At 42.9% G+C, this 120,566-nt stretch overlaps 6 protein-coding genes and 1 long non-coding RNA gene across 16 annotated transcripts; 4 read left to right on the top strand and 3 right to left on the bottom strand.

Annotated features, from left to right (window-relative positions):
* Positions 1-24,309: 24,309 nt before the first annotated feature.
* sp7 (Sp7 transcription factor) lies at positions 24,310-27,181 on the top strand. Its single transcript, XM_086117979.1, has 2 exons — positions 24,310-24,345; positions 25,679-27,181. Exons 1-2 carry the CDS (start codon positions 24,310-24,312, stop codon positions 26,999-27,001), a joined length of 1,359 nt encoding a protein of 452 aa, XP_085974105.1. The 3' UTR covers positions 27,002-27,181.
* A 15,465-nt stretch (positions 27,182-42,646) lies between these two features.
* tarbp2 (TAR (HIV) RNA binding protein 2) lies at positions 42,647-48,251 on the top strand. The gene is made up of 7 exons (XM_086116853.1): positions 42,647-42,854; positions 43,709-44,023; positions 44,576-44,657; positions 44,740-44,857; positions 44,972-45,099; positions 46,043-46,238; positions 47,218-48,251. Exons 1-7 carry the CDS (start codon positions 42,802-42,804, stop codon positions 47,373-47,375), a joined length of 1,050 nt encoding a protein of 349 aa, XP_085972979.1. The 5' UTR covers positions 42,647-42,801; the 3' UTR covers positions 47,376-48,251.
* Positions 43,659-58,708, bottom strand: LOC147201052 (uncharacterized). 7 transcript variants are annotated; one of them, XM_086116849.1, is made up of 9 exons: positions 58,578-58,708; positions 53,690-53,888; positions 52,675-52,818; positions 52,500-52,542; positions 49,871-50,079; positions 48,644-49,284; positions 48,341-48,395; positions 45,494-45,689; positions 43,659-44,828 (listed from the first exon to the last, which is right to left on the bottom strand). In XM_086116849.1, the coding sequence occupies exons 3-7, from the start codon at positions 52,814-52,816 to the stop codon at positions 48,348-48,350; spliced, it is 1,083 nt and encodes a 360-aa protein (XP_085972975.1). In that variant the 5' UTR covers positions 52,817-52,818; positions 53,690-53,888; positions 58,578-58,708; the 3' UTR covers positions 43,659-44,828; positions 45,494-45,689; positions 48,341-48,347. The 7 variants fall into 7 exon arrangements, with proteins under 7 accessions (XP_085972975.1, XP_085972976.1, XP_085972974.1 ...); XM_086116850.1 differs by lacking the exon at positions 58,578-58,708 and having other exon boundaries at positions 48,644-48,826; positions 48,905-49,284; positions 53,690-56,744; XM_086116848.1 differs by lacking the exon at positions 58,578-58,708 and adding an exon at positions 54,339-56,621.
* sp1 (sp1 transcription factor) lies at positions 55,741-65,733 on the top strand. Of its 2 annotated transcripts, none has more exons than XM_086116842.1 (6): positions 55,741-55,831; positions 56,412-56,479; positions 58,591-59,962; positions 62,685-62,826; positions 62,968-63,158; positions 63,373-65,733. In XM_086116842.1, exons 1-6 carry the CDS (start codon positions 55,825-55,827, stop codon positions 63,666-63,668), a joined length of 2,076 nt encoding a protein of 691 aa, XP_085972968.1. In that variant the 5' UTR covers positions 55,741-55,824; the 3' UTR covers positions 63,669-65,733. The 2 variants fall into 2 exon arrangements, with proteins under 2 accessions (XP_085972968.1, XP_085972969.1); XM_086116843.1 differs by having other exon boundaries at positions 55,830-55,917.
* LOC147201050 (cell division cycle-associated protein 7-like) lies at positions 65,729-78,227 on the bottom strand. Its single transcript, XM_086116844.1, has 9 exons — positions 77,698-78,227; positions 73,770-73,889; positions 73,087-73,398; positions 72,889-72,981; positions 68,270-68,413; positions 68,058-68,198; positions 66,977-67,126; positions 66,132-66,268; positions 65,729-65,883 (listed from the first exon to the last, which is right to left on the bottom strand). The coding sequence occupies exons 1-9, from the start codon at positions 77,704-77,706 to the stop codon at positions 65,838-65,840; spliced, it is 1,152 nt and encodes a 383-aa protein (XP_085972970.1). The 5' UTR covers positions 77,707-78,227; the 3' UTR covers positions 65,729-65,837.
* A 1,168-nt stretch (positions 78,228-79,395) lies between these two features.
* Positions 79,396-109,934, bottom strand: cbfa2t2 (CBFA2/RUNX1 partner transcriptional co-repressor 2). 3 transcript variants are annotated; one of them, XM_086118398.1, is made up of 12 exons: positions 109,638-109,934; positions 105,733-105,782; positions 94,860-95,042; positions 93,936-94,177; positions 93,755-93,844; positions 88,727-88,911; positions 88,391-88,644; positions 86,292-86,377; positions 85,272-85,458; positions 82,791-82,859; positions 82,517-82,707; positions 79,396-81,359 (listed from the first exon to the last, which is right to left on the bottom strand). In XM_086118398.1, the coding sequence occupies exons 2-12, from the start codon at positions 105,779-105,781 to the stop codon at positions 81,033-81,035; spliced, it is 1,863 nt and encodes a 620-aa protein (XP_085974524.1). In that variant the 5' UTR covers position 105,782; positions 109,638-109,934; the 3' UTR covers positions 79,396-81,032. The 3 variants fall into 3 exon arrangements, with proteins under 3 accessions (XP_085974524.1, XP_085974526.1, XP_085974525.1); XM_086118400.1 differs by lacking the exon at positions 109,638-109,934 and adding an exon at positions 106,480-106,909; XM_086118399.1 differs by lacking the exon at positions 105,733-105,782.
* Positions 83,677-85,667, top strand: LOC147201049 (uncharacterized). Its single transcript, XR_015101670.1, has 3 exons — positions 83,677-83,748; positions 83,879-84,032; positions 85,239-85,667. It is a non-coding gene; the product is annotated as an uncharacterized LOC147201049 (long non-coding RNA).
* Positions 109,935-120,566: the final 10,632 nt, after the last annotated feature.

Genomic DNA, 120,566 nt, shown 5'->3' with positions numbered 1-120,566 from the left:
TTCACTGTAAGAGTGACACTGAATATTAGCACAGTTTCTTTGATTGTTTTTGGTGAGTGTTTCGACACTTAACCACTTAACCCAATATGTTATTATTTTCAAAATGAAAAAAAAAATCTCCTGGCCTTGTTATTTTTATTGTGTATCTTTTAAGAGGGGTCATATCGTGGAACATTCCTTTACAATTGTTTGTATACATATACAGTAGTTGGGTCTTGGGTGTCCACCATCTGTCATGTGTGAAATCAAACAACCAAGTAAATATTTTCATCTATTTATGAAAATATATCTCTCAGTGTGCCATTTGGCACTACCACCAATTGTTATGGAACAGTGGGGCTAATTTATATAATATTAATATAATAACCGAGAATATCCACCCGTGACATGATCAGCTACACTTGGCAAACATACAGAACCACTTTCAAGCAGTGTACGTGGGACATCTCTGCAATGACGTCAAAGTTTACCAGTAAGCAGAATTATGTGTACTTTTATATTGAGATTTGTGACGTACGCAGATTAGCATTAGTCAAAAGCATTCTCTTCTGATAAGCGGCAGGAAGGGCTGAAAATCGTCAAATTCCGGCAACTTTGAATGTGTAAATCCGGATATATTTTGTGGATTTAAGTAAGGAGCATCAGACAAAGAAGATGTGCTCACTTCTAATATAACAGGAACTATTGAAATCTTGGGATGAATATCCGCTGGTGACTGACACACACACCCAATAAATGTCAGTGCCACAAGATGATGGTAAAGCACATTTTTCAATTGGACAAGGCTATGGCTTGACTAATAAGGTCCTCCTTTTAGTTCAACACAGGACAAATATGCCACGTCATGGCGCCAAAGTGTTATTTTTATATTAGACATAGCCTTGGCCGGAGTAAAAAAAAAAAAAACAAAGCAAACAAAAAAGAAAAAAAACAAACACCAAAAAGATGAGCTTTTCAACAAATTTTCCAGTGAACGTCCCCACCACCCGAAATCAGCAAATTGGTAACCTCGTGAGTATTGTACTGTTACATCTAATGAATATCATCCCATTTTCAACAGACATTCACCATATAAGTTGCCCAGCAGGACCAAATGTACTGGCCAATGGTTTCATTGATAAAATCCAAACCCACTTGACATAAATTTAAAACTCAAGGTCAAAACGTGGCTTAACCATACATTACACGCTCACTACTCCCACTCTGTCTCTTTTAAGGCCACTATAGACTAAACTTTGACCGACTAGCGATTGCCTCCAATTACTTTGTTACAGTCGCTACGGTCAGACAGACACAAGCCAACCCCCCCCCCCCCCCCCCCAATGTCATCGACGGACCTTGCACTGTGTGTGGCATTGCTTCATAGGTGTTGTAAGGCTATTTGGTTTGTTTCTTTATCTACATCCATGAACACGGTGTCTGGCTACGACCAATCCATCCCGGGTTTCTTTCCGTCATATATAAAAACACATCCTGAAAATGTCATCCTCTCAATGCACAGTGAGAATATACACTTAATATCACACACTCACTCAAGCTGCTAGACAAAATAAAGAGAGCGAGTGAGAGTGGGAGCGAGGACACGGCTAATTTACTGCTGGAACTATAGTGCTGTTCTCTCCGAGGGTTTTGGTTTCCGCTCTTTAATAAAAAAATGCGATGGCAAATGTTTAGCTAAGCTTCGAAGCGTGTCGTTAAGACTGGGATGTAGAACGTGAGGCTCCATGAGGCTAAAACCAAATGTAACACTGAATTCACCTTTCTATACCCGAATGCGTCAAGCAAAACATTCAACCACTCAAACGGATTTTTCCTGCTCACGAATACAAGTCCATTTGTACTTCAGCATACAAGCCAATGTAGTCGGTTTTGGTGGGGTAGAAAATATGAATGACTCAACACATTGTATTTGTCTTTCTGCTGCTAAATCTCCAGCTGGTGGTTCAGTCAGTTTTATTTTATTTCAAAGGAATCTCAAACAGCTTCACAAGTCCACACTTAAGAGTTAATTAACATACACTGCATTAACTCATTTTAAATAATGCCCATTCGTGTCCAGACTGAGATGCAGCAACACTGCTAAAGTCTGGATTGAAAAGTTGATTAATTGTTAAAAATAACTTTTTTGATTCATTGAAAAAAAAAAATGCAAAGCACTGAGGCCGCAAAACGTGAACCGCAGGACAGCGAAGGACGCCCGTGCAATGCTATTGAAGCGCTTGATGAATTTTAACAGCTGCCATCTGGTTTTGGACTTTTTTTTAAGTGGCTAAGCTTACTGTATTCATGTTGTGGCATTTTTCATGCTTGTCCGCAGTAAAACCAAAGGCGGAATTCATACATTAGTCATGAATGTTTAATCCAAAACGTTTGTCTCTTCTGTAGCACAAACAGAATCAGTTGAAGCGGCCTCAGGAGGGAAGGAGAGATTTGAATACAGGGGTGTCAAAAGAATGGGGGGCGAGGGGGAAGTGGAGGAAGGAAGTGTGGGCTGGGGGTCGCAACAAGAGAAGGAAAGATTTAACTGATGTGTTGCATGGGCGCTGGAGGGATGTCACGGCCGGAGGGTGGGGGGGGGGGGGGGGAAGAAGGAACAGGAGGAGAGGGACGGAGGTGGTAGTGGGGTGCTCATTAACCAGCGCGAGATTGGAGCCTCCGTCGCTCGCTCGCGTTCAACCACACTGACGCTTTGATGAGGTCTGCATCCTCCAGCCTCAATCAGTCCCACATGAGACCCGCTGAGATGCCAGAGACTGGGGAAGGGAGACAGAGGGGGGGTAGTGGTAGGGATGGAGAGGCAGTTTGAGTGTGTATATGTGTGTGTGTGGGGGGGGGGGGGGGGTTGATGACAGGAAAAGAGTGAAGAGACAAGAAAGCTTTGAAATGGCCGGGCGGAAGTGAAGAGGGCAATGAAATATATGGAGTGGAGTGGGGAATTGTTTTCGCAGTCCAAATGTATTTTAGCAGACACATGAGTCATTGTGAGAGTGGGACTGATAAAAGTCGGGGGGGAAAAAAAAGGGCAACACACAAGAATGCTGTGACTGTGCATATATTTGCATAACTGCGGACTGGAAGCTCATTCCTCATCTCGAGTCTGTCTGCTAGCCAAGTGCAATGTTGTCAACTGTTTTCCTGCAGCATGGTGCCAGAGTGGTGAGCATGTCTGCCTCATAACCAAGAGGTTCTGTGTTTGAATCATAGGTTGGCCTCTGCTGAGGCCTTTCTGCGTGGACTTTGCAAGTTAGGTTTGTTGAAGGCTCTAAAATGTCCCAAGGCGTCAATATGAGTGTGAATGATTGATTGTATGTGCCCTGTGGTTGGCAATCAGTCCAGGGTGGACCCCGCTACTTTTGTCCAAAGTCAGCTGAGAAAGACTCCAGCACACCCACCATCTTAATGAGAAGAAGTGATGTTGAAAACGGATGGACGGACTTTTTAATTTGATATGTATACAAGTACTTGGATCTCTAGACTGTCTGCTCAGTGCCCACCCATCAAAAGTGCAATTAACCAACCAGGTAAATATTTTGTTATCCGCTTATTTCTAAAAATGCTCTTTTTAATCATGTGAAATGACTAATTTACATCATCCTGCCCCGTTGAGTTTCTCTACCCATCACTTGGCAGCTCTTCTTCTTCTTCTCCTTTCGGCTGGTCCCTTTTCAGGGGTTGCCACAGCGAGTCATTCATTTCCATCTTTCCCTGTTCTCTGCATCCTCTACTCTGACTCCAACTCCCTGCATGTCTTCCCTCACGGCATCCATGAATCTCCTCTTTGGCCTTCCTCTCTGTCTCCTACCTGGTAGCTCAATCTCTAACATTCTCCTACCAATGTATCCACTGTCCCTCCTCTGTACATGTCCAAACCATCTCAGTCTGGCTTCTCTAACTTTTTCTCCAAACCTTCCCGTCTGAGTTGTCCCTCTGATCACCTCATTTCTGATCCTGTCCATCCTTGTCCCTCCTAAGGAGAATCTCAGTTATGCCAGGAAAAGTCAACATTTTCAGGCAAAGTTAAATGCAAACACTATCATGTCAAAACCAAAACACAACCAAGCTGCACACAAAAGCGTCAGGTAGTATTAACTCCAGTTGCGCTAGCTTTAGTATTAAAGCCACACTGAAAAAAATAATTGAAGTACGGGAATGTATTTTATTTTAAGATGATTAGATTTGAATATACTGTATGTATAGGTTTTTAAAGAACATCGTTTTATTTGATTGATATTTTATTTACTTTTTTAAGGAGAAAATTTATTTGGGGGGGAGACATGTCTTCCAAAAATTTCTTCTTTATGAAGTCATTTCGTTCGAAACAAAAAAATTTTTTGCGGAAAATGTATTTTTGGAGGAAAAAAAGTTGCATTTTATCAAGGTCAACTATGCCCTATATATGGAGCCGCACAAAAATTGGCAAGAGTATTTTAGCAGCTTGGTTGATGAAGTGCTGCCTCCGAGAGAGAAAACCCCATGCTTTAAGTGTCTTCTGTTTGCACTTGCTCAACAGGTACCGACGCTCCCAGACGTCATGATAGCAGCAGCCAAACTTGTAATTGGCCATGCAGTAGAGGGCTGTGCGAGGTGAGCAGTGGCTCATCTGCATGAGAAATGAAGCAAGAGTGCTGTCATTCTTGATCCTTGTTTTTTTTTTTTTATTAAATAAAAATAAGCACATATGTGGGAAGCGTTAATGCATGTGCCCTTTAGCAATTATTGCTGTGGTTGTAGTGTGGTTGACAACTCATTATCCTAAAACCTAACCTATTACATTCTCATGTAGCAAAATCTTTGAACCAACTCTCAGTATCTTGCCGCGTAGGTATACCTAATAAAATGTCCAGTGCATGAACATTTTACAGATGAATGTAGCACCATTTAGTGGTATTCTCAGGGCAGGGGTCACAGTTGTGTTAAACCGGATCAGAACATGTTCTCAAATTGTGTCTACACCATGTCCAGCTTTTGTAGGGTCCAAGAGGACAATAGCGCATGCTTAAGAGTAAAACCAAAATAACCCCCACCCCCCCAAAAAACAACAACACAACTGTCTGATGTTATCTGTACGTTTACTCCAGCCTGAATGTAACTGAAGCCTTTTCCAGTCTCAATCCCCTTCACCACTTGGCAAATGTATAGAACTGAGGTTACTTTATTGGTTTCCCTAATTGGTGCCAGTTTCCATTTTCATTTCCAGAAACTCGCAGCGGCCCAGCGTTGGGTTTCTTTTCCGCACACATCCACACACACACGCACACAAACCAGGGGGAGGACAGATATCAGGAGCAGACACACACACACACACACACACACACACACACACACACACACACACACACACACACAAACCAGGCAAGAGGACAGATATCAGCAGCAGACACACACCCACATGACACCCACATGCGCGCGCGCACACACACACACACACACACACACCAGTGGGGATGACAGATATCAAGAGCAGACACACACCCACATGCGAGTGCACACACACGCACACACACACACACACACACACACACACACACACACACACACACACACACACCGTGCTGCATATGTAAACATATTCCCAGACTTTGTGCTTTGTTGTGTTTACGTGCCTGCGTGCACTGACTCATCAGCGATTGCGGGCTGGGGGAACACTTTTACAGTAAGTGAATCAGTGGAAAACAAGAAGAAGATCGCCATATTTCTCCAGTTGTGGAGTCAATCACACAAGGAATATACAAATCTCACCACAAAGTGAGCACAAAAGCCACCGTGACGGAGGAGCAGAAGAAAGAATCGGGGGGAGTGCGCTGTGTAAACACATGTGTAGTGGATGCGGGGAAAAGTCAACAATGCAAAGACACAGTTGGGTTTGGACATGCGAAGCTGGTAAACATGAAGGTAAAAATTGGTCAAAAGACACATGTGGAGAGAAAACACCCTTGCTGGTATAATGTCTCTCCGTAAAAAGTGGTCCAAAAATACTGTGTGGTACAATCTCAAATGTTTTAAACAATTTTAAGACTCAAAACTCTCATCAAAAACATACAGTGCTACCTCTAGTAATGGGGTCATATTGATGAAAAAAATAAGTACAGGAATATGGTTGTAATGTTTTGACATATCTTAAAGAGAGACAAAACGTTATTTCCTTTGTGTCCTTTAAAAAAAACTGTTTATTGAAAAAAACATTCACAAAAGGCAAACTTGATCATCTTCAGAAAAATGTATTTTTAAGTCATTTTCAAACACGTCTTACTATTTTAAAGATAAACATTTTTAAAGGAAGTCATGATTTTTGAAAAAGTAATTTTTCATGATGAAAAGTTGCATTTTTCAGTTATATTTGTAAAGATTTTTAAAAAATTATTATTCTTATTTGAATAAAAACAGCCACAATTCCATGTTCTGCAGTGAAAAAGGGTCATGTTTTTTGGGAGCACATAAAGATAATGACAACAAGTTGTGTGTGTTTTTTTTAAAACATATTTTTCAAGAAAAAATGTCATTGCGCAATCACATTTTTGAAACAAAAAAAAGGAAAAAAGACAAATTTTGCCCACCAAACATCATTAAAAAAGTTCTTTTCCCTCCCAAAATGTTAATTTTCATTCAATCAAGAAAGGGATTTTCAAACCAAAAAAAAACATTTTGAAGCAAATTCTTTTGTATATATATATATACTGTATATTTTTTTAATATTACAAAAATTGTTTGCAGTCCTAGTCCACTTATGGAAAGAGTCACTGTTCACATGTCACCACATTAATAAAAGGCATAAAAGAGGAATGCTGTCAGGATTCTCCCTTGTGCACGCAGAGACATATACACTGGGAGGGACCCAATCACTGTGATGCATTACCCCTCCAAACACACACGCGACCCATTATTCAGCAACTGTTCCTCACAAATGCGATAATGATAGGCTTTGGCCCTTGACAAAACAGCACCAACACACAAAGCGTGTAGCTTCTGTTTACTCTCATCCCATCCCTTATTATTATATATAGATTATAATTATACATACATTTATCATTTTTCCCCAACACTGCTGTCTGCCAAGACCAGTAAGCTTTTTGCTGTACACACTACTACATCCCAAGCACAGTCTTTTCTGGCTTTTTTTTCCTCAGTCTTGCTGCGTGTGACTGGAATTATCATCGGCTGGCTTGTTTGGACCCGGTTATTGAACGAGAGACTCAGTCATTATCACGGCACTATGGAATGGATGCGATGTCAACTTGGCATGTGAATAAGTCAGATATGTCCGGCTACCGGTACTTAAAAAAAAAAAAAAGTTATTTTTTGCCCGTTAGGTCAAAAAATATTTGTAATTTGTTGTTTTGGGGAACAAGGAGGAGGTTTGATGATAATCTGGGGCTACTTTTCTAAAACCGACGTCTTGACTTTTTGGAGGGTACAGTGAAATCTCAACAAGACTATCAGGGAATTCTGGAGTGATGTGAACAACAGAAATCTTGGTCCCAATAGTGTTCTCGGGATGCTTTGTATTCTGGAGAGAAATGATCTTACCATCATAAAAGTTGCTCTGAGACACAGATCATGGGTCTTGCAACAGGACTAGGACTCCAAAACTGACAGCTTCAAACATATGTCACTGACTACTACATTTCTGCATTTTTCTAATTATCACTGTGGTTATCATTCTTTTTCTTACAAAAAAAACTAAATTAAAAAAAAAAGAATTTGCCATTTGCACCCAAAAATGCACCCAAAAACTCACCAGTTTTTACAAAAGTGCATGTCTCGGTGGAAATGAATTTTTAGGGTTCCTAAACCCCCCCCCCCCCAAAAAAAAATTCACATGACTGCACACCATTGAAGGTGAGGAAAAATTAGCCACCAATACCAGTTTCACCAATCAACATGTAATTCGGTCAACATGTCTATCATGACAGGAATCATAAAAAAGTCTCAAGGACACTTGCCTGAAATTGATTGGGAAGTCGGCTATTATGGCTCAAAGCAGCCATTTTGCGCAAATTCCAGGGTGTGTATTTTACAAACTCCAACTTGGGAATTTGCCCAAATGAGCCCCACTTGGAAGCAGGTAGCCTCGCCAGATGGGCAATTCCATCTTTTTTGCCTTTGCCACCTAATGTGTGTGGGTGTCAAAGTTTGACGATCATTTGGAGGATTCTTTATATGAGGAAAAATGAGGGCCCAGTTTGAATTGTGATTACATTTGTCAGTTTCAAGTTATTCAATGACCATTGCGGGTTTTTCTCTCACAAACGAAAGGCTACACCAATAATTTTGTCCATGTGTGCTACTAGTGACTTTCAAATGACAGGAATTATGTCTTACATTTTGACACTGTTAATAAATGGTGATGAATTTCAAGCAGCGTGTCGGTGCACAGACGGTGCATGTGTGCGTTGAGTGCGTGTGAGTTGGCAGGCCGAAGCCCCATTGTGCAGGGAAGGCCACAGGGCCTCCTTCTCCCCCTCAGCCCCAACCCCAACCCGCCCGCCACAACAAAGGGCAATTAAACGCCGCCGCGCTGCCAGCTGAAGAGCTGACCGCCAGCCACACTTCCACAAACAGGCCCGAACCAAAGGGGAGAAGCAATAAAAGCCAACCTATCCAAAAGTAAACCCCCTCGGAGCCCTTTTCTCCCCCGCTGATTCGAACCAGAAGGTGACTGCCTGCCTTTTTAGCCGTATCGTTTACTATTGCTCTCAGGCTGCATTATTATCACATGTGCACATTTTACATGAAGAAGTTAACCCACACGGTGAGGAATTGCACACGCACGCCTATCGTGGTCGGCGGGTGTGAAAAGGCGAAGCGATCAGAAGATTTGGTGCTTGACTCAAGAGTGACAGGAGCACCATCCAGCTCCTCGGCTTCTCCACTGACTGGAAACAGACCAGATTGACCATCATGTCTGGGAATCATTCTAAACGGCTTTAAGACCATCAGCATTAATTATCTAAGTGCTTTTAAATGTACAAAGTACAGCAATATACTGAATGCAGTCTCCTTAGTGGACAGTGGGTGTTTTTGAGTCACAAGATGGACCGGCAGAGTACAACAGTATAATCCAAGTTGTGAATTTTGATAGATTGAGTACCTTGCTTTAGTGCGTCTGACATGCACTTGTGGGTTGGGGTCAATGATTAAAAAAAAAAAAAAAAAGTCTGTGATAAATATGCATCCAATGCAGGATTTGTCTTAAATTCTTTTTTTTTTTAATAGGCATACTAATAAGTCAACTATCAAATGTTATGCTTATTGTTTTGTGGAATTTTGATGATTTATTTGGTTATTTTGTATTTTGCACATTTAATTCAATGTGTGATATTTATTCATTTATTTACCGGTATATGCATTTGTTGACTTGTCATGTATTTAATTTTACGGATGAATTTAAATGTTATGTATTTAGTTTATTTTATTTATGCGATCATCACGCTCAGAAATGGAACGTCACATGTGGTCATTTGAATCCAAACTTTCTTTTGAACGTAAAGAGAAAAATCAAAACAAAACAAACACAATTAAAATCAAAAAAATAAAATGAAATGAAGTTGATTACACATGTTTGAAAAGGAGGCGGTCGAAGAAAATTGAGAAAACTTGGAAAATGTAGAAAACGTCGGAGTGTGTCATTTTTTTTAAGTGCCGTTTTAAATTTTTTGGAAAGGGTTCGTTAGGTTTGACTTCTATTAAAGTCTTTGTCATCTTTCGTGAATAAATAAATGAGAAATAATATTCATAATTAATAAGAAATAATGAATCCGAATGTTTTGGTTTCATATTGCAAACTTAACCATTTCAGGGACAGCGGTTACTATACAGGACAGTTTATCGGGTGATCAGGTTGCATGAAAGGGTTAAGCCAGCTGTCATGAATATATTGTGAAAACTATAATACCTTTACAAATACTTCTAACACGACCAATGGAAATGTTTTAATAATTTTGAAGTTGTCCTTGAGTCAGTATGTTGCATTATAATTGGATCTGCAATATTTCGTTGTATCCTTCTTTCTGCCCTGTGACCCCAGCAGAGGGCAGGAGCGAAGGGACCTAGTGCACAGACGTTGAAAGCCCTTTCGACAACAGCGCGGCGTTGACCTAAGCCCAACCCACCCTGGCCCGGCCTCAGCCCGGATTCAGCGTGGGCCGCATCGCGGTGTCTCTGGTCAGGCAGCCTGGAGCCCTTGGGCGCTGGCAAGGGGTGCGGGCGTCCGGGTGGGGCCCCCTCAAAAGCCATCTACGAGGGGCCACACCCACGCGGGGCCATTACGGTAGAGGCTGTTCTGGGTTTCACCCGAGGCCGCCCGACTTCCATTTTTAGCGCAGCACCAGAGTAGACCACATGCTGTGGCTTCGGGCTAGCAAGGGGAAGGACGCTTTCTTTCTTTATTTTCACTCAAAGCACCAAAGAGCTTTGGGGAAGATTTCGACATTTGCACTCCGGTTGACTCAGCCAACGCAGACAAATTGTTCCTATCCTACACACCACCGTTTTTAGCGTGAAAACTATTTTAAATAGGGCATTTAGCATTCATTTTTAATCGTTCATTGTCGAAACTACAGTGCGTCAAAAAAAAAAATCCCTCTCAATGAATGTATTCATTTTATTCAGTTTTATATTCACGTGGAGAAGAGCATAGACATGTTCAAATTGTGCAATAGTATCATCAGCTTTGTGCAAAACGTGCTGCAACGAGTGCAGACACCAGCGCTCACATTAGCGTCAACCGTTATAACTGCAGTATGAGCAGCACCATTTTGTCTGGCTGAAAGAGGAGGAAGAAAAGAGACCATGAGCTATTGTGAGGCCAATGCATCTGTAGAGAGCAACGGGCATTTTTGTCCAGGATAGGTGCTTGAGTTTAAAAAAAAAAAACACAATAAATACAACTTCTTGCATGACCCTCATCAATGTCAAGAGGTTCAGGGTTCAAATCTTGGTGTGGGTTTTCTCTGGGTACTCCAACTTCTGCCCACATGTCGAAAAAGGTTCAATGAAGACTAAACATTTTCCTTTTTTTGTGTGTGTGTGTGTAAATTGTATCTTCACTTGACGTCTTGCACTGACAACTGAAATAAGATTCTGCTCACCTGCATCCCTAATAGATGAGACGGGAAGTTCGGTGGGTATGTAGGAAGGGAAGTAGATAGATCTATCAATAGCTCATTAGCTGGATAGATAGACAGCTTGACAGCTGGATGGATAGATAGCACGATGGATCGATAGAGAGAAAAGTAATAAGGAGAAGACATTTTGTAATGGATGTTACTGTATTTCTTGTCTGTAAATATACAAACTGCAATGTGCATTGTAGATTCTGAACATTTGAGGCACTTAAAAAAAAAAGACGATTTAAATTATTCGAACTTCAGAGGAATGTAATAAAAATTACCGCTGGCAATATTATTTCTCATCAAAAAATAGTATGATGATATTTATTAAAACTTTTTTTTTTTACACATTATGAAATTAATAATCTACTGGGGGGCTATCACAAGAAGACATAAAATTGATGAAAATCCATTCAGATTTTTGATGGACACAATTTGAGTATTAAAAGTATTGATCTCAACAATACTGGTATCGGAGCAGCGTCCAATCAAAACATCTTTTGCACTACCATGTGCCATTGTCTTGAAATAAAGACAAGTTCTTTCAAAATGCAACTGTTTACACGAGCCGTTTTGCTTGTTTCTCACCGTTCTGAAAGAACGGCACGATTGCAAAGGATTCATTTTGGGGATCTTGTGAAGCATGCCATGTTGGGTCCTGCACAGTCTCATTTAAGGAGGCAGCATGTGGGCAGGAGCACTGGGTGGTCTGACAAAAAGAAGTCAGGCTTCCTCTTCCACACACATATGGCGAAGGCTTGGCCTTTTTTGTGTTTGTTTTGATTTTTGGGGTTTCAGGTTATAAGTAATAAAAGTCCTCCTGCTTATTTTACCTTGCTTATAAGACCATTTCTATTTCACGACTGTGCTCTTACTCCACCCGCCTTGTCTTTTTTTTCGCCCACAATCTGAGCTTCTTGAACTTGACAGCCTCTCCAATTTTTGTTCATCTTGATCCCCTTTTCTCATCTTGACCAGGAAGTGCCCACACATCAGTCCCCTCTCCTCAAAAGGAAATACAAATCAAGCACACTTCACTTGGGTTGCACCCAATCACTCAATAAAAGACGGGGACATCCGATACTCTCCGTCACCCGACTCCTGCAGACGAGGAGACTTGATGCGCTTGAAGATCCCCTCGCGCCGCCAGCTCAATATGTCTCTGATAAATAAACGACAGCTCCCCGAAGACCTCACCAAACCACACGATTGTGGGTGCAAGAAGGCATCGAGTGTGAAGCTCTGAAAGATCCTCAATGAACGCAAAAGCCGCTTGGGGGACGGGCATATTTTTTTTTGTCTTGAGAGCTGTGGACCACAGTGTTGAAATATTCGCAGCACAGCCATGAGGAGTAAAAGGAGGCAATTGATGCCATTTTTTCCCCACAACTTATAACAGACTTAATTCAAGGACTGTGACATTCTTCCATCAAAATCAAACAAATGAGAGTGTCCGTATCATCGTAACGTGCCTTTCAGACTTCCCTTTTCATTCCCACAACAGTTCAAATTTTCCATTGTATTAAATGGACGGTATGCTGTTAGAAATGACGCCCCCCACAAAAGCTTTTCAAGTAAGTTCACTGCATGTCATGCACTACGAGTGGGATGTGGGCTGTATCTAATAGTACCGGTACTTGTATACGAAAGAGTCACTGAAATAAATACAAATGAAATGTGGATGAACTGAATGGTGACAGGATCCCACAAACGCAGACACAAATACAATCTGTAACAGGAATATTGATGGAAAACGGCGATCCGACAAAGTGCAAACAGAAAATACTGGTGACAAAAAGCCAGGAAAAAAAAACATGGACAGAAAGCGCTTGCAAAAAAGGCAAGGTAAGAGCAAAACCCAAAAATACACAAACAAAGTAGCAAGAGCCCAGAAACGTGCAATCAATCCCAGCAAAAAGCTTTTTAACAAAAATACTTCGAAATCCGGAATCTAAACGGGCAAGCGCGACTATGAACATGAGCAAGCTAGGTCAACAACCCGACAGAGACTTGGCAACTTGGCAGTCCTTAAACTTGGCAAGGCTTCATGGGGAAACGCGGAACAGGTGCGCCTGCTGGAGGGAAACGCCCTTCACTCCAGTTGAAGGAATATTAGAATAAATCTTGTAGCTGTGCATTTTGCCTTTTCACATGACCAGGGTACTACATTGTTGACTCTTTTGTACTTTAAGTACAGCATGTCTTTTTTTTTAGTAAAGTTCAGTTGTATTGAACATTTTAGTACAGCACATTACATTTGCATTTGGTATGTTTAGAAACGTTTTTAGGTACAATTTTTATTTCTCTTATCAGTAGTACATTTTAATTGAATATTTTATAAGTTCCTCATAAGTTTCTGTTCAAACTACATAATGTGCAGCCGCTTACAGTTTTGGTTGATTGATTAATTTGATTGATCATTTTATTGGACGTACAGTATAAACACAACATGAGAGACATAAACAACCTGACCTTGACCTTGATGAGAGACATAAACAACAAAATCAAAGAAAAAGTATGAATACATGTCTTGGTTCAGTACAGTTTAGATGCTCAAAGGGAGTAGGAAGAAGTAGTAAAACGTATCTAGTCCTACCCCTTGTTCTCTAGAAATTTATTAGAATTACATTAAAGGTACACTCTTTTAGGAATAAAACCACTGTCTTGCTTTTAATTAACACTGTTGCCTTTTGCGTTGCTGTATTTTAATGTTGGTCATGGTGGTAATTGAGAGGGCTAAGTCTTGAGGCAGGAGGTGCCTGGTGTAACAAGTTTGAGAACCACTGATTTAACAAATAGATTTCAAATGTCTGAATGGTCTTCACATTAATTGATAGCTCACAATGAAGGATGATGTCGGAGAAAACCCGCACAAGCATGTGGAGAACACGCAAACTCCACACTGGAAGGCCAAAGTCAAGACTCATGATTCTTTCATAGTATTTCTCCTTTTGACGATGGGAGCAAGTCTTCCACAAGCGTCAGTCTTTTGACAAGTGAGAGGATAAATGTCAAGAAAAAAAAAGAAAGAAAAGTGAGGCCTTTTAACCAATTGGGCTGTTTCGGTGCATCCAGGATTCCAAAAACGGAAGTTAATTTGAGTTAAATTGGGGAGGGGGGATGTGGGGCGGTAAAGATGACTGCCGGTGGCACACGCTTCACACATGGAACAGATCACAGCGCATATAGCGCTAAGATTTACCCATATGAAATCAAGCAGCCCAAAAAAAGAAAGCCTCCCTGACTTTTGGCTAGGCTCCACCGCGGAGTAATGAGCTCCCACCCAAACCTCAGCAGCAGCTGCTGTCAGGGTCTGGGGGCACTGACTAAATATATAAGAAGCTGTTAGACAAGAGGGGAAGGTGCAGCTACCGCCACCCCCCCCCCCCCCCCCCCACCCCCACTCCCACCCACCTCCCCAACCCCTGCTGTAAAAAAAAAAAACATTTTTGTGCCTTTATTCCTGTTTGGGATAAACGGCACTGACACAAAACGAGAGGCACACAGTCAGAATTTTCCACCTTTGGACGTAGTATCAGAAGATGCTATGTAAGGATATACCATGATGCCAGGACTAGGGGGGGGGGGGGGGGGGGTTGTCTACATATTGTGGAAAATGTCCTTTTGAATTGCTTGGATAGAAATAGGTGGGTGAATGGAGTGCCCGCCCACCAATCAAATGGGAAATTAAACAACCAAGTAAATCTTTTGTTATCAGCCTAAAAATATTCTGCTCTGAATTTCGCCCGAATGTGATGTAAAATTGTGGCTAGTTTAAATAATACCTCCTGCCCTACTGAGTCCACCCCGCCCCTGCCATGACTTAGAAGCTACATTAGGCTCTGGGCGGACTACACGGAAACAATACTGTCAAAGGCAGAAGGTCAGCAGAGTTGCAGCTTGCAAAGTTCATGGTGAGACGGTTTTGGTATTTGGTGATGCCAGTTGCATGCGCCACATACACGGATTCATGTCAAATTTGGCAGCTTGCTCATGTAGTAGTGTCTCAACAAGTGAAAATGCAATGGATGTTTTTATTGTCTTCATAGTTCACAAAAGGCATGCTCGCAGTTGTCTGCGCAGTAGGATGCGGATAAGCAGGGACTAATTTACATGTGACAGAACAGCCCCATCAAAACAGGCTGATTTCTTCAGGCTCACAAAATATTGTGAAAATTGTCCAGTAAATGGTCATCCGTGTCATGTTTTGGCAAAAGCATGTCACACTCGTACCCACGCTAAAATAATTGTGGAGAAAAAATGAATAATATGACTCATTGACAGATGTATGCACATAAATCATTTTGGACCTTTGATGTTTCTTTTTAGTCTTTATTGTGTGTGGTAACACTGTTAAAAACTGCATTTTTCCATGGATAGACTTACTCTGCTCTATTTATACCAATGTACGGTAATACCAAATGAGTGAATGAAAATGCCTCGTCGTATGATGAGGTGCAATTCTATCATGACACATATTAAGACAAGGAATCATACGCGTGTCTCTCTCGCTTAACTCACAGATGAGTTATTGTCGCCCACGGGACCCCACCGCACTCATCTTCACAAGCTGCACTGACTACTCATGTAGCGGTTTTCTTGTGTGTCTGGCTTAGCGAGTGCAGCCCACCAAGTTTACTGTCGAAGGGAACAATGACTGTCATTTTGCTATTTGTGGGTCTCAAACCCACTAGAGAGACTTTTGAAAAGTGTGTGCAGGGTTACCTCTCTCATAGTCTGCAAAACATAATCAGTGTTGTTTGGCCTGTTGTTCTCTTCCAGTAATGTATTTGAATTGAATTGTGATCATAACAGCAAGTTTTGTGCCACATCATAGTTTTAGGTCTACCATTCTACGCCCCAAAAAAATTGCAATGGTCGGGGGAGGAGTAATTTTCAGAGTCCTTGTCTACCAATCCACAAATCCATCTATTCATGTTTTTTTTTTTTCTATGGAGCCTCACTAACAGCTTTTGGTCAATCATTTTTGGTCAGACAGAATGTCACGCTAAGTATTTTGAGGAAGGCAATAGCAATAAGGTAATGCAAGATGAGTTTGAAATGATATGAAAGTATTTTGGGGTAGATTTGGGGTTTATAATACTAAAATATGCAATTAGATGAAAAAAGTGTTCACGGTTCAGAAAATGGTTGATGAATGCTTGGTCCCTAGCAGCAGCTTTACTGTATACGGCAATACCCTTCTCGCCTCCAATGCAAATGGCGTGAGGTTCCACACAGGCTGAGTTAGTGCCTCAATGGGTCTGCAGTACGTGTAAACCGCTTTGATAAACTGACACGCTCATACATTATTTCTCAAGAAAACGCTTTTCATTTTATTATTATGTTATAGTTGGCTCGCACATTCATTGGGAAGATGTATGGCACCGAGCCTCTGCTGCTGCTGTAAGGTTCAGGCTTTCCATTTTTGGGTTTGTTTTCTTTTACTTAAACAAGGCTGTTACAGTTTGATTGTTTAGACAATTGCTGGGGTATAATATTTCTGCCATGTAAAAATATTACACAAGGAGAAGCCAAGTGGATGGTATAAAACACAAGTCACTCATTCATTCATCGACCAAAAGTAGCCAGAAATCCAATCCAAAATATACCTGCCCGGACACAGTCATTTAACATAGTCCAGATGAAGAGATGCAGTAGTAAAGGAGACTCTCATTGCCGCACCCTGAGCAATTGATGCCCACTGGGGGTCATTTAGGTGGCCGGAGGTCTAAGTGACACCGACGACAAGCCCAGATTACAGGCCGGGACGGTAACGTGTGTACAGGGACCAGGCTGCAGACTGGAAGAACGTGAGCGGGATTCGCTCTAGAATTTTGTAGAAGTATGTCAAGATTTTTTTTTGTTATTCGTAGTGCCCTGCCATTGACGAGTGACAAACCCTTGGTCTAGTCTAACTTCTGTAACAGAAAATGGATGCAAGTACTCCTTCAATGTTTCTGATAGTTTTATCCACGGACAGGAACACGGACATTTCGGCAACTAAGTAAGACGTGCAACGTAAATAAATGTATTTATATGTCTGCTATATGTGTCTCTTACACGGGTCCATACACTGAATTGACAAATGTAATCCTGTAATGTCATGAAATGTGGCCTGCGTGAGCGAAAACATACTCCATGCTTTTAAGTGTCTTCAAACGTGCCTGCTTTTCTTAATGTAGTCGCCGCTCGTCTGGTTGCAAACGCCTAACTCCACGCCAGGTCTTATGTTGATGAAAATCAAACTCTGCGTTTTGAAGAAAGCATAACACACATTTTACTGCAACAACCACTTAAAATGTTGAAAAAAAAACCCCAGCATGAAATGCAGAGATGGGCAATTAAGTTGGCAAAGGGGCCACATGAGAAATTGGTTGCCGAGGGCCAAGCCAACATGCTAACCTCACTTTGGAGTTTGTATTTAGAAAAAACATACTGTCTTGTTTCAATAAATTGCTATGCATGTAGATATGGTATGTTTTGTTATAAATAGGAAATACAACATTTAAACAAAATTATAAGCAGTCATTAAAATTACATCTTTACACTTAAAATTATAATATTAATGTTGTACACCAACCGCCAACTCATTGTAGCGGTTCCTAGTCAGGGCTCACAAATACGGGACAGTGGGAAGTATAATATCGTTAACAGTGATGTATTTTGAAACAGTGATAACTTATAGTGAACCTAATAGTTCACAGTATTATCAAGCTAAATCCTCTCGGCCCTCTTCCCTCCACCGTGCAGGAAATACAAATTTTGAAAATATTAGGATCACTGTTGTCATTTTTGGTCATCTGTTTCTTAGAAAAATACTTGCCTGAATCTCTTACTTGCTGATCTTGCCTATATGAATGTCCACATAGAATAAAAATACAATTTTCTGGATAAAAGTACCTCATATTTTACATTTTCATGGTCACTGTGAGGGCCGGATATGGCCCTCAGGCTGTACTTTTGCTCACTTCTGACGAGATGTCTCCTTAAAAATATGAAATGTCTGAGTTTAAAAAAAAAAAAAAAGTTACCCCGGTTCAAGGACAAAAAAGGAAAAAAGTGAATCCATAAAAAAATACCCATGTTCATGTGGACATGGCCTCACTCCAATGCCTGTCCTAAGTCTGGAGAAGTGAGACTTGATACCATTGGAAACACACAAAGGGGATTTCAGTCTACTTCTTAATGGATGTCGTCTCCCGATTTGCATTGTGCCATTCGGAAAAAGCTGCAGACACCGAAGCGTTACGTGCTTGCCGCCATGTCTGCTGACTGAATATGTTCTGTCCACTGGTTACGCTGCAGTCTATTGGCGGTCGCATTACTCTAAACCGCCATCTTTGCCCTGAAGGGGAGAAGCGGAGCACTCGGGCTGGCCAGGTGTTTTCCTTTTTCTTTCATCAAAAAGCACGTCGTCACTTCTCATGTCTGAATCCCCAAAAATGAGGCAAACGTGACTCAGTGCTGAAGCCGCAAATCGCCAGCATGGATGCAACTACAAATGGAACTCACCACTCTGTCTCACCCCACAACCCCCAGTCTGTCCGTCTATACAGCCCCCATCACATGAACGCACGCACACGCACACACACACGCGAATACACACATTTCTCTCACTCGCTCTCATTTTCCGTTGACAAGCGCTCTCAATCTTTGACCACACGGCCTGGAAAAATAGCACAAAGTCATACTGCAAGGCAAGTCTATCCCTGACCCTGATTCCCTCTCACCACATTTCCATCAAGCAGTGAAGTCAAACACATCTAATCATTTTTGATTCCACCCCCCCCCCCCCCCCGCCCCACCACCACCCTGTTGCAGTATTATGAACATTGTTAATTTTCTTAGGCCTGACAGGAGATTGGATTCACGGCAAGATATTCCATCGATCAGTCACTGCACACGTTGGTGGCACCATGACACCAAAGGATACACAGATGAGAAAGATGAGGAGAGCGGACGCAATTCACCACTCCAGAGAAGCACGTTAGAAACAAGCTTGCAATGTAAATCAATGTGCCAAACCTCTGGGGGAGCATTTCGGAGAAGGCTGCTGGATGATCTTGCTAAGGAAGTCTATATGCCCGCAGAGCTGGCGAGCAGTCCCTGGAATGTTCTCTCAAAAAGTCAAGATAATTAAAAAAAAAAAAAAAGAATAACCAACATAAAGGCTGATATATGTAGTCATTGTCAAAAAGTACATCTAAGAGTCAAATGCATGTGAAAAATCCAATTTCATATTTATGTGATTTATCTTTCATTTGTTTGCTGACTTTCTGGTGCATTGAGAATTACGAAGAACTGGTGGGAGGCTAATTTGCATTTCAGGGTGAGCAAAATGGAATACATTCTCCTCTGTACAACCTTTCACCAGTTTTGTTGAAACTAAACCGCTCAATTCGGTGGTTAGGACGTTTGTCTCGCAATTCTGAAAATCTGGGTTCAAGTCTCAAATCCAGCCCTTCTGTGTGGAGTTTGCAAGGTTCACTTTGGGTTTTCTCCAGCCTGCTTCTACATTCCAAAAACATGCATGTTGGGTTCACTGAAGACTCCAAATTGTTTTACATAAATGTAAAAGTACATTTGTCTTGACCGAGATGCAGGGGCCACTCTTCACTGGTTGCCAGTCAATCACGGCACATTAATTCATTTTCTATACCACGGAGTACCCATTCAGTTTTGCTCAGCCCAAAATGCATCTTGTTGGTCTGTCCTTACCTTGCATTTGTGGGGGTGTGGTAATGCAATAAATGCTATTAATTTTTTTGAGAGCATCATGACATGTAAATATTGCTGTTCAAATGGGAAATGTGGGCGATGTGGGGCATGTGACCAATGAAAAACTGAATTTTCATGCATCTGTGTAGGTGCAAATATAGAAGATAGAGTAGAGCGAGACTCAGCATCTTGAGTTGATCTGAATGAGCAGAGGGAACAAGTGCCATAAATACAGCCATCTTTGCAGACCCCTGTCTCCCTGTTGTTTGTTTGGTGGCCGACTCCCACCATTGCCGGCTACTGTTGAACGATGCTAATGGCTAGCCACAGAAAACAACAGTTCGAGCCATCGAGCGACATACCCTGCATCTCCCATATCACGTAACAAACGGCTTTCCAAAGGCTGCACTACCACGGCCTTATGTGGACTGCTGTGGGATGAAGCTCCTTGGTGAACTGGCCTCATGTGACAAGAGTGACTGAGAAAAAGAACAAGAGCTTTCTGGGATGCCACCGTGTAACTGGTTGCGTCCAGCATTGTTTGGGGATGGGGGTTCGGGGGAGTGTTTAATGTAAATAAAAATGTTTTAAAAAATCCATCCATCTGTCTGACCTCTTTCTTTGCAAATATCCCACACTATAACGTGGAGACTCGCGGCCATTAACAGGAAGCAGCCCTTGTATGTGCAAGTGTGTTTTTATGGCTAAATTTAGCTGTTGCTAGTTTTAATCAGGTGTGTTTTATAGTCCGGAAATCATGGTACATATTCTCAATGACTCAGTGTGTTGTTGTTTCATGGGGATGGCCTCCAACTTTAACTTGGTGATAATCCGTCATGTCAGCATTATTAGCATAGTACCTTTTAATTCTGGAGGAAATGGTAGTTGTCAATACAAAATATCATCACTGCATTTCCTCTTATGAAAAAAAAAAGCACCAAACTGAACTGCAACTTGGAACAGGCGCAGGGAAAAGCCTTTTGAAAGGCCCGTTAAGAGCTTTACGCATTTCTTTAATTACACCTCTCGCTTACCCTCGTTTTGATGGCAGCTATAAAGGCAGAGCACGCCAAAGACTCAGAGCACGGCGACTCTTGTAAAGCTAGGGCGAAGTGGTTCTTTGCCGTTTTAGCCTCACCTGCCCTGTCATTTTTTACTTGTATGTAAAAACATTAAACATTAACGGGGCGTTAAGGAGAGGGGAGAGTTTGTTTAATGGCTGCAACCTGTAGCAGGCCTCATGGCAAATGACAGAGGATGAAAATCCCTCAAGAGTGCATTGGAAGATTTGATAAGCTTTTCGAATGTATCAGATCAGCAGACCAGGGGCCACTTACTTTTTATTTTCAAATTTACTGAAAATGAGAAAATGTTTTTTAATTTCTATTAATATGATTAACTGCTTCGCATATGTTTGACCAGCACACTGAACTTGTTTTAGCATGTTTCACAAACACAAGGATAAGTCTTTCCGACCCCACTTTCTTCCATTTTTCTGTATTTGGTCCACCTTGGAAAACGTTTGGACATCCTTGGGGTAGACGGACGGATTGACAGACAGCACTTGCCTTTGTTCTTCCACTTGCAGCGCTTCTTGGAATGGGAAAATAAAAGCGACGGAGGTTAACCGGAGAGCAGACTCCCAAATTTAGCCGCTATGTTCTTGTGAGGGCCAGACTCTCCCCGACGACAAGCCCAGTTCTGACCGTGCCCTGTAATTGAGGAGAAAATAAGGACAGAAATTATATGTTTATTTTTGACAACAATTTTAATCTTCTGTGCTCGCCTTCACGAAAAAATGAGACGCCCACAAGACGGAGATGAGAATCTGTCTTTCTGACTCAAAGTGGAGAGTTTTTTTCTCTTTTTTTTTTTGTCAGTTTGCTTGACCAACGAATGAAACAAGGCAAACAAACATAGCTTCTCAGCTGGGAAAATAACAATATGCTTGTATGCATGTCCTCACTTCAAACACATTAAATGAACAACAAGAACTTTAATGGAAAATTAAAAAAAACATGCAGAATGCAGAATGTGACTTCGTTTTGAGAGCATACTTTAATGGATGGTGACGAAATATACCAAGTATGCTTTGTTCTCTTCCCAAACACATTTAAGACTGAATACCAAATGTGTCAAACTGAAGGCCGTATCTTTTTTTTTTGTTGTTGCTCAGCAAAGCAAATAAAGTCGATCCACTTCATGGTTCTTGTTAATGGATTCACTCTTTTCATTCTGGTAAAAAAAAGTAAAAAATAGCCATTTTTCTTTCACGTTTTACAGACATTTTTTTTTTCTTCACCAAATCCCTTCTTAACATTTGGTTGTCCTGAGAATATTCCTTTGATCTGAGATTTCAAATTTAATTTCTTGCTAAAAATATATAAGAATGACATGCATATAAATACAAGAACATCATGGAGTGCTACATGTTTATAATTCTCAGATAATGGCCCATTCGGGGAAATCATGACTACAATGTGGCCTGCAATGAATATGAGTTTGACACCTTATTTTGACCATCACTGAAAAAACGAAGTTATTTATTTTCAGTATCTTTTTACATGCTTTTTTTTGGTATTGTTTTTATATTTAATTGTGTACTGTCAATGTTCCATATTGTTCCAGACGGCCATGGGTTAAGTTGTAGATATCCTGTGGTAATTCTATGTATTTTACATCAAACATGACCCCTAGAAAGAAAATCACTCAGTAGCACAACCTAGAAAGAAAATAAAAAAATCAGCTGTTGACACAAAATTGGGAGGATGTGTCGAATGTAACACAATGCATGTTGAAGTTTCAAGGAGTCACACTTGACATTGAACAGGAAATAAGCCATTTGGATTTAAGCAGTCATTTTGGGCAAATCCAAGGGCTTCCAACTAAAAAAAAAAATCATCCAAATGAGCACCAATCAGAAGCAAGACCACTAGATAGATTGGTGACACTACATTACCAAGCTTTTTCAATTCCATCTTGTGTGGATGGAGTTTGACGTCCAAGTTTGATAATCTTTTCGAGCATTCGCGTGAGTGGCTGCCTTTCCAGCAGCTCCTATATTTTGTTGTTCTACTTCTTCCTTTCATAACTTTGCTGCTGTGAATCTGGAATTTCTCCATTGCGAGACTAATAAAGGTTTTCTTATCTTTTCTTATCTTATTCACCGTGAAAAAACAAGGAGTGGGCGCCCATCGACTTTCAGTCTCTTCCAGTGTTTACATTCTCAAAGGATTAGTTCAACAACATTCCTACAAAATCACAATGTCCAATTGCCGGTCACCTTTTATATGACAGGCCTGCAGGCTACTCATGTGGTCCTTGGGGGCTACCTGCTGCCCGGGGGCAACACCCATTGGTGACCCCTGCTCTAAGAGTATGCACAAAATATTTCAAGAAGTCATGCCTGATATTTAGGTTTGAAGCAGTCATTTATGCCAAAGTCCTGGGCTCGTACTACGAGACAGATAGATGAGTGTAAACACATTTTTTTGGTCTTGTTTTTTTGTATTTTCATGATTCACCATGGGGCAGGAAGACCCAGTGATCACTGTTTGATGCCTGAATGTATATTTCCTAACTGTTCTAGTTGTGAAACAAGTCCAAGCAACAACAGCCTGATAAGATGCACACAGGCTGCCTGGGGACGTGAGCAAACTATTCTTTATCAACAAAGCCAGAGAGAAATTTCCATGAGCTGCAGATTCAGCTTTACAACTGTTCATTAGTCATTTGTTCCCTTTTTTCATCAGTCACCCCCCCCCCCACACCTTATAAATGGGGTTTATGTGATGTGATCATCTCCTTCTTATTTTAACGACTTGATCTTATTTTTCCTTGCCTGTCTTTGCCGCTCAGTCGACGCTCATATCAAAGCATTGAAAATAGAGAAAACGCTTGAAACAAGAATGATAAAATCTAGAGACTCGAAGCCACAAGCTCAGGCCGTCGAGTGTTTTTGTATATGAACTATTGTCAAACACTATATAAATGTATATACACACACACACACATATAACTCTGTGTGTGTGTGTGTGTGTGCGTGTGCGTGTATGAGCCTTGGTGATCTTTCCACTCCACTATTTTTCTGCTCCCCTGCAGTGAAATGTCTCCAAACAACAGTCATTCATCTTAATGGGGAGAATTGTGCTGGATAATACAAGGTAAAGGACCCTTCCGACTATCTACTGAAATGGATGTCCACGTGGTGATTGATGAGCAGCTCATTCATGCGTCTGTGTTTGGGAAGGCGGGATTGTGCACTCGCATCCACCAATCCGCGTCCATTACCCTTCATCCCCTACCCCGAGCTCTGCCTCTTGCATGAGAGCCCCAAGCCTGTAATTAGGGGGGCCGGGCTCCCAGAGACTCAAAACACTTCCACGCGTTGCTGCCTAACTTCTTCCTAACTGTCCCGGGTCTCTGAGCTGCGCTTCTCCCGCTGCCCCACCAGCTTGCTCTAGGATTTTGTTTCTCAGGGATGGCCGCATCTATTCTGGAGGTAGGAAATCTCATTGTAAGTATGGAGCGCCTTTTTGTCCCTTTTCAATTTGATGTCAATGTTGCTGATAGTTTAAAGGAAGTGAAGTGCTTCCATGTTCCTTTTATTACTACTCTCAGCTACAGTCGAAAGCGATTTATTGTCATGGGGATTAACAGCATGATACATAAGAGAGAATTATGACTATACTTTCGAGGAGTACACAAATAGTGGGGAAAGTCTGGTTTTGCAGCAGAAAAGTAGAATCACAATATCAAACAACCCAATATTTTCGGTATGTGCAAACTGTTTTCAACATCAGGCAATGAGTTTGGGCTGAATGAGCAGTCATCTGTGGTGCCTGTATATGAATAATAAACATGACATAAATATATGCTGAAGCTGTTGCGCATGAATAAATACGATATGATCAGAAGTGAATATGAACAGCTGCAAAAATAGTCATCAGCGTTGTACATCGGGGGGAAAAAACTATACATCTATCAATAGACTGTCTATAAGAACTTGAGAATGAAATAAACACCAGCAATGTAACACTACTCATGGAGAAGTGAATGTGAACAACAGCAAGAATAGTCAACAGCGTTGTACCTAGCTAAAAACTATACATGTATCCCCAAAGTCTATTCGTTTAGATAAAATGTGCCGACTAAACAGCAGGCGTGTTAAACTTTATTCAGAGAAGTCAATATGAACAGCAACAAAAGTAGTCAGCAGTGTCGTATGTAGCAAAATAAATAAATACACGTCGTCTCTTTAAATAAGTCTATAAGAATTTGAGAGTGACATTAACAACAACAGATACTGGTGTTAATGACTTACGGAAATGTGAACGTGGACAGCAACCAGAATAGTCAGCAGCACCGTGTGTAACAAAAACTATATATATGTATCAATAAATACCTGGTCTTTATATCAGAAGTTGCGAGTGAAATTAACACCAGCCGTATTACACAATACTATATTTGGAGAGCTGAATGCATAAAGCAGCAAGACTAGTCAGCAGCATCAGCGGGCTTGTATACGGCAGGGCTGATCTTATTCCTTATTTAAATGGTTAGCTCGAATATGCTAGTAATTCAAAACCACACATTCCATTTTATTGCAAAACAAACACAAAGTTTTAAGCCAAAATTACAACAACAACAAATGAAGCAAAAAAAAAAACTAAAGGTGCAGCGTGTGACCTCCACAAGCACAAACATGTGCCGCCTGCCATAGCCTTGAGCGCTTTGCAAGCACAGGAAGAGCCAGCGGTGGCGTCAGGACATGCGTTTTCTATTAGAGTTGACAGTGACAGAAGCTGCACGAGTCAGACACACAGTCTCATGTTGTTCCTCCTCCCCAGGAAGACGCGCGCTATGGCTCCAGTCCTCTGGCTATGTTAACTGCTACCTGTAACAAGTTTGGCAGCACCAGCCCAGTGAGGGACTCTGCGACACCCGGTAAGAACGGCGGCACTACTCCACTAAAGAAGCCCTACAACATGACCTCCGACCTTCAGACGGCCAAGAACGGACGCACCGCCGACGGCAGCGGCCTGGCGGACTCCTACAGCGGCTCCTTCACCACAGCCGGAGGCGGCGGACTGCTCACCCCGACCGGAAGCCCCCCTCCTACGACAGGAGGCTACGCGACCGATTACAATCCTTTCTCACACTCGTTCCAAACGTCCGTCTCCCAGGACCCGTCCCTGTTAGTGTCCAAAACCCACACTACGGCCGACTGCCTCACCAGCGTCTACACCTCGTTGGACATGACGCACTCTTACGGCTCGTGGTACAAAGCCGGCATCCATCCTGGTATTACGGCCGCCCCGGCTAACGCCACGTCCTCTTGGTGGGACGTCCATCCCAACTCCAGCTGGCTGTCCTCGACCCAGCCTCAGTCCGACGGAGGTCTCCAGGCCTCTCTGCAGCATGTGGCGCCGCAGGCTTCCCTTAGTCCACAGCTGCCTAGTTACAGCACCGATTTTACCACCTTGAACCCGGCTCCCTACCCTTCTGTGGGACTGGGCTCATCCTCACATCTCCTCCAGCCGTCCCAGCACATGCTGCCCCAGGACATGTACAAGCCCAAGCCAGTGCAAAGTGCAGGGCTAATGGAGAGTCCGATGGGCATAAAGCCAGCGAGGGGCTCAGGGGGCTACGGCACAGGTTCGACTCCCACAAGGTCCTCGTGCGACTGCCCCAACTGCCAGGAGCTGGAGCGTCTGGGGGCCTCAGCCGCATCCCTCAGGAAGAAGCCGGTGCACAGCTGCCACATCCCCGGCTGCGGGAAGGTGTACGGCAAGGCATCCCACCTCAAGGCCCACCTGCGGTGGCACACCGGCGAGAGGCCCTTCGTGTGCAACTGGCTGTTCTGCGGCAAACGCTTCACCCGCTCAGACGAACTGGAGCGCCACGTGCGCACCCACACGCGGGAGAAGAAATTCACCTGCTTGCTGTGTAACAAGCGCTTCACACGTAGCGACCACCTCTCCAAGCACCAGAAGACTCATGCCGACTCAGCGTTGCAGGGGAAAACCGCGGGCTCCGAGGGTGACGTGGACCACCGGAGCGAGGAGACAGCCGAGATCAACGCTGGCACCGGTGAGCCAATCGTCAATGGAGATGAGAAGACAGGGGTGCCTACCGGCGTGGAGAACAGCAGTGGGCTTTTGGAGATCTGAATCCATGACTTCATCCAGCTCTTTTCTTTTCTTTTTTTTTTTACATTCCAAAGACATCAATGCAATAAATCACTGCGCACTGGCAGGCCGTGCATTTGGTACCTGGGCCTTCAGTGGGGACTCACCCAACTTAATCTGCCTCTTAACACCACCGCTATCATGTAGCAGTTATGGAACCGATCAACACTCTCAAGAAATGCAATATAACAGGTCACACTGCACCATGTACATCATTTGGAACAGTTCCGAATCAATATTTCTCTACTAATATGCCAAAAACATATAAAACACATCATCCTCACCAGAGGTGCCGATTATTACGTTATGATATAATATGTTAAGATTGTCATCGACGTGATTTCATTCTCAAGGTTTTGCTCCTACCAAACAGTCAAAGAACAGAAAAATGTTAATGCTCATCGTGGGTCAGTGTGCTGGCCTTGCGAGGATGACTTTGATATCTGAGAAAGAATACAGACTCACTGCCCTTATAGTGAGGTGAGTTACATCGGCGAGCACTACGGATTCTAAATGGCCTGTGCAGATTAGGTTGATATGGTCACACATCATCGTTGAAATCTGATTGTATTAAAAAATAAATAAATGCAAAAAAACAAAACAAAAATAATTTACCGGAACATCCATATGCTTGTACTGGAAGTACTGCAGAATATATGTTGTAAATGTAGGTCAAGGCTTCTGATAGCGTATCAGCCTTGACTGCCTAACAATCACCAATCATTTTATTTCCTGTTGTCTGGACCGTAACCAAGCATCTCCATGTAAATACAAGCAAGCCTGATGAGCAAACAGTTGGATCAACACACAGACAACCAAAAAGCACGCACACAACAGAAGAACAATGAAGGCTCGCACGTACGTCCACGTTTCTGAAGCCAGCATGATTTTTTTTCCTTTCAAATGAACGCAACCACTGGGGAAATTGAATCTGCACAGGCAGAGGGAAAAGCAGCTCTGAAGCCACAAGACGAATCGTTTCAGAGCGAGACATTTTGGTTAAGACGGACGGCGGCGGCCTTTTGACGGAGCCTTCCGCAGAGATCTGATTCGCAGCTGTACTTTGATACTTCAGTCATTGCTCTTCTTGAAACAATCAACGCGCAGCGGGACTTGACGCTCCTCGTTACCAAAACCCGTGTTGTCAGGTCAAAGGGCTTTTGTCGTGCTTCCTAGCGTGTGTAAGTTAAATTCCTATATACATGAAAAATCTAATTTATGTCTTAAATTATAAACATTGCCAGTTGTCTTGCACCTTGCGGGGAAATGTAACGCCGGTGAGGATTGCAAGATGAATTGAAGCCAGCTCAATATAAAATAAAATGCCTTAATTTAAGACTATTTATTAGCTATAACTAGGAAGTTGAAGATTTATTTAAAGATCTTGACAATGACTATTTCTATGTATGTATTCATTGTATTGTGAAGTCTTCCACACAAATGATGAACTAAGGGCTACATGCTATATATTTACAACAATATATAGATGTTTTAAGTGTCTTTATTAAATTTTCTGTTTTGAGGTTTGTTTGTTTTTTGGTTTTTTTGAAACTGTAACCTTCCTAATGAAGCCTTGTGCTTCGGTCAGAAGAAAAGTGAGCCCTGCTTGCTTTTTTTTGGGGATGTGAAATAAGAAAATATTGTATACAGTGAAGGGCATGTATGTTATACATGTAAGAGTCCTGGTGTGTGACAATTTTGGTGCTTAAAAAAAAAAAAGTAAAGATATTTGAAAACATTTTTCTTGCATCCTTACAAACGATTTTACTTCCTGTCTTGTTTCCACTTCACCTGCTTTCATTGTCCTTTGTAGAACAAAGCACACAGGTGAGATTTGAGCATCACACAATGGCCTACACTGTGGTGAACAACAATTGCACCTCTCAGAAGATTAAGAGCCGTAATTATCAGACAGTATAAAAAAAAAAAAAAAACAGAAGGTAGGGAGGATTAGGAACGAGGGCAAGTGGTTGCATTGTTCGGGTGCTCAAACAAAAGTGGCAATTACTGTAGACCAAGATGCGGGATGACAGACCTAATGTGGAAATGCGAGTGAAGCCAGGATAATGTGTTACGGTCTGTCAAATAAATAAATACATCAATAAAAATCTATCATTTGGCCCCACAAAGCTACTGTAGCTGCGCCAGTCTTAAAGTCATCACAGGTCCATTTTCCCGTTCGGATAGTAAAAAAGCTTGAGGTGGGTGGAGCCGGGCGTTTTCATAGCGATAACCCCAGGAGTGATTGAATGAGATCTGCATACCCAAAATAGTTATCTGGAATTACACTGCGTCATGGAATGCCCAATTAAGCGATGAAATACATTTAGTTAACTGACTATTTACGTGTATGCTCATGTGACACAGATTCAATATCACTGAGTTGATATTCACATAGGCTGTGATAAATAAATCATATTCAATTACATTACATACAGTTTAGTTGGCCAGGACCATTTTGAAGAAGAACCCTTATTTAATGGGCTGTGGACTATTTTTGTACCATATTTAAGGGCTATACAGTACGTAAGGTTAGAGTTTCAATTTGAGCTTTATGAAAGCGCTGTTTTGTTTTTTTAGTAGAATAGAGCGTAGTGTAGTGGTTAGCATGCCTGTCTCACATTTGAGAGGTTTTGGGTTTGAATCTGTGTTACTACGCTTACGCAAAAGTAAAGTCATAAATGGAGTAAACATTTGAATGAAAATCTTTTCCAGGCCATAAATATGAAACATTTGTTGGGAACATCCAAAACCGAAGACCCCTGTACTGACGCAGGCACTTGCAAGGCCTTCGTGGATGACCGAGGGGCTAGCACCTCCTGGTTGAAATTGTCTGGGATCTGCAAATTCAAAGGATGTTTAAAACACAAGAAGTTCTTTTCAAACAAAACAATCTTGTCGGTTAATGATTAACTATGACATGGTCCATGAGGGTAACAGAGCTCTGTCATAAACAGGCTGTTTTGAGGGCTTGGGTGTGCTTCATGTCCATAAAATTGCAACTCCATTTTGATGTGATCTATCAACGTATTTTGGTGACGCTAGCTTGCATTGAGCAGATATATCCAATCTGTGCTTTTACACTGCGCTTGCATTGCCAGATTTTACGATTCATATCTGATTATCATCCACTATTGGGTAAGACCTGGTTCCAATCTGCAAAAGTCAATACTCCGCCGCATTACATGAAAAATGCTGTTTTTAGCATTTGGCCTTCAAGTATGTTCGAAGGTACTTGCAAATGAACATATTTGCCAGTCAGAAAGGTTGATTCCATATTGGCAGCTCCACGCTTCCGTACATTTACAATCATGGAAGCAAAAATAAATAAATAAATAGAACTACTTGGAACTGTGTCATTTGAACACCGTAGTGTAAAATTAGCCTTTCCAAGCTTGGTAGTTCACAGGTAAGAGGCCAAATGGACAAAATCAATCACCTGCTGCTTTTACTAATGTATTTTTTATTCTGTTGCAATCTGAAACATTTGAATTTTCCTTTTACAGTGAACCCCCCGCCAGAAGCCACCGATTTGCCTGTTGTAACATTTACACTTAGCAGACTGTATGGTTCCAATTTGGGGCTTCTAATGAGCTGTAGTTGAGGTCAATTTATATAAAACGTCCTGGGGCCAACTCTGTCATCAGGGAGTGCCGTGTTTGTGATGGTCTGAAGTGGGTGCACGGTCGAGTCCGCAGAATAAAAAAAATAAAAGGCAGGCGGGGGGCTGGGGCGGTTGCGGATGGCTTTGGCTTGGGCGTGTCAGGCCATTGAGGTAGGGAGAGTGGGGGTTTTGACAAGATGGTCAGCGCGGCGGGTATTTTCTGACATTTTTAAAACACACACGCTTCCCCTCGACAGTGGCGGTGGTGGCGGCTTGAGCTTTATTTTAACTTGTTTTATTTAAAACGGCCAGGAAACATTAAGTGTAAACCAGAAGGAGGAAAATAATCACGCCGGGACACACAAAGGCAAAACCACAAGGTGGACAATCTTTCCACATGTTCGAGCCACAAGTGTACTTCCGCTTCATTTCATTTAAAAATAAAACAGACTTGTGAAGAAACTACCAACGCATTATGTCATGACATCCCAGAAACACCTGTTAAATGAATTCATGTTTATTTCCAAAGCACTCGTACCAGCACTGATGAGTTGAGCCTTGACATTTAAAGACCTACCTCATAACAAAATGGAGTTACCTGGGAAATGGCATGACAGGTCCAAATAATTGACTTTAAGAAGTTAATGCTGGTAATCATGAACATGTTTCTTGAATTGATGTGACTTAATTATAAACAGTGATGTTCTTGTGTTGTATGTTCTTTCGTAATTTTAGTAAATTACTTTTCTTTACTAGTTCTTCACTTTGCTTGCAAATGTCTTCAATTCTTCAGTTTTTAAAATTCTTAAAGTATTTTTCCTTTAAATGCCATATTTTTCCTGTAAATGTTTTTGAACAGAGCACATTGAGTTATCTTGTGTATGAAATGTGCTATATAAATGAATTTGCCTGGCCTTGCCCATATAACTCGGTAATTGCACAGGATAACCAGTCCAAAACACTTGAACATTTTGTAGATGCCATAACTGCTGTCAATATTTTTTTTTATGTCTGTGCTGATTCTGTTCTCATTTTTCTCCCTCACACCTGTTTTTTCTCCAGTTTTCATATTTTAATAACAAGAATAATAATAATAACTGGCTAAATACTCATGTATTTAGTAAAAATTATGAATTAAAAGTTTGGTTCAGCAACAGTAGTATTTTATTTTTCTGAAACGTCATAGCAACAAATTACAACACACTGTAAATCCATGTGGCGCAAGCTTTCATAGGTGTAATTTAAGATATTTGCATTTTTTGTTTTTAACAACTTGATGTGCTACAAAGAAAGTAAATGCATTTTTGAAATCAGAATCAAAATTATGTTCTCTGATTAAATTTTCTGTTGACCACTATAATCAGACCTTTCCTGAATTTCATCACAAGGAAAGGGACATTCTCAAACTTACTCCAATTGTCAGTATGTGTTTGCCCCGCGTTAGACTTAGAGCTAGAATGGTTATTTAAACAAACAAAAATACAATAGCATTTTAAACATCTTATATTCTTTGTTTGGATGTTCACCCAATGAAAGGGGGAGATGTCAGCTTTTCATTCTTGAACAACCAATTGACAATGAATGTCCTTTTGCTTCCTGTTATCTAGTCTGAGCTGAATAGCAGAATTGCACAATGGTGTGTGTGCTCTCATAGCCACAGGCACTGGTGCACACTCCCCACTGGCAATGTAAAGGCGGGGGTTTACAGGTTAGTATCAGGACAAAAGCACAGGTGTCTGCAGGTGTGAGCGCAACTTTTGCGGCAGAGCGCTGGAATGCCAGCATGCCCGGAGGCTTGACGGAGAGGCCCTAAGAAACAACAAGGTAAAGCTGCCCAGAAAAGGGACAAGATGAAGTGACCCCGGGCCCAAAATGCGACGGGGCTTTAAGAGGAAACCCCAAGCGATAAGAGTGGCAGAAAGGTCAAGCCATGTGATAGAGGATCCTTTGTTTGTCGTTGCCTTTTCAGGTGAAGATGTGATTGAGGTCAACAAGTGAGGAAACAAACACCTTGTCATGATCAATGTACAATGTCCTTATTGTCTCTCTTTTTGTTGTACAGTGCTGCCTTGACTTACGAGTGATCTGAATTACGAGTAGATTCAAGTCATCATTCAGATTGCTTTGACTTGTCAGCGGAAACTTGAGATGCAAGCACTGTATGGCGGAAATAAACTTAATTCCGCTCACTTCACGATGAGCCGCAGTTTGGCAAATGTGTCACTCTCAATCGAAAACAGTTGAACAAGTCAAGTTCCATTTCAACATAGGACCTCTTATTGGAAGCAGCTTTGTTCAATCTTGTATCCATTGAGCTTGTGAGTTTTTGCAGATTCTCAGCTTGAATTTATTTGAAGGGTATCAGCATAGCTTCCTGAAGCAGCTGTTTGGATGTGAACTGCCTCTCATCCTCATAGATCTTTGCTTGAGGATGTTCCGACTGTTCTGCGCATGAGTTGAAGTCAGGGGAAGGGTGGGAGCCACACCCGGAGTTTCACCCCTTTTTATGCGATAGTAACCAATGATACGGTGATATTCCCTGCAGTATGAGATTGCTCACCGATGAGTGCCGCGCAACCTTGAAAGGTCAAGATGGATGCAACAGTGTATGGTTGTTGGATGGCCACCATGTCCCAACAAGGCTGCAACGTCAGAAAGGAAGTACCATATTGGCCCGAATAGAAGACTGTGTTTTTTGCATTGAAATAAGACTGTAAAAATGGGGGCTGTCTTATATTCGGGGTCTAGACATTATACCCATTCACGATGCTATATGTCGTCAGATATCATTAAAGCGAATGCTGAACTTGACTCCCGAGGCCAAAGTAAACCCCTGTCACGAAGAATAAAAATTAACATAGTGGTAGCACGAAGAAGAAAAATAAAAAATAGTGGTAAGAAAGAAAAGAGAAGAAAATAATAGAAGAGATAACAGAAAATGGAGAAACGTAGCGACAATCTGGAGAAAAGTAGGTCGAAGATCGGCAGCTGAGGAGAAGTTATGATGTAATTTACATTTCAAAAACCAGAAGCCATTCATTTACGAATGTGATTGCACATTAGTTTACATATTTAAATGTTCAGATATTAAGATTTGAATGAGGCAAAATAACATGCTTTTTCTCTCAAATATATTATTATCATTTGTTTCAGATGTACTGTAATTATTGTCTGTATAAAAATTAATTTGGTGTTCAATAGGTCTTTTTTCAAACTTGAGTCTTGAAAAAGAGGGGGCCGTCTTATATTCGGGCCAGTACGGTAGTGGAGCTATGTTTTGAGCGGTCCCTGAAGGTGTGAACATAACCTCTGAAAAGTATGTGTATGAGTTTCTGACTGACTACTTTCTTCAAAAGTACAAAATTCCGAACAGAACTTTGCGAAACAAAGACAACTTTATGTATGACAATGAACCAGCTGCATAAAAATCTGCGTCACGAGCTGCTATGGGCATCAGAAAAGAGGAACTTATGTGTGGCCCAAATCTTCCTCTGACGATCCATCCTTTTGAGAACCTTTGAAGCATCCTTACGCAAAAGGTCAGTGAGGGTAGGAGGCAGTAGCAAAAGTTCGATGAGGTTGGCAGGCAGTTGACGTCTGCAAACACACGCCGCCTCATGTTTGTGTGCATGTGCCACATGATGCTTTGTGCGTGTCACTCTCCCTTTAGAAGTCACCTTTGTCTTTGTAACTTGAACGACTACATGGAAAATTCGGATTTGACAAAAATTCCAAAATTGGGCAACTTGTCCTGCAGTTCTGAACGTACACTGCAACCTTTGCGCTTGTGGGACCATGTGTGATCACATGCGAGGACTGGATTCGAGACCAGTGGTGGAACAAAATTTTTATGTATGTGGTGTTCTGTGTTGAGATTATCGCAGCAGCCCACACGCAGTACAAACAAAACTGTTAAATACCTTATTTTCTCCTCTTTACGTGTGGGGTCTGTTACAGATAAAAAACTGTTTTTTGATTTGAAAAATCACCAGGCCTTACTCTGTGATTCCCATTCGACTCCTTGTGAGTCAGTATTCCATTCCAAGGTCAGAAAATGGCAACACAAAAAAAAAAAATCTGCCTTACTTGAATCATAAAGATTTTTATATCTGCTTATAAATGATTATACTGTACTTCATGTTTAATGTGGGTGCGCAGCATCAATCATTAAAGTGCTGCCCATATTTTCATCACTAATCATGCACATGTAATCGTTCTTTTTTTTTTAACACGAAAGCCGCCTTTAAAGTTTAAAATGGAGCGACTCCCTCGCTGCCCAATGCACCAAACGCGACACTAAACGAGGCCATTTTGTTTATAAGAGGCTGTGGGAGACTCTGCACCCCTTTAAAAGATAATGTGCTCCCCATTTAATGGCCTCCGGATGACAAATTACTTCCAGGGAGTAAAAATGAAGTGAAGGAAATTGCAACATGTGACACGACATGAGACATATATCCATGTTGAACAGCCATAATTTAATTACAGGCAGCAGAAGCATTTCTGCCAATGAGGCATGATCCAGCCATGAGTATTTCCTTTCGGCTTACCATCTAATAATACAAATGTGATGACAAATATTCATTTCGAATTCTATTTTATGACCTATAATTGGAACTATGGGCTCCATTTTGACAATAACAGGATTTCGTGTGAATCACAGGATTTTAATGAAACCATTCATCTGTGATCCGAAACGCTTTATCCTCACGAGAGTCACGGGTGTGCTTTAGCCTATCCCAGCTGTTTTCAGGCAGTCGGCAGGGTTACCCTGAATTTTTTTTTTCAGTATGGTATTATAATGTCAGATCCTGCAGATTCGATATACAGTAATCCCTCGTTTATCGCGGTTAATGGGGACCAAAACCACCCATGATAAACAAAAATCCGCGAAGTAGCGACCAATTAACATATACAGGTAAAAAATAAAAACACTTTTTTTTTAAGTCCGCAAACGGTCTGCGAGAAGCTGCTAAACAACATCGAGTCACATAGAGCAACATATACAGTACTGTACATGAATTTGTTTGAGAATGAATATGTTTGAAAAAATCCGCGATGCGCTGAAACCGCGATAAACGAACCGCGAAATAGCGAGGGATCACTGTATGTACAAACACTGCTTTTACATTAAACAGTACACATTGTAAAAAGATCAGTGATCCAATTCCTGGCTCCTGAGTCGCGCCAAATGGGATGGTGTACAACTGTATTGAAGCATCACCCTGTGAGGCTCTACCATATAGAAGTGTGTATGTGACTCAGTAACTATAACCGCGATAGACTTCCTGAAATGGCTTGCATTAGTTAATCATTTCTTTATCTTCATTCATAATGCTTATTCGCTTTTGAGACTCACCCCACCTCTCTTCCCTTCCTTTAAGGCACCCTCATGCTTGGAAAAACACTTAGGAAGTTTTTTGAGCTGTTCTGACTTAATATCCTTACAGCACAGCTTTAAAATGTTCTTTCCTTCGAAAAAGAAAAAAAAACAAACTTCTACTATCTTGACTGGATTCTGAGTGACGCGCAGCCTGAAACGGCTCTTGTTTTCTTTCTTACGCTCAAGCCACAAAATACTTCCGTGGAACATTTCAAGAGAAGGAGGAGGAGGCGCTGATGGCTGAAGAAACAAAGTTTTAAAAAAAGGGAACGAAACTTGTGACACATACTGAATAAAACAGTTGTTTAAATTGCAGGTTCTTGTGTGTTAAAATAATTCCACCAAGACAAACCACTTCAAAACTTGGCATCATTATTATGAATTACTTTTACAATTGAATGTGGGGGGGGGGGTGAGGGGGGGGGGGGACAAGGTAGAGGGAAATAAGAACAGTTTGAATTAGCATTCAGTGTCAGCAAAAAAAAAAAAAAAAAAAAAAAAAAAATCAGCTTTCATCTGGAAAGCTAGGACAGCTAAACTTGATTGGGGGTTCATCAGAGGCACTTTGCTGAGTCCCATTTAGCATGTGTTTGAATGTGAATGGTTAATTCTTAACACAGCCATATCATAGGAGGGTATGCGCACTTGTGCAATCACATTACCGCGATATAAATCGTTTCTTTTCCCATTTCGAAAAGATTTCTTTTTTATTTCCAAATTGAGTTGTACAGAGGGTGGAACGTGGACCAGTGGTTAGCACGTCCGCCTCACAGTGCAGAGGTGCAAGGTCCGATTCCGGCTCCGGCCTTCCTGTGTGGAGTTTGCACGTTCTCCCTGTGCCTGCGTGAGTTTTCTCCAGGTACTCCAGTTTCCTCCCACAGTCCCAAAATATGCATGGTAGGTGAATGGAACACTCTAAAATGTCCCTAGGTGTGATTGTGAGCACGGATGGTTGTTCCTCGATAGGTGCCTTGTGATTGGCTGGCAACCACTTCAAGGTGTACCCAGCCGAAGACAGCTGGGATGGGATCCAGCATGCCCGCGACCCTCGTGTGGATGAGCAGATTAGAAAACGGATGGATGGATGAAGTTGTACAGATAAGTGGTCACATAGATGAAGAAATGTATTGTATTTGTCTTGGTCTCAGTTTACATATCACAAAAGCCTGACATTTGAACTGGGACGCATAGACTTTTTAAATCCACCGTATGTGCATAATCTCTTTTTCCTTAAATATTCTCAAGTTTTTTTCCTACTTGCCACAGAGACTGCAGATGTAAATCCGCTACAAAAGATATCATCTGGCACAGAGCATCTGGATTATTGGGCTCAATGTTTTCTATACATGGTCCCTGACAAATAAACAAATAAACCAACTCAAAAAAAGACAACAGAATGGTGGTTTGGAGCAATTAGAAGGAGAGGGAAAAAAAAGCGACAGTGAGAGACTCATATTCTGGAACGGGAGCAGCGCGGTTGGAAGCGGGAGCGGGGACTCTGGCTTGGCAGGGTTTTGGTGGAGAGGAGTGTGGTGGTTCTGAAGTCCTCCAGCGCGAGGAGGCGCCAGCGTGTCCGGTGGGGGCCCGGACCATGAGCAGCCTCAACCCCCCTGAGCCACGGCCGCAACCGCCCCCCAGTCATCCCTCTTCCACCACCACCACCAGGCCCTGCCACTAGCCCCTCCAATCCCCGAAGCCACTGGAAGCCTGCGCTTTACTATGTTTATTTAATATTTGCAAGAAATTGAAATATCTCACACACACACGCAATTACATGCCACTCACCAGCACATAGACACACACACACACAGACACATATAGCTGCCCGGCATATATAAATAAATAAGGTTGGGTAATAATGTTCTCTTGATCTGTGGCCAAGAATAGAATTGGAGAAAATCATTTTCAAATGGAAGAGGGAGGAGTGACATGTCTGACACTGCATGTTGCCTCTGCAAGCGCTACGTCTCGGTCTACAGAATATTCTCTGGCACGCAACCTGCTGAAACAGAGGTTTTCCGGCTCCCCCCTCCCGTTAGCTATTCTTTATAAATGACACAAGTGTTGAATCGGGAACCCATTTGAGACCTGTATTCCATCTTCAATGGTACACTGAACCAGAACAGAGTGCTGTTGAGAATACCAACAATCTGCAATTAATTGCCGGTCTTCCGAAAAGGATTTGTAATTGCTTGTAGATGCCACAAGGCGGCGACAAAGGAATACTTTGGACTAAAGGCTCTTTGACGCTGCACTTTAAACAGTGCAGCACGGCATCAATACCAATCACTGTGAACGTGCTGTCATCGCACAAGGGGGTAATGTGCCGAGGAGGCTGGCAATGCTGCAAACCGAAAAAGTGTTCCATTCTGCCATGACACTGCAGCAAAAATCACGGCCCATTCAACAGTAGAGATGGTGACGGAGTATTTTCAGAGTAAAAATCGAGTTTGATACCGGTTATTTGAGGCGTGAAGTAGAAAATAGTTTTATTACAATTATCCATCCATCCATCCATTTTCCGATCCCCTTTATCCTCACAAGGGTTGCGGGGGGTGCTGGAGCCTATCCCAGCTGTCTTTGGTCAGTAGGCGGGGGACAGCCTGAACCGGTTGCCAGCCAATCGCAGGGCACACACAGACGAGCAACCATTCATGCTCACACTCACACCTAGGGACAATCTAGAGTGTTCAATCAGATTGCCAAGCATGTTTTTGGAATGTGGGAGGAAACCAGAGTACTCGGAGAAAACCCACCAAGGCCCAGGGAGAGCATGCAAACTCCACACAGGGAGGCCGGAGCTGGAATTGAACCCGGTACCTCTGCACTGTGAGGTCGACGCGCTAACCACAGTTTCACTGGGCCGCCCTTAATACAATTACAGTATATTGAAGGTAAATCACACACCCCTCCGGGCTTTGTGGCACCCCCTCGAGGCCACGGCGTCCTAAACCCCCCGGACAGGTTGGCAGAAATATGAAACTGATCAGAGGTTTTGTTGTATAACAAGTTAAGGGCATTTGTCAATAGATTAAGTGTCCGTCTTAGTGCCATTGCATAATCTTTTTACATGAAGATGTTTAGCAATTCTGAGTGTGTGGCCTGCAAACTGAAAACATGCATTGAAGGTATTAAATGAAGAAACGTGCATGCCAGTCTTCCTCTAAATGTTTATGCGCATGTGAGCACACATCCCCGTTGCGACTGTAATCATTAACAAAGCAATTCCTTCAGACGCAAATCCCTTAAACAGCCTTGGTTTGGGCCCCCCCCCCCCCCCACACACACACACCTCCTTGCCCCTCAAACAGCCACCAACCACCGCCGCTGCCAAAAATAATACGGGAGCGCCACTTGAACCCAGGGCTTCGCCACAAGCGCAGCGAGGCCGCAAGAGAGGGATCAAAACACACACAAAAAAGGAAACGCATCATATTGAGGGGGAAGGGGGAGGTGAGGTGGTGGGAGGGAGGAGGTGGGGGCCATATCTGCTGATGATTTTGGCAACAAAAGGAAGCAGACGTACTTGTGCAGCAACCCGAGGCGAGCTGGAGGAAAAGTGTGTTTGTGGACACGCGCGTGCATTCTGGATGAGGCATAACGTAACAGCGAGACAAGCATTTATTCCTGATCTCATTCGGTTGATGATCTAACCGCCGGCCCAATAAAAACACAAGCGGTCCAGCAAATTAAGCCACAGTGAAACAAGAGTGTACAAGGCGAACGATTAGCAAGAAGGATAAATAACGAGCGGTTTGACTCCCGTAAGGGCTGCCGGTTTTCACGACTGGTTCACTTTTGGTGTTGCGCTTGGCAGAGCGTGTGTGGCGCGCCGACGCCGACGGATAAAGTCGTCAGAAAGCCCAGCGCCGTTTCCACGGTGTCGCGGGATTAATTTGCCTGAACCGCAGGAGTAAAGACGGAAAAGCGGAAAAATTTCAGGCTGAGATATTTCATGGAAATGCTGGTACAACAGTTGGGTCGGTGCTGGCGAACATGTGGGAATTTTTGTGGGGGACCTCGGCACTGACAAATGCATCCAATGTACCAACATTGAAAGGGGAAAATAATACAGCACTTGAAGATTTGTTTATAGAATCAATAAATCAGCTCCTTCTTGCTCAAATTACAAGAAACTCGATTTTTAACTCAAAACACAAACGGCTTAAAATCCACAATTTAATGCACGAGTCATTCCCGCTGACACACGGAAAGAGATTGGCGGAGAGAAGCATGGCTGGCTAGACTCATAACTGACATTGGTACATACATGCCAAAAGCAGTGTAATCGTTAAACTGAAACAATGAGGTGAAGCAACACTTGGAATTTATTTTATTGTTATGAGCTAATTTGCACTGACAGTTTTTCAGATCAGATTTTTTTTGGGGTGTCTTCTGTCGTTCATGGCTTGTCTCCGCTGACATGCACAATTTACACTAACAACATGGCTGCGAACACAGAGGTTCTAGCTTTCAAAAGCAGTCAGTGATGCCAACTACTAGATTTGGTCGCTATATTAGTGACTTTTTCATTTTTTAGCAACTCCTTAAAAAGACAACTGGCAACTAAGTTAAAAAACAGACAACATACCGGTAAGCAGAATCATTTTCCATATGAATAAAAGGAAGTCCAGTGGAAGTAGAAAGTACCGTGAAAGAGCTGAAAGGGTGTGACGTTCAACAAAAGATTTGTAGGTGGGTTAACTTGTTGAACATTTAAAATGTTTATGTATTTAGGATCCTGTTTAAATACCTGTTTTGACAAAAGGGAAGTTGATTCTATGCAGAAGTAAGCTAACTGCTAAGCTAAATTGGTATAAGGAGAAATAAAGCAAATTTAAAAGAGAACAATTAAACTTGGAAAAGCAAATGAAATTTTAGTTCAGGGCGAACGCCACCTCTTGCCTTGTCAATCACAGTGCCCATAGCACAAACACATGAACACTCAAAAGCACAGTACTGTAATGGACAATTTACAGCAGTGACTCTGAAAGTGTATGAACGATACCCAGGCTCCCTCATGTGGTACATGGGGGGGAATTCAAACTGTGCATGATGTTCCAGTCATTCATCCATCCATTTTCCAATCCGCTTAGCGGGCGTGCTGGAGCCTACCCCACCTGTCTTCGGGCCGTAGGCATAGGACACCCTGAACTGGTTGCCAGCCAATCAAAGGGCACACATAGACAAACAACCATCCATGCTCACGTTCACACTTAGGGACAATTTAGTGTGTTCCATTAACCTGCCATGCATATTTTTGAAATGTGGAAGGAAACCGGAGTACCTGGAAAAAACCCACGCAGGCACAGGGAGAACATGCAAATTCCACACAGGAACGCCAGAGCCGGAATCGCACTCTGCACCTTTGCACTGTGAGGCGGACGTGCTAACCAGTCCACACTGTGCTACCATTTCAGTAACTTAAAATGTTTTTTTTTTAATGTAACACACTGTACAGTACATACATGAAGTACAGTTCAGTTACATTACTATTTTCAGTTACATTACTATTTTACTTACCTTACTTTCTGTCAATTTATGACTGTATATGTTTTTATGTTCAATAAACAAGCAAACAAAAATTTATATTAAGTACAATATGTTTCAAAAGAACAGTTTGTTTTCAAGCATCCATTTAGATACATTTTAATATAACCTACAGTATATATGATACATTTGAATTGTGTTATTTAAGTACAAGTTTAATTTTCCTATATTTAAGTGCAGTGTTGATGTTCAAATTGTGCATTGTGCTACAGTGACTTTCAATCATACTAATTTGGGGAAGAAAAACATCTGCCTTGTTTTCTGTTAAACAAGTAGACCATTATGATTCCGTATTATAATGCTGGTCACTATAGTTGTAGCTGTAGAGCCAAATATTTTTGAGGTGTTACAACTTGGTGCAAAAGGTTTTAGAGCATAGGTGTCAAACTCAGGTCCTGGAGGGCCGCTGTCCTGCATGTTTTTCCAAGTCTCCCTGTTGCAACACACCTGATTCAAATGATCAGATCATCACCAAGCTCTGCGGAAGCCTGACATTGAACCTGTTCATTTGAATCAGGTGTGTTGCAACAGGGAGACTTGGAAAACATGCAGGACTGCGGCCCTCCAGGACCTGAGTTTGACACCTATGTTTTAGAGCCATTGATGAGTTTTCAATGAACGGAACATGTTCGATTTGGAACGCAGGAATAGGTCAGAGTAAGATGAAAAAACATAGGGAGAACATGCAAACTTCACAGTCGGGCCAGACACGAAAATCGATCCTCTTATTTCAGAACTCAGAGGCAGATGTGCCTGTTCCACAGCGTCCATCCGCGCTGCCTTCTACGGATGTATAACTCTCTCCCTCTGCTGGATCAACGGAAACCATGGCCACATACCATTTATCTTGTCCAATCAACTGTATTAAATAATTTGCTCTATTATCATTATTATACTTCACGTTTTCGACGTATGTAGCTTGATTAGATGTGATCTTTTCCTTATAAAAACGGTATCTACTTATTTTAACTTTTATCTCAGTTCTCACCTGCAGTCACCTCTCGCTGGATGAGTCTTGAGCTACACATTTGTATTGCTCGCCCGTCGCGTCCGCACTTACGTAGCCCCGGTAAGCCTTACGTCATATTTATGCTGCCTTGCAATTCTGCAGCTAAAGAAGAGCAAGGACCAAGGCTGCGTTTTTTACATGTTTTGTGGGAAAACCCGTCTAATGAAAGGAAGCGTTTGTTTTGGTGGTGGGGGCTTGCCATCCGAATCCGACCGACTGTCCGTCTGAAATAGGGAATGAACGACGAGACAGCCTCGGACAGCTGGAACAGAAACTCCGGGTGCTCCAGGTGAAAACTGCATTCAGGCTAGGCTAGCCTATCATGGGGATGATCGAAGATTTTAGCATTAGCATTGTTTAACCCATTGCCTATCAGGCTAACTGTTAAGGCGACTCGACAATCTTTTACCCAGTTAAAATGTATTGATTAGCAATCTTGTCGTAATTGGCGGGGGTGTAGAATTAAACGACAGTACATAATTTGAAAAGTTCGGTTTAATATTTTGGTCATCAATCCTGATGAGCAGTAACATTCTAAACGGTGGGGTATGACTAGGAAGGACTATAGACTAAAATTTACTTAATTATATATCCATTTTTTTCTGGATTGTCCCCCTTCCTGCGCTCCTTCCTTCCTTTAAGTTTTATGTTGTTCTTCCATCCTCGCGTTCATCTTCGCTAAAACCTACATTTCCTACCTTCCTGCCCCCCAGACCCACTGTATTCTTCGCATCATTTACTTCCCGGGCTTATTTTCTTTTTTCCTTCAGACTCGACCCACATTTTATACTTGCACCCTTACATCCTTATTTCACCGAAACCTACTTTTCTTCCTTCCTTCACACCTGCTTTTTATCCACGACTTTCTTCCTTTATGCACCTCAGATGTGCTTTTTTTCCTGGCATCTTTCCTTCTTGCCTTCTATCCCTCAAACCAGCTCTCCACCCCCATCAAAAAATAGCATTTTAGAGATAATGATCTGTGATAATTTTGCTCACAATTATCATGCTATCTGAATTTAATATTGGCCCAAGCCTCCCCGTCTGTACCTGTTCGATGTTGCTTTAGAATCAAGTTTTGTTTGTTCTTGACTCAAATTGTTTTCTGTTTTTATTTTTATGATCATTTTTGTTTCTATCCAGTATTGAGCAAATGCTGGCTGTGAATCCCGGAAAGACGCCGATTAGTCTGCTGCAGGAATATGGAACGCGGATAGGCAAGACCCCGGTGTATGACCTGCTGAAGGCCGAGGGACAGGCCCACCAGCCCAACTTCACCTTCCGCGTCTCCGTGGGAGAGATCAGTTGCACGGGCCAAGGCCCCAGCAAGAAGGCGGCCAAGCACAAAGCGGCCGAAGCGGCGCTGATGATGCTCAAGGGGGGCCTGGCAGGTCCCATAGGTTTTGGAATTGAAGGAGACTCATTTATTGGGGTTGATGTCCCTGCAAATGAAGAAAGGTCAGTTACAATATACTTTACATGCAAACATAATCATTAATAACTTCACATTTTAAATGAGCGATCACATTTTTAAATGACCCATCACTCTTCAGAGATTGAATATATAATTTTGCACCCCCCCAAGCTCTTTTTTTTTTAAAAACTTGTCCAGGTCAGGCAAAGTGACCTTGGCTTGGAAGCACACACGTCACTGAAGAATTTTTCAACATGTGGCTGCATTTCCACTGTATAAATGGGCATTATGTCTTTGGTTCAGCGCGATTGACTCTATGATTGTCTTCCACGGTCTCCTTTCTTGATGTACGCAAAACAAAAAACCTGAAATGATTCAACTGATGTCATCTGATACATTGCGGTAATTAAAGGTGCTTTGTAATGTTCATTTTTTGATTTGTTCATTACATTTCCACCAGAACTGTAAGAAAAACAACAACAAAAAAAATTGAATTTATGAGAACTAGCCCACAAATCATTGTAGAAAATGGATGGATGAATATTCCACACATTGTTTGTTCCGTTGAAATAAAATTTCTGCTTCTGATATTGCAGCATTGTGTGCAGCTCTTCATGTGAGATGAAGATTTTAGGCACTTCGCAGCAATCGGAATGTAACCCCGTTGGAGCTCTGCAGGTTTGTTCCCTTTCTGTGTTGATATTCATAGAAAATAAGATTAATACATTCAAACACTTGTGTGATTATGTTTGTCTGCTAGGAACTGGTGGTCCAGAAGGGGTGGCGTCTACCAGAGTACACGGTGACACAAGAGTCCGGTCCGGCGCATCGCAAGGAATTCACCATGACCTGCAGAGTGGAGAAATTTATGGAAATCGGTACCAAATACAAACACAACAATCAATTAGGCCATTAAGATCTCATTAAATTTAGAAAGGCGTACCAGTGAGTGGTCAATGTTAATAAAACTTGCGTGCGATTTTCCGAATCAGGTAGTGGTACATCCAAGAAGTTGGCCAAGAGGAACGCGGCTGCCAAAATGCTAGCACGGATACACGATGTCCCGGTGGACCTTAGGACCAGCAACGATGGCGACGCAGAAGATGATACATTCAACACGGTGAGGGACTTGAAACACGTTATCTACATACTTAGGAGGTGCACAATGAACCGGTCATTTGTCATCGCATGCTGTTTCGGCTTTACTGATAGTTTTTCATTGGTTGCTTTGGGGTATTTTTTTTCTCATATATGTACTACAATGATGGCTTTATGACTGCGTTAGCAAAGGGTAGGGTTCTGACTTGATTACGAATAATGATTAGGAAAAGATTATTGCCTGATGAGACCAAGATTGAAATTTTGGCCATAACTCCAAAAGTTATGATTGGTGCAAACATCATCACCAAAATAAATACATAACTACAATGAAGCGTGGTGGTAGAACGGTAAATGGACTGTCACTTGTACGGCACTTTTCTACCTCGGGTACTCAAAGCGCTTCACACTCTTACCTCATTCACCTACTGATGACCCAGCCAGCATCAGGAGCAACTGGGGGTTAAGTATCTTGCTCAAGGACACTTGGACATGGTCGCAATGGCCAGGGACCGAACCACCAGCATCTGGGTTGGGAAACCACCACTCTACCACTGAGCCATGCTGCCCCCCTTAATGTGCTGTGGGCCTATTTCCTTCAGCTGGAAGGGCCTGAGATATGGTGGAGGGAATTATAAACACTTCAAAATAGCATTCGATGTCGGCTTATGCAAGAAAGCAAGGTAAAAAAATTGAGGGGAAAAAGGTCAAGAAAAACAATTTGTCGTGGTCTCACTTTTCCTACAAAAAATAATCTGGCATTTGAACATGGGTTTGTATATTTTTTAGATTCAATGTATTTGCCATATTGCCTTTCGGCAGTGGCTATTATGAGTATTATTGTACAGTAAGTAGAAATAGATAAAGAGTAGGTTTGTGGACATTCCAGTTATTTTCCTTTGATTAGGCCAAATGACAACAGGATACTCTGCTTTACTTATATTATACTCTATACGGCCGCATAGCATGCGGGGAGCAGGGCAGAGTCGGGCAAGAGCAAAGGCTACAGCTGCACGTGGGATGCACTGAGGAACTCGGCTGGTGAGAAGATTCTACAGCTGCGCAGTCACCCCCTGGGCATACCTGATGACTCCAACTTCTGCTCGCTACTCGACGATCTGTCAGCTGAGCAGTGCTTTGACATCAGCTACCTAGATCTCGGTACTTCTCTCTTTGACGCTCTTTAACGTGCTTAACACTTGTACAAGTGTAATAAGAACTACTGACACCTAAAAAAGGGGAAAAAAACCTTCAAGACAACACAAAACAGTGTAGGGCTGAAACTGTTTTTTGGAATAATTTGATTGCAAAAATTCAAAACAAAATCTCTACATTAAACCTCCACAAAAATTAGAAAATAAAGACAGAGAAATGTCCCAAACCGGAATTATTGAACATTTTTAAAAAGATGCAGAAATGCAGTGCGTCTCCTGCAAAGCAGAACTAAATGTAGCAAAACAGTACATCTACAATTGCCAGTTAGAATGTACTGTCATGCCCCCCCGCAAATGGACTAAAATGGACACAGTTGCACTTTCACTCCATTTATTGAGCAAACAGTAGCAAACACAGAATAAACACATTCACACACTAGCCGTGAGTCGTGACAGCGACATCTTACCCGAGTCACTCAACACGCAGACTTGCTGACAGCCAGCCAAGTTATTACAACTGCTACGTATTGACAGGCAATGCCAAATTCTATAGGTGGCTGCCAAAGTTCTTTTATGGTGGCCCGCCACAGGTAATGTGCTTTCGGTATATGTGGGAAACACTATGGCTGTAATGGCTTATTTCACTTGGCCAATCGATGTCATTTATCTGCTCGATGAATTAAGCCAATCACAAAATGTGTATAAAACACAAATCAAATCTATCCAACATAGCTCAGTGTAAGGTCTAATACACACTCAGTCTTGGATGCTACTACAGTAGAATGTGAGGATGGAGACCCCAAATGAACAAAAATACATGGCTAACATGCTTATGTTATGTTTAATAATGAAAAATATATTTTCCGAAGCTTAAGCAGTGGTCAAAAAGTAGTTAACAGCTGCAACCTTAATCCATTAATTAATTAATTAATTATTATTATTATTTTTTTTGTTCTTTGTTAATGGATCCTTGTCTTTGGTTTCAGAGGAGCGAAGCCTGAGTGGCCGGTGCCAGTGTCTGGTGGAGCTGTCCACGCAGCCAATCACGGTGTGCCACGGCTTCGCCGCGAACACTGAGGACGCTCGTGCCAACGCTGCCCACAATGCACTGCAGTACCTTAAAATCATGGCGGGGGCGAAGTGACCGTCGTGGATATTGACAACTTGAAATACCTCCTATTTTTACAAAAGAAGACCTCTTTGAAAATGCCACTTATTTGACGTCAAAATGATACAAGTGAAGATTTACATGTTCCCAAATGTCCGTTTTCACTTGTGGGATCATCTCTCACACTTATTTGTTGACATAAAAATAAGTACAGATTCAGCTTCAAGTCCTTTTATCCATCAAGGAGCTATCAAGGATTCTGACTTTCTGATGAAGTCAAACAGATCACGCACACAATAAAGACACTTCTGAATAAAAGTTTTAACAATATACATTTGGAAAAGGTAAGAACGGTGTTTGTTTTTGTCATGGAAATGATTTTTAAGACTTTTTTAAAATCAGCACATGGGTCAATGGACTCGTTATAAACGTTTGAATCTTTTTGTGACAGTGTGGAATCGTCCTATTCAAACACCAATTCAAATGTACAACTTGTTGCCAGTGTTGAAAAAATGTTGAATTACCTCAGTGTGAGACTTGTGTTCCAAAGGAGATTTCTTTTTTAATATAGTCAAAGTCTATTCACGTCATCTTTTTTTTTTCCTTTCTGGTTTAGTTTGGACTTCTGCAGCATTCCGTGTGCTGTTGCACGTGTGTATTAAGCCATGTACACTGTGCGTGGATCCTTGTAGAAGATTATTCAAGTGCTGCTCTCTATCTCTTTTTATCTTTTTTTTTTTTTATGAATACCCCCAAATATGTTCTGCCCCCTTTTTATTTTAAATGGACCTTGTAAAAAACATTAAAACAATGATAATCCAATTCAAGTTGTTGCAAAGCTGACTGAATTGAATTGCACTTTGAACTATTTTGCAACCTGTCACAATAAATTGCTGCATTTTATGCATACAATCGGAAGGTCACCGTTTGTGAGTGAAATTGTGAATAATGCTGCACTTAAATTCGATGAGTGACAAATACACATGCCTTTCAAATTGTACCTTTGTGTTATGTTGGTGTTTCTCTTGCTCTTTCTTCCTCCTCGACAAGATGCACCTGTTGGGAGCAAATTGAGCATGTCAATTTCCAGCGGAAAGATCCTCTGAGGTGCACCCAGACTGGTTGATAGTCAATTGCATGGCACTTTTGACATCTAACAATTCACAATGGCATTCATGACTCTGGAGAATTTAGTTTTCACTGCACATTTTGCACAATGTGGATGTTTGTGGAAAATGGGAAGAACCCGGAGCACTTGAAGAAACTCTTCTAGGTCTACAAACTTCCAAATTTAAGGAGATCACCTTATCGCAGTTCTTGAGGGAGTCGATGCATCTTGGAGGCTTTGCAGGGAAGATATCTGAAATTGAATGTTGACAGACATCTGAAGACACTGTCGGGGTCTGGACTGCAAGTTGTCTGGATGCAGACTCAGAGGCTGTGGACTTGTTTGGAACTCCATGGTTTGACTCATCTTTCTCTTCCGTCTTCGAAAAGATTTTATGTAAGACGTTGGCTTGGTGAACACGCTCGACTATCTTTGGACTGATTAGCTCATAGGTTACCATGGACACCGGTTTCAATTTTGAGAGGCTTTGATTTTGTTTGTCATGGGTATCGAAAACAACTTGTGTTGCCACGTCTTTGTTTTTTTCTTCGGGTCCATTATTAGTCTCGGTCTGGACCTGCTGAGGGACTAGATCAGCCACAGACAGGCTGGACCTTCTCCTTGCTGAGGTGTAGAGGCACATCATGGAGACAGTGTCCTTCAGCCTCTCACTGGGGGAGCGCAGCTCGCTTCTCACACTGCTCTTGGTGGGCGTCGACAGGGCGAAGGTGAATTGTGGCGCCCCGAGTTTGCGCAGGGGGGTACGAGACACGTGCGAGTACAGCGAGCAGAACGCGTTGGCCATTGCGGTCAATGCTTGGATTTGTCTGAAACGACCTGTAGGAAAGACGGAAAGGACAAGTGTCAACAAGCTCATGATCGTGCATCTCTTAGCCATAAATACTGGAGAGTGGAATCTCCAAAATTGAACACAACTGATTTGAAGTGAATTGGTTGAACTTCCAAGATTTCATCTCAAAACTGTTTTACCCTAATTGAAATCATGTAAAAAAAATATACCTTTCGTAACATGAACCCTTTCTTAAATTCTTGGCTGTATCCTGGAGCAGCATGATCATACAGCTAGCCAAAATAAGATCTATTACTGGTTCTGTTGTCATCACAATTCAAGTGACATAAAAAAAAAAAGCACAAAAAATGACATGCATTCTTTTGATGCTTCCTAAATTGCTCGAGATTTTCCAACTTCATGCATGCATATGTTTTGCTTGACTTTTATTTTTGTAGATTGTTTTGAACTCCAAATCGTATCACTTTTGGGGAGGTTTCACTGAATGACAACAACATTTAGTGGAGTGATCCCCCAGAGCCAAAAGGCAACACTGCCTCTCTGGGCTCCCCCCCACTCACAACAGTCCAACCCATGACACTGACTATTGGATGAATTTTCGCAAGCTCTTACTTGCTATACACAGACTGGGGTCCTCCTCACGTATCCGTCGGACCTGCGACTCCAGGAAGAGGCGGAAGTTGATACCCCGAACTTGAGAGGGGAAGGAGAGGAAGCGAGGGGGGATGCGCACTGTCAGCTGCGGGTCATCGCAGCCGAACCCCAACTGCCACAGTGTCTCTTCGGCATCCTCCGAACGTGACTGGAGCACCTCTGGAACACTGATGTGAGGGAAATGAGGGCAACGCTCAAATGTACTGTATACAGACAGACCACCACATTAGTTAAATGAGTAGTACTGTATCTAAAAAGAAGTATTTAACATTTTGTGGTTGGAGCTTTCAACTGTGCCTAACTACAAATTTCACAACAGCATTGTTCAAAGGAACAGATGGAAAATTGACTCTTTGAATTTCTTTTATACAAACAGTTGGGTATTTGGAATGCCACCCATCAAATTTATTTATTTATTTTTTGTCATCGACCTTATTTCTTAACATTTTGAGAATTCAGAAAATCTGTACAAAATTAAACCAAATAAATCCAGATATTGATTGTAATTTAGCATGCTGGGACAAATACAGTAGGTTTCATTATTACTTGCTGGTGAGGTCAATGTGTCTTTCGTTGCTGGCAGGGTGCATTGCGCGTCTTCAGAGTCGGCATGGAATACCAGAAAGATACTTTTTTTTACCTTGAGATGTGAGTACAAGGACTGATTGAGTTTAATTAGAATAAATATAATGGTATCACAATTCAAAACAACGCGACTACATTTCTCACTCACCCCACTTTGGATGCAACGTCTCCCACCGTTTAACGTTGAATATGAAATGCAGTTTGGAATGCAAAAAAGGAAGGAATGTCAATGTGCATCTGGAAGATAAGTGCCCTTGCTCATCCGTTTGTGTGTGTGTGTGTGTGTGTGTGTGTGTGCGTGAGAGAGAGAGAGAAAGAGAGAGTGAATATGTCCGTGTCACTGTAACATAAATACTAATAGATGACACAAGATGGCAGCAAATCACTACCGTTTGCAGTATTCCCCTTTTTTCCCCCTCACCGGGTACTGACTCGAACAAATAGATACCGGTAACTCTCCAAATACTGTACCACCATAATGGCAAAAATAAATTACAGTTGCACAGTACACGTGAGCGGTGATCACAAACCGAGATCGAGATTTTATTCCTACAGAGTATTTATTATATATAAAAACACTTTCACGTACCAATCGAGAAAGTGCTACAGTACATGTAGCATATTAGGGAGCATCACTGATGTAAATGAAGCCCTCAACTCATTCAAAATCTTTCATTGGCACCATAATACCACCAGAGAGCGCTATAGAAATATTCTTATTTCTTGGGCTGGAGAAAAAAAAACAGCAAACGAATGCCTTTTTCAGTAAATACCAGATAAACTTAGCATAATTCTATCATATGTTGACATGAGTACCTGAAAAGGAACATGATTTGAGTTCTCAAAACAAAAACAAAAAAAACATCTGTAATGCTATCTTGGCCATTCAAATAGCGAGCATTATTGGAGCTCACTGGAACATGTCCAGGCTCATGTAAAGTTCTGTTCATAACCAAACTCTAAACACAGTAGTTATGCAAGCAGGCCTCTGGCCTGCAACACACAACCACATCTTCGGTATGATACCTACGAACATATTCAGTTTGTGTTGCGTAATGTTTCTAATGAAGAAGAGGCGGCATCTGCATAGAAAAAAACAACCTCATCAGCTCTCCGTGTTTCCTGATGTGTTGATCACAATCAATGGCAACATGTTCAAGACTGCTATTGACTGCTCGAATGGCTCTTGATCTTGAAGTTTTAAATGTGACTTGTTTATGTGTTCAAGACGTCAACTAGGCCAAGTGTGTGGGCCTCCTGCCTATACACACTTTCACAACAGGATGAAGTAAAAGTTATCAGGGGGAGGGCTATTTTTGGGAAGTTCCCAGAAACGTTCCATGGTTGAGGGAGTTTGGAAATATTTTATGAGAAATGGCGAGAATTAACAATACTGCTACTGTAACTATTCTTGTTGCCTTTTCTTTACCTTTATAAATTTAGTTTTATTAGAGTATGTATGTAAAGTTGCTTCACACGTAGATAACTGCTGACAATTCTTTCTGCCTCTCGTTCAATTTTACATCAACATACTGTATGTAGTATACATATTTTTCTGGTACAGTTGTGACAAAATGCAGCCGACTACTTTAGTGCCTTATGTTCACATTCACATCTGTATGTACCCAATAGTATTTTTTAAAAACACTTATTTGTTTTATTTTGTTTTCTTTTTGACGGATCGGATAATAGATCAATGCATAGTGCAGGGCACAAATTCACCTACCTGGATGTTTTCTTTAAATCTGATTGTGTTGTGTGTGCAATACATTTACGTTCCTTCTTTAGACCCCAGCTCATAATGACCACTGGAATTCAACAGATGAGTTACAAAAAAGATATTTTGAGAGACTATTGTGTAAAAATCTAAATTATGGCTTTATCCCACTGCACCATTCTGGAACATTTAACCTCAGAGACATTCTAAAGGTTTCCATTCATTGACACGCAGGGCCTTTACAGGCACAAAAGTGTCCAGTCGAAACATAGGGAGCTGACTCACCCGCACTTTTGCAGCAAGAACTCAGTTTTTCCCAAGGAGCAGTCTTTAGAAATCACACACACACATACACACACACACACACACACACAACATTTTAGTGTACTTAAGGAATTCCCTTTTTACTGGACAGGAGAGATACATTGCTCGCATTAAGAGCACCATCTTTCACACTGACCATCTGCAAAGACATCATCATCATCATCTGATATCGATTCGGAGAGGGAGCTGCAAAGGGGGCCCAATTCTTCCAGACTGTAGAACTGTTGACCTCTACTGGCCCACGTTCGCCTCCTGGCCGTGGAGGGGGAACTTTCCATAACTGGAGACAGAGCGGGTGATGACACATTAAAAACAGAACAGCATCCCAAGATGATGAGAATGTACAGTTCTTAATAGACCATCACAAACAACCAAAGTGCATCAGATGTGTTTAAATGTTGTCAATGTACTCAGTACTTTTCGGAAACCAGTCACCACTTTATTTTTCTCCATTGCCTTTAAATGTCGTAATTTTTAAAAAAATCTATATAAGGTGTATTTTGCCTTTAAATGTTTTGAGTTACCTAATTGTGTCTGTAATGTGCTGTATAAATAAAGCTACTTTGCCTTTCCAAAAAGAAAATACTGAAGCTGTGATTCATCCATTGAAATATCCATCCATCCATCATCCGAACTGCTGGCATTAGGTGGGGTACAATTTATTGTAAACATTTATTTGATCATTTTTCAGGTCTGCATTTTGTTCCTTTGATGTGCCGAATGTGAAGTGAACTGCTAGTTAACAGTGAGCTGTTATTTGTTTGCATATGGTTGGTTATACTTATAGCATGTGTGGTTACAGTATGTTTGTCTGTGATAAATTGGACATTTTGAGAATGCAAACAGACAACACAAGCACCTAACACTGCTTCTATGGGCTGCAGTGGTGCAATATTTATTGTGATTTGCTCTTTCATTCTCTTCATCTTAAATGAAATATGGAACTATAAATAATGCCTTTTCTAACCCCTGTACCTCCCCTACATTAAAAATAGACTTCACACAGTACTGATCTATCAATGTAACATATCTGTTCACACATCTCAAGACTTTAAGCTGAAATGAAGAATTACCTTATTTGCAGATAGGTTTCAGTTTGAGACATACCGTAACTTCACTTTACATGTCCGAGGGGGTAAAATTGAGCTCACCTGAAGGTTATTTGCCAGTTTAGCCCAGTTGAGATCGCTGCATACTGCGGACGCTTCCGTTTCTCTGCGATAATAGGTCACCATTTTGGCCTCTTACATGATTCTACAAGTCATAAGTCACTTTGAATTGACGGAGGAGGGAAGTGACTGTAAGCATCTCAAACTGACACATCGCGTGGGACGCTCACCACCGCACATCCTGCAAAGATAACAAAGTGACACATAGGCTAGCATCCGGAGCAGTACAGATTCAATATATATCTAACAACATGACAAAACATAAATTTAAATAATATACAAAAAAGACACGACCCTTGTGAGGTTAAAGCGGATCGGAAAATGGATGGATAATTGGAACAAATGGGGTGTGAGTGTTCTTTGGCTTTGGAACCCGAAGGTCATGGTCAATGTCCCTCTGGAAACAAAATATAAAACAGCAACTACAGTAACTGTTGGAGAGGTACAAATCGTCTTCCTGGTTACTATTGAGGTGCCCTTCATGAAAACATTTTGCTTTTGTCTCTGACTGTAAGAAAGCAGACATGATATGACTATTGCGCAACCACCCAATCGCGATACTTCCGTCTTAGCAGTGGCAAAATATCGCGATGGGATCTTTTCGTGAGTTCCTCTCCGACTCCTACCTCACCTCTGGTGACTGTGAACTGTATTGGCTTTTGTTTATGTGGGCACATGTGCTGCTATACTGACAGCCCCCTTGCACGGCGGAATTATCCAAAAACCCTCCCACATAGAGCCATTCCCTGCCCCCGGCGCGGTTCGGGCCTTTCCTCGCTCTTCCACCATGGCCGCCCCCCGCCCGCCTCCGCGCTCTTTCCAAGCCCACAGGGCGCCACCAAGGGAGTGGCTAGCAGCCACGGAGGCAAGACTCAAAATAACCAGCCCGCCTTCTACAGTCCACACCCGCCCAATTCCGTGTTTACATGCATGGATCTATCTTTCGCTCTTTTGCCGTGAAAACACGAACAAGTTGGCGCAAGGGGGAAATTTACACGCATTTAGTGTGACCGACTAACATGGCGCCTTTAACGAGACGAAAAACAAGAAATCCCACGTCTGGTTTTCTCAAGTGGCGCAACCTAGTTTTAATTGAACCCGCCTTCTTCTCGACTAGTAGCCAATAATAATAGCAGGTTTAGAGTTGTTACGGAAATGACTTGATAGAACAATCTCCATTGGTGTGAATGGCAATCATTTGTAAAAGGGGTGCGCTTCTTTTCTAGCCACTCTCCATAAAAGGTACACTAAATGCCTCAACTGTAAATATAGTGTGGAGTCAAATTTTGATAAAGCACTGAAATAAAATTACAGGAGGGCATGAAACCGTCAGCTTTGTAAAACTACAATCTGCCACAGAATTGTGACTTTCAACACAACTGCGACAGGCAGAGGTGGAAGTACAGACAGGTGTTTAAAAAAGTAATAGTAGACGTACTGACTCAACTCTTTCAGTTAAAAATAAAATAAAAACTACAGACTGAAATATGAAACAAAAGTAAAATTAAGCTTTGCTGTCGTATACAATACCCACTTTGATAAATTGGCACGATGAAAAATGATACTACACAAAAATAGTTTCCCTCTTTTATTGACTTATGTCATCAACAACATCAAGCAATTCTATTAAGTCCACAGATAGGGAATATCTTGCTTCTCTAAAGCTGACGTATTTATCTTTAATGCTCCATTGGTTACCAATCATCCCTCTCACAGTAAACCGGATTTTTCTCTCCTAATGCCCCAAAATCTAAATGAAGATCTCTGTCTCAGTCGGGTCTCTATTTACATAATTTTTTTACATTGTTGAAAAAAAAATAATAGAAGAGATTAGATTTATGTTATGAAATGTAGTACAAGTTAAAAAAGAGTCGAAAGAAATTGAATAACATGAAGCGTCTACTGTCTGTAATGATTTGTATTTGATTCCCACCAATGGGAATTACGTATGCGTGTCACTCTCAATGGATCTTAACCAGCTCTCTGCGAAGCAAAACAAGCGCACCCTCATAGGTTTCCTTCATAGGGGGGGACGGGAGGAGGCCGACAAGTTTGTGTGAAGTTGGGAAAAGTTGTCAACTAGAAAAAGAAGAGAAACTCCTCCCGTCTTGAACATTATGAGCAGTAAGTCAACTTTTTTTAAGGTGTAATTCTCACGGCGATGCGTCGAAACTCCAGATAGACAACGCCAGATAGACACGTAGTTGAAAGTACGGCCATTTTATAAAGTTTGATACTGTATAATATATATGTATATATATATATATACATACATATATAATCGTTTGCTTTTTGCGGATTTCTTGTCTCTGCTGTTGAACAGAACTACTTTACTGGCCACTCTCGCGGATTGGGCTAAAGAGTTTTTTCTTCCACTCCGATCAAAGGTTATTGTTAACGTTCACCTCTTCAGGAGTTGGGAACTAGTTTGTGCGCACTGATCTGTGGGTATATGCCCTCATTGATCTGTGGTTTAAAACTCATGTTAGCGCCGCTAATACGAGAGCTGGTTAGCACTGCCTTCAAGCACTTGTGGCATGCCTTGGTTGTCTTCATGAATGCCACGTAAAGTTTTAACCTTGGCTTTTTTTAGGAACATTGAACGCGGTTCGGCGCCACGTCGTTGCCGCGATAATGGCACCCACACGACGACGGGGTGAAAAGTCTTAAGTAATCTTTTTTTTAAAAAAGTCTTCTTCCGCAGATCAGCAGCAGGGTGAAATGGCCGCGGTGGAGAGCGGCGGAGGCTTCGGTCAAAAGCGAAACTCACAAGTAGGTAACCAGATCTCAACCGTGGTCATTCTTGTGTTGATGGTTTGCGTGTGTGTAGATTTTCATTGTTTCGCTGTGTTGTTTCTCTCCGCGGAGCACATGTCACTGGGTGGGACGTGGGCAGGTAAAGTTCGCCCACAAACGGGGTGTTGCCGGCAAACCCCCTCGCTCGCGGTGCCTCTCGCTCGGCCCATTTGGCTGGCATCGGAGTAGGAGGGGGAGGGGGAAGGTGTGGGGGCGGCCATCGGAGCCGTGTGAGATTATAGGGCCGCATTTCAAGTGGGTGGGATTTGGGGGGGGGGGGGGGCGCCTTTGCTTCGGAATGGGGGCCGGTGGGGGAGGGGGATGCAGGCTCTCCCCAATCGCCCTCCCCTCGTATTTCTCGTTTTTTGGTCATGTTTAAAAAAAACATTCAAATGTGACATGTTGATTTATAACCAAATTACATTTCAACTTTAAATGACTAATGTTCAAGTTATAGCTTGTTTGGATGGATAAAGCACTTTCATGTAATTTTTCAATCTTTTAGTTTAATTTTTTTGTTTTGTTTTTACATTTGCTATATATTATACAACACCTTTGGTCAAATTTAAAAGTGCAGAAGTCAATTTGATTGTATTTTAATTGTTTATTCAGTCATTATACAATAATCCACAATACACACTACTGCTATCAATATCACATATCATCACCGGTGACAGAATGGTAAAGGCAGAAGCTAACGCTTATTTAAGCCTGTTTGTTTTGTTCTCTTATTAACATTTATTTAAATTACTACTTTACAAATCTCAGGGGGGAAAAACAAGGCAACCCCCCCCCAGACATTTACAACCTTCAAAAATAACTGTAGACAAGTACGTTACATTTTAAATGCAAATTTATTAATTTATAATTGCCTTCATCAATTTCAGCATTTTCCTTCAAAGGATATATCGTCTTACTAAATTGAATGCCAGGCAAGTGATTTGTACATCTCATTGGCTGGCGAGCAGTTGAGGGTGTACCACGCCTACCGCCCGAAGACGGCTGGGATAGGCTCCAGCGCATGCAGAAACCCACTGAGAATAAGCGGTTCAGACAATGCATGCCTCCATTGGATATGGACATGGATGAAAAATACATTTTTAAAACTGCCAGAAAATGACTTCCATTGAATTCATTTCTATCAAATATATTATCTGATTTGAAAATGAGATTTTAACCTAATGTATTTTTTTTAGGAGTGTAATGATTCATCAATTTTATCGATGTTTCAATGTGTCTGTCCTGCAATACAGGTACATCAATCCGCGCTGGACTAGTGTACATCAATGCTGGCCACACATTGACACATATTTTCCAGATATTGATGGATTGAATCGATCATTATTAATGAAATCATTTTATGCTCACAATTCCCAATGCACTTTTTTCAAAATTGAATGGTTATTTTTCATCAACTTTTGTTTTTCATTCGTGTGCGCAATCTCTGGTCGGCGCTTGGGATTTACTTCATGTAAGGCAACATGGATAATTGCAGCAGGGAAGAGGAGGTTTTTAAAATGAAACAAGTGTGTGTGTATTAATGTGTGTGTTTGTGTGTGTGTGTGTTATGAGTTTTCACCTAGGTTCAGACCCCTTAAAAATGTAGTTGTTTTTTATAAATGGCACATCGCCACAGCCACAACTTTTCTCCTTAATTAAACATGTCTAGATGAAACACTCAAATTTGAAGCTGGATAAAATGTCTAGGAGTTCGTTAAAATATGATTCTCTGCTCTTCGAGGCGGCATTGCTCAGTGGTCTTCTCTCAATCGAGAGGTTGAGGTTTGTTTGATCTATGTCCATTATGACCATGTTGAAGAGTGCTTGTGCAAGATACTGAATCCTAGGGGTGGGAACCTCTGGGTACCCTACGACATGATATGCGATACAAGGCTCATGACAACGATTATCTCACGATATGACAATACAGCGATATATTTTTGAGGAAATCGATCCACGATAATAAAACAACAAATTGTACCCACTCCACCAGTATTGACAGCCACTCATCTAGACAGCTGCATGTTCTAACTCCTTTATCTGTTATGTGTTTATTTTGTATATTTCCCCTTACCGCCCTTATTCAGGACTCTCAGCAGCCATCTCCACTGGCCATGCTGGCGGCCACTTGCAGCCGCATTGACACGCCAGGCCAGAACGACTCCCCCGGAGAGCAGCAGCAACAGCAACTGGACATGAGTCAAGGTGTCTTTACCTCCAATGCCAATGGCTGGCAGGTTGTCCCCATCAGTTTGTCGGCATCATCGTGTGGCAACACGGTCGCCACCGACTCTGTGAGCGTACAGACCGGCGGTGAGCCTGGGAAGAGCAGGGGGTTGTTGTCACCATCATCATCAGTGGCTGTGAGCGCTCAGCAGCAGCAGTTTGTGGTCGCTCAGGCGCCAACGCTTCAGAGCCAACCGGTGCTCACTGCCATCCCCAGCGTGATGCCCAACATCCAGTACCAGGTCATTCCTCAGTTCCAGACGGTCGACGGCCAGCCTCTGCAGTTTGCACATAGCCAGCAAGATTCCACTGTGACCGCTGCCACAGCTCCAGGACAGCAGTTCCAGATTGTGTCTTCTGCCAACGGCCAGCAGATCATAGCCGCTGCCAACAGAGGGACTGGGGCAGGGAACATCATCGCCATGCCTGGTCTCATTCAGGGCCACATTCCGCTGCAGAATATCACCCTGGGCAATGGCGTGTTGCAAAACCAGACGCAGTTCCTCGCAAATATGCCCATGTCGCTCAATGGGAACATTACCTTGTTGCCCATCAGCACCGGAGCGAGCGCTCCAGCAACGGACGGCGATGCAAGCGCAAGCCAGCTCGTACAGCAGCAGCCCACGTCCTCCAGCGGCAGCGCGGGTTACATGACCAGTGTGTCCACCGTCACCACGCCGACCTCCTCGTACGGATTGACGCAGAGCAGTAACGGAGCCGTTGTGGCGACATACCAACAGAGCACGTCTTCTCTGGGTGTCCCCATACAGCCGGACAACAGGGAGCAGCAGCAGCAACAACAACAACAACAACAGCAACAGCAGCCAATCCTCATCCAGCCCCAGCAGGTCCTTCAAGGGGCAACGCCGCTCCAAACCATCCAAGCCGGTACCATCACAACGGCGGGCGGTCAGGTGTTTGCCGCCCCAACTCTGAGCCAGGAGGGCCTCCAGAACCTCCAAATTATGCCAAACACTAGCCCCATCCTGTTACGCACGGTCGGGCCCAACGGCCAGATCAGCTGGCAGACCCTGCAGATCCAGACTCCAGCAGGGGCGCAGATCACTTTGGCCCCAGTAGGCCAAACTCAGGGAGCCCCTGCCGCCGGGGGAGTATCGGTCAACACTGTGCAGATCCCCGGTCTCCAGACCATCAATCTCAACACGCTCGGAGGCTCGGGTCTTCAAATGCACCAGCTCCAGAGCGTTCCCATCACCCTCACTAGCACAGCAGGTCAGTCAGGAGGGATCTCCTCTATATATTGTTCAAGTTAACATGTTTGCGATTATAACTGTATGTGTGTGTGAAGAATCAAGGGAAATGGAGAAATGTTGACATTTTGAAAAAACATTTGGGATGTACGCAAATACTTGCCACTTCACCACTCAGTGAGGTACGGGCTCTATGAGGATCTTAACAGTTAATTGCAAATGTTTAGCTTTTTCGTAACAGTACTACTCATGGCACAGAGCAGTGCAGATGATGACTGAAAATTGAAACGGAAGGCGTGCCCCCAACCTGGCTGCTTAGTTCAGGTTAGGGCTGCAACTAAAGATGATCTCAATCATGGATCTATTTATTTTGTGTGTCAATCATTTTATTGGATTAAAAAATATTTAGTTTCCATTCTTGTATTCCAAAACAGGACATTACTTTGAATTGACATAAATTATGATTCAGTTACTGGATTGGTCCATAGCATGTCAGAAAATTGAACAAAAATGATAACCATTGCTTTCCAAAGTAAAAGCAGATGTTTGCACATGGTTATTTTTTATTTTACTGAGGATAAATCTGCTACCATGGTACAGGAATCTGAGAATATTTACTATTGAGTGGTTAACATTCCAAGTATTTGTACTATTTTTCATCAAAGAAGGCCTCCAAACAATCAATTGTCAAAATAATTGTCGATTAGTTGTCGATTAATCATTGCACTTCTGGTTTGGTTTGCCGCTACTTACTGCAAATGACCTGGCCGCATTGCTTGAAAATAGAAAATTACTCTGTCGACAGATGTGAGTAAAAGTAGTGCTGCTGAGTAAACTTGTCAAGCACCCCCCCCAAAAAAAAGTTTTCTCTTCCCAATCTAATCCGTCTCTTATCTCTTTGATCTACGGTGCATTGTGTTTGTTTGTGTGTGCGCGCGCGCATGTCACACCGGTGCAACCAGTCAAACCACTCCAACGGCTATGTCAGTGTGTGTCCCGTGTGTCCTCATCAGGCTCAACCACAACTTCTATGGAGGAAAAGGACGGGGTGTAACTTGACCCCTCCCTTCACTGTGTCGCAAACATGACTCCCGTTAGGTTTCTAGAGATTGATCACATAAATGCAGTCAAACATTCCTCTCCATAGTTCTCTCAATCAAGTACCCGTTTCGAGATTTCTTGGAATAATTGTGTACATTTTCCAGAGAATATGCATTAATCATACAGTCATGTGGGAGGTGCTTATCTATGATACACAGGCGCTCTATCTCAGTAAGAACTTTGTAGAACATTTTATTTGTTTCGGTAGTTAAATTCCAAAAGTATAACTTGTATTTTATACGGATTCGATAAACACATGGGGCAATATGTTTCAGAAGGCCAAAGCCTAATTTCTGTTAAAAATCCATTTAATTTGCTAATGTAATTTTGGGTTTCAATTAGCCATAAGATAATCAACAAAACAATTTAAAAAAAAAATAGAATCAACTGTGCAGAGAACCTACGGGATGTGATCCACTTTTTAAATTTAACAATTTAAATGAATTACAATTTCCATTATATTCTCATTTATTGAGATCAAAATGTTTGCCCTTCTGGTTCTGATCTGAATGTGACTCTTGTCACACAATCGTGTCCAAAAGTTGGAGAATTGGAGGGAGTCCTTGTTTTGTGACATAAAGCATTTTGAGTTGACAAATGGTACCCATTGAAAGATGACATCAGCCCTATGGCACAAGATGGCATGTTCAGCTACCACTGCTTCCTGTTTTTTCATTTGACTTTGATATTTCTGACCTAGAAGTGGTTTTGCACAAACAATTCTCTATTTTTGACTTCAGTTTAGGGATAGACGACAGTGTGTTCAGACTTCAGTGAGGGACACGATACCAACTTGAAAAAATATTAACTGATTTTTAAAATGTGAGAATGGTAGCATGGTGCCACACGGCATCCAGACTGCTGGAAAATACCAAGAATAATTCTTAGTAATACAGGGATGGCAATTTTCCGCGGATATGCGGAAATCCGCCGTTTTATTTCTTAAATTGATCATTTTTGTGAATCGTCTAAATCCGTTGAGAAAATTTAAGGGGGGGGGGGGTCAGGTACCTTACCGTCGAGTTTTCACAAGCTCTCCCGATCAGTCTTTCCATCTTCCGATTGTAAACAGCCCTGCGATTGGACGTGTATGATGTCTTACTTGTTGTGATTGGTCGCCCCGTCCAGGCCACGCCCCTTTCCGCTTTTTTCATCACTAGCCATTGCCATCCCTGGTAATAGAAGAAGCAATGTTGTTAGCTCATCCAGTAAACAGACTGCGGTTTGCAAACTCTTCTCCTTTGCATTTTTTTTTTTTGTGGTGAATGATAAAGTGTTGCAGAGAATGAAATAAATTGTGTGATACCTGTTATGTTTTGGAAAGAATTAACAAGCCCAGCCGCCCAAACAATGCCACACTTCATATTGTTTCACTTTACAATTACGGAATCAGTGTAGCAGCCCATGAAAGGATTTACCATTGTAAATCCTGAACAGCGCCTGAATGTTTTTTGAGCAGGTCAGGGAGGTGAAAAACAAACAAACAAAAGAAGATATAGTTAATATCTCACAGGATAATCTTTTAATCAGTAAAGAGGTTTAAAAAGTGTGTGCATCCCATTTGAGGCAAATGACAATATAGGCAAGTGCATATTTCAGAATTATAAATGTGTTTTTCTGAATTTGCTTAAACCGCTCTGCAGGAGACCAAACGTTGCAGACAGGCCCAGAAAGTTTGGATGACAGCACAGCCCTCGACGACGAGGACATAAGCCCGCCGTCCCAGGGACGTCGCAACCGCAGAGAGGCCTGCACCTGTCCTTTTTGCAAGGATGGTGAAGGACGGTACGTCATGCTCACACCATGACCTCAACCCAGATAAGGCAAAATCCCCATTTTCTTGACATTGGTAAGCTTATTTTGTGTGTGTGTGTCTCTGTGTGTGCTCTGTCACCCCCCCCCCCCCCCAAAAAAAAACCCCCACAGTGACCCAACCAAAAAGAAGCAGCATATTTGCCACATGTCAGGATGTGGCAAGATCTATGGCAAGACGTCACACCTTCGAGCCCACCTGCGCTGGCACACTGGAGAGCGGCCTTTCGTCTGCGGCTGGGCTTTCTGTGGCAAGCGCTTCACACGCTCAGACGAGCTCCAGCGCCACAAGAGGACGCACACAGGTGAAGGGGGTGCAGTGTAACCGCTTTAGCTTACGCCCTGAGAAAGACTAAAAATGCGTCTCAAAATACATCTTTTGTTTTCATGCATGACGCACATTTCCTTGAGCCTATATCAGCCCTGCTCAACATGTAGCGATAGAGAGGTTCTAAAATCAGGCAAGATGCCCTGATAACTGTATATTCTGATGCACATTTGTCTCCAATTTTCCCCAAGGTGAGAAAAGGTTTGCCTGTCCAGACTGTCCTAAACGCTTCATGCGGAGCGACCACCTCTCCAAACACATCAAAACCCACTTCAACAAGAAGGGGGCGCTCCCCAGCAACAGTGGGGCCGCTACGTCCGACACCCCTCCCGCTGCCCAATCCCCGGAGGGCGAGGCCTTGTCGGCCGGCGAACAGCACTCCATCGTCACCATGGAGACGCTATCCCCAGAGAGCATAGCTCGGCTCGCCAGCAGCGGGATCAACATGGTGCAGGTGGACCTGAATCATATCAACGGCAACTATTAAGAAGAGCGCGTCGCATTCAGGGACCGCAGACATTGATCAAACAGGATTATGTATTTCGAGTTGAAAGTTTGATTACCTATTTGTTTACAGAAATCATCATGCCCCCACGACTACAATCGTCTTCGTGATGGGACTGCAATAAAATGACATCATCCCTCTAAAATAATAACGCCCTCAACAATGCTAAGACTACACAGGCCATTACCATGTTCAGCACAATGAAAAGCACAACTTTTTGTTTTTTTCTTAACATCACATAGATCCATAAGCCAACATATACTGTCATTATGTGTATAACCATAACCCACTTTTCCTATGACTGGATAGCCCTTCTCTCACAGTAAAACAGTTGAGTAAGTCAATCATGTTCGTGTTAATTATTACATTGAATTAGAGGGGAAGTCCAAAAATGTTCTTTACAATATTCTGTGCACTACCACTCATCCAAACACGGCATTCTGATTCATGTTGCCTGTGTGGAATATGAATTAAGCACAAAATAAAATCTCATCAGTTTTTATCCTCTGTGGGCGGCCATTTTGCCACTTGTCGACTGAAAATTACATTACAGTTGCTCATGTCACAACTTACTTTCTGGGTTTGGTCGTGTGACGGTCACAAACTGAGTCACAAACTGAGTTCTTAGGCACTCTGTAACTTTCAGTGGCAAAATGGCCGCTGCCTGAGATGGGTAAAAATGGGTGGATTTTGCTGCTTAATTTATATTCCACAAATTCAATAGTAATCAGAATTCCGTGTTTAGACTAGTTGGGGCAGCCAGGTGGGTGACTGATTAGCATGTCAGCCTCACAGTGCTGAGGTGCAGGGTTCAGTTCCAGCTCCGGCCTTCCTGTGTGGAGTTTGCGTGTTCTCCCCGTGCGGGTTTTCTCCGGGTTCTACGGTTTCCTCCCACATTCCAAAAACATGCCTGGCAGGTTAATGGAACACTCTAAATTGTCCCTACAGTATGTGTGAGTGTGAGCGCGGATGGTTGTTCGTCTGTGTGCCCTGCGGTTGGCTGGCAACCAATTTAAAGGTATATCCCACCTACTGCACAAAGACCGCTGGGATAGACTCCAGCACCCACCGTGACCCTTGTGAGGATGAGCGGATCAGAAGATTGATGGATGGATAGACTGATAAGTTGGGGTGCATAGAACATACAGTATTTCAAAGACAATTTTTGGCTGGTCTTCCCCTTTTAGTACATCAATCTATCTTTGATGCCAAATGGAGAAGGCTTTTTTTCCTTTGGGAGAACTGGATTTTCCACACCATCCTGACTCAAGTAAATACGTCTATGGAGACAAATGGCAGCGAGAAAGAGGGAGTACTTAAAATCCTGAGATTAACTATTTAATATGTTTCGGTACACAGCAAAGCTCATGTGTTATGATTCTTTGTTTCATTGCAAACAAAACCCATCCTGTGTATGTGTGTGTGTATATAAATATATATTTGTTAAGGCAGAAAATTCCAGCTATTTTAGCCTAGGCTGGAATGATGTTGATTGTGAGAGGTTGCCTTTTTCGTTGTTTGCCTCTCGTGCGCAATCTTAATCATATGTTATGAGTTTTGTTGCTGTATGTAGCTCAAGTAAGCAATTCATTTGTATACCAGTAGTAATGTTCCAAGGACTTTAACCACCCCCCACCCGAACCACTCTGTGGTACCAGCTGCCACTTTGCTTTCTGGAGTTACTTTTATTTGTGAAAATGTTTTTCAAAGCCGTACGCCGAAAACAGTCAAAACCAAAGTTCATACACAAGCGGAAAAGAGGTGTGCTCATGTCTTGTAGAGTTGTTACTGGACAAAGTAATCGGCACGCGACACCGGGTTCTTGCTTACGTTGTTCCGTGTATTAAAAAGGTCAATTTGGAAGAATGCTTGTCACCACTGTGATAATGTCATCCTTTACGTCACCATGACTGTCTCAGGCTTTATTTTTACATAAACTCTACAGACAAGTTCTCTACCTTTTTCTTCCCCCTGTGTTTTAAATAAGGGATTTTATATTGTATAGTACTGCAAATGCAAACAGCTGGATTAAAACCTCAATATTCTCTGGTTTTAGCTTACTTTATTGTACTTGTGTCCCACTTAAAAACAGAGTAAGCATAATAGAAAAACTTTATTGGTTAAAAAAAAATCGGTATGTAATTTCCAAATTCACATCTCTGTGTCGTCACCATCACTCTTCATTTTGTTGCGGAGACTGGAAGATGAAATGTACGTGTTACACATTTTAAATTCACTCAACTCAATACAGCGGGGTCCTGAGTTTACAAAGTTCCAGTCCATTAATATAAAACAATCACAAAAAACCCCTGCAATAAAATGTGACCATGTATCCTAAGACTGTCCAGTAAACTATGTCACTACATGCCCTTCGGACACTTGAAAACATGTCTGTACCATCATTGACGAAGTACCCATGTATTGTGGTCTTATGCTGAAACATACCTGCTGAGGTAGGAGTGGACATCTGAGAAGCCGTGGTATTTCGCAAGGGGGAAAAGGATGCCGGTGGGGCAGCGGCCGTCTCGCTGGCGGCAGAAGCTGCAGTTGCAAATGCCTCGGCAGGGAGGGCACTGCCACCCCTGACAATACACACACACACACACACACACACACACACACACACAAAGTCATTTAAACACACTTAAAGGATTTTGATAAACAAGATGTTGGTGGTAATCTAGCAATTTTGAAACCTGTAATGTGACTGTGTTTGCAAGAATTAAAGAAGTAAGACTATGGAATGGTGTTCCACAAATTCTAGCTGCATTTCTATCATTGTTCACTTTTCGTACGCTATGCTTATTTATTATTGGTGACCCATATTGAAGAAATGAGAAGTTGGCATAATTGAAAACAATTGTCAAAGGTTTAAAACACGTACAAAATTAACAAAAGGGGAGCTTTATACTGTTACCCGTAAGTTGGGGATTCTCTATGTAGATAACTACAAAAACGGCAACGTAAGGAGCAATTGTTTTGGTATATTTTGAGATAATGAATGACTACCTGTGCGACTTGACTCATTTTGCTTTGACGGGTAGCATTTGTATAGAACACTGCTGTCATGCAACTAGTGGTGAAAACATGGAGTCACAAGCGTGACAAAAGACAGTTTTGATTCGATTGGCAAACAATCCAGGGTGTACCCCCACTTGTCTTGCTTGAAAGCAGCTGGCATCAACTCCAGCTCGCCTGTGACCCTGATGAGGATAAGCACTACAGAAAAATCGATGGAGAGCCGAAGCTCGCAGAACAGCGTGGCGATGATGTTGGCTGGAGGGTCTAACCGGATTTAGCAACGCCTTCTTGACGTCCTCCCCGTATCGGTTCCTCAGACATGGCCCGCAGAACTGGCCCTGGATTCCGCGGCATCTGTTGCTACGACAGCACGTCTTTGTGTCCGATGTCTTTTGCCGACATTGGTGGCACGTGGAGCCCTGGAGGAAAAAAATATATATATACTGTATATCAAACACAACTTCGTCAATATACTGTTCTCCCAAAGCAACACCACATCTTAAGAGCTCAGCGGCCTTCCGAAGGAAGAACTCCACAACAACATGACAACACACAATGTACAAAGTTGATCTTATTTAAAATTATACATGTATAAATCAAAACATTGTTTTCATTTCTATTCTGACACCTTTTTCAGGGATGTCTGGATCACATTTCCGCGCCTCCCCCGACACCCAAGTCCGAGTCCCTTGATTATCAGTATCTACCAAGACCAAGTTTCAAGTCAATAAACACCTCCGCAATGCAATGAAGAAAAAGAAGACCACAACCAAATTGTCTCAATTATGTTATTAATTTATTTACGGTACTCTGAAAAAGGTATCCCAAGATGATAGATACCTTTTGTGTGTGCCTGTAAATTAGCAGTGGTTCAAATCAGGTAAAGAATTAATATATTTTATTCTTGACTTGGGAAATTATGATTGCCCAGAAAAATAAAAATAAAAAAATTGGCCAATTCGTCTCTCTGATGTAAAGTAAAACAAATATTACAGGAAAAAGTATTGTAAAACAGCCAATTGTTCTCCATGTAATTAATACCTTTATTGTTGGAAACAATAAAGAGCAACAAAAAAAAAAAAAAGTACCACCCAGAATTGTTTCATCATACAATTTTTTAAATTAAGATTAATCTGTTACTGAAATTTTATTCTGCCAAATGGAATCAATGCAAAAATCCATATTGATCGGTCTCGAAATATGATGGCGACAGTTTGATTCCATTCCACCCTCATGAAATTGCGCTATTTTCTACGAACAAAAAGGCGGCCAGCATCTTGCAACTGAGTGCCTTCCACTGTACGAAGCAATTACATTTCGTTCCTGAAGTAGACTGCGGTGTGGACTTACAGTGACTCTGTTGTAGACTTTCTCGGTCATGTGGTCGGCCACCAGTTGAAGCTCGTCCTCCGTGATGTCGTCCACGGGTCGCATCACGTGAGGGTTGAGATTGGGCTGTGGGGTGCTACGCCGCTGCGGGGCTCGCCGTACCTGCAACCCAAAGTAAAACACAATATGAAAACAGTAAAATTGACCGACACTGTCAAGGAAAGAGAAACTACCTCCAGGAGCTCCTCCTCCAAGCTGAGCCCTAGCTCGGCTTCCCGGGGGTCAGAGGGGTCCTCGTATCCCCCCATGGAGCGGGTCTGGCGGCGCGACACCCGCTCCGGGTTCTTCCTGGGCTCCCTTAACGAGCGAGGTGGACGCTGACGGGTTTGTACAACACAACCCAATATGAGACACTGAGAGGCGTTCACCGGTCACAGTACAGTATTAGGTTCACTTACACAACCCAGTGAGGTGTGGTCTAAGAAGTGTATTAAAATGTCTGCCTTTTTAGAATTAACAAAGCTCATTTTCGAATGACATAGTAAGGAAGGCACCTTACTCCTGGATGGTATGTTCCAATTAGTCACCAAGTATATCACATCCACTTTAGAAAAAATGAACACTTTGATCAAATGAACACCTGTTTACCCATTACACACACACACACACACAGACACACACACACACACACACACACACACACACACACACACACACACACACACACACACACACACACACACACACACACACACAAAATGGTTCCAAGTGTAATCGTCGGACTTCAGAGATGCATCCGACTGCAACGGACAGTTCGGATGAAAAAATCGCACACTGCAAGAACCAAGACAAGGGCACGGAAAATCCTACTGGACCCCCCCGGCACCCTGCCCACCACCTTTTCCAGCTACTCCCCTCAGGCAGGCGCTACCGATCCATGTGCACCAAATACAGCAGACACTTGAACAGCTTCTTCCCAAACAAACTCGAACTAAAATACCCAGAGTCACCCCTGATAATTTTGGGCGATTTTAATAGAGCACATCTTAACCGTGAACTTCCCAGATATAAGCAGCACATCGACTGTTTCACCAGAGAAGGCAACATTCTAGACCACTGCTATACAACAATCAAAAATTCATACCGATCGGTCGCCCGTGCAGCATTGGGTCTTTCTGACCACAATTTAATCCACTTAATACCTACATACAGACAGAAACTCAAATGTGTTAAACCGGTTGTTAAGACTGTGAAAAAAATGGACAGATGAAGCAAAGCTAGCTCTACAAGAATGCTTAGACTGCACTGATTGGGGCGTCTTTGAAACTTCAACGGGCACACTGGATGAATACACAGACACTGTAACATCATACATCAGTTTCTGTGAGGACATGTGTGTACCAACGAAGTCCTTCCGCTCCTTCAACAATAACAAGCCATGGTTTACTCCCAAACTCAGGCAACTCAGGAAAGAGAAAGAGGCCGCATTTAGAAGTGGATTTCGGGCACTGTACAAACACGCCCGAAACCAATTGACAAAGGAAATTAACATCGCTAAGAGAAGCTATGCAGAGAGGCTGAAAAACCAGTTCTCTGCTAACGACTCTGCATCTGTATGGAATGGCCTGAAAGCAATCACTAACTATAGAATGCCACCCCCCCCCCCCAAACAGTGAACAATAAGGGTCTTGCTAATGAACTAAACATGTTTTTCTGCCGATTTGAAAAGGTCACCCCCATTTCCCACACACACCCACCTCTACCAGAAACCACTCTACCGACCCCCCCGCCACCCTCTTTTTCTCCACTACAGATCCACGAACAGGATGTGAGACGGCTCTTCAAGCAGCAGAAGATCAAGAAAGCTGTGGGGCCCGACAAAGTGTCCCCCTCCTGCCTGAAAGTCTGCGCTGACCAGCTGGCTCCGGTCTTCACACAAATCTTCAACAGATCCCTGGAGCTGTGTGAGGTCCCATCCTGCTTCAAACAGTCTACCATCATCCCAGTTCCCAAGAAATCGGCAACATCGGAACTGAACGACTATAGGCCTGTCGCCCTGACGTCTGTGGTCATGAAGTCCTTTGAACGCCTTCTGCTGAACCACCTAAAGAACGTCACCGGACCCCTGCTGGACCCTCTCCAGTTTGCCTACCGGGCAAACAGGTCTGTGGAAGACGCAGTCAACATAGGTCTGCACTACATCCTCGAGCACCTCGACAGCACAGGGACCTACGCAAGGATTCTGTTTGTGGATTTCAGCTCTGCGTTCAACACCATCATCCCGGAACTCCTCACCCCCAAACTTCTCCACCTCGGTGTGTCCCCTACGATCTGCCAGTGGATCCTCAGCTTCCTGACGGGACGGACACAACAGGTGAGACTGGGAGCAACAACATCATCAATACGCACCACCAGCACTGGAGCCCCACAGCGATGTGTCCTCTCTCCACTGCTCTTCTCTCTCTACACAAACGATTGCACCTCAACAGATCCAGCTGTCAAACTCATAAAGTTCGCAGACGACACCACGGTCATCGGTCTCATCAAAGACGGCGACGAGTCTGCGTACCGCCAACAAGTGGAGCAGCTGGAGCTCTGGTGCAGCCGACACAACCTCGGGCTGAACACGCTCAAGACTGTAGAGATGATCGTGGACTTCAGGAAACATTCTTCTCCACAGTTGCCCCTCACACTATCCAACTGCCCTGTGTCAACCGTCGAGACCTTCAAGTTCCTGGGAATCACAGTCTCCCAGGACATGAAGTGGGAAGTCAACACCATCTCCATCCTGAAAAGGGCCCGGCAGAGGATGTACTTCCTGAGGCCGCTGAGGAAGCATGGCCTGCCACAGGAGGTGCTCCGACAGTTCTACACGGCAGTCATCGAATCAATCCTGTGTTCTTCCATCACGGTTTGGTTTGGGGCCGCCACAAAAAAGGACAAAATCCGACTTCAACGGACAGTTAGGACGGCGGAAAAAATCGTTGGCACCGCCCTACCCACTCTTGAGGACTTGCACACTGCAAGAATCAAGACAAGGGCACGGAAAATCCTCCTGGATCCCCCGCACCCTGCCCACCACCTTTTCCAGCTACTCCCCTCAGGCAGACGCTACAGATCCATGCGCACCAAATCCAGTAGACACTTAAACAGCTTCTTCCCTCTAGCCATTAACTCCTTAAACAGTCACTGACGTAGTCACTCTTCTTGTACTACAAATACTGCTACTGGTTACTCTAAAATGGTTCAATGATTTGTTGTTTACGATGATACTAATGCAGCGTGTTATACCGGAGACAAATTCCTTGTGTGTTCTACATACTTGGCCAATAAAGATGATTCTTATTCTGATTCCCTCTCACCATTAACTTCCTAAACCAGGGGTGTCAAACTCATTTCACATTGTGGGCCACATACGGCTTCGGTAGATGTCAAGTGGGTCGGACCATTAAAATTATATCATACTCTGCTATAAATAACCAAAATAACATGTCTCTCCTTTGTTTTGGTCTAAAGAAGCACAAGAACATGAGGAAAACGTTGAAATTTAATGAACATATCTTTTGCAAAACATTTCATGTAGCACCTTAGATTTCCTTTGGCAAAAGTGCAATTTACTTTTATCATTCATATATATGCATTGCAACTGATTCCACTGATTGTACAATGACACAAAACTTAAACAAGTACTGTAACTGGTAGTGAAAAATATAGTAATGCATATTAAGATTAAACGAGATTTATAAAGAAAGGAATTTTTAAAACATTTATACATGTGCATATACAATCTAAATGTAATCCCTGCCTACACTTCACAAACTAAGAAGAGTGCTCTGAAATGTGTAAAGAATAAAGTATTCACATGTCCTTGATAGAGTCTGCTGTGTTGCGTCCGTCCCAGTGACAGACTGAGGCTGCTATTGTCTTCTTCTCTGATCAAAACAGTGTGTTCCCTAGCAGATACTCCACGAATTGAACCTTATTAAAAATATTCATTCAGTGTATTTTATGTATTTTTTCACTTTTAAATGATCCTGCGGGCCTGATCGAACCTCCTCGGGGGCCGGTTCCGGCCCACAGGTTTGACACCACTGCCCTAAACAGTAACCCAAATCTACCCGTATAGTGGCTGTTTGCAATTTTGCACAACCCTGTGGTTGCCAACCATTACCGCTATAATCATTGTAGCTCCAGCTCTGTTCTCATTTGAACCACTGTCACTGATCTATATTCCACAGCACCAGACACTTTCAAGCGCTCAAAGGACATCTGCATAATTGCACACTTGTTGTACCACAAATACTGCTACTGGTCACTTTAAAATGGAGCAATGATTTTCTGCACCGACTGCACAACTGTTATAGTATTGTATTCTACCACCGATCACTTTAGCTCTGCTTGATACTTTGCACATTGTCTCACAAATGTCATTGGGTGGTACCACCGCACAACGGTACACTTAAGTTACGGAATGTCCTTCCATACTTATTTGTCATGTCCTTGTTTATGATGATACTAGTGCAGCATGTACTACCGGAGACAAATTCCTTGTGTGTTCTACATACTTGGCCAATAAAGATGATTCTGATTTGTACAAACAGAAATGTGGAATACAACAGTATTTCAAAAGGGGTTTTTTGTTTTTGTTTTTTTTGTTTTTTAGAAATGAGCTGCTGCTCATCTGATTTTGTTTAACTTGTGAGCAATGACTCAGTTTATGCTTCCGGTGTTCTACAAAACTGAACATTATAACCTTTGTTAAAGGAATGTTGTTTTTGACAGAACACTTTATCAAATCTTTTTGGATTGTGTACATAGTGTTGATGAATGACCACTTTTTCCATCTACTTACAGAGATTTTGTCTTTGGGTTTCTTTGCTTCTTGTTTTTTCAGAAAACTGGCATCTCCCGACATCTTCTGCAGGTCCGCCATCAGCTGAGCCAACTAACGCACAGCAAAGAGAAAACAGTGGCTTTTTTTACTCTAGCTTTAGCAACTTTGTGATTTCTGCACGATTGTGAGTGAACCGATGCTCTCTTTCAGGTTTACCATGGCTTTGTTTGCCTTTATGTTGAGCTCTCTCCTCACCAAAAAACAATCAGACATATCCTCAGGTTCTTTCAAATGAACAGATCTGATCTCTTTCACCAGACTCTTTTGGGTTCTCTCTTCCGCCTCTCCATCATTCTCATCGTCTTCGTCGTCGTCATCATAATTATGTGAGTTGTTGACAGTCAGTGACGAGTGGAGGGCCGTACTCAGCCTGATGGTTTTAGACATTTTGATATTCTGTTGCTTGGAGGTAACAGAAGAAGGCCAGTCTCGATCTTGACCTTCGTATCCATCTTCCAGGAGACTATCCTGAATTGGGGGTGAGCAAACAGGTTTCAATCCAATGCGCCGTAGACCATTGAGGTATCATATTATACAACTACTTCCAGATGTGATAAATGTGCCCTTTTCTAATGTTTGTAACTATAACTTGACTCTATGTTTGTGCTTTACTCACAGAAATTGATAAACCCCTGCGCCTCAACGTCAAAATAACGATGATTTAAATGCGTCAGCAGGGGTGACACTGTCCCATTTATTGTGTCATTAGTCAGTCATATCTAAAAATAGCTAACTTCTACTTCAAAAGAGATATTAAATAATCTCTCTCGCTCTCTCTCACTCACTCACACACACACAATAAAATTAACATGACGTGTATGCACAAAAAAATGTCTGACCTGGTCGCAGTGGTCGCTCAGTTCATCTTCACAAAAGCCATAAAACGTTTTTTCACTGTCAGAGTCTTCGGCGAAAACTTCAGCCAGGTCCTTTGTAAGGTGGAACATCCTCAAAGGTTCCTTCCAACACAACAAAAACGAAGGTCAAATAATGTTTCAATTAGCAATATTTGTGATAACCTTTTAGATAGCCGAGGCAGGAAATGGAACAGATGAGGTTGCTTGCAATTTAGACGACTGATTGATTGAAGGACGCGCTTGTTTTTGTCAAAAGGGTGACGCGAATACTATAGCAATATCATTGCGTATAATCTCCACCCGCGTCGGATCACCGCGGGATTGAAAACAGACATCTTTAAATGATCGAAAGCGGAAGAGAATTAACCCATGAGATCCACAAATAATAATGTTTAAAAGACAAAATAGGTATACATGCAGGACTGTATAAAACTGTGATGCGTACAAGATAGCAAGGCCCAGTTTTAACAGCTTCGTTTATCATTGTGGTGGTATTTGTTTATATGGAGTGATTATAGTTTCCGCAGGTTGCAGTTTTTCCTCCAAAAATTATTATATGGACCACTGTTTGCTATTATTTTTAAAAATGCATTGAAAATTCAATATAAAAACGTAATACTCACTCCAGCGTACATATATTTTTATTAAACAATTTATGAATATTGTTATTTTCTCTCTTTCGTGACGCCTTGCCAGCCCTGTGCAATTGTGTAGTTTACTGCCACCTATTGGTGAGTTCTTGTAATACACGTGTCTATTTTGCTGGCTTTGACTTTAAAACAACAAAACATATTTTACATATTTTAATGTCATTTGATCCGTATCAGAAACGGTTTAAAATGTCACACTTCGAAGGCCGGAACAGGAACATCACAAATAATTTATGTATTCATATGTTTAATTTCAGATATTCAGGATTTTAAGATCTCCATTATGAAGTATTGCAATTATGTATTGTATGTACTGTACATGTATTATATAATTAACCCACGCGCTAACTGGGGATGCTGGTCGCATGGACCAGGTGCTGAAGAATATGAGGGACTATCGCTTGGGCATCTTAGGCGTTAGTGAAATGAGGTGGACGGGGCAAGGGCGTCTAGTGGTTGATGGAGCAACTTTTCTGTACTCTGGGAAGCAAGACCACCATTCCCATGGAGTCGGCATCATCCTCTCCAATAGTGCAGCAAAAGCATTGATTGGATGGAAGCCGGTGAATGAACGGATTATTACAGCAAGGCTCTACACCAGATATGCCAAAGTAACCATCGTACAAGTCTATGCCCCAACCGAAGCTGCCTCAGCGGACGATAAAGACACCTTCTACAACCAGCTCCAGACCGTGCTTGAGGAGATCCCCAGACATGACATCAAAATGCTGATTGGAGACTTCAACGCAAAACTGGATAATGACAGAAGGGGCCTGAATGCCACAGTTGGACCACATGGGTCTGCAGGCTCCACGAACGACAACGGGGAGAGACTGTTGATGCTAACCAGTACCAACGGCCTCAGCATTGGCAACACCTTTTTTGAGCACAAGCGGATCCACAAAGTAACCTGGGTTTCACCTGGTGGCGGGACCCAGAACGAACTGGACTACATCTGCATCAACACAAGGTGGCGCTCGTCATTGCTCGACGTTCGCTCCCACAGAGGTGCAGATGTGGGTTCAGACCACTTCCTTGTGGTGAGTAAAATCAAGCTGAAGCTGAAGAAGGTGAAAAGGGTGCAGCCCAAGAGACCTTATGCAGTGGACAAGCTAAAGGATAACAACATCTCAGAAAGCTTCTGTGAGGAGTTGAGTAGGAAGCTCAAGGTATCACAACACCTTGCAAACATTGAGGAGCAGTGGAGTATGTTCTCTTGTGCCATTGCTGAAACTGCAGAAGCAGTTATCGGCACAAAGAGGGGTACCAACAAAGAGAGATGGATAACAGACAACACCTGGAAGTTGATTGATGAAAGGAAAGTGGCCAAGATAAAAAGAGAACAAAAGAGGAGGCTCCGGAGCTGGAGGATGGAAGACGAGGAGTACAGGCGCTTGGACAGGGCAGTGAAGAAGAGTTGCAGGAAGGATAAAAGACAGTGGCTAGAAGAGAAAGCAAGAGAGGCACAGGAAGCAGCCGAGAACAACAACACGACGACCCTATACAAGATCGTGCGGGAGCTAACCAACTCCAGGAGCAGCTCTAGCGTGCCAATCAGGAGCAAGGATGGCAGGACACTTCTAAGCGACGAGGAGCAAGAAGCAAGATGGCTGGAACACTTCAGGGAGGTTCTCAACCAACCAATGCCTCCCGTGCTCTTCAATTTCGATCAAGAGACACCAGCTCCAGCTCTAAATATTACATCGAAAGAGATATCCGAGACTGAGGTTGCCAGAGCAATCAAGGGCCTTAAGAACAACAAGGCACCGGGACTCGATGAGGTAGCTGCCGAGATGTTGAAACACGGCCAAGACGCTGTTGTGGAGAGCCTTACCCACCTGTTCAACCTGATTTGGCATGCTGAAGAGGTTCCTGCCGACTGGAGACGTGGGGTCATTGTCACGCTTCCTAAGAAGGGAAACCTCGCAGACTGCAATAACTGGCGGGGCATTACACTGCTGTCAATCCCCAGCAAGGTATTCTGCAGTGTCCTGCTACATCGCCTTAAAGATGAAGTGGATAACATCTTGAGGGAAGAGCAAGCCGGTTTCAGGAAAGGAAGGTCTTGCGCCGAACAGATCTTTACCCTTCGAAACATCATAGAGCAGTGCCAAGAACTTCAGACACCACTCATGATCAACTATATCGATTTCAAGAAAGCCTTCGACAGCATCCACCGGGAGTCACTGTGGCAGATCGTCCAGCTGTATGGTGTACCCCTCAAGTACATCAACATCTTCAGGTCATTGTACCACAACTCAACCTGTTGTGTCAAAACCAACAGTGGCACAACTGATGATTTTGACATTGTCACTGGTGTAAGACAGGGTTGCATTCTGTCACCCCTACTCTTCATCATCATAATTGACTTTGTGATGAGGAAGTCCATCACAGGGGAAGAAGTTGGTATCAAGTGGGGAGGGAGCAGACTAGCTGACCTGGAATTTGCAGATGATTTGGCTCTGTTAAGTCACACCCAGCCCGCACTCCAGGAGTTGACCAACAATCTGCATGAGCACGGAGTTAAGGTCGGTTTACGAATTAGCCAGGAAAAGACCAAGGCCATGGCCGTCGGACAGCACCAACACCTTCAACCACTCACTCTACACCAACATGACATAGAGTACATTGACAGCTTCACATATCTTGGGAGTAACATCTCAAATACAGGTGGTGTGGAGAAAGACGTCAACAGTAGACTTGGTAAAGCTGCGGGAGTGTTCCAACGCCTCCGCAACATCTGGTCATCGAAAGCCATCACTACGACCACCAAGCTACGCCTCTATATGTCAGTGGTTATCCCAACAGCGATTTACGCCTGTGAGACATGGATGAAGACAGCCAACATAACCAACAAGTTAGATGTCTTTCATCGGCGTTGCCTGAGATCCATCCTGAGGATCTCATGGAGAGACCACATCACCAACGAGGAGGTGATGAAGAGGGCAGGAGTGGCTGAACTGTCAGACATTGTCTCTGAAAGGAGAAGGAAAATGATCGGCCACGTACTCCGGCTGCCAAGAGAGAGACCGGCAAGTGTGGCCATGGACTGGATGCCAGAGGGTGGAAAGAGGAAGAGAGGTAGGCCAAAGAAGACGTGGAGACAGACTGCCAAAGAAGACCTCAGTGAGATGGGTGTCAGCTGGCATGGAGCAAGAAAGGTCGCCAGTGACCGGAACAAATGGAGGAGGCTCGTCGCCCAATGTTCCAAATAGGAGCGGGCGGAACTAACTATAACTAACTAACTGGGGATGTATTACCTTGACCATGTAGGTAGCATGGTGTGGTGGTTGGTTTCCACCTCACAGTCGAGAGGTCTCAGGTTAAAATCTCAGCTCAGCTTTTGTGGTCCGGTGGCCAGCAAGTCCAAATGCGCTGTAAACGGATGAACGCTGCAAAGAGAGGAATGTTGCAAGCAAGCAAACAAATAAACGAACAAACGACGCAAACCAAAAAAAGTCAAACAGACGTGCAAACTAAAACAATACACAAAACAACTGCAAAACAAAAAACGCAGCAAGTAAGAAATGCTGTAAATGGCCAAACGCTGCAAAGACAGTAATGATCCAAACAACAAACACCAATCATCCATCTGCGTGTAGCCTATCCCAGCTGACTTCGGGCAGAAGGCCGACTACACCCTGAACTGGTCGCCAATCAGTCACAGGGCACAAGCATTCACACCTACGCGCATACCTCACAAAAACATTAAGACATTATTGCAGAAAAAACACAAACATGAGAAAGAAATACTGCAATCACAGCAACAGAGTGGAAGGAAACATTAAAAATCACAAAACAAGTGGAGGTGGGGGCGGGGGGGACAACGCTGCGCTGCGGAAATCCAAAACACAACAACTGAAAAACATCGGCAAGAAAAAAAAAAGATGAGGTTCACGCCACTAAAGGGAAGTATGCCAGGCCAGTATTGTGAGACCAGATAGTTCCCATTTTTGGTCTCATGTGAACTTCCATTTACCATCGTACTTTGTCTATCTTGTAATTGTACTTGCTTTAGTAACCGAACGTGGTCCCCCCTAGTGGCCTGGCAAACTTACATTCATTGACGTGAACTGAAATCTTTTTTGAGTTAGTATGTTTTGGGTTTCCGCAGTGTTTTTTCTCACACTTTGTTGCCGTGATCGTAGCATTTCTTTATTTCGTTTGTGTTTATGTGTGTGTTTCTGCTTTTATGCGCATTTGTTTTTTTCTGTTTGTGTCATTCCTCTCGTTCGCAGCATTTGGCCGTTTGCCGAATTTCTTATTGCGGCGTTTTTGTGTTGCAGTTGTTTGCGTGTTTTTTTTTACTTTGAATGTATGTGTTTGCATTCCTTTAATTACGTTTTGGACGTTTTGCAGCATTCCTGCGTTTGCAGCTTCCTTTTGAATTTGTCTGGATGCTTCCTGCGAAATTCAGCGTTCAGCCTTTTGCACAGCGTTTGCCCCTGTCGGCCACTGTAGGTGTGACGTTTGAACAGACGCACGTTCGGTTCGTCGAAGGCTCTCAATCGTTGTGATTGTGATTCTTAGTATGAATTGTTAGTTCTTTATAAATGTAAGCTTATGTTAAATTATTAATTATTATCATTTTATGTTTGAGCATTATAATCTTTCATGTTAAGGTTACCTAAATTATATTGTGTTTAATAATTGCTTAAACATGTTTTTTGTTGATAGCGTCTGATTGGCTGGAAAACAGGAAGTGTTTTAGTTGCCGAAGGAGGCGTGTTCTCGAACGTGCTGCGGTGCAGACGGCTTTTTTTCCTCCTTTTCATTAAAGCTGCGTTCAAACGGAATCCATTAAAAACAACGAACCCCTTAACTTACATAAATGTAATTTGCAGCTTCTTTCATCAAAAGTCCGCTGGTATGGCCCCCAAAGAGAAGAGCTGCGAACATTGAAAGGATAGCACATAATAAAAGCCAGTTAAAGAAAAGCCAAACAAAGAAAAAAAAAGCATATTCAGTAACTATTTATTTTGTACCTTACGTCAATATAACTTTTGTCATGTGATCTGTACCAAATTATTCAAGGACAAACAGCAAATCATCAAAACAAAATAACAGCATAATTCTTTGTACAAACTTACAACAAATGAGAGCAAGTGTGTGTAGTATAAGCTCGTAAAACGTTGGATTTGAAGCTGTGTAAATTTATTCTCCTGAGATTTGTCCTTGTGGGAGGAGTTGCCACCAGGCTTTTTCGCCGAATTGCTACGACAAAGACATTGCTCAAGTGCCAAAGTGGATTCAGAAAACGTTATGATCATCTTCTTAGTCCGTTTTCCACCCAAGCGGTACAGTTTGGTGCTAAAAAAAGGCTACCTGGGCATTTCTAATTGTATGACACTTTCCAAGGATTTAAGTGGTTCTCTGATCGATCCGGCACCTATCGTGATCGGCAAACGTCGATCAATGCTTTTCATTTCCGATCACACCCATATACATGTACATGCACCTAATGAGTGTCCCATAAGTCTCTATACGTAGGAGAAAAAAACCGTTTCTTGACATAAACCATACGACTGCTAACTGAACCGGCCATCAAGATGATTTCATTTTGTTGCTCGTTATTCAAATGCATTCTCTGGGCTATCTGAAATCTAAATAAATAAATATTAGACCCATGTATGGAGACTTATGCAACACCATGTGTGTGTGTGTGTGTGTGTGTGTATATATATATATATATATATTAAATATGGTTCCACAAATCAGGCTGTAAATATATAAACAAATGCAGTCCATCCCATAACTGATTGGTATTGTGTGCTACTTTTTTTCTCACCCAACTGTTGGGACACACATCACAGCAGTACGGGACTGAAAGGGTGTCCGTTTAGTCTTTTTGTAATAATCAAGTGCCAGGATCTGTGTGTATGAGGCTTAAATTTGGGTAAGTGAGCACCATCAGTGCGCAAAGTTTGACACCCATTGAAAGCAACTGAAGGGGTAACCGAGACATTGGTGTTGCTGTGCATCTACGCGTAATTATTTGAATGCTTGCAAGCCGTTACGGAGTTGTGTTTGAAAAAGGGAGACTTTTGCCCCAAACTGTAGTGAACTGAAGTGTACCGCTTGGTCGAAACAACATCCTTCTGTCTGTGTTTTCCTGAGGTCCTTGTTCAAAGTAACTTTGGTGATGTGGAAACAGTTTGATACCTGAACACTTTGTGTTATAATATTGCTTTGTCGGAAAAAAAAAAAAAGGAAACTGACACATCTGGTGACTCTTCTTTTTTTTCTTGAAATCTACACCACTAAATCTGTTTCATGGGTGGTTTTATTACACGTAACCCGCCTCCTCCTCCTCGCTGTTTTAAATGCATATACAAAGAAGTAGAAAGGAAAGCTGCTTCAGAGCAAAGTGTACATTATTTTAATCTCTCGTCTTATAATAATGTTCATCCTGCCGCAGGAGATGGGTCATCAGCTTGATTTTTTTTTTTATTTTAGTTTCCATCTGTCAGGCGATCTGTTGGTCCGTAGCGAGTCCCACATAATCTGTCAGTGATGATGATGATGATGATGATGATGAAACATATGCTGTCCTGGAGTGACGGGGAAAAAAAAAAGTTCAGTCACATTCCTCCTCCTAATTTCCATTGGTCTCAGGCGCTGAAGCCGGCGTGGAAGGCGTGGATGAGCGAGAGGCCACTGGAACCTTGTCCCCGCTGGGACTGGACGCCGAGGCCACAACATCGGAAGTTGTGAGCCCCACAGGGGACACCCCGGCAGCAGTGGCGGCCGCCACTCTGGCGGCGGAGATGGCCGACACGGGTTTCGGCTGAGCTTGAAGTCCAGGGCTGCAGATGAGGTGGTGCCGCTCCCAGTCCTTGTGTTGGCAGAAGGAGCCACAGTAGCGCGCCGCATTGCAGCCGCTGCACGTCTCGCTGGCTTTGCGGCCGCAGTTCCAACAACACTGTGAGAAAAGACAAGGACAGCGCGTTAGTGAAGTCTGGACTGCGCTTCATTTCTCACAGATTTTGATAAACCTGCTTGTATTCTACAAAGGAAGAGCTGAAACTTATCCTGGCTGACTTTGGTCAAGAAAAGCGGGTCCACCCTGGACTGATGGTCAATCAAACTCAGGGTACAAAGTTCAAACAACCATTCAAACCCAAGCACATGTATAAGTAAATAAATATAATATATCTTCTATAGCACCTTTTTTTTCCTACAGCATTTTCTATAGCACTTGTCCTAATTTGGGGAAGCTGAATCCTATCAAGGATGATTTTTGGTGAGAGAAGCGATACACAGAGGAAAGTTCGGCCCTTAAGAAATGCAGTCCACATGTGAACCTATCATTGTTTCATGAAACATAGAACGTTGAAGTGATAAAGCCACACGTTTGTTTGTATTATTGTTTATGTTTACACCACCCTTGTTATAATATTATGAAGTTGTCGTAGTGCACGCTTCAAAAGACTGTGAGTCAAAAGTCTTTAGTAAGTTACCAATTCAAACTGAAGCAGATAAATAAAAATGTTTTTCAAATTCACATGAAATATGATCCTCTCCTCTTTCATCTATAACTGCTTCAGACAACAAAGTGTATGCAGAAAAGTGGTGAAGATTGCACGACTGTCTGTGTCCTATGTGTTGTGTTGCGTTATTTTTGTTATTTTGACTTCAAAATGGCGCCGCGAGAGTGGCTGCCTTTCCAGCAGCTCCTATATTTTGTTGTTCTACTTCTTCCTTTCGTAACTTTGCTGCTGTGAATTGGGAATTTCTCCATTGCGAGACTAATAAAGGTTTTCTTATCTTATCTTATTGCTTAATTTGAACAAGAACTTTTAAGACTAAACATTTGCGCAGTATTAATATATTGTTTATTGCACTAAAGATTGATTAATAGCTCGTTTTTTTAAAATTATACATGGGAAGAGGACCTTGAAAAAAAGAATCGCATAGCAAATCACAGTATTGAGAAAAAAAAAATCCACCCCCCGCACCCCCACAATCCCTACGATGGATAAATCCACACAAATGGTAAGAAACCAGGCAGAGTCTGCAGAATAAAAATAGTCTGTATAAAACGGGAGGTCAGAACAATTTGAGAGCGATTGGGCTGACCTCGCTGGAATCCTCTTGCTCATTGATAACCATGATGGCGTCCTCCTGGGCCTTCCTCTTGGCATCGGCCAGCGTCTTCTCCATCTTGGCCCGTTCGGCCGCGATCATCTCGAAAGCTTTTTGCTCGGCCTCGGCCACCGCCTTCTGCACCTCGTCCATGGCCTGCCTCTTCACCTCGTTCACCGCCTCCTCTGAGCATGGACAGAGAAATGCTGTTCGGTCGGTTCACACGCATGACGACGCCAGGCGAGCGGCTCCTTCGGTGACTTCTCACCTGCTTTCCTCCAGATCTCGTCTGTAACGTATGCCGAGCCGGCTCGCGGGGCGAAATCACGCTGAGACTCTGCAGAGAGAGCACAGTTACGGCCTGAGTAGTGTATTCCATTCGCAGCCCCTTACGTATAGACTGCTTATTGAGCCATGTTGAGTTTTGCACCCTACAATGCTGCCGACTATTCTTGCTGCCTTTAGTTCACATTCAAACCTGCATATGTTTTAGTAATTATTGCTATGTAGTCCTCCCTCTGATAGTAATGATTGCCGGTGTTCATTGCAGTTATGTGACATGCAATGCTGCATGCAACGTGAAGGAAATAAACCAGCAACTTCCATAAAAGGGGCCAAAAGGAAGCATTCACAACCGAATATTCTATTTATTTATTTATTTTTCCTTCATGAATGATTGGCACGCCGTTGACGTAGGTATTTCATTTGAAACAGCTTATAAATTGATTCATTATTCATATACGGTATGTCAAGTTTTGGAATGTACAATGATGCTGATTATCCAAACTGTGTTTTGATCTCCCTCCGTGTTACTATTGCTCGTGTCTATTTCATTGGAACTGCTTGTGCATAGTATTTATTTATTGACCCATGAAGGGTTTTGTATCCACAATAAGTTCTGATCCCTTTTCTCAGAGCTTTAAATGGCCTCCGATAGGAAGAAAGTTCCCCACCCATCACTTTTAGAGCATCAATATCTGCAATGCAAACAGGGCTCTCATATCTGGAGATGCAACAGAATTGTTGTTTATCGTCGTCTGATGCGAGATCTGACAGCCTTAGAGAGGAATGTGTTTGGCTTGGTCGGAGAGGGGGGGGGGCGGCCCTTACAAGCTGTGTCAACATTCTGTCTCTGCTTGCAAATCTCTCCCTGTGTGCAAATCACCATTTCACTTGTGTCATCCTATACGTTCTGCATCGGATGCACTCACGGATCATAACAGAAGGTATGCCTGCGATATTTAATAATATCATCAGCTTGCTTTTGTTAGACACTCTCATCTTTGTGGATGCATTTTCGAAACAAAAATAATTCTCCGGTGGATGGGCTGTCTTCCCGGCTGTGTGGGGGCCCAGATGGTACTCGCGCATGTTGGCCAGCGTTGTCACTCTGAGCCCGCAGGACGGCCCTTCTGTGGCCGATATGGACCAGGCCGGTCCTGGCACCTGTGAATGTGACTGTGGCCCAGCAGGGGACAACGCAAGGCTGGCCTGGCAGTGCACAGCTGAGGTGGAGTTTATTCTGCGTCCACTAGAGGGAAGTGTCAGTCATGACCTTTTTGTGCCTCATGGAAATGTTGTTTTGGAGGGTCTCAACATCCCCCACAATTTGTTTTTGAGGGATACCAGACATGAGCCCCTACAACCCCCCCCCCCCCCCCCGCCCCCGGCCCCCACCCCATCCCAGCCCGCCACCATAAAAAAATTAACAGGAGTTTCGCCACTTTGGGTATGAAGCAGCCAAATTCCAAGGTTTGCAGTTTGACGCCGTCCTATTGGGCAATTTGCCCAAATGAGCCCAAATTGAAAGCAGGTGTCCGAAACAGATGGGCAGTGCAAAATTGCCAAACTTTGTTGCTTATGCCATCTAATGTGGGTAGAACACGGCGCCCAACTTTTATGAGTTTGATGATTCTTGAAAAATTAAAAAAATAAAAAATGCCCAGACACTAGTGACCTCGATTGAAACAAAATGGTGTAAACATGTCAATAATAAGAGGACACAGAAGAACGTCAAAAGGATCCATGCTCCAAAATTGAGCTTGAGGTCTGCCGTTCCAGGCTCATACTTTGACAAACTCTTACAAGGGAATTCACCCAAATGAGCCCTAATCAGAAGCAGGTGTCCTATAAAGACGGGCGATGCTAATTTGCCAACCCTTTTTGCCTCCGCCATCGAAAGCAGGCAGAGCATGGTGCAATTTGATGGCGATTTTGAGGAGTTCTGACAAGTTAAAAAAAATTGCCCCCCAAAACAATCGATTGCCATGGTCCTCCGCGTCACTGATAGCATGGAATTTTAAACTGTGCTTCGTTAGCGTGTCTCTTCGTAGGTGCCATTTTCGAGATGTGGTTTTGTACAATGCACGTACCGGCACCTACTGGGAGAGTGCCTTGAGCGGCCTCTTTCACGCCCACCCTTCCCACTTTAACGTCCGCATGCTGTCCTCAGTTACGTCCGCCTTTCCTCGAGATAAGCAACGTGTCGGCTCAACATCAATCTGTCAAGCGGGCCCGTCATCGAAGTCACACAACAGTATTCACAGATTTTGGAACTCCGTGCATACACAAGGCGACTCGCATTATTAGGCGCCCCGTCCATTTTGGAGAAAATGTCAGACTTTTATGTTCGTCTTATGGTCGTGAAAATATGGTATGTCTTTCTTGATTTGGTATGACAACAAAAATAAATAAAAATAATCTCTTGATTGCATAGTGGGGGCTGAGAGGAAGACAACAAAATCCTTACCAGACTCTGCAGAGTGGGGGCTGTGCGTTTTGGAGAAGGGCGCAGAGCCCCCTTTGCGAGCATCCTCTTGCTCACTGGAACGCCGCCTCCAGTAGTTGAGCTCCTCCCGGTCCGACTCCTGGCACCGCCGCAGGACGCTCACCGACCGCCGCGTCTTTTCCACCATGTCCACGATGGAGTTCAGCACCTGGGCGCAACGATGTTAAGTTAGCCTTCATTTAAGTTGTATACATTTTGTTTAAATTGTACTGAGTATGATTATAGATCATTTGTATTGAATTGAGCCACAGCCATGCTATGACACAGCTATTGTATTATTAAACAACTTGGGTGGAAACAGAAGTTTAGAACTTTCAGATTCTCCCATGGCATTAAAAATGAAAAACAATCAATGAATTAACTGATCATTTTTCAAGACCTTTTTTTCACAAACACACGCACTCACAATGAAGTCATTTTTAAAAATTTCACAAAACATTATCTATTTAGCAATCCATCAAAGAAAATACATATTTCTATTTTATTCACATATTTGTATGCATTATTTTATATATTATAGATTTTTTATTTTTGTATATTGTATTTCTTTTGACTTCACAATGGAAGTAAAATCCAGCCGTTGATCAACGAAAATATGTTTAGTTGTATACCGTCAAGCATTTATATTTTATTTATTACACATTTTCTAGTATTTCTTTTATACTCCACAACAAGAATAAAAAGTTGACTATCTAGCAGACCAAGCAGTCTTCATCAAAACAAGTGCTCGGATTGTTTTCCCCAATTAGACCACTTGCTGCGAGGCAGAGTTTCGGAGGCTGAATCGGATCCACCGAGTACGCCAATTAAACCATACAGTGTATCGGTATAGGCCTTGTCAAGCTCACTAGACAGACAAACACTAAAAACTCTGAAAACAATACTGTCAGGGCAATGAAAAATGCTCATGTTCTGTATTAAATATAAAAAATGTGTCAAGGCATCTCTTAGCCAACCAGAGGAGACACAAGGGACACTTACGTGGTCTAGATGCCTCCATTCATCAGCCCACTCCCTGTCAGTCAGCCTGTGGTCAACTGGCTCCTCGCGGTAGCCCCCGTTAGTGCCTGATTAAAAACACACACAAGTCAGACCAATAATTAACATTCCTCTTAATGCCGACGACGCCAAAGGCCGGTAATCACTTCGTCATCATTCAAATCTGTAACACGACATCAGTGTCCTGTAAACACCTTCTTTTATTTTTTTGCATCTTTTTCACATTTAAATGACATCATCATTGTGGCACTAAGGGAAGAAAAATGAGTGAGATGAAGGATGAGAAAAGGGTGAAATAAAGAGAAGCCCTGTGATGCAAAACAGACTTTCGGCACCCGGAGCCGGAGCACATCTGGAAGTCAGCTGTCAAACACTCACACACACACACACACACACACACACATTGGCCAAATGTCTCTGCTGGCACCCTCCCCTTGCGGAGCTCCCTGCGTTCCAGTAGGGAGACACTCAGGCTGAATGCAGTGGCTCTGATATTTAAACGCAACCAGCCGCACACAGTTTGCTATCATAAAAAAAAAAAAAACTCATGCACATGCACACACTACGCACACACAGACATGCACAAGAAAGTAATAGGAAAGCGCCAATCTTCGTATAACGCAGAAACAAACAGCCGACAAGAAGCCACATGCACACTGGGCCCGTTGAGAAGAATGATTCCTATGTAGGCTCGCCTTGGCCTCCTGGTTCTCATCAGCGTTCATCAGTTCAAAGACATGCGTGTGTGGACTAGTGTGTGTGTGTGTGTGTGTCTCCAGTTAAGTGGCGGCAGGCGGGCGGGAGGCTGTGAGACAAGGGACTAAGACCTCATAAACACAGCACCTCCACCAAGAACATATCAAGGTGTGTGTGTGTGTCGGCTACTGCAGTTTCCAACGAGAACTGACAAGCCCCCTGAAATGGAGGGCAGATATACACCAGAGTCCATCCAGTCGGTCATGGACAGCGCAGCTCTGTTTATAAGCGACACGCAGACGATACACTGAGTCCCAATTCATGGGGGCCCAACTAAGCAAACACAGGAGACCACCCTTAATCAAGTGGGCGAGCCAGTGTGTGTAAAAAAAATATATACAGTATATTATTTTTTTAGGGCAGACACAACCAATGTCGGATATTTTTTGTACACAAAAGATCAACATACGAATTGACGAGTTAGTGTGTAGTCTGCTTGGTGATGAAGTGCTGCCTCCAGGAGTGAAAATACAATATCTGCTTTTACTGGCTCTTTGAGGGCACAGTAGTTTACATCCACATTAAAAAAAAATAAAAATTTGGACTCACATTTCACAGTTGTCCACCCCCTGGCACTGAGTTTTCCGGTATGCCGAGGCACTTTCCATTGGGATGCGCCCGGCGCACCTGACAATTTGGTGGTCGAAAGTATACGAAACTGCCTGCCAGAATCATGTCTAACTATTGGCGCAGGTAGTGCCAATTTTGGTAAATTTGATCGATGTGCAAGTTGACATATTCTGAGCTCGGCGGACATGTGTGTAGGTTGTCATCATATTTCAGTCATAAATATGACAACAGCATGCTCAAACCCCATTTTTAAATGCGCCGCGCTAGTTCTACTTGCACTGCTCTGCGAAAATAACAAAACTTAGTCTAGCCCACCCAGGCACAGATTTCGACTGCACCTTGCACTAGACTTAGCACAGGGCATACAAAATGGAGCCTTATGTCTCCTATCATGCACAACATCATTTTTTGCTGTTTAAATGGCGTCAATTAAACAAATGTCCACTTTGAAACACAACAAAATGACACGTATAAAATATATTTAGTGAAAAATGGTTACAAAAATAACAATACCAATTTTTTGGTCGTGGCTATTGGAACTGCATGGGTATGGTATGAAAAGGTGCTAAACACCTCAGTATTTGTGCTCCTAGCTACACCGATGTTATCCAAAACTGCCTTCTCGGACTTGGGAACAAAAGATGGGCCTTCCTCAGACTATTCCTGAAGAGATGCAAGCATATGGATTTTCAAAATGTCCCCCGATTATTGAATTAATCGATCATTTCCACTAATTAATTGGTACCATTAATTACCCGGCAGCCTGGGTCTGTCTTTGAGCTCTCGTATCTCCAACATGCGCTGGCTGTGCTCGCGGTGCAGGATGTGCGGCGCGGCGATGTCATCCAGGGCGTAGTGCTGCAGGGGCGGCGGCGTCGGGTGCAGTTGGGCGTTGAGAGGCAGCGGGTGCGCGGGGCTGTGGCGGGGAGCCGGGCTGATGGTACAAATGCGCTTGGCGGTTGGCTCCATGGCCACGGACGGCCGCTCGTGGAAGCCGTTCTCCTTGACCCTGGAAGTCATTGGCGGATTTGGTCAGACGGGCCTCCGCCAGATTGCGGGGGGCTCTTAAAAATTCGGTCATTCGAGCTCACCTGCTAGGGCTGGGCCTCTTGACGGCGGCGTCGGAGGGCTCCATGAGAAGCTCGGATGAGTCAGGAGAGGAGGCCATGGTGGTGCTGAGTAGGAGGTGTTCGTGCTGGGATAGGTACTGGGCCGGGGTCTGCTTGGCCGCACGTGCGCAGTGGAGCAGCTCCCTCTGTAGCAGGGGAAGGTTCGCCTGGAGATTTAGAAAGGAGAAAACCCGTTTGCACAGTTGGCACATACAATGCTTCTGACCACTTTTTGCTGCTTATGGTTCACTCACATCTTCATAGGCATTATACTGTATATAGTTCGGGTGTCACGAAAAGCAATTGGAATTGGCAATACAGTATATATCGTCCTCAAATCGTATCGCACCCCATGAATCAAGGTATGTATTGAATTGTCTTTTATTGGAGATACATTATACAAAGCATAGTACAGTATTCTATTGATTCATGTATATTTGTCATTCCACTGCTGCTGGTACTTAGATTATTTATTGATATGTGTATAGGGTTTTTTGGGGGGGTGGGGGATCGAGACGCTGCTGCCTTTTCTCACTGCCTGTTCACTGACGATTCTGTGCTGCATTACAAGTGGGGCAAAACATTTCCATTATTGGTAAGCACACAATTTGGGCGCTGAGTCATAGCACAGACATGCACGTTGACACACGATCTTGGAAACGTTTTACAACAAACCCTTCCAAAGCCCGTATGAGGGATTTTTTTCTATTCAGAAGTTCTCTGTCTCCATCTTGTCCTCAACAGTCCCCGCCCCCCCCCTCCTTTTTTTTTCCTTCGTCATCCTTAATTAGGAGCAGAGGCTGGTGTGCTTGCAATTACACCACTTCCTCTCTCTGGTGAGTAAATAAAACCCAAGAGTTGCTTTTTCTTTTTTCGTTTTGCGAAGCATGATCAAACCATCAGGACTGAGCTTTCCTTAAGCAATGCATTCACTTCTTCAAAAGTATTGGGACACACGGCATGCATCGCAGTAGTGTGCCATGAGGGATCGTCAAGTTCGCGCTGGAAAACTATCCACCGCTTCATTGTTCTGTAAATTATTTATTTTATTTATTATAAGGAATGTATTGCTGTGACGTCCTGTGACAGGCTAGACAGTTACAGTGCATGCTTTTTCACTGGATGGTAGAAGGTACACTTAACTTGTGTACAATTAACTTTTGCATATTCAGGGTTCACTATTCACAAAATCAAAAACTCATCTATTTTCATTTTTTTGTGCTGAAACGAGATGCCACATGACATTGGCAAAAACATATCTAAAAGGAAAGTAGTACAACTGTACAACTGTGTAAGGAACTACAGTATGTTGACGTGATATCAACTGAGAAACAAGCTTTGTAGGTTGGGGAGGAGCTACGTTTAGCCTGGGTTGTTAGTAGAGAGTGTGCATGTGCCTTAACATGCACTCTTGCAGTGCCTTTTTTTTTCAATTTTTTTTTTGAATCCCATCATCTCAAAGCCTGATCCTGAAACAGGGTAATGTTTTAAGACAAGTTTCATGATTTTAAGCTGCTTGGTGATGATATTTTGTGGTATTTTTATTGTTTGAACAATAAACTATACAAATATATAACAAAGAAAGGGGCGTATATTACTCACTTTTTTTTCTCTACTTTCAAATTGTTGCCAGATTATTCAGAGACCAAAAAAGACTATTCTTAGACATGCTTTGTGATGATATTTTGTGGTATTTTTATGGTTTGAACAATAAACTAGACAAATATATTACAAAGAAGGGGGCGTATACTGTATTACTCACTTTTTTTCCCTCTACTTTCAGATTGTTACCAGATTATTCAGAGACCAAAAAAGACCACTCATAGACACATTCATTTTTCACTTTTTGGCGTAATCTTAAACCAAGTTTTTAAAATAAAATGTAACTTTATAATCTACATTTGTTTAACTTTTTTTCTTAACATATTAATTTGTATAAATACTTCAAAATTAGTTTTTAAAAAATGTGAATGTTTTTTTTTTCTTTGTCTATGACTAGTTCCCATCTTCTAATGGACGGGATACTTGACTGTATCCCCTCTTTTTTGTATGTAAAATGTAAAATATGTTCCTTGGTGCAATAAACGTTAGGGAACACTACATTAAAGAAAGTCAGAACAGGGGAAGAGTGATGTTTTTTTTATCCATGTACAAGATCAAAACATGAGTCGACCCCAAAGTTGGACGGTAAAGGTCTTGCTTGCTTTGTAGACTGGGAACAGAAAAAGGGGTCTTCCCCATACTGTTTCCACAAAGTTGAAAGCCCCGAAATCAAAAGCGGGTGGTCTGGCTCTAACCCCCAGGCCCTAAACCAGTGGACATTTGAGAAGAGATGCTCTCTTGTTTTTTTTCTCCTTTCTTTTTTTTGGGCGGGGCAGATGCAAGATCGGCTGCGCCTCAGCATTTCACATACCCCTTTTCCACAAAAAAAAAAAAAAAAAAAAAAAAAAAAAATACAAAATAGCCAGAGCTATGCTTAGTTGGTTTTTAACAAAGAACGTGTTTGGTTTCCCACTAGCAAAGAGCCAAGTAGGAGATACGTCATGACATCATTGTAGAGCGTCCAAACATCACTGCTTACTGCGTTGTTTGCCCAAGAGTGACTGCGCTATTAATACTACTACTACTAATAATAAAATTAAAACAAAATAATAATGCGCTGTTAGCATCTACTTGACAACTTAGCATCGCATCCATTATACTTGTATGTAGTATAGAGCAGTCAGGGACATGCAATCAGCAAACGCTTATCCATCCATCCATTTTCTGATCCGCTTATCCTCACAAGGGTCGCGAGGCGCGCTGGAGCCTATCCCAGCCGTCTTCGGGCAGTAGGCGAGGCTCTCTCCGAACTGCTTGCCAGCCAATCGCAGGGCACATATGTAAACGAACAAGAGTGTTCAGCAGATGCTGATATCTTTCCTAATTATTGGTAGATGATCACAAGGTTGGCTACGAGTCGGAGATGGAATGCTATCTGGGCACATCCGCGATTGCTTTTGTGATGGGACACAATTGTGCCAGAGTTTTCTGCTCAACAGTTAGTGCAAAACCTCCGTGTGTCCAGGGAGTCAGTCCTCTAAATCTGTGATTCTCATGATAACCCCGCCCCCTGCCGTAGTTGGTGCTCGAGTCTGGCCCAAGAAATAATTAAGGCCAGCTTAAGCAACAGTTTCAAGCACCAGTGCTAGAGCTAGAGCCAACTTCTTTGGTGGAAAAAGAAAGAATTGGTGCAAAACCGGGCACTCATCTGGAATTAGTACTAGCACGAGCGCGGTGGAAAAGGCCCATCAAGACAGTGGCATTCACCCCATAAATGTTCTTTGTTTTTTTAATTAGAGGGGGTGGAAAGCAAGACTTTATAGGCATGTTTCACACATCCGATTTTCTATTTCCCTCACCTTCCTGTCCTATTTGCCCACCAAAAACCTTCTCTTCCTCTTACTAGAATGAAGTTGTGAGCCCGCCCCCTTCTGTCATAAATTAGCAAAAGCAACAGAGCTTTCTCCTCTCAGGACAGACAGATGGAGGTGAGTGAGAGGTAAACGCATATTGAAAAGAGCAGCAGCGGGAAGATTTACGTTCTGCCTCAGGGACAGAGAGGGAAGCTCCTAAAAAGTAAAGTATACACTTGAAGAAATGTCTCCCCGTTAAAAAAAAAGGGGTTCTCGGGGGAGCCGTTAAACACACAACGTCATCTGTTGCGCATCAGGTCAGTACGCAATTCATGAGAGTTAAACCATTTTGAGGAAGCGTTTGCTCAGTTCAACGTGCCACGGGGTCGAGTGCATTCATCTCGCTGCTGCCATGAATTGAAAAGGAAGCAGACAAGAAGAATGGTGGACACTTCATTAGGTACGACTAACACAACCATTCAGACACACAATCACAAATAGGGACAATATGGAGTGTTCCATTAACGGACCATGCCTGTTTTTGGAATGTGGGAGGAAACCGGAGTACCCCAAGAAAACCCACGTAGGCACGGGGAGAAAATGCAAACTCTGCTCAAGGAGGCCGGAGCCAGATACGAACCCATGACCTCTACACTGTGAGGCGGATGCGCTAACCAGTCAACGACCATGCTGCCCTATAATATATTATTGTTATTTTGTTTTTCAATATTTTATATTGACGTACGTTTTCAAGCATGTTCTTTAATATAGTTACGTTAAGTAAATAAGGTACCCAACATTTTCATATTAGAAATACTCCTACTACTACAACAAATAACAATAAAAATAATTATTATTATTATAATTTTTTTGATTATTTGATCTTTCATATTGGGCTCTTCTATAGCATAACCAATATGAATAATACGATTTTGTTGTACTTTTGTTCCTATATTAGATTTGCAGTTCTGTCGTATGTGATGATACTAATAATAACAATGACAATGACAATAACAATCATTTCACATAATAATAAATACTTTAAAAAATTGTTCATATTTTGTTTACATTTGTAATTGTGTAATTAACTAGGGTTCCCCAAACCTGTCAGTGTGCAGTATATATTAAAAAAAAATAGAAAATGATTAATCTTATAATATTTTAAATGATGCTTTATAAATACTGTATCTAAATATGGTATCCAAAGTCTTATTTGACTGTAGCAAAATACATATAATAACAATAATAAAAGTAATGCTAATATTACTACTTCTACTGCTCATCATCTCATCACCATCATAATAATAGTGTGTTGTTGTTTCATTGAATATTTCCTTCATTTCAATTTCATTTCATTTCTGTCTGACATTTTTAAAAGAGTGTCCTGGTCCTGCTAATCAGAATAACTCCAAAACATGCCACCAGACTGTGCAGGTGTTCCTAATGTTGTGGCCTGTAAGCCACAGAGAAGGTCGAGGTGAACTCTGAGCGCCCGTCATGTGTTTTCAAATGAAACCAAAGCATCAAAATAGTCTCGTTAAAAATAAGTGGGAAGTAGACCAAGCAAAAACAAACACATATTTTGCGGGCGAGAAGGTCAAACATGAATGTTTACCTTGAGAAAAGGAATAACAAACGGCCTCAAGGGGAAGTTGGTGGCTTCCTGAAGCCTCGAGTGAAACTCCTCGATGGTCACGGTTGAATTCTACAATCACAAAAAAATTGTCAATTTACATTGGAAGGAGATGGCGATGTCCCCAATCCTTAAAAATTTTTTTTGGGGGGATGACGCGTACCACCAGAGCCAGCACCAAGTTGCGCACGTTGTCGCCGATCTCTGGCGAGATGTCGTTGCCGAACTGCTGCAACGTGGTCAGGAAGCGCTTGAGTTTGCTCAGTTGCCGCGCTCCGCATGTGGCCGGCAACTGCTGGTTGGCCAGCGACGATGACGACGATGACGAAGGCCCGTTGCTGTAGCGTTGCGGCGGCGACGGCACCGCGTTGAGTGTCGGTGGCGAATGGTGGTTGCCGTTGGTCACTGTGGAGACAACGGCAAGAAAGGCGACTGTAAGAGAAGCAAAGGATTCTGGGAGGACTGAAGCCAGTCTGTTGGAAAATGATTATTTATGTACTATAAATGACATATTTTTGTCAGTGACTTATAGTGACAGGCATAACATCTAAATACTTTTCCACAAGGAGTTTTTAGAGTGGGTCTTAACGTCTGGGACTCACTGTGCACGTACCTTTTTGTGATGCTGTCACACACCTGAATATGTGAAGCCGTGTGTAAACGAGATCCGCCAGAAAGGGGCAGGCGAAAATACGCCTGCTCTACTTTTATGCCTCTGATACGGCAGGAAGGCAGTGAACAACTTCTGAGACTCTCTGGGGCATGCCACCACACAACTAATTATCCGAGTGTGGAAAGCTGAAGCGGCTGAGTAAACATGCATTTCATACAAGGGAATGTCCTGATCCTGCGACTTCTGTAGCCAACTGTTCATAATGGCCCAGCTCATTGGCAGAATTAGCTAATTGGTGGTTTAATCCCAGCTCTCCCTGTTGTGTTGAATGCAACTGTCACAGAGGATGGCGCTGACCTCCTTCGATTATTTGTTGCGTGTTGCTCGGTGACATCGGTTGGTTCGGGAAAAGAAATGACAGAAATACATGTGCTTCCATTTTGCTTGCTTTTCCTGTGAAAGTCAAAGACTTACATGCTGTAGTGGAGAAGGAGGCCAGGCGGGGGCCACTTGGGTTGATGGAGGGCAGAGGGGGCATGATGATGGCGGCACCGCTGCTGCTGCTGCTGCTGCTACTGCTACTGGGAGCTGATCTGGAATGAGTCTTAGCATCCACAGGAGAACCGGGCATGGCAGGGCTCTTCTTCTCTCCACTGTCTGCAAGAGATGAGGCCAAACTTAAATGGAGCTAGGGTCAGATTCCTACGCAAGGTTGGTACGCTTGGATATTTGAGCTATTTGAGCTTTAACTGATTTGCTCCATAAAACGAAAAAAAAATGTGACCTCCCCTGAAGCATCATCTGAGACATGTAATGCACTATTTTGCACTAATCTGAAGTATTGGAGTTAATAATGCAGTCTGATTTTTTTTCTCATTTCTGACACCCAAAAAAATAAATAAATAAAACATACTGAGAAAAGTTAACTTGCATCTTTGATCGAATAATTTGATTGAATTATGCTGAATCGATTCAATCAAAATGGAACCAAGGTCCATTCTTGCTGTCTCTCAGAAACGAATGCAACAGTTGCATTGAAATTGGAAATGAGCGATAGACAATGTACTGTATATTCACATTTGTTTTTGCTTCTGATACTTTTTAGTCACTTAACGCCCCAATTCAAATTGGAACATCGTAGGCATACCTGAAAAACGCCTGGAAAAGGAGATTTAAAAGACCACCAAAAGTTTCACTTGTCATATGCCGGGGCATCGAACCCCCTCCCACACCACTCCCTCTTTCCCTCCATCAAAGAGCCAGATGTCTAAAGTTTAGCCCCTCACTCTCGACCATTCAGATCACAAACAGAAGAAATGTTAAAGAATGCTATTGTGCGCCTCAAAGAATGCCCCTTCATTGAGAGTTGCGGCCAAGAAGGGGGTAGTGGAGAGCGGGGGGCGGCTGCGAGAAAGAAAAGAGAGAAATGGGGCCGGGACTATTTCACGCTTTACTAACAAGATCGTCAAAGCTTTTGAATGTTAATAGCAACTTTTCAATATGCCATCGCCGCTGAATGAGACCACCAGATAAGGGGACATGGGCCTTGTTTGGGTACCGGGGGTGTCATTTATGTGGCATAAGGAGATGCCTTTGTTTCCTGCAGCGCCATGGAGGAGGCGCAACAACACCCCTCCCTCCCTTTTGACCCCCCCCCCCCCCCCCCCTCAACCACCGGCATCTCCATTTAGGAGTGGATCAGACTTTTTTAAGTGCTTCAAGAAAGGACGATTAATAGACACGCAAGGCCCGGCGGGGGTCGAAGTTCAACCTTGGAGAAGGCCTTTTAAATGCGGTTTCATGCTCTTTCCGAGTGGCCTCGCCTTCAATGGCGCCCTTTATGTCTCTTTCACGGCCGATGAACTCTACGCGGCCTTGTGCAACAGGTTCCCAAGTTTATAAAGATGGAGGCCTTAAGATGTGAGCGGGCCACGCATAACAATGGAGACAGAGTTGGCTCTCACGAGGGCATGAGGATCTGAACCTCCGAAAGCTGCAACACAAATATTTTCCCATTCGCGATCGTAGAGAAAATCGTCAACATATTAACACAAGATCAATAGGCCCTGAAACAATAGATTTGATATTATGGATATTGACATGAAATTGAAATGTAATACTTGCCAGGTTGTGATATTATTTGAGCACCAATGAATAATAAGGAAAAAATATGTATTTCCTATGTAAGGAATACTGCATATAGAATGTGGAATAAAATTAATGTACTGTACATATAAAACAGAGTGTCAGATACCTTCTAATCATCAACGTTCGCTTCGCAAAGTATGGAATGACTGCAGCTCAACTTTACGCCATTCAAATCCTGTTGACTAGAGTGAAATAATTAATTGATGTACAGTATAGCTTGCCTGGTCATCGTAGATTTAAAAAAAAAAGAGGTTTTAAAAATGTTAATTTTGTATTTTGCGGCGAACCCTTTCAATTTTTGGTTCAATCTACTAAAGTCATTCTGTTCAAAGTATCCAGGACATTATTGTAGTAGATGGTCGGCGGCACCTTGTGGATACATAAGCAAATGAACCGAAGCTATATATATATATTTTTTTTATTCCTGCCAATGTATTGTCACATGATGGACAGTGTGCGACTCAATGAAACAGATTGTGTTGCATTGGCATTCTGCCATTTTATTGGCAACAGCTGTTTTTGAAGCGGATGCATTTGAGAGGTATAAAGAGCTCTGTGTTGTCATGTCAAGAAGAGGAAGCGGTTGCGATGGCGATTTTTCACCACTCAAAATACATTCAGGTGAAAACGACAGCACAAATCTCAGTCAAGTTGTTTTACTTTATCTCTGGAGTATATCTGTAAGACTGTAAGCAGTGAAATATGCTAATTGACTGGAAAGGTTTGAAAATATTATACTCTCGAAGTGGGTCAATGTTTGATCATCCGGTTGGACTATACTTTCTGAGAATCACCCATATCTATCTATCTATCCATCCATCCGTGTGTGGGCATTATGGTGAAGGGATTGCGTCAATCTGAAGAAGTCGTCCTATTGGGCCTTTTTGGCCTGTAGTACTCCGAAGGCAGCTGATTGTTAGCGGATGGCTAAGCAGAATGCAGCCTTGCCGTCCATCGATGCAAAAACTCGGGCGTGGGAGGAGTTCGACAAGGCCATAGAGAATAACTTGCGGACGGCTTCGAAGAAATTCTGGTCCACCATCCGTCGTCTCCGCAGAGAGAACCATTAACACTATGTATAGTGGGGATTTGTGCGCTGTTGACCTCCACCGATTATGTCTTCCGGCTGGCCTGGGAACGCCTTGGGATCCCCCCGGGAAGAGCTGGAAGAAGTCTGGGCTTCCCCACTAAAGCTGCTGCCCCCAAACCCGGTAAGCGGAAGACTGATGGATTGTATATTTGATTTGTTTGTACAACCTAATCACATCAGTTCTCTCGTAAAATCTGTATTATAATTAGTTTGACACTTTTTCTACAATATACTGTATATCAAGTATTAAAATATGATGGCACAATAATAACAAATATTAGTATTACTCAACTCTTTTGTGCAATTTATACAGTGTCCGTCACAAGATAGGGCATACTTTGTCAATCAATAGCACGGGGCGGCGTATCACGAGCATTGCAATACAAATTATGCAGGACATTAAAAACATCCATTGAATATGATATGATATGATTACATAAAAATATGGATGCGCAAGCTTGTGGCATCCACATTTCTGCCCCTTTCCCTTCCCTCCTCCCTCTCTTGCTGCCCATCTGTCGTGCGCATGCAACATCTTTGACTGTTCAGCCCGCTTCGTCTACGACTACACACTGTGGCTTGGCTGCCATCGCTCCACCTGTTCACCAACAAGGGGTGCAGGAAGAACGAACACACACACTCACACACACAAACACACGAATATGTATGCAGTGCCAGTGCACAGCGGGATGCAGCCTGCAGCACACACACAGACACACTTGCGTATGGTCAGGAAATTAGACTGACATCTTAATAACACAATCAACGAAGCATACAGCCTTCATGTCAACACTGAGATCACAAAACACGTCTCAAAGTTTACACGCAAACCAATAATCACAAACCAAATTTGAGCATTTCCTGATCCAGGTCATCGAAGGTCCAATGATCGGATGTCGCTAAAAGATGATCCTGTGAGCGATTAACCTCTAGCGCGGCGTGTGTTGAGTAATTTTATCAACCACAATTTGCTCTGTACAAGCGAGCGGACGACAATCGTTAATGTGAAAGCTGGTCAATATTCACAATGGCATATCGTCATGTGGTCAACACCGAGTTGGGCGGAGCCAAAGAACGTGACGTGAAAGAGAACGCTAACCAATCAGGAAGCTTGCTTCCCAAACACAAAAAGCAACTGCGTGCGTTGAATGTTTCTGTAGCGTCTTGCACAATTTCTTTCATCACGATAGAATAGAAGTGGCGAGAAGTTAAGTTAGTCTAGCACAAGGGGTGGACAAAACGGCATTTGTAAATGACTGGAAAGTGTACTGTGTTCATTTTTATGATATTGTATTCATGCATCTCTAATTCCTCAGCTGAATAATTGTTACTACTGTAACATATATTTTTTTAATAGTAAAAGTAAAAATTACATGCATATACCAGTAGCAATTTATTATGTTTGGTCGATCAATAATCAGGTATTTTTAAAAATGAGAATGAGCAACTAGCGATTGTTTTAATAATCGATTAATCTGTCAATTTTGTCAATTAATTGATGAATCAGGAAAAGAGGTTTAAATTTCCATCCTTGTATTCAAAAACAGGACATAGATTTATCCACAGTACATATAGTTTTATACATTTATCCACTGGGTATTTATTTGGATAATATGAATATAAGACTGAACTCTTTTTGGTATTAAAATAAACATATTTTCACTGCATTGTCCATTTTAAAGCTCAAATGTGGCCATTGAGTACAAAAGTGTCCTCAAAAGGCCTAGCTGCTTCTAATTCTTCTTCTACTTATGCTACAGCAGTGTGGACGCCCTGTGGCACCATGCTGCCTCTCACAGGTCAATACTGGTATTACAACACCAATAGTTATGCGTCTGGCGTGGTGTGTTGTTTGTGTGAAGTACGCAGCGCACTGCACAAGCAGTAAGCTCGACATGTAACGTCTCTCACATCTTGAAAATTGAAAAAGACAACAGGGGGCCTCAGGTGTTGGCCAATTAGATGAGCCTGCACGGTTGCGTGACTTCATGTGGCCGGATGCACCTGAGGACAGTCGCGTGCAACAACCTCGTCGAGATTCTTAGGAGGATTTTTGTCTTCTTTCTATTCACTTCGAATACAGAAAACAAAGCCAAAGTCATCGTCTGGCATCTTATTATAAGGTTACTTGGGCTTACATGCGCTCCTAACGATTGTTAGCCTGACAACCTGAAGGGAACGCACATGTGTCCCCTGGTTGCTAGCCAGGTGCTGCTTGTTTGTTCAGCTTCAGGTGACGCACGTGCGCATTAAAACATGTCATTGCCTCGAACAAGGTGGAAAAAACAGTCCCGCAGCCTCAGAGTGACTGCCCCATTTGAATGTTAATTGAGGAAAACGCAAGAAGTCGGCATATCTGTCACACAATGAGACATGCTGGGTTTATCGCGCTTATGGTTTCACTCCAAAGTTGACTTTCAACGGGTGTCTGTGTGTCGTTATCTCTCGGCTGCCCTTTCGGTGATGAGGTAAGAATTGATGCAACGCAGGCCCCACTCATTAGGGACACAGCGCGGGAAGACTTGGGAGGACTCACATACACCAAATTTCATCTTAAATCTGTCAATCTGTCAACAATTCCAAAAGCTGTACAACTGACGAATGTTTAGATTTCAAATTAAATTAAATCGTCTCCAAATGATCACCAGAGGGGAAGTTCATGCGCTATAGCAGCACCCAGCAGATTGTTTAAAAATAATAGGACCATACATACAGGAGTGTAAGACTGTTGTGTCCAACTATGTTTTTGAAAGAAAGCGGCATATGATATTTTGGGGGAGCTGCAATAAATTAAACCAGGCATTTTAAGTGAACTCATTTACCACGGGAGATATGTTGTCAATCAACTGACAATAGTTGAAAATCATCAAAATACAGAGGCCGGATGATAAAAAAAACATTTTTACATTCAAAACTGCAGAGGACACATTGGTACGTATTAGGGTGTCTGAGTGTGCCTTGCAGAGGCGGGGCCGAGTGGACTTGCGTGTGACATCACAGAGTCTGTGAGCTGCGGCCAACAACAGGTCTTACATGAGTGCTCATCGTGTTTTGTTTTTACCCCCTGCATGGAATTGTCTGAATACAAATGCTGCAGCAATACATGTAGACAAACACCAAAACAATACTTCTAAGCGTGTTTTATTGTTCACCATTTTATTTTTTTCCATTCGTTTTCTCTACTATATTGGATTTTATCTACCTTCTATTAAGCCCCCTGTGGGCAAATGTTGAAGATTAATGTTACAGCAGTTTACTGAGCAGTTGTGACGTGGCACCACTGTAAACTTGCTCGAAAGAAGCAAAGGCGACGTATGTCTCTTTCTGAGAAAGGCGACACCACCACACATCCCAAAAAGGCCTTTGAAACCAGAGCGCTCACCCGACACGTCGAATGGCGGCGAAGGTTAGGACGACAACAACCCGACACCGAGAAGATCACGCGCTGTCAAGTGGAAATGGTTGGAGATGCTTGTGTTGACAACACGTGTGTGTTTCGATGTGTGAGTGTGGTGTGTGTGTGTGCCGAGGTCAAGAGGGAGCACGCTCCGGAGGAACAGATGTGTGCCGCATTGTCGTGCTTGTGCATGGACGGACGGGGACCAGGTGCGGCCTTTGTCTGCTTGGCATTTAAGTCCACTCGCTCGCATTCAGTCGTCCTCGTGCCTCGCGACAATCTCCCCCTCCAACTCCCTCCCAGCCTTCCATGTGCTCACAATCGCTCACTAAGAGGGCGGGGGCACTAGGGTGAGAGGGGGGTTTGGCTCATTGGAGCATCCCCCTGCCCCCAACCCTCCACGTCTCCCTTCACAGGTGACTGTTGGAGGTCCCAGCTGGCCATAGCTCTTGGCACATTACATTCATATTGTGCAGTCCAACAGTTCATCAGGGCCACGCTGAGGCTGCCGATTCCTCTTGTTCCACTTTGGCAGTTTCGACGGGGTTTACTTTACGTCAGGTCCGGGTCAAAGACCCTGCTGGTCACAAACTGGCCATCGCATCATATTACAGGAGCACCTTTTCAGAAGGTGCAGTCGTGCTGACTCGTGCTAAGACTGGAGAAGTTTTGTTGGTTTGGTGCGAGCAGGGAGAGGCAGATCGAGAACAGGCGCGGGGTAGGTTCAGGAACAAGGGTAGAAAATACTGTTTTCATTTGGTTTCATCAGAAAGACAAGCATGGCTGTCAGACTCTAAGCCAGGCTGTTTTTCTTGGCTCCGGCAACCGCCTTCCTGCGCCATGGACTACATATTTGGCGCAAGCCCAACGTCAACACGACACTCTCTTCGCTCAGGCCCAGGGAGGGGCACGAGGCGGCCTTGCGGCACGGCCGAGATATTTAAAGGTGACAAAAGTATCGGGCTGTGCCAGAGGATAAGAAATCAAAGAGGAGTAGGAGAGGATAAAGACAAAGTCAGGTGAAGGACAATAAGTCAGGATAAAAATGTTGGTACGACTTCCATGTGAGAAAGCACAGATGTGGTCCTGGAGCGAGAAGAAGCCCTCGCGTAACCTCGTCGCTCGGTGGGATGATTAGAAAAACACAGCTGTAATGCAGCATGCCGTGTATTGTGGAAAGAAAAGGAACCGAGGGATGGAATTGTACTTAGTGGGAGAGGAACTGCGAGAGGCCATTGGAGAGGCACACAGACGTTATCCATTAAAACTAAAAAAAAAAAAAAGTGGGGAGCGGGGAAGCAAAAGAAGCACAGTGATGTTCTGGAAGCAGGGGAGGATTGCACGGTGTTGCACATGAGGTCAGGCGGTGCGGGAAGAAGAGCTGGGAGGGAATGTATTTTGGTTAGCCATGGTACGATTACAAAAGGTAAACCCCAATACGGTTTAAGAATTCTGTCCACCAACTGACGGACTTGACGTGTGTTTGGTACAGTTTATTAGGTATTACAACCAGGACCACAGGAAGAACAAAACCGGTTTAAGCCTATAAGTGAAAATTAAATGGCTATTCTGACACTATCAATTGAATACCCGTTGCGGTGCTCTTTCTGGTGTGCACGCCTTGGCCGACTGGTGGCAAATAGACAGATATACCGTTCGCTGGCACATCTCAACTGCTCTCTCGGCTCATCAGTACAACATTCATATGTCATTCTGTGCAGATGCTAAAAAATATATGACTGTGATTCCTGTTGTATTGTCTGTTCAATGTTTGTGTTTAATTCAGTGCTTAAAATGGTTAAAGCACCGCAGCATAGCTTTTATTTAGCATTAGTATTATGCTAGCAGCGGGAGAGGCCAAGGTACGTCGTTGTTTTAAATGCCCAAGGCATAATTATTTTTGTTTTATGTTTAGTTTGACAGTAAACATCAACCGGAGTGACAATAAACAGCTTGAAGCTTCTTTAAAAAAACAAAACAAAATATCACTCTGTCTGCCAAACAGCTTTTTGCGGTGTAGCGATTTATGGGACTGCCAACATACATCGTTTGGAATCTATGCAAAAATCTGTCAAACGATGGCGCAAATCTCGAAAAACTTGAAATCGAGTCACTTGTATTTCAAGGCAGCATTGTATGTTGAAGTGATACATATCGCCGGGAAAATCCTCACATCTCTGGACATCAGGGGGGAGCTAAGTTTTTCCCAAAATCAAATCACGCATTTATTTAAAGGGTAAAGTAAGTCTGTAAATCTAGTTTCTAAGACTCCAGAGGTTCTTTTCTGCGCAAGAAAAAAAAAAACGAGCAAACCAACTGAACCAGAACAACAGCTCGCAGTTCCCTGGAAAGACATTTTGGAGATGCTCGCTTTTCTTAACTGATTGGTTCTCCTCAAATTGGGGATCATGGATCTGTGGTGGATGACCCATCAGCGCATCATTACTAAGTTTGGGGAAACACTTTCGTGCTATTGGCAGATCAGCCGAAAGGTAGGTGAGCCCATGGAAAAAATGGAAAGTCGCACAGTGAAGTAGTCGTTGGTATCACTGCCAAACAGTTGAGAGGCTCTGCTGGGTACAAATCTCAAAATTACACATTCTACCAATCCTCTAAATCAGGGGTGTCAAACTCATTTGACATTGTGGGGCACATGCGGACTCGGTAGATGTCAAGTGGGCCGAACCATTCACATTACACCACACTGTGCTATGAATCACCAAAATATCATCTCTTTCCTTTGTTTTGGTCTCAAGAAGCATTGATTGGCGCTTTCATATCATTTGCTGCGTTAGGTCTATCTCGGTGACAGACTGAGACTGCTGTTTCCTTCTCCGATCAAAACAATGTTGTCTTCTACTGTGATCAAAACAGTGTGCCCCCTAGCGTATAGTCCACGAATTGCATTTTATTGAAAATATTCCTTCTGTGTCTTTAATGCATTTTTCACTTTTAAATGCGGGCCGGATCGAACCCATTTGCGGGCCGGTTCTGGCCCGTGGGCCGTATGCTTGACACACCTGCTCTAAATTGTCTGAAGGTGTGAATATGAGCATGAATGCTTGTTTGTCTAATTTTCCTCTGTGATTTGACAGGCAGTCAGTTCAGATTGGACCTCGTTTCTCTTGCCAAACGCCGGCGAGTATCGACCCAAGGTGACGTCCTGATGAGAAAAGAGAAAATGGATGACTGGAAATCTGGGAATGGAAAGTTGCATCTTGAACCAGACTATCAATCACTTCTAGATCTGTCAGCAACCATCCACTCAGAGATATTAGACTTCTGGCTCGGGATTTGGGCAGTGGCAGTAAATTTAACGTGCGTGTTGTGCGTTTGTGTTGGCCACACACACCTGGTGTTGTGTGCTGCCTTTGTCTCTCTCACACACACACACACACACACACCTGTGAAATGGCCAGCAGACACCCACGCAAGCAACTGTGACATAACAAGGACTATTCAAAACTGCCAATCATCGCGCACACGCCCACACACACACACACACACACACACACACACACACACACACACACACACACACACACACACACACACACACAGAGGCTAATGGATTAAATGCCTATCTAGTTACAAGCCTTCTCACCTCTCCAGAGCCAATTGGTAATCCTGCCTATCAATTATCATTCCCGCGAGCCAGCAACCGAAAGTGGAAACGTAGACATTCTTTTCCCACAGAAAAATGAACATGATGTGCATTCCGGTGCATTTTTAAAATCAGATAATCCATTTAAACCAAAAAAAATAATAATCCCACACACATACAGATCATCCAAAATAGTTCATAAAGCAGAACAGAAAACGTAGTGACCGACCTAGATCAGTCCATGTGTCAGGGGACTACACAGTCCCAGAATCGGGGGCGGACCAGATGTTGCCATCACCACGTGGGTTACGCTGAAGGTGTTTACTCAAAACTCTTCTGACCCACTTCACATCACAAGACCTCCGATTTCTTTTTTCGACATTCATCCAGGCCAACAATTGTGGGCAGAAGCCTCCCGCTTGGAGGACAAAACTGAAAACTTGAGGCCGAGCTTTAGGTAACACAGCCCCTCGGCGAACAGACGGGTGGGCGATCGGAGCCCAGCTGTAAGCCTCTGGGAAAGACAGACAAGTGAAACAAAGAGGCCAGCTGTGCTCCGGAAAATTAGGGAGGGGAAAAACAATACAGCTGTGAAGGATGAGCATGAACGTGAGGGATGTGCGTGTGTGTGCTATCGACATTCGTGCACCCTGTGAGCATTTCACTGTTAAAGAATACGACACATCCTTCCGTCTTTTTTTTTAGGTGTTCATTTTTTTGGGGGAAAGAAATCATGGTGACTAAAAATGTTTTAAATAAATACATGCATATACTGTAAATACCTAAAGTAAATTATATACACATACATATATATATATATACACACACACATTATATATATATATATATATATATAGAGAGAGAGAGAGAGAGAGAGACTTAAACTCTTGCCGAGACACACACACACACACACACACACACACGCACACACACACACACACACACACACACACACACACACACACACACACACAGTCTGTCCTTGCAAGGCTAAGATTAGTGAGAGTACAGGTGTGTCAAGCCCACAAATCCACTCAAGACGATTGCAGGCCGGTCAGCATTCCCCGAGTCCCACAAGAGTGACACACAAAAACCTAACATGGTTTACCTGAAAGTGCTGTCCCCTTTTTAGTTGCTAATAACACACCGGACACCATCCTGCCAAAAAAACAAAAAACACTAAGTGTTTACAAATATTGGAAATATATTGAAAAACAAATCTGACGATATTGGCCGAGAAACCTTGTCTGGTTAACTATGGCAGCACAGAACATCCCTGGAGTGACCGAGTTTGCTTGTGATGTCTTAATTTGCGGATCTGATCAGTAACGCAATTGATCGATCGGCTAATTTTGACATTACAACCAATCACCGTTTTTACAGAAAATGCAAAATACCTTCAAAGCCGATCCTACCGATCTGTGTGAAGTCTAGTGTTCAACATATTCGGGGGGTCCTCGGTTTGTGACAGGCGGTGTAAGTCAAATTTATACAGATGTATCTTAAACAACCTGTAAATTAAACACCCTGTGAGAGTTAAACACCCTGTGAGAGGAAAGGCACCTAATATTGATTGCAATGGAGTTATGAATGGCCTTTAATCTGTGTCGATTGTGATTTTGTTGTTGAGTTTTTTTTTCTCAGTTGAGGATTATTAAACATGCCCATGCCCTGAACAGGAAGGTTAAAGCCACATGGATGTGGGACACAAACTGTCTCGTGTGTCCGGTTAATCCATCACCGGGCTGAAGAAGAAAAACTGATCATTTTTTAAATGTCTGGACTGGAGCAGAGATAATGTGTGTGTGTGTGTGTGTGTGTGTGTAAAAAAAAAAAAACAATCAGCAGACATGACCTGATTTGAAAACAAGCCAAAATAGGAAGTAGATGATGCCTCCTGGAAGACAGCAGAGTTGTCTTTGCTCCGATCACAACTTTTCCTTCACACCGTAACAACATCTTCCCGGGACACCGAGTGGCCGGCTAAGGGTCACCGGGCCACCGGGCCACCGTGCATGGTGTCAACGGGATTGCTGGATGCTCTCCGACACACAGCCTCCACTTCAACCCCACCGCCTGAAGCCATCGTCTTTGGGAAGCCGCCGGCGAGTATTGACATGACAAGGGTGTTTTCCCGACACGCTAGCGAATCCAATCGCCATCCTTGGGGGTCAGATATCACAGCCCTTGCCACTGGAACTAATAGAGCACTTCCTGCATCCCCGCTTCTAAAGCAGCTGCTCCACGGGGCATATACGTATGTGCCTATGTTTGCAGAAAAAAAAAAAAAAAAGAGGACGTGGGTGGTGATTTTGGTAGTGGGGGGTGATGTGTACATCAGCTCTTTTGTTTATAGGGGAGGTTTGTGGTAGTTTGCTTTTTTTTTTTTTTTTTTAGTGGGGAAGCTTTGCTTCAGGGAACGTGGCAAGAAAACCTCAACGTGAAAGAACAACAGAACACCTATGCAGTCCAAAGAGAACTTTACCAGACAGAGATGAGAGTGGAACACTAAACAAAACCACTACCGCAAAAATCAACATTTCTCAATCCATCTCGATAGCAGTTGCTCCTCATTGGCATCACAGGTGAGTCGCAGCCAATCCCAAATGACATTTTGTGCAAGAAATTTCACCCAGGAATGGTCACCAGTCACATTTACATTCAGGCCGAAAGACATTTTAGAGTCAGCTGAGATTTGGCGAGAGAGTCCAGGGAAAACTCTCGAGTGGCCGCCGGTCAATCAAATGACCAATTTGGACAAATGACAATTTACACTCACAATCACACCTGTGGGCAACTTAAAGAGTCTTTAAGGAATCTAATATCTACACTTTTGGATTGTACCGGGAGAAAACCCACGCAGACTCGAAACCAAATTGGACAGGGGATCTCTCGACTTTGAGGTAGACCAGCTAACCACATGTGCACTGTTCCAGCATTCGAAAGCATATGAACAACATAAACTACTTTGCTGACAGTGGTAAACAAAAAGTGAAGACTTCCCTGTGTGAAAGCAGATCCAACATCAATAGACAAAATGGCAGTGCTTGAACAAGACCTCCAACGAGGCCAGTATTTGTATTTTAAATGACCAAAAGTTTCGACAATTTGGGTTTCATTTCGATTTTGAGGATTTTCAAAAAAAGGATGATTTTCTTCCCTTATTTATTTATTTATTTTGTACCGTTGATGTACTTATGAATAGTGGATGTTGCTCAAAATCTGTCATCTTATTGGTCTTTTTCTCGGGGCATGCGAGAGTGACTTTTTCGCTCTTTGCCTCAACTGAAAGCTCTCAAATCTACAAGGAGAGAATCAATGATACAAGCGCCGTTACTTCCTCAGAGTTGGAAATTTGACGGAATACGTATTTTGTGTGAGTCATTCGGCCTGTCCTGCTTTTCCACACAACAACCGGTGCTGTCAGGAGGCTGACGCTGGCCAGTGAACCAGACAGGGGGGGGGGGGGGGGGGGGGGGGGGGTACTGGTTCGGCCGACAGTTCGTCGCTCCTATCTCCTTGCTGAACAGGGCCGGTGTGACGCTAGCCAGGTCCCTTCTGTGCTTTCCCAATCGAACCCGCACCCACTCGAGTGCCCCCCTTCCACCTCCAACACAAACACACGACCTCCTCGATTCCATGCAAAGTAACAACCACCTAAAATTCTCTGTGTTCCCGATATTGCACTGGATCCGTTTAAAAACGGATCGGAGACCGTTGGGTTTGGGTCATGAATCAGGACTTTTTTTTTTTAACTGAAAATAAAACTCCTTTGGCATCATACAAAAACTAGAGTTGTGTAACAGCTTGATGCATAAGATGCAAAGCCCGCTCCATGTCCATATGCCCTGGACACCACGCAACAGATGCGCATGTGTCTTTTCCCCTGGACTGCTTTCTTCAGCTCTGCTTGCCACGTGGAAAATCAAAGCGCTTTTATTTCTTTCTCACGTGACATCAATCGAGACTGAAAGGTGAAGGGGTTTAATTGGGGGGTGGGGCTTTGTGGAGGGGCAAATAAGGAGTTCACAAGACATAACAAGTGAAGGGAGACCAAGTAAGTGTCAGTAAATGGAACCTCAGAATTCCAGTGCCCCCAACGTCATACATTTTTAGAATTTGAGGAACGTTTCATGGAAAATACAAGAGAGAGGAAGAGACTCTCCTCCCAGACACGGACGATAATCTCCCTCGGAGCATCCGTGGCACAACGCCAGATAGCAAATATTTAATTTAGGAGTCGATTGTGATTAAGATGCGTCATGGGTAACTTCTTTTTTTTTTTGTATTTGAAGAAACTCGCCTCCCAGGACAGGCAATCATTTCCTCGTCTGCCACACAGATTCCAAGAGTTAAGTATTGAGTTGTGTTTGCGCTTTATGTGGAGATTCACCGCCCAGCCACATGCAGTAATATCTGCCATCAAAATGTATTTATTTCAGTCATATATTGTTTTCAGATGACAATAAATTGGAAAAGTACATGATTGATTTTTTTTTTTACGTTTCAATAACTTTTTTGTGTTCACTCAGTTGTTGCATGTGAAGAGACATGCCCCGCAGACACAAGAAATAATCTCAGACTGGGCATCTGTCCCAGATCAGGGTGACCTCTTTATTCATTTATTGTTTATTATTTGGACAATAGCGCAGGTAACTTCTTTGGTACGGGGGAATTTGTTGTATTTTGTGTGACCAGACTCACCTCCCGGGCACAGACAGGGTGGATATTACTCCTGAATTATTTTTACACTTCTATGGCCGCGTGTTAACATGTTACTTTAGCACAACGGTCAATTAGGAACAAAGCAGCCACCGGCAACAGATTGTATTGCACTGTACATTAATTCCTCATTAGCTCAGTGGACAAGGATGGGGGGATAAATAGGACAGGATGAGGCTACACCATCTGCACAGTGAAGGGCAGCACAGGAGCACACACACAAAAACACTGACAGAAAAACACACACGCATGCACGCATCGCAACGCATTTGGAAGCCGTTTTGCTCCTACCGCCTCTCCAGTAGAGTCCACGCGTCCACGCGTCCTGCAGAGAAAGTCAAAAAGCTGCACTTGTGGCTTCTTTTTCTTCGCACTTATCCGCTGCTGTACGCCTCTCCCGCATGTGTCAAGCGTCTGTTTGCATTCCCAGAAATGTAAGAACGCAGATGGCACCCAGATGGATCGACACGCACACACATGCGTTCAATGCTGTGGTGCGTTCACGTCCCTTCTCCCTCTTCTCTGTGAGCCTTTTCGTCTCGACGTCCGCTCGACCGTGCTTCCTCCTCCGCGTGCGGATTCGCATATTCTGAGCTTCCTCTCACCCGGCTCAGGGCAGACCCTGCCTCTCGCTCCTTAAGCCCCCGCCCACAATTTCCCACAGGGTGTGACGTCACTACCCCCTCCTCACAGTGTGGCTCCTGGCCAAGTAAGCATCCAGTAGTGCCTTCATTGACCGAGATGGACCTCGCAATTAACATAACTAATTGCTTTGGCACCTAAAGGCCAAACAAGAAGCCGGGCCAAGGGTGACAAAAGCGTGAGCATCTGCATGCGTGTGATTGTGTGACCCCGCCCCCTTTTTTCCTCTCATTGATACCCTTTTTTTTGTCTCAGCCCTTAATGCAGTCAACCTATTGTGTTGTCCTGAGGGTGGGGTCTCTTCGCCTCTTATCCTGCCCCTCGACCCCCGCGCAAGTTAACCTTAAATCGCTGGTTGATTTATGCACGCAAGGAGACAATGCAGGTGGAGATAAATAGCGGCCATTTAGGAGTCCCTCCCAAGACCCCCACTCTTTACTTTTGCAATTCAATGTGGGTTAGTTTTGATGACACACGCAACATGTGGAAGGCCTCTACAAACACTACAACATTCAATGATTGAATATTGTATCGTGTAATCATCAGACCAGACAAATAGCCGACACCATGCAGTGAAAAAGTCAAGGGAAACGATGAATAACTGTTGCATAGAACGAATCACCGCTTGAACAGTGGGGGACAATGAGGGTCCCCTTTATCCATCGATACATACCGTACTTTATTCACTGTACTTCTCCCCAAATCTTATCCAAGTTGAAACCAAAAACAGTGCGCTGCAGCAACGTGGAGACAGATTATGACACTGCCCAGTACATTCAAAATAAGCCTGTCGCTTTGAAAGCGACAGGCTTGATCTTCGGTGCACGATCCCAACAAATCACATGAAAGATAAACAGTCAGAGGACAGTTAGAAAATGAAATGCCGCAGCAAAGCGGAGACTGTGCAGTAGAATGTTTCAGTGTCCATAACACTCAAAAGTGAGGAAGCAGGAGACTTCAAAACAAAACAAAAATAAATAAATAAATAAAATCATAATCCCGAACAAGACAACAATGGGAGACTCCTTTACTCTTTTGTTTTTTCTTGACAGGCTTATTTTATCCACAGGAAACAGAGGGCTGTAAGAAAAATGGAAAGCTGGAGCAAAGTACTCCACTCGCCTGCTGCTTTTCCGCTCCCAACGTTGAGGGATCGGTTTGGGGAAGAAACACATTTCACAAAAGTCAGTTCCTCTGGCAGTAAAAGCAAACTTGTAGGGACCCCCGACCTAAACCCCATCATCCAACATCTTGGGGTTAAACTAGAACAGAGACAGCTGGTGAGCCACATTCCCACGGACACACAGCACTTCCTGTTTGGTGTAACGACCAGGTGTCCCCATGAACTTGCAAGTACTGTATGACACACACACACCAGAAAACAGAATTTGTGTGAATAATCATCCGTAATAACCTGGCCTCGCCTCCTCCCCTTTATTCAGAGTGCATCTGGTCAGCCAGCAGGCTCATAGGCAGCGCCAGGTGGCGGCGAGGAGGAGGGAGGATGAGGGAGGCGGGGAGGGTGACGGGAGACAACAAGGATGGACGGATGGGAGGGGAGGGAGGGCAGGGTAATGATGCGCCAATGAGGAGGGTCTTCCATCTGATGCTATATGACCTCAAGCTACTGTAGTGATGGGACTGTTGATGCATGATGAAGGCTGACAGCAGATGCTCAGTAAGTCAAGCAAAGCCAGGTTGTGACTGTTGAAACAAGAACTCGATTGATTGTGGAAAAAAACCCCACACACACACATTATGGCCAAAAGTTGATGGTAGGTGTGATTGTGAGCGTGAATGGTTGATCGTCAATGAGGGCCTAGCGATTGGCTGACAACCAGCTCAGGGTGTCCCCCGCCTACTGCCCGAAGACAGCTGGGATGGGGTCCAGCACGTCCGCGACACTTGTGAGGATAAAGCTGATCGCAAAATGGATGGATGGATAGAGGAAATATTGATAATTTATCACGAATGTCATTTGTTTGATTTTACAAAACGGAAACCAATCTTTAATTCATTATCGTGTCAGATTGTTATTGCTTAATAAAACCCTTTGCTTCAGTGCCCTGGGATGAACCCGCAGAAAAAGAAATGCTCCCCAAAGTAAAATAAAAATTAAAAAAATCGCTCCTCAAGTGGAGTCATCGATTCGCAAAACTGCTCCACCCCAAACAATAAATAAATAAAAATACAACTTTTGAGCCTTGCGTGACGTCAAAAAAGTGAAGACCTTCCGCCCAGAGGCGGACTGATTTGTCCACTCACAGCCAATCAGAAAGATCTCCATTTTGCAGACGGGCGATTGATGGCCCCTTCGTTCAAAGCATATCTAAAAAGCACAATGACGTTTAATCCTTCACAATTCATTGATTCTTCTTGTCCTCCAATTTGCAAACATTTCCACCTTAAACATTTCTTACGACTAACTAGAAACCCTGTTCATTTTGAGTGATGGCTTACTTTCAACTTTGACCGAGAACACACATTAATTTTCCCATCAATGCGGAATTTGTAAATATTACGTGTCACCTCTTCCAGCTGCCCCAATTTGGAACCATTCCAGCTTACTTTCCACTTCAACCAATAACCATATTGATTCATCGCGGCCCCCTCCTAAAAGCAAGCGCAATCATGAGCGTTACACTCAGCCAATCTTGCGCTGGTCCTTCTTCCTGGCGTCGCAGCTGTTTGCCATTGTATACGTGTGTGCAGCCAGATGAAGACAGAAGAAGACAGTGTGTGCGGCATCTGTTTAAGTTCACACGCTCCCTCTTCAATTTTCCCCTTTTAGAAAACATAAACAGCATTTTTTCCCTCCCCCCCTTTAAGAAAGGACAGAAGGCGGTAGGGAATGTGAGGAAATGAGCATGATGGAAATACAGTGGGTATTGGAAGTGAACACAGCATTGTTGAAATAATCGGTTTCAGGAAAACAAGATCAGGCTCATTTGGGCGAATTCCCTCGGAGGAGTTCATCAACAAAAGAGCCTTGGAATGAAGACAAAATGGCTGTTCCCAACCAAAACGCACACCTTTCTGCTCAATTTAGAGGATGAGTCATGGAAACATTTTCATGCATGCCGATATGGGAAATGCTTGGCAAAATTTTGCATAAATCGCTTAAAGTGGTGTGGGGGTGCCACTGGATGAATTGTTCATGGTTGTGTGTGTGTATGTATGTGTATATATATATATATATATATATATATCTCCTGTATATGTATGTGTATGTGTGGAGTTTGCATGTTCTCCCCGTGCCCACGTGGGTTTTTTTTAAGGTACTCCGGTTTCCTCCAATATTTCAAAAACATGCGTGGCAGGATAATGGAACACTCTAAATTGTCCCTAGGTGTGAGTGTGAGCGCGCATGGTTGTTTGCCTCTGTGTGCCCTGCGATTGGCTTGGTTTGGGATGTACCCTGTCTACGAAACGAAGACAGCTGGGATAGGCTCCAGCACACCCCGTGACCCTTATGAGGAGAAACGGATCAGAAAATGGATACATACTGTATATATCTCACATGTATGGGCAGATGCTGCTTCTGAAAGTCAAATGTCAGCTGGGCTAGTCTGCAGCTTTCCTGGGGCCTAAATAAGGACCGGCTGTACAGAAAATGGAGGCATGTTCCCTGCAATTGACTCAAAACGAGTCCCTTGTGAACCTCCTTTTACCAAGACTCACCCGAGATAGGACTCGGAATAGGTTCGATGGATAACCCTGAGTAGCTTTTGTCTGCACTGCAGTCACGGCTGTCACACTGTTTGAATGCTGGACTGTTTTTAAAAGGCTCTTTTATAAACTTTATTCACGTTTTTATTCCTATGCTCCTGTGGTCTTGCATTGACATTTCCATTAGTGGTTTGCAATTTCATCAACAGCCGAGGAATGCAACAATAACGGCTCATAAAAAAAAATAAAAAAGAAGTCCCTCGTGGGCCTCATCAGCGGCTCAGCTGGACGCCAAGAGAGAAAGCACGTCGCGTCCGTTGGGATTTTGGCTAAACTCTTTGTCCAAGGATCGAAATCAGCGAGAGAAAATAAAAAGGAAAAGTGCAGAAGATTTAAAATGCTGAATTTGAGACGGTAAACATATTGGTAAGCGATTCTGGCTAAATGCAAACCTGATGTTCCTGCAGAACACTCAGTGACTCACCACGAGGATTGCTTGCAAATGCACCCAAACAACTTGATTTAACGCTGAAAAGAGAGAAAAACATGCTAATTTTCAACATTTTGATCCTCTTTTTAAATTCAGAGATTAGACCTCACACATGGCGAGAAAATCGACGTGTGTGTTCTTTCTGTTCATACTGTGCAGTGCATTCGAGATGACCAACGCAGCATACCAAACACATACAAGGAACTCCTCAGACATTCAGTAAAGTCATAATACACCCCACACCACAGGAGAATCTTCGACAGACATTCCGGTCATCGGGCCTTTGATAACTTTAATCGCAATGAAGCAAATTGAATTCGGTGTTACTGCACCCAAAAGGATTTGTAATCGTAAATATAGCATCGCATTTACGATCTTCGGTCTCCACCAGATGGGAAAAATCTCTCAACGCATCCTGCACCAAAGGATCATCATGCGGGATAATCTTTGCAGACATCCGACAACTGGATCTTTTCAGACTTTGATCACAAGAGAGGGAAAATGATCAAACTTGGTGTGGATCAGGAAGGGTGGAAAAAAAAGCTCAAATTCAACTCAATTATCAGTGAATGGGATTTATGATTGTTGGTCTCGACCATCCTCCCATCAGATCGGTCAAGAATAATCACTCCAGGCCACAGGATTATCACTTTGGATCACCTTTCAGAGATGTCAGACAATTGGGCCTTTCCTGATTTTGATCACAAGGGAGGTTGGTGTTGACCACATCCGGATGGATCTACCAAGGTCAATTTACAATTAACATTTAACATTTACGATTGTCAAACCACTCGTGGTCTGAATGGATAAGGCAGGAAATAAGTCTTTACCAACCATAAAATAATAACTCAGGAAAAAATTTCAAAGCTATCCAAGAGTCTGCCCATTTTGGGAAAGAAAAGGAAAGAAAATAATCCTACTTGGTGTTGACCACAAAAAAAAAAAAAAAAAGATTTGTCATCATAAATTTTTGACCAGGTTTCAAATTGACGAAGTGAATCGGGCAAGAAGTCACCCATATCACACCTCACAGCGCGGGATAGTCACTCTGGATAATCTTCAAGAGACATCCGACAATCAGGCCTTTTCTAACTTGCATCTCAGGAGAGGGAAAATGCAGAAACTTGGCATGAAAAAAAAAAAATTGCTCACATTCTGCCCGATGACAGGAATCCTGAAAGCCTTCATGAAGCTCAGCAGTTTTTGCCTTCTTCTACCAAATAGCCTTTCTCTTGGGTAATTTTTTGCCTTTGAGAAATGGTTCTTAACTGTGAGAATAGCGACCAAATGGCTTTAAAATGATGACAGAGATTTTTATGGCCTTAAGAAAAACTGCTATGGTGCCACTCTTGATCCTTATTCCAGGCACCGTTTCCTGGAGTTTTACTTAACGCTTTCCACACAGAATGAATCAAACTCAGCGTTTTCATCATGATACAGAATTTCATGTGAATGGCAATGATAATAAAATAAACATTGAAAAAAAAAACTCAACGGGGTGGAAAAAGTTGAGATTTCTCAACCAAATACAATTACACAATATTAACGATCACAATCATCACCATGATCATCATTATAATAAATAAATAACAAATTATAATAAAGAATAAACGAACAAATGAGAAAACATGAAATAATGCAATTAGTAATGTACTGAAGATCAAACGAAAATACATACTTTTTAAAAATGATTTGCCACCACATCTGAATGAAAATAATTATCCATCCATTTTCTAATCATGTTTTTGGAATGTGGGAGGAAACCGGAGTGCCTGGCGGAAAGCCACGCAGGCAAGGGGAGAACATTAGGGTGGCACGACGCCGTGCCACCCTATAAAGAAATAGAATTGAGAAATAAAATAAAATATTTATTCATAGGCTACGTTTTTAACTTTCATGTTTTTTGAAACTATCAAACAGCAATTTTTCCGGTTCCCTTTTGCAGTTGCCCATATATTCCCACTATTTCCAATCCATAAAAAAAAAAAAAATCCAGGCATTTTGCAACCAAAGTAACTCTGAACGTCTGAGTTACTCAAAGAGACAATAAATCACTTTAACACTGCCAGTAAATCTTTAGAAAGGAACCAAATTTTCAGATTCCTGGTTTAAGTAAGAAAAAGCCACCCAAGAACGCGGTCCCGGCATGTTTGTCAGTAAAAGGGTCGTTAAGTGTCACGTGGATCAGAAAACGTTCCCGCTTGCCTCTTTTTCCCGGACGATCCGGCTCCGCTGATAAAACGACACATTTGTTTGATTTTTCAGATCAAACCTCTTCATTAGTGCTCCCTTTGATTCGTTTTAACCACCTTACCGGCAAGGCTTCCCTCCTTCCACTATCTCAATGTTGGCTAATCTGATGCAGCCCCAGATTTCCCTGTCTGATCTTGCACATTTTTATCCATTACTTCCTCTGCAGTGTGTTTATCTAATAGGGACCCATCACTTCCAAGGGCCGTAATTTTCCAGAGGTCCATTTACTGTAAGGGCAAAATACAAAGTAACAAGAGATTAAATAAGGGGATTTTTTTTTTCATCATCATTAAAGGATGAAGTGAATGATCGGTGGCGTAAATACAAAACAGATTTGAAAGGAATGCGCTTTCCCGAAATGAAGGCTCTCATTTAAAATCTATTCTTCCTCCTGCGCTTTTGAGTTAAAGAGCAGTTGAGAAACCACAAAGCGGTTCTGGTAAGCAGCCTGGCTCAGTGGATTCACAAATGACTTTTCTTAGCCCAGTGACCGAAAACGCCTACCCGAATCAATCGAAAGTGTCTGCGTGTAAAGTGAATATAAAAAGACCTGGTTTTTAATAATATATGAAGAACAATTCAGTTCCCCCCAATTAATTTTTTTAGAGATTAAATTGTTTTCATACATCTAATGTCCATAAGCATCTATGTTGTGGTCTTTTAACGCTTTAGCAAAACACTAAAATCAAACGGTGATTCAAAAGCATGTAGACCGGGGGTGCGCAATTAATTTTGTCAAGGGGGCCACATGAGAAACTGGAATGCTTGCCGAGGGCCAAGCCAACATGCCAACCTCAATATTGTCCATACTATTTTTTAAAGTTTTGAGAAAAAATATACTGTCTCGTTTCACTCAATTGCTATGTGTGTAGATGAGGTATGCATTGTTATAATTAGGAAATATAAATCTTAACAAAATAATTAGCGACCATTAACACAATGTTTTTACACATTAAAAATTATAACATACATTTTGTGCACCGAGTGGCCCGGTGGTTCAGTGGTTAACGCGTTGACCTCACAGTGCAAAGTTCGTGAGTTCGATCCTGGCACTGGCCTTACTGTGTGGAGTTTGCATGTTCTCCCCGGGACTGCATGGGTTTTCTCCGGGTATTCCGGTTTCCTTCCACATTCTTAAAACATGGCAGGCTGATTGAACACTCTAAATTGTTCCTAGGTGTGAGTGTGAGCATGGATGGTTGTTCGCCTCTGTGTGCCGTGCGATCGGCTGGCAACCGGTTCAGGGTGTCTCCCGCCTACTGCCTGAAGACAGCTGGGATAGGTTCCAGCACCCCCCGCGACCCGTGTGAGGACAAAGCGGCACAGAAAATGGATGGATGGATGGATTTTGTGCCCCAACTACCAACTCATATTAATATATAAATAATCAGAAGGAGATGATTGACAGTGATGTATAATGATACAGTGATGAGTTATAGTACGGTCCATGAAACTGTACATTTGTGTACAGTCAACCCAAATCTTTTTGGCCCTCTTCCCTCCAACCGTGTAGGCAAAAAAATGCTGCAAACATTTGGACCTCTGTTGTCATTTTTGCAGGTCTCATTTTTTTTTTGGAAAACATTGTTGCTATAGGGGTCGGAAAAGTACCTAAATATGGTGAAAACATTGCTATGAAAACATTTCAGACAGTCGGAGCTCTTGATCACTACCTCGCTTATACTAGTGTCAACACGTGTGCACATAAAATAGAAGCACAACTTTCAAAATAAAAGCACTTCATATTTAACGTTTGACTTTGATTTCATGGTCACTGTGAGGGCCGGTCAGAGACTGTGGGTGGGGCGGATGTGGTCCCCTGTATTTTCCCCAGCTCTGATGTAGACAGACAATTTAAGATTACTCGCAGTCATTATAATCTAATCTCTGTGAAGAATGATTAATATCAGTGCCTTACTCATGAGCTGAGGAAGGAGTTGAGATGTCGTAATGAAGAGTTATTATGAATCCCATTGCAATGTGATTGACTGCTGCATGAAGACAGAATTACCGAGACTCACTTGAGATTCTTAAGAAAGGTTCTGTTTCATACTACCCCAAGTGGTCAAGACAGAACCTTTGATGTAAAAGCACAACTTGTGAAGTGAGTAATATAAAATGGTGCTTGGCATTGCTCTTCGAAGTGGACACTTAGGAAATAATGTATAACTTTTATTCCTGTTTATCGATCTTGATCTTTAGTTTCACATTCATGGACTTGTTTTATTTGGTATGTGTATTCTCGGTGTTCTCTTGTCCTTGCCTTTGTAAGCGATTTTTGTTTTATGTATTAAGTTTTTTTGTAGCTCCTTGTGACCAGCGATTTATTTCAGTGTCTGTCGATGCGCTTTTCTGTAATATTTTTGTTAGCGCACTTTGTCCGAGCGTGCATTTCTGGAATCCAAAACATGATTCAGTTAGCTTCAGAAGCTGACACTTAAAAGTGTGAATATTTGAGTCAAAGTTTGTATTTTGGAAAAAAACTGAACACGGTGGCCGTAACCCATTTAATTTCCCATTACGCTGTGGCAGTGGCATGGCCACATTTTCTGCCAAAAAATGAAATAATGGCAATAAAAAGTCATTTTGAATGGTTCTGCTGTGGTGCAGTGGTCTCAATCCAACAACTGCAACCCCGATGTTTGAAAAACGCAATTAAATCGCCACATTTACCGCTATTTGAACGAACTGGCCGACAAGCCGGCTTTTCTGATGTCAAACTCCCGCTGTGGTGTTTAATGACGTGTCAAAGCTGTTTGCTCTGGTTAGACTTGAGGCTAACTTGATCATTATGAGCGCTGTCAATTGTGTGACGTTGTCCTGGCAAACAGATCCTAATTGACTCACCGTCAGCGTTGCTTCCGTGGAGCACATTAACAGTCATGACCACACTGTGCTACCTTTGAAGCTCATGTGCATTACACGTTTTTCCATGTGTGTAAATACAGTATGCGTGTGTGCGTACATGCATGTATAGATAGAGAGGGGGAGAGAGAGAGAGAGAGAGAGAGAGAGAGAGAGAGAGAGACATTCTAAGGGCTGTAATGCTGGACATATCTCATGCAAGTGAGTTACTGCCTATCCCACCCCATTTACTGCTGGCTCGGGTTAGGTCTCGTTCAGATTTTAACTACCGGTACGTCTTTTAAAGATATTATCAATGCTGTATTCTAACAGTTTTCTGATGCGCTTATCCTCACGAGGGTCACGGACGTGCTGGAGAATAGCCCAGCTGACATCGGGCAGTAGGCGGGGACACCCTGAACTGGTTGCCAGCCAATCGCAGGGCACACAGAGACGAACAACCATCTGCATTCACACGCACACCTCGGGATAATTTAGAGTGTTCCATTAATCTGCCACGCGTGTTTTTGGAATGTGGGAGGAAACCAGAGTACCCGGAGAAAACCCATGCAGGGACGGGGAGACGGGGAGACTCCACAAAGGAAGGGCGGAGCCAGAATCAAACCCTGCACCTCTGCACTGTGAGGCCGACGCGCTAACCACTGGTATACCGGATCGCCCGTTTGGAAAAACACCAAAAGAAAATATAATTAACAGTGTTTTTTCAATACATTGTCTCACAACTACATTCATTTAAACTAATACAAATTAATGTCTTGAACAAGTCACTACTATAAAAGTATATAAAGAATTATTTAGTGTACAAGAAAACTGTTGTCGAGCAAGAAAGCCGGAACCATGCAGTTGGGCTGCAAAATGCACGTCCGTGATGTGAAGTGCGCATTTTCTCTGTTTGTTAAGCTTCCTGGTGTTTCCCTCTGACATTTAAATGATTGATTGCACTTGTGGCAATGCGCATTGAGCACCAACATTGCAATACAATCCCTCCATCCCTCTTCAGGCATGACTAATCAAACAGGCATGACTAATCAAATCAAGAAAAACCAAAATTTCACATGAGTGAAACAGTGGAGTGTCAATCGATTGGTCAGTCAGATTGAAATGCTCGGATGCTACTTTGACAGCAACGGAGCTCACAGCTTGCGGTGCGTGGGTGTACGTGAGTAAAACCTCACTCCTCGGAGTCTTAAAAGCCGATGATTTAGTAGTCCGAGCTCCCAAGCCGTTGGCATGCGGATGCCGCGGCGTCGAAGCCCGAGTAGGTGGGGCTCGGATGGTGGAGTCGAGGCCCCTGTAAAACA

This window comes from Hippocampus guttulatus, chromosome 8 (assembly GCF_054856545.1).
Source record: "Hippocampus guttulatus isolate MCC_2025c chromosome 8, RoL_Hgut_1.0, whole genome shotgun sequence".
Lineage (NCBI taxonomy): Eukaryota > Metazoa > Chordata > Actinopteri > Syngnathiformes > Syngnathidae > Hippocampus > Hippocampus guttulatus.
The sequence above is the reverse complement of the archived record's forward strand: the minus strand, read 5'-3'. Positions and strand labels throughout refer to the sequence as shown.

Coding starts and splice junctions, on each gene's coding strand:
- LOC147201052 (XM_086116849.1), bottom strand. CDS start 52,816: ATGGAAAGTTCCCCCTCCACGGCCAGGAGGCGAACGTGGGCCAGTAGA. Junction 50,080..52,499: donor TTCTTGCTGCAAAAGTGCGG/GTGAGTCAGCTC, acceptor CCCTCACATCAG/TGTTCCAGAGGTGCTCCAGT. Junction 49,285..49,870: donor CCCCAGTCTGTGTATAGCAA/GTAAGAGCTTGC, acceptor TCTTTCCTACAG/GTCGTTTCAGACAAATCCAA.
- cbfa2t2 (XM_086118400.1), bottom strand. CDS start 106,583: ATGTTGTTACGGTGTGAAGGAAAAGTTGTGATCGGAGCAAAGACAACT. Junction 86,378..88,390: donor AGACAGACCCAGGCTGCCGG/GTAATTAATGGT, acceptor GTTTTTAATCAG/GCACTAACGGGGGCTACCGC. Junction 82,708..82,790: donor CGAGATCTGGAGGAAAGCAG/GTGAGAAGTCAC, acceptor GTCCATGCTCAG/AGGAGGCGGTGAACGAGGTG.
- sp1 (XM_086116842.1), top strand. Junction 56,480..58,590: donor GTCAAAAGCGAAACTCACAA/GTAGGTAACCAG, acceptor GCCCTTATTCAG/GACTCTCAGCAGCCATCTCC. Junction 59,963..62,684: donor CACCCTCACTAGCACAGCAG/GTCAGTCAGGAG, acceptor ACCGCTCTGCAG/GAGACCAAACGTTGCAGACA.
- sp7 (XM_086117979.1), top strand. CDS start 24,310: ATGGCCGCATCTATTCTGGAGGTAGGAAATCTCATT. Junction 24,346..25,678: donor TGGAGGTAGGAAATCTCATT/GTAAGTATGGAG, acceptor CCTCCTCCCCAG/GAAGACGCGCGCTATGGCTC.
- LOC147201050 (XM_086116844.1), bottom strand. Junction 73,399..73,769: donor TGAGCGACCACTGCGACCAG/GTCAGACATTTT, acceptor CCCCCAATTCAG/GATAGTCTCCTGGAAGATGG. Junction 67,127..68,057: donor AAGTCTACAACAGAGTCACT/GTAAGTCCACAC, acceptor TTTTTCCTCCAG/GGCTCCACGTGCCACCAATG.
- tarbp2 (XM_086116853.1), top strand. CDS start 42,802: ATGAACGACGAGACAGCCTCGGACAGCTGGAACAGAAACTCCGGGTGC. Junction 42,855..43,708: donor AGAAACTCCGGGTGCTCCAG/GTGAAAACTGCA, acceptor GTTTCTATCCAG/TATTGAGCAAATGCTGGCTG. Junction 46,239..47,217: donor CATCAGCTACCTAGATCTCG/GTACTTCTCTCT, acceptor CTTTGGTTTCAG/AGGAGCGAAGCCTGAGTGGC.